At 44.4% G+C, this 144,179-nt stretch overlaps 3 protein-coding genes across 3 annotated transcripts in view; all 3 read left to right on the top strand.

Annotated features, from left to right (window-relative positions):
- Nucleotides 1-42,532, top strand: part of LOC128878822 (uncharacterized) — an 81,896-nt gene extending 39,364 nt beyond the window's left edge. The window contains exons 2-11 of the mRNA XM_054127375.1: nucleotides 26,507-26,552; nucleotides 26,634-26,801; nucleotides 30,570-30,789; nucleotides 34,067-34,150; nucleotides 36,314-36,447; nucleotides 37,313-37,449; nucleotides 38,332-38,486; nucleotides 39,438-39,679; nucleotides 39,925-40,108; nucleotides 40,203-42,532. Coding sequence (XP_053983350.1) covers nucleotides 26,507-26,552; nucleotides 26,634-26,801; nucleotides 30,570-30,789; nucleotides 34,067-34,150; nucleotides 36,314-36,447; nucleotides 37,313-37,449; nucleotides 38,332-38,486; nucleotides 39,438-39,679; nucleotides 39,925-40,108; nucleotides 40,203-40,399 — 1,567 coding nt within the window. The 3' untranslated portion in view covers nucleotides 40,400-42,532. The remainder of the gene's footprint in view (nucleotides 1-26,506; nucleotides 26,553-26,633; nucleotides 26,802-30,569; nucleotides 30,790-34,066; nucleotides 34,151-36,313; nucleotides 36,448-37,312; nucleotides 37,450-38,331; nucleotides 38,487-39,437; nucleotides 39,680-39,924; nucleotides 40,109-40,202) is intronic.
- A 9,591-nt stretch (nucleotides 42,533-52,123) lies between these two features.
- LOC128877781 (segmentation polarity homeobox protein engrailed-like) lies at nucleotides 52,124-126,619 on the top strand. Its single transcript, XM_054125288.1, has 2 exons — nucleotides 52,124-54,368; nucleotides 126,476-126,619. The coding sequence occupies exons 1-2, from the start codon at nucleotides 52,991-52,993 to the stop codon at nucleotides 126,487-126,489; spliced, it is 1,392 nt and encodes a 463-aa protein (XP_053981263.1). The 5' UTR covers nucleotides 52,124-52,990; the 3' UTR covers nucleotides 126,490-126,619.
- Nucleotides 126,620-136,227: 9,608 nt separating this feature from the next.
- On the top strand, nucleotides 136,228-140,991 carry LOC128884900 (homeobox protein E60). The gene is made up of 3 exons (XM_054138575.1): nucleotides 136,228-136,336; nucleotides 136,427-136,495; nucleotides 137,090-140,991. Exons 1-3 carry the CDS (start codon nucleotides 136,228-136,230, stop codon nucleotides 137,440-137,442), a joined length of 531 nt encoding a protein of 176 aa, XP_053994550.1. The 3' UTR covers nucleotides 137,443-140,991.
- Nucleotides 140,992-144,179: the final 3,188 nt, after the last annotated feature.

Below are 144,179 nucleotides of genomic sequence, written 5' to 3'. Positions count from 1 at the left end.
ATCGCAAAGGCACTCAGATTATTACTGATAGCAAAAGTGTCATTGTTTAGGTCAACAGATAATATAAACGAAAATTGCAATTACAAGTACGAATACTTGTATTTTATCCCGATGAATAGCTTCTTTTCTAAATATAAGTGAAATTGAAATACATATGATAATATAAATATAAATGAAATTCGAATATAACAAAACACTGCAATTTCAAGTACGAATACTCGCATCTTATCCTAATGAATAGCTTCTTTCCTAAAAGCAAAAATTCTTAACGAATAATGAATTTATATCTCGTTTTAATTTTTGAACTCTACCACCAAAACTTCAGTACCAAAATTTCATTTTAAGAGGGAATAGTAATCCTTCTCTTCGAGAAGTTGAAGGCATGAAGCAAAATTAGGAGGATCAGCGATGAAGAATCACTGTCCTGGATGTTTCTTCTCTCAGTCCTGTTAGTCCTTCCGCTCCTCGCGTGGCCGGTTCCGCGTCGTTTTGTTTCCTCTCTTCGCGCCACGACACGCACAATAATCCCGGACCACCTGCGAGGCGCGGCAGGTGTCGGACCTTATCAGGCTGAAAAATGCCTTCTTATACGACCAGGGTTGGCAGAAATGAACTCGTTGCTCTAACGAGCAGGAACGGGCCTCGACGATCCGGGAGAATGTGTTTCGACGCCTCTGAGTGGGTCGAGATTAATTTTCGCCCTCGCTCACAGCGAATTTTTTCTGCGACGAAACGAGCCTGGCGATGGTGTTAGCGAAATTGGATAGCTCCCCAACTCTGCTAAAATTAAATCAACACTACAAACTAGGCAGATTCGGGATAACTACAAGTCAACTTTCATGCGTGAATATTCATTTCCTCGAGTCAGCTAAAATTAGATCGCTAGCGTATATCGAAAAACCGGCCTTGACTTCCATTCGATAGGAAACATACGTATCTAAAAAGAACAAAATAATCGTAATCCGTTAGAGGCGACTAAAATGGAGACGTGTCAGAACACGGAAGAAACCATCATCCAAGTTGCGTTCGCTCGAAAATTCCTCGCGCGAAACCTACTCCAGGATGCATTGTTATTTATGCTCCCTACGAGACGCATGTAAATAGGGTCGTCTGCGAGGAAACCGGCAGCAAGAAGCGTTTCCAGAAGCCGTCGAACCTGATGAGCCTTCGCGTTCGACGAGTTTCCAACAAAAGTAAGCAGAGAGAACGGTCATCAACTGCGGATACTGTTAATCGAATTAATTAACTAAAACAACCGTGAACAAAAGCAACTTCTCCCCGAGAGGAATTCGGGGCAATCGCTTAGATGATGCTCGTTCCGCTATAACAGCCTTTGGGTGACGCTCGCGAGCCATCCTGGATACTCGGTGAAGGTTTCAGGATGCGTTTAGTGCCTGCTACCCGTTACCCAGTTATCCTAGCCCGCGGTTACGTGGATCGCGTTACGACCGGTCGCATCAGACATCCTGCTGCTCTCGATGCCGTATCAAAAATACGACCGCAGCGATTTCTTGGAAAAAGTTTATTGATACTCGGTAGCGTTGGGCCCGGGTGACTTAGTCATCGTCTGGTTCTATTCATGCAAGAAACGAAGCAGAATTGTTATATTTTAGCGATCCAGCTGCGAGATTAAATTACAGGGAATCTCTATAGCTGGTCCAGGAGATTTTTAATTAGAAGAATTATTGCATTGTAGAGATACAATTGGGAGGCAACATTGCAGGGAATTTGTGGGGCTGGCTTCAAGAGATTTTTTATTTGGAAGTATTTATTTGACAGTATTCAAAGATAAAGAAAATATGGGTCTCTCGATATGGGACATCGTAAACACTACTTCACTACTGTCCCTTAAAATATGAGAGAAATTTCAAAGCGAAAATTATTCGATAATATTCGATAATATTCGATTTATATAAGATCGTTTCCCTGTTCTATTTTTTATTATTCGAATCGATACACTGTTTGGCGGATTAAAAAGGATCAGCCAGTGCATCCGTTCGCCCGTGCTCGGTATCCTTTGAAGAATCTTCAGATTGTTCGCGGGAATCTCATAAATCTCGTTGCTTATCGATTAATCGTTCCCGGTTGATTGCCGGTAATTAGAATTCAGTAATGATCCGTATCTGCTCCGTAATCTTAATTGACCTGTCTTTGCATTTTAGATTTACCGTAAGTTATTACCGGCAGACGTTCGCTAATTAATTTCGACGGATACGACGGTAAGGGAATGGTTGAGCGATGGAATTTCGCATGCGGAGTCGCCGACATCGGTGTTCCAATTGAAAGGACACCGTGGGTAATCGGGATCCAGTGGGCTTTGTAGACCGTCGCGGACACGCGTCACGTTACAACGAACATAACGAAGAATCCTCGCTTGGCGGAAAACAATGCGAATATCAACGATTCGGGGAATCCAAATCGTGCCAGCGTCGAATTATCCCGTGGCGAATACGCGTCGACCGTATCGTTATGCTTCTGTTTACCCTCGTTCCACTTGTCAAGCGAAGCCTCCTATCTGGGAACACTGTATCGAATCGGCACAGTTAGCTTTGCGAAATCGTGTTTGCCAAATCGGGCCAATTACTCGCCCCGAGTTTCCGTGGATCGTTCAATTTGCCAGGGAAATACATATTTGGCGGAGGAAAGTTCGAAACGTGACTGGATCCTTTGTTAATCCTAGCAAGAAATTCTAATGCAATGATTCCTCGAGGAACTTTGTACAACTTTATCTTTTTCAGAAACTGCTTTAGATTCTTACATCATTATTAGTGTAAGGATATTTCTATTAGGTTGTTCCAAAAGTTTCTTCCATTTTATTAATAAGTAATACATACACAATATTTTATGTCCCATGTTACATTATACAATTGCATACAATTCATTTTGCTTCATTACTGTTACAACGTTAACATCCCAGAATTTAGGTTGTCTATTTATATAAATACTGCCACAGAAAATAATTGAGTGCAAGTCACGGAAGAAACTTTTGGGACAACCTAATATTTTGAATAATTTGGCTAAGAGTATCCTCAGGCATTGCACTTTATCTCTATTATTGGTCAGCCCTCGTCAAATCAGCTCATGCCTGTTCGATGCACTTTGATCGCGTACGCCTGTTGATATAAAATCCCAGAAGCCCGTATTTCCTGGATTAATCTCCACGCTCGAAACAATAACCGTTCGATAAACTCGACTTTAGGTCAGCTCTCGGGGCGGTCTCCAGTTTCCTGGACGACTTTATCCTTGGGAATCCAATAATTGGCCGTCCACGATCGATCTCGATCGCCAGCAGCGTCTCGGTGGTTAGAAAACGTGGCGTCTTTCCGGGGAGTCGAGTGTCGTATCTCGTTTCGATTAATCGCTGGGGATCTCGCTCCAGGGTGAACGAGAAGTCATGTTGAAGAACAAAAGCCGCCACGCGAGGATATCGATTGCACGGGGTCGTTTCGAGTAACGGGCAACAATTTACCAATTGATTAGCCGTCTTTTTTTCTGTACACTTCTTTTAGTCGGAATTCCAGCCCTTGGGTGGTTCGTTGCTTCAGATTTTCTGGAGTTTTTTCAACCTGGATCGCACGATACTCTGGCAATTTGCAATCGACCAAACAGTCGATTACAGTCGATCGATCGGAGTGCCAAGGCGAGGACCACGAGGATGCAGGAGACTCTGGGAATCAATTTGATGTTTGCAGTGGGAATTCTTGGGTGGTCACGCACCTGGTGCGCTTAGGATAACTGTCTAATGATCGGTCGCTGGTTGGCAGGAATCCCAGGATTAAGGGGAAGATTAAAAGATTCCCTTTGATGACCAGAGCTATAAGATTACAGTCCGTAGAAATTCTTTACAAATAGATAATACTCTTAGTGAGTCAAGTGATAGGGAAATCCTGGCGTAACTTCAAGATCACATTCGACCATCGCCAAGAACGCAGTTAGAAGTTAGACGTCAACACGCCCAGAAGTCAGAAATGAGACATCGTAACAACAATAAATCTCGAAGACCATGTTTGAAAGACAAACACTGATCACTCTCGTCCGCCTAACATAGTTGCACACCGTTAGAATTTCCCGTGTATAATGACGTCACGTTCTCTTCACACAGCATTAACTTCAAGTATCGCTACCGATAATAATCTAATCTCTGCGTTGACTTATCACAAGGAGTACTGCAACACGGTGCTGCAACATATTCCCTGACGGTATTTGCCCCCTAACCAGAGGCGTATCGTTTTACATTACACGTACGGGCAGGTACGTTTATTTATTGTTTCGTAATTGAGAAGCCAACTTACGATTCTTTTACAACCGGTAATAACGCGCATTACCGCTGAAATATGAGTTTGATTCTCTAACAAGTTTTCGTAAGCGACGTTCCCCTGACTGGTGTCTATTAATCAAACCGCTGCGAATGATTAAGCGCGTCGAGATTTTTTCGTGATGTCTCGTTTTCGTTGTTTTACGCTGCGTTTGATTCGCGAACTTTTTTTTTCTCACGCTAGCATTTCTAATAATCAATTTGCCGATTAATTAGCCACGGGTAAGCCCCTTTGCGCAGCCTCCGCGTCTATTAGGCTTCTTGCTTCGCGCCTTCTGGAGTGTGAGGTGTTTTTCGCTAGCTTCTGCGCTACCGTGAGAAAATCGAGTACCGTTCGAGGGTTAATTCGGTTTGATACGGTGAGGACTTGATGGGTTTAGGACTTGATGTTTTAGTTGAAAGTGGGAGGGCTGATGACTTCATTGTATTCTTCCTTGCTTGGATTGGTCGAAGAGCTAAGTGGAAGATGACGTTAAGGCAATACTTGAAAGACTTTCGATAGATGGAAGGCATTAGAAGGCTGACGCTTGGTAGGTATGGCAGATAGACACAGACTATTCGAGTCTTTGAAGACATTCCTTGACAAATATACGCAAACTTCCAAGTTTGTAAAGGCTTCTTCCACCACCAACAGAACAGTACCAAAGGCCACGCGTCTAGCCAAACAATTAACCATCCCCGTTTCCCCTAGGACTCTAATTTTCGCGGTAACGTTTCCTGTCGGCCAGAAGAACTACAAAGAACCGCTCCTCCGATCGTTAGCGGAAAATAGTGGACGATGAGCCCGCACGCGTTACGTTTCGACTAACGAGCGTTTACCGTATGAGGCTGAAACAGTAACGAGCAGTATCCGAGAAACGGCCACGTGCCACGTCGGAATAATTTATCACGTCGCGCGAAACGGCGAAAAATGCATCGGACATTCCCCAACGGATAATTCTACAAGCGTGTTTCTGGTCAGCCATTTAGCATTCGCTCGTCCCGATGGAAGCTTGTTTACGATTCCGATGATTTCAGCGGACGCCGGTGGGTCGAGTAACATTACTCTTTCCTTTCATTATCCGCATTATGGTTTTTCCTTTCGCTTCGGCGTATCCGTTGGTTATCGCTCGTCCGGATTAACGGCGATGATTTATACGCATAAATTGTTTTATTAGCATAACTTTGCGCGGCTAGGTGGCCGCCGCTCGATCGATACCGACGGCGTAATTATTTACCGTACCTTTGTTTTCTTTTGCATACAATACGACGGTAGCTGGGATCCAGGCTGAGCAACGAGCAAACGTAAATCTTTCGCGGCGGTGTGTTATTATACTCTACAATGCGTTCTCGTTCCTCGATATATCCCATAGCTCGTCAAGATGAACTCGGAAGATACCGGTTCCTCGGAATGATCGGAAAATGATGTATTGTTGTCGTTTGGGAAAGGGGGATAATTCATCGCGCTCCGACTTCACTGGGCCGGCCATCGGAAATTGGTCCGGGTCAATGGCAGGTGATTAATCGACCGTACCGACATTTCACACTACCGATGTCTATTCTATTTGCTCGAGATCATCTCTTTCTATCGCTTAGCATTGTACAGTTACGGGTCAGGCTTCGTTTTGTGGCGGGCTTCCTTTCACTGGTACGATTCTGTCCCTGGAGGAGTAACTGCCTCTTCGAGGCATGCTACGTTTATAACGAACATACCATTTATCAGCATTTCCTTTCGACTCTCATGTCCTTGCAATTTTCGTTAGCTCTGCCTATCGGATTTCTAAGATCTGCAACGAGTTGAAGGAGCCCGAGACTGTCGAAATCTTGAATTCAAGCATGATAAGACACTCGAGATTATCCAGTCATACCATACTCTGAAGACTTTCAAAAAATTGCAAGGCTTTCGATCACAATCCTCTTCTGAACCCACCCGAAGCTTTTCAATATTCCTTAACACATTAAACGCCACGTTACTCACATATGGGTGACGGAGCTTTTTACTAAAGAACTTCAATAAATAATTTAAAGGACTAACTATTGATGAAAGCAGGTCTGAATAGTATTCGTTAATTTTGATGAGAATTAAAAAATAATTAATGCGACAAATATTAGATTTCTAATTGTCTCGAGACGACATTTTAGTTCTGTGGAGACTTCCATGCGAATGAGTGTGGCAGTTATCGTGTTAATACTCCACGTCTTGGAATAATTTGCATTTAGCTGACGTATAAACCCTCCTTCTTAACATATAAATGAATCACATTACAATAATCTAACAACAACAACAACAACAACAACAACAACAACAACAACAACAACAACAACAACAACAACAACAACAACAACAACAATAATTCTAAGGCGTTATAAAGCTTTCTCTGACATGAAAAATTACAACACATATTGAAATTCGATCGACGAAGATCTATGATCGTACTTTGTAGCTGGTTCGCGGTCATTTCTATTTGCTATAATAGATTTCCGCTGGCATCGGGAAACGGACGTTTAAGAAGGGCCTTCCAGAGCGATTTCCAGTGTCCGACGCGATCTCGAATCGGGCCCTGACTGTTATAGATGCGATTTTGCGTTTAACGATCGACGCAGGTGCGCGGCCGTGAAGGAAAAGGTACGCTTCTAACGGTATGGTGACGCCTCATCGGTTCGCGGGGGCAGGATACAGTTCGTTCGTTCGGAACGAAACGAAACGGGCGGATGTTAGGTCCGTTTGGTGGAAAATTGATACCTGCGATGGAAAAGCAAAGCGACCGAGCGAGCATTCGCTCGTCGCTGACGATCAGCGAGGATTCATTACTGGATTCGGAGGAGCTGGAACGGTGTAATCTGTCCGATCGGTTTGATTTGTGGTTGTTAGGGAGATCAATTTGAGCGTAGGACTGCTTTGGATATCCCAAGGAAGAATTAATTGGCGCTTCGAACGTTTATTCCTATGACAGTGATCGAATCGAAGGGAATATTCATGGTTCTTTGATGAAAATTACAACCCCCAACATTTATTAGCTGGTCCCTATACAAGGTATCAATTTTCTTATACAAGTCTGGATTATTATATTAATTAAATTTCAGTGACGTAACTAGACGAGTAAACACAAGAACCACTGCTAATGTTAGACATAAAAAGATCCCTTTTTAACCCAGATAATCCAATTCTTCCAGAAATCATCGCGGCAATGCTACCCCGGAAGCGAAGTCCCGTGATTCGTTATTAACGATCATTTCAGCGAGACCGTCGCATCGGTCGATCCTTCGTCAGATACGTGCATTGTTGTGGTCGTTCTCGCTGCGTAACAAGGCACGAACGAAAGTACAGCAAATTACTGGCCCGCGTAGTCTCCTCCCCACGCGTCCTCGATCCTGCTGAAGAAGAGGAAAAAGGAGGGCTACGAGGACGCGAAGAAGCCGGTGGAAGAGGAGCGACGTCCTGGGAGATTTATCGTTGCGTAGATGCCGATGATGTAGATTAAAATAAACAGTTATGATATCCAGATCTTCGCAGCTGGTGGAAAACGAAGCAGCCGCGAAATGAGATAAGCGAGCAAAGTAACGTGGCACCGACCCATTTCCCAGCCGACGTCAGCAAGGGATTCTCTTCATCTCCAGCTGAAATCAATGGGGAATATTCGTCAGAGCTGCAATCGTACGATACGAACATCGCGAATTTCAAGCGTCAGCTGTCAATAACACAGGGTTAGAGGATTTTCTTGGGAAATGGACACAATTTTTTTAACTTTGACATTGACAGACCACTGATGTGTTATCACGTAGGTTTATTTATAAGGGAGCGGAGTCACCTAGTTATCATCTATTAATTGTTCCATATTTTTGGAACAATTAACCCTTTCAGACTTGGCGCCCACAATCGGGGACACAAAACCGACACTATCCTTTAGGGCGAATGTCCTTATTTGTACACATGAAGAAAGACCAGTTTTCCTCAAAAACTACACTATTAGGATTTTTAAAATTTTGTCCATACTAATTTTAATCCGGTTGACCCTAAAAATTAAATTATAGTGGTAAGAGAAAAAAACAAAAATAATTCAGGTCTGAAAGGGTTAAGAAACTAGAAAAATGACATTCCCCAATTTCACACAAGCTACAATATATTTTAACGCCACATAAATCCCTTGGTATCGAGTTAACAGAATGATAAATTTAATATTAAATGGCTCTAGCAAGTGTCGATTCAAGAGTAATTTAATATGCTCCGCCATATTCTCAAAATAAATCACCAATATCAGCTTTACTTCAGCTCTAAAGGATCTCTAAAACTATTCGCTTTTAGGTGCCAATGAATGCGAAGGAATTCGAAAAAAGGAAACGACAGAAGTCGAGACGAGCGATCGCAGCACCGAAAAACGTCCTTTACGATTTCAGAGGAAGCTATTATCGCGAGAATTGACAAGAAACCCTCCTAAAACAGCCCCGCGAACCGTTCGCTCGGAAAAAGTCCGCGCTTCCTCGAGCACGGGGTACACTAATCGCGCGGATGGAGCGAGAAGAAATTAATGAACCCAATAATCATCCCGCGACGTGCGCTGGCGATTGCCTCGCGGCCGTTGCTTTATCAAACGAATTTCCAGGAAAATGCGCTCTCGCACTTTTTGCGCTATCCGTCTTCTTCTCGCGTCCATGCAGGCTTTTCCGTGGAAACCCATCGATTCGACATGATAAATTGTTCTAGGAGTGTTCCAACGGGTAGTGCACCTTGAGGAAACCTTGACGAATTAGAATTTACTTTTTAGTTTGCTTCGAAACTAAATAAAAGTTTCCACTTTATTACTCGAGACTCGGAGCAAGCGAAGATTGCCTTCCCTTGAACGAAATTATTTCTTGGTAAGCTTAGGAATCTATAAATATGTCGAGGAATTATCTAGTCAAAGCCTGGTATCTGGTGATTTATTAGAGTAAAGCAAGAGTGTACAGCTCGATGGTGCAGAAACTCCTGAATGGAATACGAAATTTATCGATAGCAAATTTCATAGGCGAACCGGATTGGTCGCTCAAGGCCACTTCCGCGACGGTGAATCATCGCAGATAAGGTTCCTAGTTCTATTCCGTGTCAACGTGTCCCTTTCGGAGATAGAGAGTGCACGCGTCTGCAGATATGCATGACAGGAAGAAACATAGATCAGTGGAAAAGAGGAAGAGTAAAGTAACGACATGGTGAGGGGAATATCTCAGCGACCTTGAACGACCAACTTCTTTTTCATTTCCTTCAAAAGTACAGTTTTATCAGTTTCTCATTATCCTCCATTCATTTATTCGTTCAACCTAGATAAATACTTATAAAGTCTATACTAAGGTACATCCAAAAATGCAGTTACTCCCTTCTCAAACTTCCCATTCACCCCCCTGTAACTTGATCCATAGTAAATGCACTTATCCAACCGATTCGACGAACAAATGGATCGAAGTTGTCTCGCGACCATTTGCAGACATGCATGATGAGAAGAAACATAGATCAGTGGAGAGGTGGAAGAGGTAAAGTAACGACATGGTGAGGGCAATATCTCAGCGACCATGAACGACCAACTTCTTTTTCATTTCCTTCAAAAGTACAGTTTTATCAGTTTCTCATTTTCCTCCATTCACTTATTCGTTCAACCTAGATAAATACCTATAAAGTCCATACTAAGGTACATCCAAAAATGATGTTAATAACTTCCTTCTCAAACCATCCATTCACCCCTTGTAACATGATCCTAAGATCAACAAGTCCGTCAGATGAACAGCTTCCTCGATCATCAGCAGCAAATCCACAATAAATGCACCTATCCAACCGACTCGACGAACAAAAGGATCGAAGTTGCCTCGCGACCAGTTGCCTGCTCTCACCCTGCGATGTTGCGTTAATAGTATAGATTACGCTCTATCGCGGTGTAACGAGAATCAACGTCGCCGCGATGCGGAGAGGATAACTGTTTCCCTCCTGCGTTCTAATCCTGCGTAATTTATGTAACATGTAAATCGAGGGACCCGATGCCGATTCAGCCGAGGGAACCGTTTTCTTCGTCGGACCGTTCCAAAGGCTAGCAACCACGCGTGACCAAACATTCTCTTCCGCGCTCGTCTCCCTTCCCCGTCTGGATTTATCATTGCCACGGAATTCGCCTATGGTGGTGGCGTCGTTAGCCACGAATTCCGTGAATATCGGGGCTGGTCCGAGCCGATCGATACCAGCAATTATCCACCGAATGGTCCACGGTCTATTTCTGAACGCGCTCGATATCTGCTCTACTCGCGGAATCTTTGCGCGGATGAACGATGGCCAGACGGGCAACCGTTAACCCTTTGCACGAAGCGAATTGTCCTTTTTTGGAACGGTAGTTCGCTTCGGAACATAGAAAGAAATGCCAAGAGGGGAGTTCTGACTAACGTTCTCCAGGAGCTGGAACGTTCTTTTGCGCGGTGAATGAGATCCTTTGGCATGTCGGGTACTTAAGCGCGCTGTTCCTTATCAGGTGAACCTTTGGGGGAACGGTTCAACAGCTGGCAGGTTGCTCCAGTTTCGCGGTTGCTCGTTTCTTCCTTTTGTTGGGCGCTGAACTTCCTTTGGTGGAGGTTACCTTTCCATGAGAGAGATAATAGACCAGGTGAGATCTGTGCAGGGTGCTTTTTTTTCGAAAATACGTATTCTTATGTGATTTTCAACGTTGAATTAACACGTTGATCGCCACGTCATCCATATACGGGCGAGAGGATTTTTCACTAAGCAGTTAAATAAATTACTTCTGAAGCTGAAATGTTAAAGAAAATAAATCTGCATCTGAATGTGCAAAAATAAGTACTAATTTAAATTCAACAAAAATAATTGTCAGTTATCTAAAAACAAAGCGTTAAACTTGTATCAATTTTCATGAGCTGTTTGACAGCTAACGTGTTAAATGGAGCCAAAATCCATGCCCTTGTTCATTCGATGTCTTATTAATAATTTTAATTTCGAGTGATTTCTATAAATTCACGATTTAAGTAGACAGTTTCAAATGCTCCCAAAAATCTCTAAAACAATAGGATGCCCGTCTCCTCGATCGACAGACTCGGACAGACCCGTCTCACTTGGGGGCCTTCCGCGAGTAAGGCGACCAGACATCTAAGATCCACCGCTGAGCATGTGGAGCACGGTGGATCTCGAAAAAGGAAATCGCCAGGTCGCCAACGGGGCTCACAATAGGTGGCCAGGGAAAGCACGTGCACTCTGCGCGCGTGTGCGCCCGCAGGAAGACGTTGATTTGCCTCTCGTTTGCAAAATGAGTAGAAATCGAGTGACACGGGAAGTCCGCGCATCCGGCGCATATAAATGCGTTGCGGGTATCAGTGACGGAATGAAGAAGCCGGCTCGTTTATCTTATCCCTCTCTTTCTTCTCCGCTCCTCTTTTCCCCACCACGTTTACAGAATCCAACTGATAATGCTCGTGGTAGCGACAGATGATTTCCGTACGCGATATGTCCCCCAGGGCCGCGTTCCTAGGCCTTTGATTTCACGGATAAGCGGATAAGCGAGCGATCCCGCGGAGTCAACAACCGCGAAACGCGCGTCAAATCGTCGCGATGATGCTACCCGCCTACGAGGAGCTCTGTTTCCCAGGTTCCCAACGATGAAACGTTCGCGAAACACGAATACGACGATCGCGTCACGATAGAACGAGGATACCGAGCGGTCTGCGAGCCTTACGCTGGGAGCGCCGGGAACTGGAACGAACCGAACCTTGCCAACTCGGTCCTTGAAACGAATGTTTACTGGGCTTGAAAGATTCGACCGCGGTTGATCGAAGTGTTTAAAATGGAGGATGTTATTGATATCTGGAGCATTTCTTGAGAATTGGTATCGATGCACCGAGGTATTAGACTCGCTGGAATAATGATAACACCTAGCTGAAATCCCCGATTCAACCTCCACTTTCAATTCCTCCAAGAACTGAGCTCCTCATCTTTCAATCTACATACCTCGTTTGGCTCAAATTTCACCTTTGGCTCAGCATCAATTTTCCTGTACACCTCCACACCGATTTTCGATGCCCCCAAGAAGACAATTCTTTCATAGAATTTGAAATTTACTTTAACTAAAAAAATAAGGTAATTTAAATAAGGAAAGAAAGAAACACATTCACTTAAATACCAGTTTCATTCCACTCTTGTAGTATTTCGTAATTTTCAAGTGTATGATATCTCGAAAGAATTTCGGGGATGTAATCCTGGTTTCCTTTCATACGTTTCACAAAAAGAGTTGGTTTCTCTTCTTCCTCCAGGTATTTTTCTATTTGAACAAACTGCACAATCCTTGTCTTTTCCTTCGGGATGTACCAAAATGAAACGAGGCCTTCCATCTAAACGATCGTGTTTATCATACGTTCCAGGCTTTCTTATTGATTTCGACACAAAAGTATGTCGAGTGGGACTCGACAAAAGAGCTCCTAAGAAAAAAACTGATGTGGAGTCACATTCGACGCAGGAGCACAAAGGGCTTCCTTCAGCAAACCTTCCAATAGCAACGGTTTAATTTTATCACAACTCGTTGAAACATACCCTAGGAAGATGGCATTAAGATATTATCGAAACCCCCAGCAACCATCAATCAGACCACCATTCAATCGCCACGTTCGTAGCGCAATCGCGCCACTGTGTTCCATAACGTCTCTCATCCCCCCGCGCGATTTATTGCTGGTAAATAAACGAATCTCGCTAATCAAGTTTCCAGCCGTATCACTCCAGCCGTATCACTCCAGCCGTTAATTTATCACGGAAGCCAGCACGTCCCCCGATAAAATCAAGTATCCCCTCATCATCGAGTACCGATCATTTTGCAATTTTATACAGGAAAATTCTAAACGTAAGTGCATCCTACACGGATAACCATAAAGTTAAGGTAGCTATTACTCGGTTGCTTCGAGTAATGGTTTCGTGTAGTCGTTTAGAGATATTACACGAAATTGCAACTTCGACGGGATGTATCTACGTAAATTCTGTTGTAATTCGAATCTTTAGGCGTCTTTCGATTCAGAGTTATGATACGTATTATAGTGGAACGCGAAACTGGAGCAACCTGCCACATATTCTTAAGTTGCGATTCTACCATTACGAACAGGTTTTCGTAGGGTTTGAATCGGTACATAGCGTAGAGCAGGTTAGATCATGCGTCGATTAGATTATCCAGCTGGGGACGAGTAAACTGTGAACAAGCTTTCTAAATTCATTAATCTGATTTTTCGTTATGTACTCAAAATTGCTGTTTCCAGAGGAAGTATTTGCAATAAATTTTATCGAAATTGGAATCTCTATATTTCAATCTTTAAACCTACATATTCATTACTCACATCGGAAGCTTATCATTACAAGCATGTTCTCATCGGTTGATGGCTGAGGGAAATTTAGACGACGTCGCTTGAGTAATAAATACAGAAAACGGCGAACAAGCTTCCTAAATCCATTAACATGCTTTTTTCTAGTAACAATTATCGCAAATGGTGCATTAACGTTAGTTTCGCAATCGAGTATAATCAATTTCGTCACGTTTTCTGTAACTTTGGCAACGACTGAAGAAACATGTCAGCAGATTATTAAAATTCGCCTAGACCTGGGTAGCAATTTCTTAATCCAATTAATTAATCCATTTCTTAAAATTATACCAAGTAACTGGACATAGGTGAAAAATATCCCTTTTAGAAAGTAATTCAAGATCACGATAGCCAAGAGCAACGGTAACACGTTCGACGAATCATTCGTTGGTGTTTTTACGCGCTCCGGATCGCGCTCGATTTTTATTTTCGATCGACATCGTCCACGTTTTATTTCATTCTTCTCTCCGCGGCACGACGATAACGAGTCGAAAAAGCACCTCCCGTCTTGCTTTAATAAACAGACATATGTAGGTAAGAGTAAAATTGAATTCAAGCAGCGCCTCGGCTCGGTTTATCTTCCTGCATTATAACTATAAGTTAGATTATTCTTGTTACGTCTGTAAGAAATATGAACTCCGCGGGCGTATCATTTATCCACGCTCCGATGGCCATCTTAACTCGTCTCCCATAAACGAGGTCAGAATTATTTCACGATCGTCTAAATGCTCTGTGTCGCGAATGCCATTGGTAGGCTCACCAATGGGTAGGCTCCGATAGGAGAAACCGTTGTTTATGCATATTGATTCAGGCGCGTATTAACTCTGCAATGTGTAAAATAGGCGTGCGTATCTTTTTAACCCTTTTGCTAGGAGAACTGATTATAGGTGTGTAAGAGCGAGCATTTACTGTCCAGGATGGCTTTAATAGGTCGGAAAAAGGTAGACGTTGCGTTTGGATTTATTCATCAAATTAACCTGATTAACCATTTATATAGGCACATGAAATGTAAACGAATAAAATCCCACAAAAATCCCACACCGTTACAAGGGATGCTTCAAAGCTCTCTCCGAGTTTAAGCATTCAGTTTTTTCTAGATACCTCGAAGACCATTGGGTATCCTGCAAAAACAGTTACCATAAGATTCGAAGATAAGGAAATTTCCTACAAAAAGAGTCCAGTACATACTCTCCGTACAGACTATACTTTAGACGTAGCACGACTTTGTATTTCGGGTCCCACGAGCTCCCTCGTCGCGTCTGTTCGGTGTTTCCTCGCCGCCTCTTAATTGCAGTCGAATGCAAATCGCGTCAAAAGCACCTTCCTCGGCGCAGCAAGAGGAAGAGAGCCGTTGGGGGGAATATGGTGCAGGGTGCAGCGATTATCGTGATTCATGCGTGCCGCGGCTGCTTAATGAAGACACCGCCGCGATCCCCGCGACGCATATTAATTAGACGGGAAGACCCGAGGCTTGTGTAATCAGACTTTTTCACGGTTTTCGAACATCCTCCAGGGACTGCGCGATGGAATCAAACAGAGGATGCCGGTTGGAGCGGTGATTCATCGTCTTGAATGTTATCCTGGCCGGAGATATTGGCAGGGGCCAGTTGAACGCAACCTGGAGATAGGCATCTCGCGATAAATCGAACCCGTCCACGGGATGTTCGAGGCGTTATTGACGATTTAGCGAGTCGTTAGAAGGATTACGGTTGATGCAGGCCCGACGAGCGAATGTAAGTTTAATAGACACTTGCTGCGGTGGGATAAAGGGAGAGAAGACGCCGATGATCGCTGCCTTATTGATAATTTAATTAGCAGGAGAGCTTACACGCCGAGGAAAACGAAGGTTCGATTGATGTCTTCATTGCTAAATGGCGTAAAGGACTTTAAAATTGCACCGATAACGGCGATGTGTGAATGATATGTACGCACCAAAGCTCAGTTCAAGTTTTGTTCAGTCTAATCAAAATCAAACATTTGTATTAGATCATCCTATAAAATCGTGCTAAAGACGACAATATTTAATAAAAAAAAACTACAGAAATTTTATAGCGACGGTATAATTACTATGTCAAAAAGGCGAGAAAATATTGTAAAATGAGGGAGATTACCTTTTTAACCGACTTCGAAAAGGAGGAGGTTACTCAATTCGACATGTATATGTATTTTTTTATTATAACACTTAAGAGTGTACTTCACATATTAATTTGAGTAGTAGAAGTATAAGTATCATGAACTTTTAGGACGACCTAATACATCTTCTTAAAAAAAAAAGATCGCCTTATTAATAAACAAAATCTATAAGGAATAGGGACATACACGCTCCGATATCGCAACGAGAACACTAAAGTACCGTTTCCACGAAGAAGACAGCACCTGTGGTTCCACAAACTTAGAATATTATGCGACACACGATATGCCATAGATGGCCGAGGTTGTAACGTTTGTAATTGCTACCTAGAAACGAGACAGAGGCCACAGAGTTTTACGATCACGATATCGATGACACCAGCTAAAACGCTTCGCAAGTAATGAGCCTAATGACGATAAGAGGCGTTCCTCGCGGGGCCTTTGATACCGTTCATTTTTATCGCTCGTTACTGCCTTTCCAGAAGCGCAAATTGCCTCCCAGCCGCTGCTGCTTCTTTTCTTTTCCGAAGCAAAACGAGAAGGAAAGAAGCGTTTGTTTCGTTCGGGACGACTCGGCGGTGCAAACTAACCCGTCGACTCGATTTTTCCTGCGTGAACCAGGAAACGGTATGGGAAAATTATCGAGGAATGTGTGACGGTAAACGAGATAAATTCGCATTAATTTTCATTAATGTTGGTCGAGATAGCAAATCGACGTGGTGAGTCTAATAAATTGCGGGCATTACTCAAATCGTATTATCGTCACTAATTAAGTAGAAGACTTGACTTTCAACTGCGGTTTACTGGCTAAATAGCGTCGTAAACAGGATGTTACTTAGGAGGAATTATGAATCTTCGACACACACTTTGAGCGCGTCGTGTCGGTGAGCATGAAAATAAAAAGTATTATAGGTAAATGATGTTTATGCTTTCATAAATTTCAGTCACGAACTTGTTAAAAATTTCTTTTAATTAATATTAATCGTGATTGTAAGATGAAGTGATTCGTTTAATATGTTAATTTATCCCAGTTTCTTCCCGATTGGAAACTTACTACACCCAGCTCCAGGAATGATAATTTATCATTCCAGCAGCGACGAATCACGAAGAGGGTTGACAGCCATCCGATCGGGAGCCACGTCCCAACACGCACTAAATTGAACGTGCATTAGTATCGTTTCAGCGGCTCGGAGGTCCTCGAGAGATCCATAAATCATCGCCGCCGTCGGAACAATTAAATTTCCTCCTGATAAAGGTGTTATATCCGCGTCGAAGGATGTGATTTTATCAAGGCCAGTCCTTTCTCGTCGCGCGTAAATACCATAAATTCCAAGGCCGCCGAGATTATCCTCGAGGAAAGCAACGGCACCTTATCATCGGGTGATTGATCCAGCGATTCAGGTTTCGAACGTTCAAGGTCATCGATCCGCGGGTACAGCGCGTTCCACATTCGTTAATATCGTCGTAAACTATACAGGTTTACATATTCATATCGCATTTATAAGACGTGTATAAATTTATAAGGTGTTTATCAAAGTAAATCTATGCCATATCTCTAAACCGTAATTAAATCCTGACGACAATCCTCGGTTAGGAATTCTCAATTCTCAATCATCAATCGCCATCAAACGTTGAAAACTTCTATTATTCGCTATCCATCGCTGTCAATCGTCACGACGGTTATAATTTTTTGAAAAATATTTTTTATCAGTGTATGCATAATTCAAGGGGTGTCTTATGGACATGAATGGCCCTGTACTATGCCATGCGCTCTTACTATAGCTCGCGACTAGCCGAGCCGCTACTTCGAAGCGTTTACTCGGGTCGCGCCGCACTGGTAGTTACATCATTACGAGCTAATAGCGAACGATGACGCATGGCCAGGTCGCGGACATCGAATTATTATCGTGGATTAATGCACGCGGCTCGAGGCTACCGTTCGTGCGACACGACGACCCTAATCGACGGGGCCGCGACCCCAGAATGCTTCCGATAGTCTTGCGCCGCTGTCGGATCGAGACTTCAAAGGAGATCTCCGTAGATGGGCGTGCGTCTGTCGAAACTGACAGGTGGTTGATGGTTTAATTATCCGTCGTTGAATTCCTGAGGTGAATGCTCGAAGATTCGCAGTTTGATATCTTAGGAAAGAAACTACATTTTTGGAAGAACTAGCGAAGATGTCTGTGGTATTTTATAGATGGAGAACGTGGGACTTGGATTAAGACTTTAGAGCGTCGAATATATCCTGTAGTAAATTTTTATCTGTAATCAAGGCAGAAGAGACTTAGAGATTTGGGAATTTTGTTCTGGTATCTACCAGCAACTCGAGATGCTTTCTTAGCATTCTATTGCCATGGAACTTTTAATACCAATAATGGGAATTTGCTGTCATAGATTGAATTTTAAAAATTGAACCCAAGATTTAACACTGAAAACAATTTTAGTTTCATGAAACACCACGGAACCACCACCCTGACAAACAAAGTGAATTTTTTCTAGTATCTACCAGCAACTCGAGTCTTCCAAGATGAGATCTCTAGTTTGCGATTTGAAAATCAGGCCACCTTTAACCCATCGACAATCATCTTATTGACACTTCGAGTTCCAACGAAATTAAACCTAAACAAAAATTATTAGTGGTTGATTTACTGCGTCGTGGTATTGCTGCGACTCACCGAGAGTCATTTCTCAAGCGCAAATGATTAAATCGTGAAATGGTTAGATGTGTAGAAATTTCTGGACCGTATGTCTCCTTCTTGTCGATTTCTAGGATCCACTCCGACTTGTGTCAAGGTCTATGAATAAATTGTGATTTGAGGACACATCTAGAGCATTTATCAGTTTGTATAATAGCCTGCAAAAGGCAAACATTAAGCTGTTCTCAGCCACCTAGACCCATTCGATCTTTAACTCTCGTCGCGTAGAACGATCAAGGGGTAATCGATGGTTAACCACAAATCATGGATTGTTGGCCAGCGAGCACGTAGTTTATGGGTATGTATTACCGTGCATAAACGCTGAGAAATATGAATTTATGTCGTCGATCGACGTTTTCTCTCTCCGTTCGCCAGCAAGAAATTTATGTAATCCCCAGCCTTCCTGGCGTATCGAGCTGATATTCGCTGAACTGGTGAAGATTTATAAAGCTTTAGGAAGATTCCCTTTCTTTCCTTATCGCAGGCTTAGGATTGACTTGAGAGTAGATCGCTGGATGCTTTCAAGACACCAAGGGCTGAAAAGAAAATACACCCTGTGAACATTTATATGCATCGATGATGATGCATCTGGTTTGAATGAATTTATCGTGGTTATGGTTAGTCAATCTTCATTTTTCACTATTCATGTTCTCACTCGATAGGGATATCGATCACCAGCTAGGAACGCTCAATTTTAAGTCGAATCTTAGGTGTTAATTTGACCAATGGCATATTAGGAAAGCCCTGGACAACCTATATGAATAATTTGGTCACTTCATATCAAATATTCCATAAATATTCGTACCCTCTATGTCTATTGAAGAAGTTTGTTTAAATTAAATGGTAGGTTTGATGTTTCCAAGTGTATGTTTATAAAAATATGTTGATCTATATATACATGTATAAGCTTATTCATATAGATATTTTTAATGAAAATTCATTTGGTAATATCGAAACTATTACTTCAGTTAGTCAAACACATTCAATAGACATAGAGGGTACGAATATTTATAGGGTTGACTGTATAAGTGCAATCCTAACAGTTTCCTATCTCACGAACACTCCACCACCTACCTAATACACCTTTTTCTAGCGAATTCCTAATTCCCAACTCAATACATCATCGACATACCAAAAAAGAAGGAACCCAGTCCTGAACCATAAGTACACATCATTGCTTTCGCTGATGTCAGAGCCGAAGAAATGATTTCACTGACACCGAAGCCACGGAAACGGGTTTTTCCGGCCCCGACAAAGGAGGAAGCACATCCAGGGACATCTCCAAGCGCGAAATCGATACGCACGACTGCCTAGGATGTTCCGAGCCCATCTTTTCTACGTTCAACCGCAACGTGCAAGGACAAAGCGTCGCTCGCGGTCGTCAGTCACTTCGTCGCGAGACGAAATTCGTGTCTCGCTCGGACGGAGAGCGATTCTCAGGCCCCAAGTCGGTTCTCACAGCTCTCTAGCGAGGGCCTGAACAATGGGCTCAGCTGGAAATCGAGCGACTTTAACCCCGCAATCAGACGAAACCGTGAAACGCGGACACCCGGTGGCTGGAATTGATTAAGAACGGTAAAAGAGCCATTAAAGGCGGAAACCACCGCGAGTCGAACCTCTCGTGTTCGGTGGCGAGCAATTAGCGTCTTTGGTTTTTCAGGACGACTGCTACGGACTGCAAGAAGCGCCAGGATTTTTCATCCTGGCTCTACGAAGATGGCTGACGCTCGGAATGCGCGAAGAGGGCTCGAATATCCTTGGCAATTCATAGTTCCTAGGAATAGCTACTGGAATAGTTGGTTAAAAATTGTATTCGATGTGGATTGAGAAACGACATCCGTTATAAAGAGAGTCGCGTATAGTGTCAGATGTGGTGTCAGCCATCCTTCGACATCCTTGGCGATTCATAGATCCTAGAAATAGTTGGTTAAAAACTGTATTCGATGAATTGTCGATTGAAAAAGAAATATATATGGTGGATGTTAAGGGTATTATTGTTTAGGGTAGTGTTCGTTTTAGTTCCTGGATTAGGTCAGAGACGAAGGAGTTGTTTCCTTTGAGGTGTTTAGCGTAGTTTGTCAGTTATGTATCTCAAGTTGTTGCTTCTTCGGAAACTATATAGAGTAAGTTGTATAGTGTTCTGAACTTTAGAGAGAGGAGGAAAAGGACGAGGGTTAAGAAGAAAGAAATAAAATCCAGCTACGCGAAAATGTTGATTCCTCCTCGCGCATAAGAATGTTCAAGCCCGCATACGTGTTAATTAAATTGCTATCGGCCACCAGATCTCTGTTCGTTATTTTAACAACGAGCTCCAGCTAGTTGACCTCTACATTCCCATAGTATCGAATTCTCGTTGCTGCTCCAGCGACCGATTCTTGTGGAATTCTGGTCTGAACAGCTCGTCGGGGGTTGAACTCGGAGTGGGTTAATCGTGCAGCGAGAAGAAATTCTCACGAAACACCTGGTACTAAAACTATTATTTCTAATCAACACAAACTAATTCGTTCTCAAATGTATCGAAACATTGGAGTCATATATGCAAGATTGTGGTTGTGTTAAACATTTGTGTTATATTAAATTATTTTCACGGATCTCACATGTACCAACACAAGAAACTTCATATCTTCATTCAAACTACACCAGACGAGTCTACGCACTTGCTAATTAAATTGTTATTGGTTACAACACTTCCACCCATTACTTCACCAATAAATCTCAACAAACTGGCTTCTGCATTTCTGTAGCATCGAATTCCTCCGCAAGTCTCGCTATTCTCGCCCGTGACGAAGCCGCTCGAGGGTTGAACTCTCATAAGGGGTTAATTGTGCCATGTTAGCGTGTCGCATGGTTGAAATTCGAGCCTCCGACGCTGAACCCGTCTTCCTCGGTCCGGTTCTCACAGTTTCAGACTCGACGAACAGGCTTATTAATTGTCAGCCATAGGCATTCGCGCGGCGCGTAACATAAACCTTCGCTCAGAATTGCCAACAATCTTGAAAAGTAACGAGGGGAGGCTCCGTTTTCCATGCTCGAGCGAACTGGATTACGGCCACGGTATATCGCGCTTAACTTTAAAAGCCTGATTAAGACCCTGACGCGTATCCCGCCAACGGCCGTATTATCTCATCCCCGCGAGCTCATGCTTCTAATTATCGAATCCACTGCTAGACGTGGATACTTTTACCCGTGGGATTTTTAATTGTGCGTGAAAAAATAGAGAACCGTCTGGAATACGAGTAAACACGCCGACGAAAGATGTCTGTCAGGTTAATAGACCCGCCAAACGTGATCATGCGAATTTAATTTATTAATTGAGAAGAGAAATGGAGAAATGGAGAAATGGAACTCTTGTGAAATTTTGTTAACCCTCTGCACACCGAATTATATTTCAATTTCGTTGCCAGCAGCTCCCAACGCTTTTAAGTGTTTCATTTAAAATTTACTTTAACTAAAAAATAAGGCAATTTAAATAAATAAAGGAAAGAAACAAATTCACTTAAATACCAGTCTCATTTTCACTTTTGTTGTATTTTGTAAGCTTCAAGTGTATGTCTCTTGAAACAATTTCCTTCCGTAATGATTTGGACCTGAAAGAATGTCGAGTGGGACTCGGCATAGAAGTGCAAAGGGTTAATATTGATTTAACCCTACTCTTTTGTGGCATTGAAGACAGCAAAGAGAAAGTTTTTGCGTATATATTTTATTTATTACGTGGCAATCTGAACGGTTTATCTTAGAATTTTTTTGAAGGACGAGTTTCCAATGGAAGGAATCGTCCTGGGGCGTCTCGGCGATAATCAAGTTTGATCAAACGAACGACGACGCCCTGGTCAATGCAATTATTGCTCCGTGGAGAATGGAGTCGCGGATCCGTGGCCTCTTGCGGCTTTTCCGCTTTGCCCTGCAGCAATTGAAAGCGCTCCGTGGCACCCGCTATCCGACGCTGGCTAACGGAATCGAACCTCGATCCTCGAACCACCTTCGAGGCACTTTCCTCCTCGCTGCCCACTCGAACTCATTTTCTTCCATAATTACGCCATTTCCGAGGGACACGGTGTGGGTCGAGGCGCATGGGAAACGACCATGAGGCTTTCCAGTTTTTCAGTTTAATGGAGAGGAGCAGGAGACATACCCAACACGTTGAGTGGTATTTGGAACGTCTCGTAAGGGTATTTATTGATCGCGTGTCTTCATTTCCGTATCTATGTAGTTCATGAAGACTAACAAGGACAAGGCCTTTGTGTCATTGATTTGCGTATTGGTAGTTTTCGACATACTATTTGTAAAAATACAGAATTACAGAGGTAGAAACTAAATACATTTTTGGATATTTATGATTAAAAGTTCGTTAGTATATTATAACATCGTGCATGTGCAAGGACAATGCCAGTGTGTCATCGATTTGCGTACTGGTAATTGCTGTCGTTCTATTTGTAGAAATACAGTATTACAGGGGGTAGAAACTCGATACATTTTTGGATATTCACCCTTAAAATTTCATTAGTATAATACAACATGATTTTGTAACTGTAATCGCTAATTGTAAGCGTAACACACAGAAATCATGTAAGAAATCCCAACATCGCATTCCATTTATATGTAATTAATTCCCAAGGAAGACTCAACGAGCTTCAACAGCTCAAGACTTGGAGCAACTCTCGAAGAAGACGTTACTTTCTAGCTACTTCCAACAAAACCCTAATCGTTCATCATCACAGACGATGTAAAAAACCTTCCCCACCTCGTTAAGACCATTTCGTACGGTTCTCTGTGTCGCCTCTCGCACGGACCGCCCTGTCTTGCTAGGCGTAATTATTATTTGCTCGTAGACAGGTACAGGTAAATGGAGCGGAAGGTGTTAGCCGTGGGACGCGCTCGAGGATCGTTTCACGGAAGACCAGGACGATCGTTAATCACCTCGGGTCGTGCAAGGTACACGCAGAAATGAGTTCGTCCTTTCGGGCGTCGCGTGGGCGAACGCTCGTACTCGTTTCGCGCGATAATTCAGTTCCTCGACGGTGAATAGTGGCGTTATTCGACATCCATCATCGATGGACACCAAGGCGCATAACTGGGTGCAACTGACAACAAGCGCCAACAGATGCGCGAAGAGGCGCCATTATGCGGTAACATTAATTACAGGTTGGATTTCTACGAGACTCCACGTCGTGGAAGCCGAGATTAATAACGTCGAGTGATAATTAGATGAACAGTTGCGATCCCCAGTGACCTTGGAATGTGTTGAATACTGTGTCGATCCGATTAGACGGAATGGGTACTGCGACTATAGTCTATGGAGGACTTTTGTGATCGACGGAACGGTTCGTTTTGTTTAGTTTATCGGCGAGATTAGTCACTACCTTTATTGATATTGAATGGAAACTGTCAAGGGTAATTAATCATCCGGAGTGGAGCATTCTAGATGGGTATAGGTGCTTCAGAAGATCGAGTTGAAACTCTTCAGGAGTCGTAGAGCAATTTTTAGATAGTTTTGCTACAAGCTGGTCGACCCTTGCTCAGATATATCTTGAAATTCAGCGAAAAGTCGACTGTACAATAATATAAAAATAAATTGATCTCTCCTCATGAGTCGCACTGTACACATCCCGAGTCCATCACAGGAAGTAAGAAGCTAAGTTTGATTTCTCACTCCGGGGAATCACCGTTCATAAACTGTTAAAAGTTCCCTTTCATATTCTAAGCGTTCAATCGAACTCTCTCATTCAGGGTACGATGCATGTTTCCGCAAAACGTTCCAGTGCGCGTTTAACAGATGAGAAGGAGAGTCCGTGGCTGCTATTAGGAAGAGTTAATGCGCACGCGCGTTTGTCTGAATAACAGAAATTACGCGAGCCCCGAGGGTTGCATTACTGACACCTATCATAGTGATTACAGCGAAACGTGTGCTTATTGAGAGGCGCGCGAGGCGGTGTCAAACGGAAGAAGGGAGAAACGATGTTCTGGAACAATCTATGCCGACCAATTATCGACTTTATCGTGAACTAAACGGTGGATCATTTAACCCAACCTGTTCGTCATTCTTCGAATCATTAGTCAGTGTTTTACATTTAATGTGTACTGACTCGTAGAAAATCTTACAATCCGATATATTCAAGCTTCAAGCTGATAAAATTTGTATACACACTTCATTTGGATGAAGTAAATGTATAGTATGGCAGTATTTATTTATAAACAAGCTTCTACTTTGGTAACTTCTAACTAATATAGTAAAACATTAAGTGAAGCTTGTTATCTCAGACAAATACATATTCACAAGTTCACTATGGACACTTTGAACACCTAACAAACATAGTCCATTTGGACCCAGTAAATGTATAGTATGACAGTATTTATTTATAAACAAGCTTCTACTTCGGTAACTTCTAAAATATAGTAAAACATTAAGCGTAGCTCGTTATCTCAGACAAATAAATATTCATAAGTCCACAATGGACACTTTGGACACTTAACAAATCGAATACCTCAAAGATTAGAGAGTTACAAATTGAACGCACGTCCTCAGGATCAGCGTCGACAGTTCAATTCCTATTTTCAAAAATCCCCGGTTCACTTCCAAAACGAATCAAAGCTCAGACCACCCCTCGCAAAGGGTTAGAGCCGTCGAGGTCGATGTTAAAGAAGGAAACCCGTCGCAGCGTAGAAAGGAAGTCGCTGAAGTGCAACGGATGGAACACGAGTAAAAGGCGAGGCCAGAGAGGGCATCAGCGAAGAAAAGTACGGGGATCGTCGTGGAGAAACGGGAGGAACGAATTCATCGCTCTATGAGAACCGAACTGACACGGGTCGCAACGCGTTAGACCCAGCCTCTACGGCGTTCATCTCTCTGCACATCTCGTTCGCATCTTCGCGGTCTTCCCGCGGCGCGTCTCGGTGAGACATGACTCATCCCGCCTCTTCAGCGTTTTCCCATGATCCGAGGGCTTCGTGGACCTATGGTCCGTTCGGTGAAAGAATAACCTTGGTTGGGGGAAGAGGTTCCAGGAAGCCTGGCCATTTTCATCCAATTGCAAACTGGCAGTCAATAGGCACTAAGTGACTGACAGTTTTGAAACTGTTAACAGATTGACCGGCATGCTGGTTAAGGGTGACTGACGTTTGTTTTAACACTAAACCTACATTCATTTGTAACTACTTTTATCGTGATGGGACAAATGACTGGTCTTAAACACTTTATTTTCAATTAAATACAAAGATATTTTACGTGGTACTAAATTGAATAAAGCACGAAACAATTGTATATAATTCGTACATAGCATATAAGAACTGTAAATAGAATTTGAAAACGGTCATTTTGCTAATATGTTTCTTGGAGATATTTTGAATGAATGAAATGCAAGTACATCGACGGGCTACTTGATATTTATGGTCTGCAAGCTTTATAAATAAAGAAAAAAAATAATTTCCTCTTCGAAGGATAGAGTAAAATCATGCAATAGAGGAAAACTAGTCACGAGCTACCACGAGCTTTTCAGCACACGGAGAACACGTGAACTAGTGGCGCCACTAGTGCGCTGAAATCATCGTGCCTTTGCCATACTGGACCTCTTAGGCCCTCCAAAGGCTCCTCCGACGGTTTCATATTCTGTCCGCGGTCAGTCTGACTCATTTACAAGGATTCCCTCGATCTCCAGCCGCGATTAGGCCAAGTCACGCGTGGCAATGATCTGATTATGGTCTCCGCGATTCTATCGGTTGTCCTTCGCTGTCCGTCTCGTTGTGAAACGACGCTGTTTGGGAAACGTGCACGTACGCGAGGAATGGGCCTACGTGCATGCAAAACTCGTGGAAAGTTCGAGGTCTTTGTCCTTGAAGCGGTGGTCGCTTTTTTTGGGGAACGAGTTGGACTCCGTTGACTAAAGCGCAGAAACGTGATCGATAAACTTTGGCAAAGAAAATTGTATGCGATTTGGCGCCATTTTTTTTTATGAACAGAGGGATTAACTGATTGCTTCGAACAATCATCTAAAATCTGAACGTTATCTAACAAGAATGGACCATTTTTCTGTTGCAGATACGCGATCGTGTGGCTGATGTCTATCACGTCGCTGCAATGCCAGGTAAAGATCGTCTGTACTAGTATTTATTTCTTAAATATTGTTCTTTGATTGTCGAATGTAATAAGAATGTGACTCTTAAAGGGGACCACTCACGAGAACACGGAGGGCGAGGGAAACGCAGAGGACCCTGTCGTGGACGAGACTACCGAGGATTACTGGACCGGAAGCGGATCTGGTCCCGAAGAGGATGACCCGCTACGCAACGAAACCAGAGAAGGGTTGACGCACGAAGCCAGTGATCACGACGCCGTGAGTATCATTACATAGTCAAACACGATTTCACGACACGTCGATTCGTGAGACACGCGTGCACGCGTAACCCGAAGCCGTACGAAGCTTTGGCTGCGAGTTCGTTTAGGGTTTAACGACCTGCCTCAACCAGGGATGACCAGAAGGGGGAAAGAAGATTTGCGTTACTGATTTTGACTCTAAAAACAACCATGACTAATTTTAATTCATGATTTCTAATGCTTTGCTACGAAGTATTTAATTCTATGCTTCAAATTCCAATTGCGTTTTCGAAGAGTATTGCCCATCTTTGGTCTCGAGTATCGCGATTCTAGGAACACCCGTTACACAGAGAGTCGCGTATAGTGTTAGAAGTGGTGTCAGCCATCCTTCGACAAAGTTGAAAGATTCCCCTGGCGGCGTTAAAAATAAATAAACACTTCCTGAGAGAGCTTAACGTATTCCTCCGTATCATCGATTACTCGCGTGACGGAGAAAAGTGAAAGACCAAAGGAATCGATCGATCGTTTCAGATGCATTCGGATAATGGTTAATTGTGGAACGGATATTCGCCAACGAATACTTACTTACCAATTTGGTTGCATGCAGCAAAAAAAAAAAAAAAGATGTAGAAGATACGTCTAACTTCGTCACGCTTTAGGAGTAAATTGTTCTGCTTGAAAGAAAAAGGAACCTGGATTAATATTACTTCTTCACAATTTAATTTCGAGTACCTACTTATTCTCACTTGCAGTGGTTACTTCCACGCTACAATATTTAAAATAATTAAAATATTCAATGTACGTGTGCGTACCTTGTATCTATCATCCTATCCTTACAGAAATAGAAAAGAACTCCTCAAGAATCAAAAGTGGATAAAATAGTAAGAAATTATTTAGGAATTGATTGTGCTATGATTTTGTCGCGGAGTGTACGCGTTAGGTACCATAAATCGAATCGAAAATAATCAAGCCATGGTGAGCAAACAGCTGTAGGTCAGGGACAAACCTAACAGACTGTCCAGGAGACGATAGGTGCATTCACCCAGCCAGTCTCACCGATCGCTGTCGGACTAATGACTTTCGACACCCTAACCGCGCGACCGTTAATCATCGCATGAGCGCGCGTGTCACGGCGGGAGCAGAGAGACCAAAGGCAACGGACTACGGAAGTGAATTATGTTCTTAAAAGGAGTATTACATTCGCGAACGTCGAGTCGCGTTTACGGTGACGTGTGAGACTGGTTTAGAATCCTATTGGATAGCAACGAATATTGGAAATGAGCGATAGAAATTTAGATAAAAGAGCTACAGAATATTTACTTAAAAGAAACTTAGGACGCTCTATTTTCAATGTTCTTCAAAGTTACACATAAATCATTTCTTTAAACAGAGTCTTGTTTAAGAAACTCGAGTTCGAAAACTTTATAATAAATCATATTTATAGCCATGGTTATCACCGATGGCTGCGCTTTCCGCAAAGATTACCACGGGTAAGATCCCCTTTTGTCCACCAAGTATCATTCGAGCATGATCTCAATTGGCCTTAAATGCCTAAAACGAGAGGAGGAACGATCTGGTTTCGAGGAAGCGGGTCATTCGTCGAGCCGAATCCTCTTCCGCGACGCGGCATTCCATGTTGGAAGCGTTCCTCAAAACGATGCCTCTAAAGACCACGGAGACCATTCGAGTGGCTCCCTATAAACCCGAGAGACAGAGGATACTGTTCAGGAACGATCCTCTAACTACTCCAGTGGCCCATAAACGGTTCGAAGCTGGCTTTCCGTCTTTCTTCGGGCGCTCGAGTTCCAGAGATTCCTCAAACGTGAGCTCCGTGAAAAGCAATAATTTCCCATCGCTCTAGAACAAATAGAACGCGATAAGACTGCTCCGTCGCGATACTTCGTGGTGATTAAGAAACGTTATTTCCCCCCCTCTGTCATCGAATTTCGTATATTTGATTTAAAACGATAGAATTCATTCAATTTTTTGTCAGGAGGGTTTGGTCAGATGGTTGTAGGGTGCGCTTGAGGTTTAATGTATGCTCGCAAATGCTTATTTGTGTAGATATACTTGACATCAGAAAAGTAGGATGAAATACAAGATTAAATGTAATTAATCTTGTCACTATTACCATTAGTAGTTTTAAATCTGCACTTTGGATTTAATTTCGCAAGTCCCTCGTTAATAGTTACGTTTCCATTATTTTTCCCTGATGAGTCTACGTCTTAATTATCGAGACCTCGAGAACAAAGGATTCATTAGCCTCGGGATTCATTTTACATAAATTTATCGCACGAAGAGTATCGATACAGTGATAGCCCCATGGCAAGAACCACCGTGGAAACGAAGAAGAATCCCAGGAGCGTGGAACGTGAGCGCGAGGAGAGCAGAGGCGACAGAAGAAGATGGCAGAAAAAGAGCGTGTAACAACACGATTGTTTCTACGGGTGCCGGCATGTGGAGGCTGTTCGCGACTTTTTAGCGCTTGCTGGCGTTTACCACCGACCACGCGCCTCCTTCCACCTGGTACACCTGACCAGGCTACCTGTCGACGCACAAGTGGGAGAATGTCGCAAGAAGACCGAGGAAATTCTCCGCTGTTCGCTTTCTTATCGATGCCGGCGACTGGTTCACGCTAATTGTCGATGCTCGACTGGAGTTGCTAATTCTTCTTAACACGTCCCCCTGCTAACGATTGGAAAATGGCATACCGCACGTTATGCCACATTTGCAGGAATTTTATTCAATGGTTGTTTGCACCGATAGTGCATTCAATGCTTCATTTAATTCATATTTATTTGATATTATTTAATATTAACCATTGGCCTTCGCTACGTACAGGTATATTAATCCTCTATTGAATGGATTCTTAGTCATTTATATAAATATGGAAAAAAATATTTTGATAACACAACTAGGAAAACTAGATCTACCTAAAACATTAATTTAATAATATTCCATGAATTAATTACATCCTTCTATATAATTCGATTTGTCCAATAATATTCTTCAAATTAAATTCGTCCCATGAATTCGTTCATTATACGATACTCCATCATTTTCTGCATCAAATAATATTACACGAACGAATTGTACGTTATCATGTGTAAACACGCGGTAGTGAACATGGTAATCAAAACTGCAGTTATGCGAACTAATATTAGCGACAGACATGCCATACATTTCTCGAGAACGGCATGTGTTCAGTGGACAGCACGCAGGGAAATGGACTGCCTATGGTCAGACGCGTTTAGTGATCAATACGACGGCACCTGTGACCTGGCGAGATCAGTCATGGAAGGAATTGCGAGACGTACTGGGTCAGACATTGTAGCCAACTGCGCAAAAATTGCTCGACGATGTCCACATTCTACTTACTCACGCTACCTCATTCCTCCTAATCTCTTCGATAGCCCTGGCACACATGCGTACGTTTGGTCTTTCGATTATTGTCAATTTCCTAACGGGGAAGTAACCACTTCTGAAGTAATATTCAGGACTACAGTTGTCGATACTACATGTGTTGACATCAGTGTGCATTTTTTCGACGAACAAATCTTTACCTAGATAAAAATTTTTACCCATCACCGTCTGGGACACTGTTCGGTAGAGTACGCGCAGTGAAAACGGACCGTCCATGGTCAGACACATATTACGAGTCGTACCACAGAGACTGTAACCCTCGATTACTTTTCGCGAGTCAATTAATGAGTATTTCTAAGAAGAATTATAACTATTCGTAGAATTTTAACTCATTTTATTAGCTGATCTCCTCTTTTATGCGAAGGTGGTGTACGTTGGCGAGGGCGCAGCGTACGTACCGGTCCCATCGTTGAAGGGACGACCTCTGAGTCCAAATCTCCAAGCCCTACAAACACTGCAGGGCTTGCAGGGTATCCCTGGAGGTGGGGGGACAGGAGTGATCGGCGACGACGACTGGAAGAGGCATCCGGAGACCTGGGACCGCGAACACAGGAGATACAGGCCCAACACGACACGAGTTCAACGTGAGTAAAAGGATTATAAATAAATTCATGATTGAATCATGTATACTATATACAGTCAACCCCATAAATATTCGTAACTTCTATGTCTATTAAAGAAATCTATCTAAATTAAATAAATGTTTCATTATAAATATGTACATGAACAATCTTTACACTTGTATGTATTTATAATGAAATATTCATTTGAAAATATCAAACTTATGGGACTGACTGTAGGTGTGTTAAAGAACTGGCACTATTGACAGGGTCTGAACAAATATTTAAAGTTATATTCCAACTTTGATCTATTAAATTAATTAACGATTATTGGATCGTTAATTATTCACACTACTAATTCGTCTCTCAAATTTCTTCTCATCTTTTTCAAACAAATGATCCCTTAAAAATCTCACTATCAAACATGAAGTCCCCCCCAAAAATGAAGCTCACGATAGTTTCCAGTCCTTCGATCGTCCATTTCATTGAGACAAAAGGACCCCTAAGCTCGATCCTGCGAATCGGAGACTGCATTCCGACACAACAGCAGCTGCTTTCACCCTCGTAGACCGTTATCGCAACACACCCGTCATTATTGCTGTTTCTGTGGCTCGCGGGAGATCGAGCGTCGCTGCTGCCTCGAGCCAGGAAACGATCGAGGCCCGGCGATCGATCAATCGAGAGGAATCGGGCCCCAGCGTCGCCGGGACCGCGTCGTCCCCGACACTCTGGGATCCAGAACGCGATGGCGAATGGCTACCGTTAGAGTGGACGCAATTAAAACGGTGTCGGGAAGTCGTACAACACTCGAGAGTGCGCCTTCGACGTCGTTGTCCTTCTCTCAAGGCGTCGACGCCTCTCGTTCGATCGCTATTATCCGGCTCCTGGATCGCCGTGATCAAAGTCACCTCTGGTTCCTCCTCACCCTCCCCTCGAGAACCAGTGACCCACGATGGCTGCAATTTTACAGATTACTCGTCCTATACCGATCGCGTTCAGGAATCTTGTCTCGGGGAGCGCTTGGAATTCTTTCGCAAATCCTTCATTGGGCGTGCTTTATTGCTTCCCGAAGACGGAAGGTGAAGTAAGTGGTTGCAGGAGTGCGTTGGACAAGGAGTCGAGTAGTTCGTGTTCCGCATCGATGAGAGAATAATTGTGCTTTCTTAAAATAGAAGACTCCAACTCGAAAGAATTCTGTTTAAGACACGAAACATCTTTGGAAATCCTCGTCAAAAGTGACAATAAATGACCCTCAGAGTGTACGATATATTCTCTGCACTTTTTAGATATCCTTTCTATTCCTGACCAATCCTTTAAAAGAATCGATTCGTCGCGCTTGAACCATCGCCAACGAAAACCGCGTCATGGATCATCGTCACCCTCGCGGAGGAACTTCCCCGAAAAGCATCTGTCCACGTCCATGCTTACGGATGATGAATCCTCCTTGTTCATCGCGACCACGCGGCAGGCTCGATGAAGTCATAAAACCTTTCGCCGCGGGAAACGTAAGGCCACCCGCGGTATCGTCAATTACGCCAAAGAAGGCCCATTAGGTTTAACGTATCCCTCTCTGCTCGATTCAACGACCCAGGGCCCTCCCTCTTCGTCCCCATCCCCGTCGCCGTCGCTACATTTTTCTTTTCCGACAACCTCCACGAGACGCTCGCGTTCCTCGGGGTCAAAGAGTCGCGGAGGCAGCGAACGCGACTGCATTCCGCTTAAAAGTCAAGAACAAGAGCGATTAGCGACACAATTCCTCGACCATTGGGCTGTCATTCACGTGTAACGATCCACTTCGCGGCAGAAAAAGATGATCGAGACAGATACGCGGCTGGTATTTCCATAATTGGTTCTCGGCAACTCGGTTTTTATTTCTCTGGCCCATTTCGCGCGCGCCGCAATCTCGCCACTGGCTGAGAGAGTAATGAGATTTAAATGGAAGGCTCTCGAGACTGCTCCAGCTCGTTTGGATTCCTCGTACGGTGTCGTGTACTTTTCTTTTCGTGGATGCAATATTTCGTGCGGTTTGTTTGTCGAATAATTTCTTCGTTCAAATGTTGCGGTCGTTCAAGAGGTGTAATTTTCTACGCGTTGAATACCGTTCGATGCTTCTATCTTGATACCCGTAACGCAAAAACCACCTTTGGGGTAAATATTTAGGTTGATTCGTATCGAATATCCTTTTTCCTGTGCTCGGATTGACCGATGGCAACCGTTTTAGCTGGCCCTCTTGCTTGATAATCATAGTAGAACTCGATTTGTTCCAAACATTTCTAACAGTTTCATTATGGTAACTGGTATTTCCTGTAAACACTGTGTATAAAGAAACAAGATCAATTGTTTCGAATTAAAAGTAAAGGACCAAGCTTTGTTTTAATAATAATAAATTAAAGTGAAAAGAATTCTGTTCAAGGTACGAAACATCTTTGTAAGTCCTCGTCAAAAGTGACAGTAAATGGTCTCCAGAGTCAGCTTCTTTAAAGAAAGATCCACCAACCCTGTCACGATTTTCGGAAAATAGGGTGTCCACGTGGACGGAAAGAATCGGAAAACCGTTGGTCGATGACGAGTGAAAGCGAAGGAACGGGAGAAGCCCTCCTGTACGCGATCTTCGTGGTAAGGGGCCGTTTCCAGCGTACGTCGACGTAATCCAGCGGGAGTGTGGAAGATGGACGACCGCAGATGGAGGCTGGCGATAGTCACACCTGGGATATCCCTCGATGATACAACTTTTCGCCTACGCCCCCTCCATCCCGCGTCGTTCTCGCGGTGCATGCGTTTTCGAGACGGTATGCACGCGCGCTGATCACTATTGCGGATACGTGCTTTGTGTTCATCGGCCGGCAAAACGACCAAACGCGAACAATGGAAACGATTGCGCAACTCGGATACCCGCTCGAGTAGTAGGGGAGAGGAGCGTTCCTCGACGAGATTTCAAGATTCTTCGCTCCTGATTTTCGAGGAAAATAATACTCCAATTCGGGGTGAAGCTCATTAATAGGGGATAGAATTTAGAGAGGTGATCGCGAACGAGGAGCATGGATTCTAGGAATTAGTTTGATGGTGATCGTTAAATAATGCCACTGTCACTGTGGGTTCTATGTACGAGATAACAAGTGTTTACTCCACTGAAATACTTTCATAATTTGAGTGTATATCAAGGACACTACTTGACATTCCTAGATGCGATATCTTAAGTGCCAGCAATTAAGTAGTACACTGTGTATCGATATGAAGAATTACGTTTTATCTTGCCGCATTATGCTATCTTGCCATATCTAACTTGGAAATTCTGTTGCAGACATCGAGGCAGAGTGCCAGGACGACTACATGAAGATCAGGATTGGGTTCAACGGATCATTCTCCGGACTCCTATACTCGGCAGGTAAGACAAGCCCCCTTGGGCATCGTTAAACTATGAAGGGACATACCTCCGGTGTCTTTCATGTGTTCATTCGGAGACATGCACAAGTCAGCTAAAGTCACTTTTACAGACTTCGAGGATCAATTAATTCATCCAGGTCCACCCTCGATAAAAACCCAACCGTACTCGTTTATTTTTGCTCCAAGCTTCCTCAGCTAAATTTTTCGCCGTCTAATTTCCCGCACCGACTGGTTTTTGACCAGGCGATGTACGTGCCCGCGCCGAGCATGTTCCCGCGGACGTGCCCCCGAGCAAGAACATTAAAGTCAATCGAACGGATATCACGTCGCAGGCGCGGCGCTGGCAATTATATCCGCGGACACGAGGATCGAACCTGCTACGCGCTGAAGAGCTAATGGCAGAAATTATCGTTCTCGCGGATCGCAGCCGGAGAATTTTCCTTTTTTTCCCAGCTAGGCCAGGTCCAACCACGGTTGGACGGTGTGCTTCCGTTATTTTGAAACGAGCGTAACGCGTTGCGTCCCCGCCGCTGGCGCACGCGATGCGCCTGGAAATAGCGCGTCCTTGTTGACCAGCCTCGTGACTCGCTGCGCAGACTATACCGACGTGCGTGTGTCTCTCCAAAACCAGAACGAACCATTATTCGTGTTTACTACTGTCTCTGTAGAGTATCTTCACATGGGGGGTGTGACAGAGGGGGCGGAAGATGCTTGGATTTCGAGAAAATTAGTGGAATGGGTCACTTTGGGGGTAGATTTAGTAAATAAAAATTGGTATGAGAAGCTTGGAGGAATTAAAGAGGGTGGAGGAAGCTTGGATTTCGAGGAAATTAGTAGAATGTGTATTTTTTGGGGTGCTTTAATAAATAAGAATTGGTGTGAAGAAGTTGGAAGAATTAAATGGTCACGAGTCTTGTAACTTTAAAGTAGGGTTTCGTGGACCCAAGGTTATGAAAGCTGACCACAACTGCTGATCACACTCGACACCTGGGACAATATTTATATCCAGTAAATACCTACCCAAGATAATACAGGTCTTGATATTATTCAACAGTAATTATGATTACTATTTGTGAATGTCCGCCCTTTCTTGGACCTAATATCTCCAATTACATTTCATTCATGCTCCCCAATTTCCATCACCACCACAATCTACCCAACCTGTCATAAGCTGGTCACTGAACATCCGTTCCCCCCTTCCTCCCAACAAATACAGCTCTTCTACTCTCAGAAAATCAATTCGCTTGTCAAGGTTGCATCCCGTACACTATGCATCTGTTAAGTCGCAAAGGTTACAAAAATATACCCGTCGGGTACCCATGAGTTAACCCATTCGCAACGACACTGGTCACGCGCATGCCGGCCCTAAACGGCGGACAATCGGATTACGTGGCGAGTGTAAAAGCGAAATACGCGGCCGAGGCGTTGCGTGAACGTCGAGCATCAAGAAAAAAAAAAAAAGGAAGCAAATTTCTACATTTGCGACTGCCTGGCGGAACGTTATCCGTGAAAATGGTTCGCAGGCTTTGACGCGACAGTATGTTCTGTTGCGAATGGGTTGAGAGAAATTCCTCCAAATACCCCCCGTGGACAGCACGGTAAAAAGACTGGCCGGCCTTCCGGGTCCCGTGTCGGAATCGTCACACGCTCGACACAGGGTGACACGGTGCTTGTGATTTCCCTATAACTCTTTCCGTCTTCCTCTTATTCTGCCGGGATTTCTTCTGGGGTACTCTTTACATTCCCATGGGAAACATAGGCTACCGAATACTTGGAAAGATCAGCTACGAGAATTATTAACCCTTTGCACTCCGAATTTTCTGATTCCAGTACATGTTTGTCGAGCTTCACTCGATATAGGATCGCAATGCGTTAAATAATATCAAGTTTCCTTAGTGTCATAGAGGACAAGATTATAGACCCTTCCAAAACCCAATAAAGTTTTCGCGAAGAGCCACTCTACAAAAATGTTCTACAAACAAAGGTTTATTACAAAATAAACAAAAGTACAAAAAGCCTTTCGTGATGCTCGAAGACAGAGTACACCGGCGTATAAAAGTGATCTCAGATGTCACACACATCGGTTGGTCCCCGCAGGCTCGGGTCTCAGAAGAGCCAACCTAAGGCACGCAGAGGAGTTGAGGACAATCGATTTTAATTGCAGGCTATTCCTACGACCCGGACTGCATGTACGTGAACGGGACGGGCCGCGATTACTACGAGTTCTACATCCAGCTGAATCGGTGCGGCACCCTCGGTGAGAACACTCATCATCAGGACAGCAGAAAGAATCCTACGGTACGTAAAACGGCCCGGTACCAAAGAACGAAACGGCGTGGCTCGTTACGAGCCCAGCGTGGGGCACCAGCGTCTTTTGACAAGGAGTAATAATGATTAACATCCGTGGAAAAATACACCTCCCCCCTCTTCGTTCTTATTTCGAGATACGTCCACCCAGAGTCCACGGGCGTTTAACGATCCTTGTCTCGTGACTGGACGTATTAATACTGGCGAAAATCGTAAAAGGCGTGCCGATGTTAATAATTCTGTTAGGTACCCGCGTAGGAGTCATTAAACGCACGTGAACGCACGGTGATTTATACCTCGTTGCCTCGAAACGTGTCAGTTTGTCTGGACAGCGATTAAGACGGCATATGTACACCCGGGGGACTTGATTTACTTATATGTACTTAATATTCATGGTCGAGCTCGTGTGGATACAAGCATTACGGTTTTGCTGCATGAGGATCTATTATTTGTTATTATTACCATTAAGCTATGGGCGAATAAATTTGTCGACGATGTTACGTTCGTTCCATTTAGTAGATCCGTTATTTATTTATATGCAAAATTTGTTATATGTCCAGTACAATTTTCGAATTTAATTTAGAACACTGTACAAAAAAAAAAAAATCGCACTTGATAGAAAGATCCTTTTCATTAGGCATGTTTCAGAATCATCAATTTTTCAAATTTTTCAGCTATGCGAATATCCTGTTGCGTTTTTTGCGTTTCGATGGAGTTCGAAACTGCTACATTGTCCCCATAATCGATATTCTGTATCACGGGCATCGTCTCGTTCGGTTCGAGGTATTTTAATTGCGCCGCTTTTGTTCGGCGATTTTATTCTCGCGATTTACGACCGTCGTTCTGCTCGTTTCAGAAAAACCTGATGTGGAACACCGTCACGGTGCAGTACAACCCGCTGATAGAAGAGGAGTTCGACGAACACTTCAAAGTGACTTGCGAATACGGATACGACTTCTGGAAGACTGTCACCTTTCCGTTCTTAGACGTCGAGTGAGTAAGAAATCTGCGCCGCGCTTCTGTTGAATTTCCGCGGGACATTGTACGGATTCATGCTGAAACCTTGTCGCGAACCCTCCCGTGTGTTTTTGGTCCATGTCACCCTACGCGCTGCTCAAAGCATGCCGCGAAATACGCACTTCTTCAGGGAGGGTTTATACCGAAGGAAAAAATAAAACATCGTCTGAGATTTACATCTACAGCCAGTCCCGTAAGTATTCGTACTCTCTATATTTATTCAAGAAATTTGTCTAACTTAAATGCCAAGTTTGATGTTTTCAAATAAATTTCTATTATAAATATATACATATGTAAAGTAGGTTCATGTATATGTATGTATATATATCCATAATGGAACATTTATTTGAAAACATCAAGTCTATCATATAATTTAGGCAAACTACTTCAATAGACATAGAGGGTATGAATACTTATAGGACTGACTGTCTATGGAGTACACGATACAAGTAGTACGTTCCATGTTAAAATTAATGCACTTTTTTTTGGAAATCAAAAAGCAATTTTTATCGAACAAACCTTCAACACAAAGTACATAACAAAAATTAACAAAATTATTATGCCCCTTGCTGCATAATAAAACTGCAATTTTGTTCAAACAGATAGCGAATTTGTGTTTAAGATGCTTCTTTACATGAAACCTACGTTGCTACGGGATAAAACACCTGCGTTTCCTATCATCTAATCGTATTTTAATGCCCATCGACTAAATACCAGATGAGGATCTGTTTACGGTGAAGTTCGTCGCTCGTAAAAGCTATTTAACCGAATAAGAGTTGCTCGTCGCTTGCCCTACTGCCGGCTAACGGGTTCCGGCTCGGTTATTTCATAATCCTAACGCAAAGTATCTTCTTCCAGAGTGGCGACGGGAAATCCCGTAGTGTTCACCCTGCAGCCGCCTGAGTGCTACATGGAAATCAGATACGGCTACGGGACCACTGGAACTAGAGTGGCTGGACCAGTTCGCGTCGGCGATCCTCTGACTCTCATTATCTACATGCGCAGCAAATACGGTACGCAAGCGTAACTGCACGCGTTTTCGCTTTACGCTCGTCCTCGTCCCTCTCGTGCATCTTCTACCGGAGGTCTAATCGCGTGGCGCTACGTAACATCTGCCGGGTGTTATTCGCCAGAATAACGGGACGAGACCGAGAGCCACGCTACCGTGCGATTTTCCCTTCGAGGATCTAAAATTAGACGCGGAGCGTTTTTCCCTCTGGGGGATCGATAGCTGCGCGAGGAGCGGCTTCCGTCTTCCACGAAGTTATTTTCCGGGACATTTCCACCCTCCCCCGAACTTGTCTCCCTAATTCCTAACTTGTCTCCCTAAGAGGGAACGCCCAAACATCTCGAGTATGCGGAAATCTTCATATTCGGGTCTGGCCTTCGGATATCATTTTCTAGCAGAAAGTAATCCTGATATTTACGAATTTTTTCTGTAGATTCTAAACGTTCGATACAAATGTCTCTTAGGGGGATTAAAAGAACATAATTTGAGGAATATTTCTGGCACTTTTCATAGTATAATAATATGTTAAGCTATCTAGAAAATACAGGCGCTCAACTAAGCGTCGCTTTTTGTTTGGTTAAGCATGGAGAATAATTCGATTCGAGCCACGGGTGTAACCGGCTATAGTCAGCAATAAAAGCTCCGACTCGCATTATTATTTCCTGTTCATATTCGATTGAAGTTAATGCATCCGCGAGGATCTGTAAATCATACATTTTGAACGCCATGAAAACGCGATTTGATGTCATTTTAAAATGCTGAACTTGCCCGTGAGTCGAAAAGAAATCTTATGCGATATAAAAGGAAAGTTGAAAGAGTTGAAATAATTTAGTGCCACCTTGGAAATCCAATAACCCTCGACAAAGAACCAAATTATGTTAATCTTACCCAGGGATTGAAAGTATTGTTTCTTCGACTACACCTAAGTAAAACAAACCCTTCTTCGCCTCAGCAGATGGTTTCGACATTGTCGTGAACGATTGCTACGCGCACAACGGCGGGAATAAGCGTATCCAGCTGATCGATCAGTACGGCTGTCCCGTGGATGATAAATTGATCAGCAGATTCCGCGGATCCTGGTCTGAGAGCGGCCTCTTTGAGACGCAAGTGTTTGCCTACATGAAGACGTTCAGGTTCACCGGCTCCCCAGCCTTGTACATCGAATGCGACGTCAGGATGTGCCACGGGCGATGTCCAGTGAGTGCAAACGATTGTTCTCCCTACATCCTCCTCTACACACTCAGAGAATTGCCCGTTCACAGACGGAAGAGATATGCAGAAAATGCTTGCGGCTTCCTCCACGTTTATTCTCGACGGAGTTGAATTAAATATTCCCTCGTATCTCTTGTCTTTCCTTTGCTCTCGATTCTTCTACGAGTTATTCACACTTCGTCCCAGTTATTCATGCTTTTCGTCACCTGTTGCTACCTTCGATTATACAGAGCCAGCCGTGTCACTGGAGGAACGCCAAAAACGTGGCGAAGCGGTCGCTGCCAGAAATCGGGTCGTCGACACCAGCGAGCAGTTTGTCGGAAAACGTGAACCTTTTCCAGTCGTTGCGCGTGCTCCAGGAGGGCGAGGCCGACACGGAGTTCTTCCAAAATTCCACCACAGCATCCCGAAGCGGTAAGACTAATTATCCAAGATTGCTTAATAATACAAACACTCTTGCAGCTCTTTAAACAACGATAAAGATTATAATAACACCCCCTTTTTGCAGGATCCAGCGAACTGGCGAGCGATAGAGTCTGCCTAAGGTCAACGGTTCTCAGCACAATGATAGGGATTGGTTGCGGTTTCCTGTGCATAATGGCAGGCACGATATTGGCCATGTGTTCGCGAATGCGACGACAGGCTAGGGAGAAGCTACTATCGGACAGCATAAGCTACATGACCCACAAGGGTAGAATCAACTAAACCTTCTCGAACGCGCAAGCGAGTCTCTCTATTACAGGCATGTCCATGGGTGTGTCCCTCGCCTAATTCCGCGGTTCATTCCCCTCCCACACGCCCCAGTCGATAAACATAGCAATCTACGATGTTCCTGCCTTCGATAGGACAATTTTGTTAACAAAAGAATAGGCGGTACGTAAACTTTCGAAAGAGACGTTCGAATCGAATGCGTATCGCGACACCTGGCGGCGTGTGACGCCAAGCTCACGGGACAAAGTGAGGGAAGGGACATGCCTGCCCTCTATTTTCTTCTTATCGGTTGTATCTCCGTCGGTACGTGCGCATCCGTCGCCATCGATGAAGATATTTTTTGTCGATAACGCGAGGACAATAACCGCGTCGGTAAGGAACCACGCGAACGGTGAAAGTTACATCGATTCGGTTGGTAAACAATGAGTAGTGTTGTCGACGGTCGATAAGTAAACGAGGAGTATATAAGTGTATGCAAAATTTGTGTATCTAAAGTGACGATTACTTAGGACGGATTAGTAAATTGTAAGGGAAATCGAACAATTGCCAAGTATTGTGATACATGTGTCGATTAGGTGTACGTTGGTATATTTTTGATGAATGATTCGCCGTCGATATAGTGGAATGAAGACCCAGTTAGGGATATCGTAACCGACTGAAGTCGTGCTTCTTCTACCGACGACGCTTTCCCCTCGTATCTCTGTCTTTCTCTTCTACAATGAAAGATAAACGCTTGAAAGTTTATCACGCGTACGAGCGAGTTGCCGTCCGTCGATAATATCGACGCATAGGCGAATTTAGCAGTCGAGGATTTTGCCACGGTCTCTGCGTCGAGCGCTCGAAAGGTAAAAGCTTATCTTTGGATGGCAAGCCAGCATCTGCGGACGATAAAAGGAATACCTGTTTCGGATGCATTCGATTGCTTTACCATAGTCTTTTCCTCTCGCGCGCGCGACATTTTAAGAGATCAAAATAGATAGATACGGGCACCTAATGCCGCCGATGAGATTCAGTAGTTTAAGTATGACCAATAACATTACTCGCCATATTCAGGAACGCAAAAAAATGAATGGAATCTCGAGTTGCAACTTGAACAATCAATTCGAAGCTTATCAGTGGGAACGATGCAGAGAATTAAAACTTGCTGATTCCTTGGAGTGAAAAGGGTTAAATTAGAAATCATTCTTTTGTCAAAAGCGCGTTGTTTCGCTTTAACCCCTTACTGTACGATTTAAATATTCTTTGACTGATGAAGGTTGAAAAGTAAAATGAAAGAAAGTTTGTAACTGTTTTAAACAACATTCTACGTGGTAAGGGATATACATATTCTCATGAGAAGCTGCATCGTCGATGGATTAAGGGAAACTCGACCGACTGACTGGTTTCGTAACCGAGGTTCCTGAATGTTCGCGGATAATGCCTTAACGTATGGTATACATATCGCTATTATAATAAACAGCCACAATATCTAGGTTTACACTATCATATGCATATGGTATATACAGCGTCAGAACGTGACTTGATTTCCTTCGTTTTTCACTGTTCTAATTTTTCTTTTTTTTTTTTTTTGTTTCTTTTGTGCATTCTCGAGAAGCAGGAGCATCGCATAATCGCCACGAGCGCGAACGGCCAGCGAGGATTAAATAATATTTCACGAAACCACCCCCGCGCGCGCAGGGGGGAGCCAAAGAAACGTAGCCCAGCTCTCGTCTATAATTATTTATTCCAGAATTCCATCGATCTTTTCGCCCGCCTGTGAAATATTAATTTCCCCTCCTGGTCGTTCCCCAGACCCGTTAAACGTTCTCATCCAAGATCGAACGCCCGTAGTCACAACGCAGACTCCATTTTTCTCACCACGAGACAATCAGCAACACAGGATCCACCTGCTCGATCGAATCACTTGTAAATATAGTACCGTACGATGCATAATATTTATGACCAAGCTCGAGTGTATCAAGGTTTCCAATAAACAGTAGAAGGAGAGCCCGTGGTTTTTCCTACCTTGATGCCAAGTTTCTGTTACTTGTCTTCTAGACACTTTGGTCTAATTTTGGGCTTCTAAGGTGAGCCCAATTCGTGTTATCATAACATCACTCCGTACATCAGTACATTAAGTACATTAAGTACCTGTAGCTCGGGTACCTCGGGGTTGGTAAACCTGTACTGTAGCTGCGTATTCGCATGCTACAGTCCCTGAGGGTCGTAATATATTTCGAATCAGATGGACCGGAGCCTATTTAGGTAAGCTTGCTAATTTCTGCATACTTAATACCAATTTTGAAATGAGACAATTCTAATAAATATAAATTGTTAGTTTGCAGTAAGAGCTTTCGAAGATTCACGAGTCACAATGGGACTGAATCTTGACAATTTTATTTATCCACCGCGTTCGAGCAACTATTCATCAGGGAACGAAAAACCAGCGTGACGAAAAGGGGACCCTACCTGGCCGATTTTGAAAAATTCGACGTCTCCCGTGTCACAATGGCCGCGCCACGGAACGAATCGTGTTTCCCAAACAGCGCATACTTCATCGGAGCGAGCTCTCAAAGATCGCCGCAAATGGCTCAGGTCCACGGTGGAAAAGTGAAAATCTACGCAATATCTCACCCGCAAAATGAGCAGGGACCGCCATTTGTCGTTCGATCCTCCTTCGATAACGAAAGAAAAATACGCTAGTTTGGAGAGGTACACCGTAGGGTTGCGTATTATCGATGCTTCGCTTACCACCGACAGGGAAAAGCGTTTTGAGCTATGGAGGAGGATTGGGACGGCTAATGAAAGAAGCTGTGGAGCGTGTCCGTCATTTTTCTTCGTTGCTGCCGTCACTGATAATTCAATGTAGAAAAAGATCATGATTAGAATAATTATTGAGATGTATAGGACAGCCTAGTCACGAAAGTTCTTAGTTGTAAAGTATGTAATGGATAATTTGTGTTCGTGGTTCATGGATAATGAAATTTATCTACGAACAAAATCCGCATATTTTCTAAGCATTCCACTTTTCAAGAAGATGGACTCGCGCCACTTTTCAGGATGAACGATTCGTATATTTATCGCCTAGTTCTATTGAAATTAAACGACCCAGTCCGCCGAGGGGGCCGCGGATCGATCGAGATATAAGCAACGCACGTATCGAATTACCAGCGGATTATCGCCAGGCGAGGATCGACGCGTTGCCGTGGCGTACGATAATTATTTCTGCGTTAGCCATAATTATTGCCAGGGTGGCAATTAATTCCTGCCCGGGCGGCAATTAATTTATTGCGGCTTGATTAATCGCCCAACCGAGACACAGCCCGTTACTATGTCGGATCGCCCTTTCGCAGCGAAGTCGGGCGACCCTTTTCGGTAAAGAACTCGCGGAAGCTGCGCCATCTTCGTTAACTCTTCGAGCCACGGTGGCAAGTATACTCGCCACTTTGACCTCGCTCTTTAACCATTGGAAAGACGTATTTATTCAAACGAACGTTGTACCCTGAACCAAGTAGAGGATAAACTATTGTATAAAAATTTTGTTGCGTTCATTAGATCACGACAAACAATAATGGACACCTCGATTACGGTTTGTTTGAAACAATATTGTTTTAAAATCCAAACTTGCACGATATTATCTTTTGACGAGCTTGCGACGATTTGAGTTGTTTAAGAACTCTAAAAATCGAGGAAATGGTGAAATTAGAAGTGGAGGAAAATTCATCCCCTTCGCCTATTGCGGATAACTCGGACAGCAGCTCAATATTTCAATCCTCTGCAGTATCTCGCGGCGAATTCAAGCGCGTACTCCTGGACGGGCAACTTCCGGTCGGAGAAACGCATCGTTGCACGAGTCTGTGGCACAGAAGAGGCCAGGGGAAGGGATATCAAAATGAAATCTCGAGGGTTAATAAATACTCGGTTATCGCGGCTAATCGTGTTATCGCGCGATGCCCAAAGGAAACGGATTCGCTGCTATATGGGGTGAGCCTGTGAAATCCGCGTCGAGAATCCTTTTTCTGTGAACTATGAAAAGATATTTTAAAAAAGACGTGACCATTTGAATATGGAAATGCGACGCGTATGTATCTCAATAATCTTTGTGTCTATATGCTGTTGAACTATTTTTTATTATAACATCTTTCGATTCTAGGAGAGAGGCTCGCGTAGTAGAGAATAAAAAGCAAAACAATTTCTATTCCAAGCTTCACACCAGACGTTTCGTTATCTTAAAATTTTCTAATAATAAAACATCTAACATCTCGCGTATCGAATCAGCATTCCTTCGGTTTCAAAGATGGCGTTTCCCTCCCAAATGAATTTCTTTCCCCATCAGATCAGATTCTAATTCCCCAGCAAAACAATTCACGAACATCTCTCTACACGTACTCGAATACAGTCCAGCGCCGTCGTATATCCAGTATCCACGCTGTAAACCACGTCCTGTGTATGCACTTAATAAAGTAGAGGTGTGGAGTTCCGCGATAGCGGCTCGCGGAAGTTATGGTTCGACCGGAATCGCTGTTAGGTTTGTTGAATTACCGCCATCCGAATGCTGCACATAATTCGGCGACGCGAGCTGTTTCCCGCTTCTCCAGCCACGTGCAAACGATAATCATTTTTCGCTGCCCTAAACAACTTCCCTGGAGAAACGTCGAAGCATGGATATTCACGATTAACTCCGTCGTTTGTGAATTTCTGCATTACTAATACCTACTATTTCACTACTAAGTCTATCTATCGTATTCCTTAGAAATTTTGTACATATTTGATTGCTTGTACGTTTTAGCAATACTTCGATCTTGATTTGTAAATAATAAAATAGGTACACGTGACATAACGAAGAAACGAGTATACGTACATACTTCGTGTCAGTGTGGAAAGTAATGAAATTGACTTTTGGAGGCGATAACGCTGTCTGCTTGGCAAGATCCATGTAAACACCATTGTGCGCGATTTTTGGGGACCTCCACGAGCGTTTGCCTTTGATTAAATCATTTCACCGAACACGGTTGACTGGTTTTCGAGCGCAGATCCGCCTACAAGATTGCCCTCAAGCAGAGGGTGCTCCCACCGTCAGATAAACCCTGATAGATGCTCCACGGCGATTTCCACCGTGACCTATCTGCGAGCATAACTCAAGGCCTCTCGCGTGATTTCGCGTGATCACTGCCCTGCACCTATAATGAGATCGTCCCGGAGAAAAATGCACCAGGAGCATTCGTATAAAATACGTAATAGCATGATAATAGAGTACTCATTCATAGGAATAGTGGAAATAGTTCCATTAGAATATGTGGATTAGAAACAGTGTTTAAGCTTGTAAATCTTAACTTATTAATCGGAAGCACTCAAAGCTCTACATCGTCTTGAATTCTCTTCTTCCACCTCACTTCCAAAGCCTCCACCATTTTTTCGCGATCGTTCTAATAGTAACGCTTCGATTATTCCTCGAATTGCCGAGTTCCAGAAGCGAAGGTATGATAACGAGCCCCAGTCGACGATTCAGGACGACAAAGGGAAGAGAAGGTGGACGAACGAACGGATAGAAGAGCTGGAAGAACCAATAGAGCTTCTCGGTGTTGCTCTACCCAACGAACGCTTATCAAAGCCAAATTGGCACCTTCTTTTCCATGCTAATGGCGCCCTGCTCGAGTGGCTCGATACACGAGGAATCGATATGTAGGTACACGCCAGCGGAACTCTGTCTCCTCGCTATCGGTCGAGCCAATTATTCTCAAAAACGATAGCATCTTAATGAGAAAAATATCAGCGCCGCGATCGCGAAAATGATAGCTTCGGGGGACGTTAAAGGCGCAACATGTGTCGATGATATTCCTTTCGAGGGAAATCGGGCCGCGGCGACGACCATTGCCAGTTATTTTACTCTACGCATGAACGGCCACGAGTCCAGTGGCGATAAATGGAAATGGTAGCTGGGAAATTACGGTGGGCGAAAGATCCTGTCACCTAATGCCTAACGCAGCCACTGAAAATAATTTAATGACATTAATAAAGATACAATCCTTAATTACTCGATAAAAAGCATTCTGCTCCCAACCGATTTACTTCAATAATTTTTTATGATGACTCAAAACCAAAGCAACCGACTCACGAGTCCTAACCAACAAATTTGCATCCACAACGTTTCATCAACCCCGAAGAACGTTTACCTCTAAATAATCTCATTTACCCCGAAATAATAAATAACCGCCCCTTCTATCCTCCTAGGTCCGTTTCGCAGCCATTACCGCAAATTAGCCGCGAAAGCGAATGCTCAATCGTCGAAACGAGCTCGCCATGTCCTTCCCCGAGCGGTGGATACCGGGGCGCTTCCTTTCTCACCCGAACACAGGGTGCAATTAAAATCCACAGCACGGTTAATCCGTTACCGATACAGCTCGTTGCGAGGAGTGGTCGGCATCGGCATCGCTCGGACGAATGGGAGCACGGGGTGCACCTAAGCAAGAGCCCCTCGAAGGATACTAACGAGCGCGTGGACGCTCGTTAAGGCGAGAATGCAAGGCAGTCGGCGTTAACGAAATTTACGAAGTCGACTTGGCGGTAACGAGTCGCCTTCTCGGCCTCCTTGGCCACGTTTCGCCGACCCACGGGGGAGACTCTTAATCCCGCGATCTCAGGATTCAATTCGAGGGAGACGGCGAAAAACGGGAGGAAGGGTGATCCGTCTTGGAACAAAGAAGGAAGGCTTCGAATCGTGGCTGCCGAATCTGCTTCTTTCGAGGACCGCGAGAGGAGCGAGGATCGAAGGAAGGGGAGTATGCGCTGAGAGAAACGCGGAGGATCTGATTGCGATGGTGGATTTATTTTTCTGGGAGCCCGAAGGTGGCAACGAGGTGAGAATCTAGGGGTAGGAGTGAAGAAAGGAGGGGTGCGGAGGAACAATTTTTAAATGTGGGATTTATTTTTCTGAGAAATTCAAAGAGGCAATGAATTACAATTTTGGAGATTGTAGTGAAGATCACGAGATCTGACTTGGAACGAACGTCAAACCACCTAAAGTCAAAACCCCTTGTCAAAGACTTCACACACTATGTCTTGAAAATAGCGAAAAGAACCATCTCATGGAACTTAAAACATTTCCAGTGAAAGTTCCTCGCCAGTGTTCTCGCAGGTGTAAATCCACAATGGCGTCGGGTGTCCGCGTTTTATCGAGAAGGGACGCGAACACGTGAGACAGTAATCGCCGACAATTCGACCAATATTTTCGTGGAAGGATCCCAAAGGCTTCCACGACACCACCATAACGAGATGGCAAATAAGAATCGTTCACGATGAATGACACCGGAGTTGGGACCACGCGATATCCCAGGAAGGGAAAAATATCCCACGGTCGAAGGAGCGACGAGGAAAGGATGACTCTTGGCGTTTCGTGCGATTGCCACTTAATTCGAATTACCTGGTGAAAGGAGGAGACTTCGCAACAGAAGTGCAAGGAGTGAGGGGGGAGGTTGGGGGACGTCGTGAGATGAAGAGCTGCTTGTTAAATGTTCAACGAAAGGATGCTTCGAACACGGGACACCCATTTAAAGGTGACTTCGCAATGCATCAACCGTGTTCGACAATACGTCGGTTATTCAACCGCTGCATGGGAACGCTCGCCGAAAGCCGTTGGAGAATGGTCGAATCCGTCGATGAAATTCGCTGGGATTCTTTTTGATACTTACGTTACTCTTCTACGCGGCTGACAAGTCTGACTTGGATGGTGGGCACATCCAAGTTCGATTTGTAATTTATAGAAGGGAATTATCTTTGGACTGGGCACGAAGAAGTCCGTGTCAAGTGTTGCATAATTTGAGTGATTGGTAATGATAGAAGAAAAATTGCTCGCGTCTTTGCAAGGAATTTTTATGGGAGTCGCGTAGGTTTCCTTATTGGGAATGGTGAGAAATCGTGCAATTTAAAAATTTGATGAAATAGTGTCCTTTTACTTCATAGTGGAATTTAATATCAATGGATTGACTAATGGTTTCCTCAGCTTTTGGTCGCTCCAAGCTGCTAGAGCCGAAGTAAGACGCGTTTGTTGTTTCCGCGAACGTCGCGAGAGGTTTTCCTCGTGCATGCAGCTGCCAATCGAAGTCACTCCCACCGTTTAATTCCCATAAATGACAATTCCCATCGAAGGAAGCCGTAAAAGGTTTTGCGCGCGTCTTCGCGAGCACGGTTAGATGCTATCCAGGTAGGATTCGATCGGATTAGCATAGGTTTCCGCGTTCCCTCGTTGAACAGGCGCGCTGCGAATCCGGAATTACTCGGTGATAAATTTCCTCGTTTCGCGAAAAACTTGCGAGAACCGATATCGCAGCTTCGCCACGTTCGAGTCTCGATAATTAATCTCTCGTTGGACCGAGTGGAAAAGTGTCCCCCGTATCGGCGAAGTTAATATTCCTCGATTTATTCGTTGATAAAAGATAAGAGAGAAAAATGAAAATTGAGGAGGCGTACGTGTAGAATTGCGTGAGAAATAGTAATTGTTCGCGGAATGGTCATCTTCTTGCGGGCGAGACTTTCTTGCATACATGTAAAAATATTGGATTGTCTCGGAAACCCATGTCGATTTTTGGTAGGTGGTACAGGTCTGAATATATCGGAATGGTTGAAAACATATAACATGTATACATCCCTTAAAAGGTGAAAAGGTTGTGAAACAAAATGGTACCTATGTCATTCAATAAATATACATCATAATTCAAGCGTGCCTTTGAATATTTCTTAAAAATTGGCACGAACTTTCTGGACAACTGAATACATTAAAACCTTTTGTAAAGAGGAACTTAATTTACACTTCTGCAAAAAGACATCTACGAAATCTCAATGTACTCGCACCTCGTACACTTCCACACTTTCCCGCCAAAAAAACTAAAAAGATAATAAGTAACCTCCTCGTAGCCAACGTTCTGCCGCACGAAATGCAGCCAGGTACAAGGAGAATCCGAAAGCAACAGCGTCGGCTCGTTAACGCAACTTTTAATGGCTGTCGACGTCGTCGCGGACGCGTGAAAGAATTAATAATTCTCCCGCGGCATAATTATTAACGTTATTAACCGATAAACGCGCGGTGCGAAGTTTACGAGCGCAAGGTTCCCCATTTAGATCCCTATCGATCACCGTTCGACGATTTCATTCGAACGAAGGAACGCGGAGGGGGGTTGAAGAGGAAATCGTTTCGTCCGCGAGAGAGGAAGTTAACGCGGAGTACGTACGCGTCGGGCCAGCGCTCGCGGATCGATGTTGATGCACTTTAAGTTCACCTGACCAACGATTTACGAGCTGACATTTTTTTTCTTACCTCCTGTACGTTCTATCCGCTCAAAGATCGGCCAGTAATGAGGCTTAACGATCGCCTCGAGAGCACGTTGACGCGCGCCCGCGCTCCTCACGAACCCGACGAAAAATGAATACGTGATTCACGGCGCGCATGCACGCCACCTTTTCGAGGGTGAAAAACCGAGGCAGGGAATCGATACGCTAGGAGCCTACGCACCCCCTGCGAGAGCCAAACGTCTGCATCTCTGCAATCTCGCGTTGTCTCGGAGGAATTATCGTAAAGCTGACGCTGAATCGTCGACAGTCCGTATTACTCAAAGGGACATACTACTCAAAGATAAACCTGAACTAACATTTAACAAAGCACGGCGAGTTCCGTCGCTGTCTACCAGATAGCTATAAAAAAAAAGAAAGAAGTATCGATCTAGCGATTTAAGCGCGGCAAGAGGCGCTCACGTAACCGAAACAAGATCTAACAATGCCCAGCGCAACGAGAGTGCACCAACGACGCCGATACATCAGGCCTCGCTCCTTCGGGCAAAGTGGGCGCGATTACGCTCTTCGACGCGAATAAATATGTATGAGGCGAATGAAAAATTGCTGAAAAAAACCTGCAGCAATCTTTCCCCTGGCGTGGAACGCACGCGAATCGTTCCAAACATCGCTCCGATCCCCGGCAACTCGACGTTCGAGATAAAATTGGACAGATAGCCGCGTGCAATGTCCCGAACGAGCATTGTTACAACGGCCTATTACCGTAATAGCGGCCGATCATACCTTGGCGGCTCGCAATTGATTTATCCAGTGGCCAGGGAACGATCGGGGGTGGAAGCGGTGGGCGCGTAGTGGGCGACGACAGTGGAACGCAGCCGGAGAACATAATGCTAGACAAAAAGAACTTTGGGGACACGCTAGAGAAACGATTGAATTGGAATCTAGAAGGAATGGTAGAAACAAAACTCAGGGAAGGTGGAGGGAAACTAGGAGCTAGGTAACATACATAATAAAAGCGAAAAAGAACGTTAGGGGCGCACTAGAAAACGGAGCGAATTGGCGAAAAAAGCCTCCCCAATTATTATATCTTGCTTAGGAGGTGGCGAGGCATCTACGAACTGAAGGGGACAGAGGCAAGGAAATTTCACCGTTCGGTCTGCCTTTGCTCCCCTAGGAGCTCCCTTTCTTTCGAGCAGCCACACTCCATAGTCGTAGTCCACATTACATTGTCTATTATCCAGTCAGCTGTGATTGACGAGTATACTCGTCATGCGTAACATTTAGTTACTATATCATATTTAAAAACATGTTTCACATACTAATTTGAGTAGCAGAAGTATAAGTGGCATGAATTTTTGGGACGGTCTAAAATATATAGCCATCTTTGCGATTCAATATTACTCTGTATTTGACGATTATACCTGTCGTGTCTTGATTCTCACGACACACATAAGTGCTCTGAAAAGAGGACGCCACAGCCGACTGATAAAATACAAAGTGTATCTTATGCGTCTCGAACTCTTTGATTTTTCTTACATGTGTCTACGCCAATAGTTACTATTCCTCTCTCAGTTTATCTCGATACGTCTCGTTCGCCGTCATCGGTAGCTTTGTTGATGCAACGGATTCAGCCAATAACGAAAATGCGTGTTAGTAAAGGTGTCGCCGTTACGCGACAGCCAATCGAACAGCCTCGTCAACTGCTGAGCAACGAACTATAGTAGCGAACACCCGTGGAGAAAAGACGGCGAAGCTAAATGCGGCAGGGAGGTAAGAGCGGGATCCCCCGCGAGCGGATAGAGGAATCAGAAAGAACAGGCGGAACGCGCTGTGAGACGGAGCGAAGTTCTCGACGAGGACAATCTGGAAACCCAACGCGATAGCAGCAGAAGGGTGGGGATAAATCGACCGGGAGACTGGGAGGGAGACGTGCAGACCTAACCCGGAGGAAGAAGGACGAGCCAGGGGCAGCGCACTGGATCACCAGTGAGCTAGAGGAGCCAGAAGTAAAACGGCGAACGTTCAGGTGGAAAGAAGAGGTGGCGAGCCGAGTGAGGGCTCGAACGAGACCGAGAGACTGGAGGCCTGCGCCTGTCGAGTGGGGGACGAAGAACGTAGGCGTGAAAGAGTGATAAAGACAGTCTCGAGGGGTGGTGGAACGATCCCGAGAAGGGGGATCAGGTTGGGAAGAGGGGAAACGCTGGGTTCTGGATCGCCTATCAGCAGCTGGCACCGCGAAGTGGAGGGTACGCTGGGCGGTCGCGGGTTCCACGGTTCACGCGACATCCGACAGATGTCGAGCGGTCGCGCCCCTGAACAGGGTCCTCACCCCTGAGAAGATCAGCTCGGGGGCGTAGTTGTTGTGGAATCGACGCCCAGAAACGCCCCTCGTCGGCCCTCCCGCCGCTTCCTCGCCGCAGACGCTTCGCGGCAACCAACTGGACAACCAGCCCGGCCTGGATCCCACAGCGTCGCACAACGGTTCCGTTGAAACCCGCGTCTACCAGCGCCGTGAAGGACCTCCACGTTTGACCGATGGTCACCCGTGTCCACGTCGTTCCTACAGGGTCTCTGGGACGGCGGACCCCTTGGCCCGTGTCCTAGCCTCGGTTTCCTGGCCGTTGGCCGAGTTCAGTGCGCGTTGTTCTCGGCGTCGAGACCACAGAGGACCTTGAGGGTCTACCTGGCTCGTGTCTGCGAGCATCGTCGTGCCAGGACCCGGGTAAAGTGAGAGTGCGATGGATTATGGATGCGCGGAACAGACTCTGAAGCCGCGTGACGGTACGGTGATGGCCTTGGAGCCCCGCGAGAACCGCAGAGTTCGCTACCAGTTGGACCGTCAGCTGGACGAATGAGTCGCCAGCTCGGGGGCACTGGTTCGTAGTGCGTCCATAGTGAGAAAAGACTGTTCGCGGGCCAGGATGGGGCACCAGCTCGAAAAACCTTGCGGTGATCGGTTATGAGCACGGCTGAACAGTATCCGTCGGTAAGGAACCGAGGGAACAGTACTCGGTGCTCGTAGCGAGTTTAACAGTGCATCGAACAAGCTGATTCGTGATAACATGGAAATCGAATGCAAAGGATACGTCGTTAACGTCGGCTGACGATCGCCAGGTGTCCTTTTCGAAGATGACAATCCCCCCAGGGGGCTCCAAGCGGAAGGAATCCGTTAGGTAGGCACACCAGAAGCACCTAAATCGTAGAGGAGAATCCTCGACTGTCGCCATGGAGAGATCGAGACCAAATCAGGCCTAACTTCTCCTCCACCGATCCACTCGGTAGCCCACATTGCGCGAGAAGGAAACGAGGAATCGAAAGAGAGACATGTCGAGCACGCCACCGGAGTCGTCCATCGGTTTGGACCCCGTCGATCTCCACGAGATCAGGCAGAATCATCTGCAGTCGAGGCTGGAGTCCTCGGACTCGGAGAAACGGGAGCAGATACGAGGAAGTGACGGCAACAACCCCGACAGCGATTGCGAGAGCGACACCAGCGAGGTGTTGAGCGTCGGCAGCGAACCGACGCCTACCAGCGTCGTAGGAATCCGTGGCTGCGGTTTGGTCAGGTACGATCAGGAGTCCGCGAGCAGCCGCTGCGACTTTCGCGACGAGGAGAACACGAGGACATCGGCGACACCCTCGCCGACCAGCTCGACAAGCTGCAACGATGCGTTCTACCAGCGAACGACCAACCACATCCAGGCGCCTAGTCCGCCAGGGTACAGTCAACCTCCGTCGTCGCCAACGGCCTCCTCTGTCAGGTCACCGGCGTCGTCGTCGGCCACTGCCTCGTCCCCGGGTCGCCCTGAAGCCATCCAAGACGTCATAGTGCCGAGGTACCAGTCCAGCCACCACCAGCACTTGCTACCTCGATACTCATCCAGGGAGTCGGAGATTCCCGATTACCCAACACGAGTCCCACACAGTTTGACCCACGAGATCGTCTACCCGACCGTAGAGAGGTTGCACAGGACCCCTATCAGCGTTCCCCTGGTCACCAGGCTTTCGTTGTCACCACCGTCGGCCATGACGGTCACCGGCCTTCAAGCGACAACCCCTGTCCTGCATCCCACAGTCTGCAGGGACCCCAGAGAAACCGCGTCGCTGATGCCGCATCCTGCTCAGCACTTGCATCACCCCAACAGCCACGTTCACCTTCACCAGACGTCCCAGGTGCAGCACGTACCCGCGAATTCGGTGCACACGCATCGACTCTCGGTGAGCAAGATCCTCCAGAGAGACTCCAGCAGCCCTGCCTCCCCTGGAGCGAGAGAGGAGAGCGGGAGAACGATGCCTGGCGTACACAACGGTGTACAGAACAACGGCGTCAGCAACAATCATCACAACAACCACAACAATAACAATCTGCAGCATCAGGCTGGCCTAAAGTTCAGCATAGACAATATCCTCAAGGCTGACTTTGGCAGGAGGATCACCGATCCCATCTCATTGAAGAAGTCCAGACCCAAGAAGGTTTCTTCGAGACCCATCGATCTCACAAAAGACTTTCTCGAGTCGTCCTCCGAGACGTCGGAGAAGAGCAGCTCGGAGACGAGCTCCACGACCAACACCTCGCCCGGTAGTGTCACCACTGGGAATTCGACTTCCAACACGACGGGGCCACCGTCGAGCGACCCCGGGATGCAGCTGGCCTGGCCTGCATGGGTCTACTGCACCAGATACTCGGATCGACCTTCCTCTGGTGAGTACTCAACATTTTTTTAAAGATGTTATTTCTCTGAGCAGCTTGGGAATTCGTAGATCACGGGCAAAAGGGGATAACGACGTTGTCAAGGCACTTTTTAAGAGCTTTAATGTGAAAACTCTAGTGTCTTGAATTTCTTTAAAGAATTTTGTTAAAAATTTGGAGACATCGATGCTTGGTTTGTGGAAACTCCTGTAAGAAATGTCATAATTTTCTGATAAAGCGTCCATGTGATATTAGGCAACACAGAGGTCGACAAACTTGCACATGCTCGCGTATACAGTCAATTTCATAAATATTCATACCCTCTATGTCTATTAAAAAAGATTGACTAAATTAAGTAGTAGTTTTGATATCACCAAATGAATTTTTTATTATAAATACTATGTATACATATATGAATAAGCTTATACATGTATATATTTTTATGTACATCAACAAATTCAACATCAAACCTATCATTTAATTTAAACAAATTTCTTCAATAGACATAAAGCGTACGAATATTTATGGGACTGACTGTATGTATAGAATTCTCGCATACATTGAATTGTATTGATATCCATATGCATGCAATAGTCGCTATATCAAGTTTCACAATTTTACTTTTGAGATATTCAGTCAAACAACAAATAGAATCCAACATACATATGCAAACGAATACATACAGAATGTCGTGTTCGATCCTTTTACCTTCTTTCACTGTTTGGCATCTCGACAAAATAAAAATGTAGATAGTGAAAAGTAAAGTTATCCCCCTGGTCTGTTCAAGATTCACCCAGAATAGTCCCGCGATGATTCGTTGCGTAATTGCGAGTGCACGCAGAAGAATCGCGGCGATCGGTAGGCAAGTTCATAGGTAAATTTCCACCGAACGCGACGTAATTGCCTCGCACCGCGAAAGGTCAGTTTAGCGTAATCAACTGCGTTCCTCTCGCTCGCGATTCCTATTAAACTTGCTCCCCCGTGAAAGTTTGCAAAGTAGCAAACGTTCTCAATTTTCGCAGAGAACACGCGTCCATTGTCAGTCGTGCAATTGCTTAATAACGTGGTTTCTCATTAGGAGGCAGCGCAATGGACTCAAGTACATCCAAGTATAAATTTCAGCTATCGACAAGAGAGAGAGAGAGAGAGACAGAGAGAGAGAGAGTTAGAGAATTATTTCACGCCCTGGGAGAAACAGTTTCTCGTTATTGCGCAAGCAGACAGGGCTATTCGTTTGGCAATCGGTTCCGTCACGATCCCGACAATTTTATTTAAATTATGGAACGCCTATTCTTTGTAAGAGTCGGCTAATTATCCCGCACAAGTTCTTGTAAAAGTATGCTCGTGACGATATCGCGAGCATAAATAAAACTTGACCCGAGCTCCGGAGTCGATCCACGCTTCGGATAGAGGAGCCACGATTTTAATTAAGATATTAAAAATAACACCGAAGCGTGAAATATACTGAACGAAAAAAAAAGTAGTTTTACAGAGAATTTTACGAGGGTTTATTTTAAGGCACGATTAGGAAGGATTAAGACGTATTGGTAACGCTCGATCGTACGGAGGGACATGAAGGCGTTTAAAAGTTATGGATGATTCAATTCTAGAATTCTCGTTCGATCAATTTCCATTTCTGAATATTCAATGAGTCTCGTGGTTGCGGAAGCTAAATCGACGCTTGAATCGAGCCGCGTGTCTTGACCTCTGCGGATCTGTTTAGGAATGGTCTAGAGAATTTAGATTTGGGCTTCCTTTGCAAATTAATTTAAGGAACTCCTTCAGAGTCGTCGAGTTCAATTTTTGTTGCTTTCTCAAGCTTCATTGCTTGTTCTCGACTCGAATAATTCAGAAAAAAATGACTCCATAAATATCAACTCCTACTAGTATCGCCACTCTTACAGTGCATCCGAATACTAATGAATATAGGCAGTATTATACAACAGTATTATAAGCATAACCGATGCACTTATTGCATACTTCCTTCGATCATACACACGCCTCATAAATCATTCAGCAAAACAATACCTGAAACGTAGCAAAATGCAATATGAAGTCACCTTCGCAAAGAGCTACCACGCAATGCAAAATAACAGGTTACCTCCGAGAGAATTGCATTCTGCATCTTAATTTGCATTCGCCGAGTCAATCAACCGAGTGTCCACTGACTCACGAGGTATATTCTGCGTCGCCGCAGCGGCGCTAACGGAGTCCAGGAACGCGGATGAATCACTCTCTCGCGGCTAAAAATCCGCGATAATCGAAAATGGAATCGATTTCTTCGTAGTCTCGGACCAGGCCCCCAAAGATTTATCTCGGATGCCCGGTCCCATCGAAATCGTTTCTCCGGTTTCGCTTAGATGGATGATCCTCTCGAACGACACAGGAAAACGTGTAATTACTCCAGCACCGCGGCCGAGTGCCGGCTTGATGAATGGTAGAAAACGTTTCTTCGTGTCACTCATATCTGATATACGCTCATTGTCAGGAAACAATTGTTAAGCACCCGGAGAAATAAGCTGCTCTACGTCCCATAAATCAACCGGTTGGATGTACGCAACTAACTATTCCACGGCTTTGTACGCGGACAACAATTTCCTATAGGTCATTCAGTTGTCGCGTCTCTTATGCAAACCGTCGGGTAAATAATTGCACCCTATTAGATCGGTTTTCCGTTTCTTCTCTCTCGCGAGGCGAGAGAGCGTCGTCGTCCCCCTTGGTCGACGTTCGGTGCCTTTTGCACCCAGCGGATGCGTGTTCGCTGAAAATTATTGCCCACCACCGCGCGATCTTGTATTGTGTTAGAAAAAAATACAGATAACGTAACTGGTCCGCCGTCGTTGTCCAACCCCATTGTATTTTAATAGTTTCGCGCCCGAGCCGGGGAAAGGATAATGGCACTGTCGTCCCACAGGGGCCATTTTTTCACGCGGGGAATACGCAGCCACGACCTACGGCCGTGCTTTCTATTCGAAGTCGCTGGAAAATTATTCGTGGCTCTTGGTGGAAGCCATGGCGGCTGGAAGTCTTGGAAACTCGAGGGAAAATGGTCACGATTAAAGGACCATGACTGTGCAAAGTTTGCGTCAACGCTTAATTATTCGATACCAAATTTTCATTTCTAGAGTATTTCCTAACGACAGAGGTGTGCGAAGTGATATTTTTTAACGAGGGTTCATTGTTTTCATCGCCCTTGTTTTCCTGCGATAAATTTAGAAATTGAGCTACACTTTTGGAGCACATGTGCAAGCCGCAAAATATATAATTAACGTAGTACGAATCGAATATCTCAAAGCGTTTCAACTATCCCAGACAACATACTAAAGAATGCAATTGCTTGATCTATAATCGAATTATATTAGTCACCTCCATTAAAAAGAAGTTTGACGAGAATTGTCGTGTTCTGTTCTGCTCTCATTGGCCAGATTCGTGGCAAATGAAGTCGTACGTCCGTCGGAACATGGAAAAGTGCTAAATTCTCGATTAATAACCGGTAGTTTTCGCAGGGGGGGTCCGGTTCCAGGCGACGAGTTTCGCCGCGGACAAACGACAATATTGGACCGCGTTCCTATTATGTCTTTACAGCGTGTAATTTCGCGGCCGACAGATAAATAGTCCGTTGAAACGGCAACGATAAAGCTTAATCACTGTTATTGCACCGGTCGTATAGCTCGATATCGCGCAGCAGAGCGCGCTATTCTTTTTGCGCTACCGCATGCGCGCCAATGTCCAATCGGAGACAACCCTTATTCGAATGAACATTTAAAATAATGAACAAAAATGGATGATTCGTCTGTCACCACTTGAATAAAAATTCGGAAAGGTACGGCATGAATTATTTCTTATTTGGAGGATCTGAGTATTCTGAATATCGATATTTCTTAAATACATAAATATTCTAGAATATAATAAATATAATAAACCACGTCTTCCACGTGATGGAAGATTGATAGTCAAACAACGAGTGCTACTAACACTAATCTAAAAACTCCACTTCCTCTCCGCGTATAGCTTTCGATTCTAAGCGTCCCTAGGAATCAGGTTTGATTAAATATAAAACGGTGCAGAATTTACAATACACGCCGGCCACCTCGACGGTCTTCCACGAGATACGACGACAAAGATCTGCTAAAACGGCATGCCGATGACGATGGTCTTGCCCATGCAGCGAGGAATATATTAATTACCGCCCGCGGTGCAACAAGCAATAAAACGAGGGTAACGCGCGTTGAATCCATTTACGGGAAGTTATGGTTAATTAGTTTTCTGGGCTGAGTATGTAACGCACACGGAAGATATTTCCATTAACGGGGCAACGATCGCTGCCACTGGGAGGAGGGGGAGGAAAAAGGCGAACACTGTTGCTTGGAAACGCATATACGCGAGACGAGGAAAAACGGTTTCGCGATAAATGGCCGATCATTGTGGCACACGAGCAACCCATAGGCTGCTACCACGTCGCCTTAACGAGGAGAAAGGGCTGACCGTTTTGATTACTGGATTCCGTCGTTAATGCACAGCGATTTTAATTGGATACGCGGGTTCTAAAAATTTGCAACGTGCCGAGTGTTTCCATGCTTTGGGGAGCAGGCTCGCGGTGCGATAACGTTGCGACGGTGGAAATGGGGTAGTTGAGGATGTGAGTTGGGGTCGGGTAATTGACTCGAGTGTTTCCTTAGAAACTGATTCGAAAAATCCACATCCTCGATTGTCATATTTATCTAAAGCACAACGGAGCGTGTCTATCGAAGCTGCTTCTTGATATTAATCTATACTTGTTGAATCCTTGATTGCTATGCTCCTTGAGCAGAACAAAGCACGTGCGAGCAGGTCAGTCTGAGTATCAATCATTCACAGACACATTGGAGTACCAAGGGAACAGTCGCAATCTTCGTTATCGAATTTCCTGGGAATTCTTTAGTACTCGATACTTGAAAAGCATTGAAATTGAGAACTTTATGTAGATCAAGACGTTTGCTTGGAATAGCTAATGCGTCGCTGAATGTAGAGTGACTCTATCGTTGAAAGGGTTTAGGTATCGCGCCGGGGGGTGGTTTAATAAAGAGGTCGAAGAATTTAGAGACACGTGATTCTCAGGAGAATGGACAGAAGTGGTGTAAATACATAGTATTCGATAGCCTCCTCCACTTATGTAGAATAGTTGAAGAGTCTTAGGGTAAGTGTGTCGCTTGTGTTTCTGGAACAGTAGATTGCATGCTACATCGCCGGGATTGATTTACCGGCTGTCTACCCTCGCGAGTAGTAAATTTGCCAGCAGATACCTCTTCGATGATTACCTGCTGCATCGAAATCAAGTATTTCATTCAATTTCAAAGATGCGCAATCAATAAACCATCAAAAAAAAAAAAATATTGCAGAGTTAAATGAGAATCATTTTATCTAGTCTACACATTCCACTCATTCTTTTCATTTCCTACAAGTATCTCTAAATTCAAAGAAAGATGACGTATTCATTGGTGTGTCTGGAGGGTCTATGCCATTTTTTGGCAGGAGGTACCGCATAACATGTAGCAGCGGGAACCAGGTGGTTCCTAATGAAAAAGTAAGAACAAAATATGCAATAAAACCAATCGAATTGCATTTGAAGCAGAAGACGTACGATCTCTCGAGGAGCAACTTAAATCCCTGAAGAAATACAAGTAATGCCAGCGAGGTAAAATATAAAGGACCGTAAACTAAAATCACGAACATTGCTCTCTAATTATTCCCAGCAGCGTATAATTCTCCACCGTCTCGCATACTCGCGAGGGGGATATTCCTCATGTGATCTCGCCAGTATTACATCCCGTCCTTGGTGCGGCATCGACGTTAAAGGCTCCACCCTCTGACAGCCTCGACAGCCAGTACCACGGAATCCCGTGTAAAGAAAGGAAACGAGATCCCGCGCGGTCCGCGATCGTTATTATTAACTTCTGGCCGCGAATAGGATCCGTGCGCCATTGCATAATTAAAGGAGCAATCGAGGCCGCGGGCCGATCGGCCGATAAAAAGCCACCGCGGCGCTATATGGCGATAAATCAAGCTTTAACGAAATGTTCCCAACGAAATAAAGAGACATTAATTTGCAGGCATGGCTCTCGTACTTGTTCCCCCACCCCCTGATCCCTCTAGCTTTGCGCGGAACAATCGCTACGGGGTGTCTGAAAGACCCGCATGCTCCAAACAAGAATTTCCATCCTTAAGTTTGTATAACATTTTACAGGAGATGGTCTGATATATCTCAGATTTTTTTTTATTGGAGAAGATAGAACAATTTTACAGTAATATAGAATGAATTGGATTTATATAAACCAGGGACTTGCATAAGTAGAATGTATACCAGACCTCACGTTTATATTACGTGTGCCATTAGAATGTGATTTTCTGAAGACCAAGGAACAAAAACATCGATTTCCCTAAATTATGTTCTAGATGAAATTATTTCACCCTACAAAAATTGCAAGCTAAAACCAGGGCATGCAGTGTCGGTGAAAATATGTATTCAATCCAAACTACCCCGTTTAGCTTCCCTAGAAAAGAATCAAGTCGACCCAACTAACAGACAGTCTGCCACGTGAAGCCCGGGTGGGTACTTCTGGATCACAGTGTAGAGCCAGGGCGACTCGCGCGTGTAAGCGAGAGGGTCCGTATCGAGCCTCGTGGGATCCATCGATCTTATTAAGGTTAAATCGAAGGTGCCTCCCGTTCTCCGCGGTCGAGCACCATCCGCTTCGAGCGCAGTCTAGGTTCCCCTGGCCTAGAGGCGGTCCGTGGAAACCTATGAATGGCTTCCGTTCGTTCCACATATCAGTCGACGCGTGTTTTTTCAGACATATACGCGGGAACGATCGTTTTCGTCCCGCGTCGCGCTACAAATGGCGGTATTGTGTTACAGCAACGGACGCAGATTTGTTCGGAGCGGCTGAAACTCGTGGCTGACACGCGATGAGAAATCTCCGCGATAAACGCCGTCGAGATTTATCGATCCCGTTCGAGAGACGAGGGGGAACGTGCTCCGAGAGGTGTAACGGGACGACCGTTAATGGCGGACTTGTTTCTTCGAGCGATCGATCGTCGTGATCGTAAAATTGTCCCATTATAGATTTCCGCTCGCTCGATTTCTATTGGTACCACCGATCCAACCGACCGTTTCCTTGATAATCCTTACTTTGCTGTCGTTCCAGCCGTTCCTTCCTTTTTTATCGCGTGGCGCATATCAGGTGACATAAATTAACAAGGAAGTAGATTTGGAGCACCGTTTAGTACCGCCGATTAGACTCTAGGTACAAGTTTTTACCGGCCCTTAAATGCACAAGCCTTTCCATTAACACGCGACAGATTAATATTTTTATACACCTGTAACATCAACTCGAACTCGTAATCGTAGCTCACAGTGCCAGCAATTGTAAGCCAGGAATAAACAGAAAAAGATCAAGCTTGTCTAGATAAGACGAAACTCCAACGACAAAGGAAGGATTCCAAAGCATACACACAGTCCACATGCGCATAAGAATGTTGCCTTTTCATCTGTCCTCTCATCAAAGACAACAATATCGAAGGGGCGAGCCATGCAGCTGAGTCGCTATTTTCAAACGTAGAGCATCGGTGACGTTCTTTCACGGCAAATCGGTCACGTACCTGTGACGCAGATAACCAACGCGTGAATAGCGAAACTTGCAAATGACATAAACGGAAAGTCCATCGCGCGTCATCGATGATCCACGAGGGAACACGTGTCAACGTTGCGAGTGCGCGGCTCGTCGCCTTCGCCAGGTAACAATAATTGTACCAATTCCAACTTATTCTTCGAGGACGCGCCAAAGACGTTTGTTGTTTCGCCGAGACAATGTTGCAAGCTGCGAACGATGTCGCGATGTTAATGACGCCAATTATATCCCAACAGCCAGAAATTCCAATCGATGCCCGACGACGACGAAGGAGACATCCGTCGCTCTTCCCCAGTTGTCGAGCATGTCTGACCATTAAAATAAAATCACTTCTAACGACGTATTAACGACTCCTGTAATTATCATTCTCGGGCTGATTGCGAGGCTACCATATCATCACGCGCGCCTCCGGCCTCGACCTTCCTTTTCTACCTTTTCGTCGTCGTAGTCGAGCTTGGAAAATCGCAATGCCGAGGGCTTTGTAGAGGGTAAATTCATTGTGTTTTTCCACTTTAGTCTTACCATTTTTATTCATAAATTTATACTATTACTATGTAATAAATATGTTTCCAGTGAATTAACTTATCCTCCAATAAATGGCTTATTATGTCGGTGTTCCAAAAATGAACCTACGATATCAAATATCACTCTGCATATACAGTTCAATATCTATGGAAGAAATTTGCATAAATTAAATTATAAGTTTGATGTTTCCGAATAATGTTTTCATTAGAAGTATATACACGTGTAAAGTTTATTCATATACATATTTATAATGAAACATTTATTTGGAAAGATCGAACCTATCATTTAATTTAGGCAAATTTCGTCAATAAACATGGAGGATACGAATATTTATAGGACTGGCTGTTGTATATAATTCAACAGTCTCCTTAAATGCACAAGCTTCTCTACGATAAATGGAGAGTAACATGATCCGGAATCGGATATCTCGATGAGACAATGCTAATGCAACGATCAAACTTTTTTTATTATTACCGTTTTTGTTGTAAAACTCTTATCATCGGATTCCTGGCATTTTTCTGATTAAAATGAGACCAAACACGACGTAATTCGCATCATATTTACTACATGTTTCATCGAAATAATCCCGGTGTTGGTCGCCATTTTCGCACGTTGCTCCGTCCTCTTCTTCATTCGGTGTCCTCCTCTACACTCGAAGTTGGCAAAACATTAGAAGATACAGTAACGACTGATGGAGGCATGCAAAATCGGAGACCCAAAATATTGACACTCGAGGTTTTTATGTGTATACACTTGACACGCGTCGAGCGTCGAACGTAGAAAAGGACAGATAGTGGAAAGAGAAAGAGGCCCGAGAAAAAAAAATACTCGACAGAAGCGTATCAATCGGTGAGGATCATATTACACCGGTGTTCGGGGCTACTCGGCGAAACTACGGGCAAAAGAAATAAGAATGGGCTGGCAGCGGTGGGGTGGGTATCTGAGAGACATACAGAGTGTCCCAGCATAAGTGAAATAGAGCTCTAACTCCAAAACTATCGGCCGAATGCAAAATTTTAAATATAGAAATTGCATGGTAAAATGGGGCTCATGTTTCAGCGAGAAGGAATTTTTGTTAACTTTGTTATTTAACGAGATATGAAGACCAAGTTTCGTTTTCAAAGTGGAATTATATATATTTTTGTATACCATGCGATAGTACTTTTCAAGACGAATTCATTAAGCTTTAATGTATTTACCCGATTTTTATTAGTTTTCAAGCTATAATGCTTCAAAGTTTGCTAATTTTCAAGGAGAAAACTCCGCTCCCATTGATGCAGTAAGCACCATGCGGTTCTTGAAATCGATACAGAGGGTGTTGTTTGGGATTCTAGGCCCAACGAAGGAAAATGAGAAGAATCCCAATATTCTTGGCAGTCTGACGACAACATGCTTATTCTACTGTTATCTACCAATTCTCGTTCCGAAAAATTAGCATCTCCCTATAAAGGTCGATTCAGACTATACGACACGTTCCGGCAACGACACGACAAAACATTAAAACACGCGTTTTAATGGAATTATTCACACTTAACAGAGACCGACCTGAACGTTCCGTCAACGAGAATAGTGTGAATAGTTCCATTAAAACGCGTGTTTTAATGTTTTATCGTGTCGGTGCCGGTACGTGTCGTTACCGGAACGTGACGGTCCGTGTTGTATAGTCTGAATCGACCTTTAGTCATGTATTGCACGAGAGATTTAATAAACGAGCTTGAAATTCATACGTGGACGAGGACAGTAACACTCAAACTGTAAATTACTACCTAACATCCTCCAAAAAAATTCTATCTCAACAAAATTCCGTCATCTCACCCTCATTTCAAAAGTACGCTACATACCAAGTTGTCTTTCCAATTATCAACCGAGTCCCCCCACGAACAAGTGAAACTTGAAAAACGAGACTTTTATCCAAGAGATCGAAGAATCGCGAGCGAACGTAAGCGTGCGAGGAAAGCGTTGTAGACGAGGAATACCAAGGCGTCATTTAGCGCCGTCTCGATCTCGCCAGCGAGAGAAATTACGCTGTCGCCGACGAGCGGAAGCGTAATGACGCGACAAATGTCTGCGCGCGAATAATTAAGGAGGCGCGGCCGCGAGTTCGCACGCGAATTACCGACAACACTATCGTTACACGTAATTACGTTACCTCGACGCGTGTCCGTAATGAAATTGCCACTCTCGCGAGTACGCTTGACGAGTAAACGTTCGCGATGAAAAATACCAACCTGAACGCGACGTTGAAAGATACAAATTTTTTCCAGCACGCGATCCCTGTAATACGAGTTTGATTTGAATATACGAATGTGATACCGTCGACTGATACATCAGGCTGACTTGATGGAAACATACTAATTTTCCAACCTCGGGCAGATTCCAGTCGTTGAAATTCAACTCGATTCTGCCGCGAACGTAACTCCCGATGGGAGAACGAGTCCAGTTGCCAAAGGAAACGTAGTTGTTACTCGAGGCGATTCTAATTTGGCCTAAGTACCGCGTGAGTGTAATCCTGATGGAAGGAAGGCGAACAGTATCGTTGGAGGTGAAGACTAAATGATCTGCTTGCGGGGGGAATGCAAACTTTTCTATTTGGCAGATCCACAGGCTCAAATTTGACTCGAGTATTGGAAGAAAGTGTACTGTTCCTAAGCTTGGTTCACTTTGATAAAATAGATCTAATTTGTCTCAAATGTATTAGGGAGATCGAAAAGTAATCAAAATGTCCTCGACTTGAAAAAGTTTTCAATGAAAAATCGAAGGACTTTTTTGAAAAGGGAATCGAACAACTGCTTGTAGGCTGACAAAAAGTGTTAGAAATTATATTGTAGACTAGTATGTAAGATTACTGTAATAAATAAATGTTGATAAAACTTTGATTACTTTTCGGTCTACCTAATAATAAATATATAGTAATTCAAATAGTAGATGGGAAAGAAGGTTATTACTGTTACCAAAGAAGCCAAGTTAATCTGCTTAATATCGCAAACATTCCTCATTTTATAGCTTTATAAGTTCTTATGAGGATCTTCCTATCTCCATTCGCCGATTCCACAAAATGCTCATCCAGCTCGTCGCGTCGAATCAATTAACGTAACGCGCCACGAAATCGAGTAGCAGTCGTTAAAATCTCGTTACTCGAGCCCCGATCGGTATCTCGGACGCGATCGGCGACACCAAAGCGATACCAAAATGGTTTTCCTCGACGGCGCGGCGTGCGAGCAAGAAAACGCCGCGTCCATTGGGCGATTAACAAGCCAGCGGATGGCACCGCGGGGGATCCGTTCGTTGGGACCCCAGAATGTTGCCTCGCCTTTCAAATATACCCTGACTTATGGGCGTAACGCGCCACGGAGCAAACTTTTACACGGTCACTGCGCCGATAAGCACCGGCAACGCCATTCTCCTCTTCCTGTCTACTCGCGGGGAAGACGGGCCGAGATTATCTGCCATTCGACTTGATTACGTTTGTCAGGCGCGCTCCAGGACCCCGAAGGAAGTGAAATTTCGGGGAGGAGTGGGGGTGGGTGAGGGCCCAATACTTGGACCATTGCTGGTTGGAGTGTCTTCCAAAGTTTTAATGTTAAATTTCGATTCACAGGGTTGTTTAGCAAGAGGAGATATGATTGCTGATGGTTTGGGAAGATTGCAAAAGTCCTACCTTTGGTATAAAAATTGGGGTTGGTAAATGAGGTTGGGTTTTATAATAATAAATAATGTTTGGAGTGGTGACACGATTTTTGTTTTCAATCAGAGTTAGTCTCAATTTTATGGATATAATAGTTTCACTATAGTCCTACCCTTGGTATAAAGATTGGGGGTGGTAACTGAGGTTGAGGTTTCTAGTAAATCATATTTGGAGTGATAGCTCGATGACACGATTTTTGCAATCAAAGTTAATCTCTATTGATATGATGGATATAATGATTCCACCCTTACGTAAATAAAACGTTTAATAATAATATACCCCAATAATAATAATTCCCACAATGAAAACTTCTTCCAGTTGCACACGACATCGGAGTTACATCGATCATTCTGGGCGATGAACACCTGATCCTGCGACGTCACATTTAAATAATCTGTTGCGGGGATCAAACTTAAGTTCGTTTGAAATGCTCGCGAGACAGATATGCATAAATAGTAGGCAAATAAGCGTCGAGTGAACGCAAGATCCACTTGCGAGCTGACAAGTGATCTGCACTTCTATAATCCTCTATATCAAAGTATCCAGGTTAACTTCTACAAAGGCAGTATCCGCACGTCGCTGCTTTTAATTCGCGATCATTCGTTATTAGACATCCATTCGCCTTTCGCAACCTCGAAGAAGTCATCGAGGCGTCTGGTTGGGCACAGAAAACCTTCCTCGCCGAAAGAAAACGGTAGCTCGTTAAAGGAGGCTTAATTGATTTAATGGCAGAAAATCCTTGCCCGGATAATCGTCGGCCATATTCTTTCCACGTGAAGTAATCCCCTGTCAGAGGCATTCCCCGCGTTTCAGTAATGCCGTTTCTTCGTGGCTCAATCGCCAGTCGCGGCGACTCGAGGAGCTACGACTTCCTTTCACTAATGGGGTCCTCCATTGGCTCCGCGGGACGACGATTAACGACAACAACGGATTCGATTTCGCGGCGAGGCAATCGAACAGGTGTGTTCGACGTTGTGCCTACAAACTGTCTGTCCACTGTACTTGATCCCCATTAGAGGGGCAGGGTTCAACTACGACGCGTATTAACCAGCCACCTAGCCTTTTCTGTTGCGTGAACTGCCAGAGGGTGATAGCTTGTATCTAATGAGGCCTAGCAACGACTGTGGAAGAACATTGTGTTTTGAATTAAATATCGTGATATTCTTTTCAGAGTATAAGCAACAGAGAGGATTCTTCCTTCGTCCTGGTCGACTTTTGGTACTATCAAACGTCCACGAAACAGTATTTGTGTTCGAAATTTCTTCAGAATTTTTATATAACTAGCAGACGATATGCTAAGTATAATCCACTACCCCTTAGGCTTCTTTGAACTCTGAGAATTTTATTTGATAAAACGATCAAATTTTTTAACACAAGTAGGAGCGTTCTTTTTCCTCCAAGAGTGATTCAGCAGTCATAAGCATGCACGAGGACGTTTATTCGCGACAGTGAAACGGTAACCGGCCGACGACGTCGAGATATCAAGATTCGTTCACGAGACATTCATCACGCGGCTGATTGAGTTCGCAGTAACGGAGTTTATGATAATTATTTTCCGAGAAAGTTCGCTGCCCGTTCGCGGCTAATGACGTTTCGACGCGGGCTACAAATCGAGACGCGTAGGTGGCCCCCGGAAGGAAGTTGATCGTCATCCGTCTTTACGAGCATACGATTACACCGCGGTCGAGTACATCAATCTCTTCAGGGTCATCCGCGCGAATGACCCAGAGCAGGAGGTTGATTAACCATTGCGTGTGGCGATCAATGCGAAACTGCGCTCGTTCCACATTTTATCAAGATGGCCACTAAATGTTGCGGAAAACTTCTTCGGTGAAAGACAAGACCCTTTATTTATTAAAAAAAAAAAAAAATAAACTGCTTCTTATTATTCCCATTATTATTAAATAAAACACGTCTTGAGTCAGTTCACATTGAAAATTAAAAACCGAAGGATCACGATGCAAAATTTAATAATTCTAGATTCGCGATTACAAATAACGCTTTAATTCGTTAGAAAATAAATTCACCTTCAATTTTCATAAATAAAGAAGCCTATTGAAATCGTTTGCGCAGAAAGGAGCACAAGTACGTAATGCACACGTACACATGTTCCTCGCGTGGTCACTGAAACGAATAAATCACGGCACGAGGAAGCGTTTAAGCGACGAATGCGGGCCGGAAGTGGACCTGTCGTCGACGAGAACGACACGACGGACGCCTCTTCTCGTCTGGTTCGAGCGTACGCCTCGGTGACGGGTGTAGGTGTATTATATGATCCCCGTTGAAAAGGGGGGACTCTGAGAGGGGAGACGCGGGGATCTTACAAGCATGTTACGTGGGTGGGCCGCCTCGTGTCTCGGATTCTTCTGGCACGAGGGTATTCCCTTAAAGCGTGCAGACACGTGGCACCGTTCAAAGATTCGGTAAATTATTAACGAGATTTTCTGTCCGGTCGCCACCATTTTTCGCCTGACGTCTGTATTATCGGGGCTCAAGCATCGACCACGGTCCTTCCTTCGATTCTCGTACCTCGTAAATTAGTAACCGAAATTATTATGCTCGTATCGCATTCTGGACTCGACAGTTGCTCTTGAATTATTAATCGTCGTCATTGGAAATTAGATTTCTTATTATTTGTGTGTTTGTTGATCACGTAACATTTTAAAGTCAATCATTTTACATATATATATATATTGAAATAAAAAATGCGGCTCATTAGTAAGCTATTACTGTAAGGCTCTGTCATAAACGTGATAAGTCAGCTAGACCGGATAATACGTATAATTAATAGTGTCACATTCGAAACAGGGTCTGCTAGATAACCTACCGATGGCGTATGCTAATACGGACAGTATCCAGTACATTTCACAAAATAATACATTAAAATTTATATTCCATTTTGCACAAGTGTATCATGCCACGGTTCTATACTATCACTTCCATCAATTATCATTTTGCGTCACCTTGATGACCATATCAATCATCCTAAATCCCTCCTGCGATAAGACCCACTCTCTGTCCCTCGATTTACTTCACGAGCCAATGTGCCTACGAGACAGTCTCGCAACAGTCTTCGCGCGAAAACCGCAAAGTAGTAATTCAATTCGCGGATCTCCGGCGATCCATAGTCTCGGGAATTATTAAACACACCGTAGAGTGATTTATAATTTACACGGCGCGACGTGTCGCTTTCCATTCGCCGTGGTTTTTCCATCATCATCGTTGTCTCGGTTGACCGCCTCTAGCCAGAATATACATATACTACTACTCCCGACATCCTCGGCCGACGGGTCCGCTAATCGATACGAGCTGGACGTCTATATTATTATTGACAATATAATAAAGAAGTCGGTGATCGATAACGAACGACACCGTTACCGGGGAAGATCGTGGTTATCGTACGGAACGGAGCAACCGGTCTGGCGACTACTCGCGGCGCAGTCAAAAATGCAGGACAGACGTCGCGGAGGATTCGTCTCGTTACGTTGATGCACACGGACGTGTTGCGTGCGGTATTGTTCGCCAGATTGAGGAAATCGTTATGAGGAGGAAAAATCAGACGGGGGAATATGGCAGCGATCGACGCTGTCCATAACTCCGCTGCACGCGACAGCGTAACAATAAAATTTAATAAACAGGGAAATAATGTACAATTCGAGCAAAGTATACCTGTGGAAGCAAGAGGAGCACCTAAGTTGGAGTCATATAGATTTACTCGAGAAAAATGCAATGCTTAGGGAATCTCAATCAAATGGATTCCATTCTACCCCTCAAAAAAGAGTCTACATCTCATTTATTTCCATATTAATAGATAAGTCAGTTGCAATTTAATTCCTGTCCGAATAAATGTGTAAACATCTTGAAATTGTCGCGGTATACTTTATTAAAAAACATAATTAAATTACTTAGCCTCCGAGCATTTGATATGTACTTGGCGATACCAGTTTGATTGCTCTCCCGATCGCACTACCCACGCCGAAATTAAACCTCGAATGTCCCCTCGCCAAATTCAAATAAGCCCGTTTCACTTCAGTTCCGGATAATGAGAGTCGAGTGACTCGAATATTAAGTGAGATTTCTTCGAGACGAGTGGTGCTCCAACTGGAAGGTGAACGCTTTGATCTCTCGCGCTGGCGATCGCCAGACAGTTTTCGGAGGAGGATCGAAGCAAATTGAACCCCGACTTCCCGATGATCCGTGGATAAAAATAAGCCCACGGCGTCGTGACGCGTCGTCAACGAGCGCAACGAGATCGCAACCAATGACGGATGACGTACGCGCCGAACAAAAGGGACTGGGAATACTTTAATCGCGAGAGGAAAGTCGCAACCGGTCCGACAACTTCGCGGAAGGCGAAACAAAAAGCCGTGGCCAGGATCAAAAATATCCGAGCACGACGATCGTTACCTGGTGGCCAGGTGAAAATTTGTTCCGTTGGTAGCGAGACACAGGAAGTCAGAGGGTAACAGTACGCGGTGACGATGCACCATTTATAGATTCCTCGAGAAACTTAGGGGCCTAATGTTGAATAAATAGGGGAAATAGAGAAGCCATCAACCTTCGGTTAAAAAGAACTTTATACAACCCATGCGCCAAAACACTCTCGATCAAATTAATTCGCTTTTGCTATCGAGTCAGACACAAAGCGAGTATTTCACGAGGGATTGAATGGTCAGTAAATTGCGACGTAGCTAATATAATTAAGCTAGACTGCCATAACACGGTGGTTAAGATTCGGCGATCTAATACGAATTATCCGCGGAACGATGCCCGCGAATGAGCGGCCATTTCTTTAAGACTGATTTTTAATAACAGAGTATCACTGCCATCAAATTTGTGTCAACAGTCAATGGTCACCCTGTTTCTCGTGTTTAATTATCTAAGAATGAATATAAAGATCGAATATACCCCATACTCGCGTTTAATTGAAAAAGAAAACCTTGAGGGTTCCCTCGAAAAGACCAGAAATAGGAGAAATAAAGGGTTCTCCATTTCTTTAAGACTTTGATTTTTAATAACAGAGTATCACTGCTATCAAATTTGTGTCAACACCCAATGGGCACCTTGTTTCTTGTGTTTAATTATCTAAGAATGAATGTAAAGATCGGGTATATCTCATACTCGCGTTTAATTGAAGAAGAAAGGCTTGAGGGCTCCCTCGAAAAAACCTTTGTACTTGGTGTCTGAATGCCAGCCATTGTGTTCTCCGCGTTCGCCATTAGTTTCCTCCAGGTCACCGTCTCCCGCGTAAAACCGCCGGAAGAGGCCAGGACGAACGTATTTTAATGCGCTCGTTTAGCGTACACCTGTCCCCCCAGCGTGCCCCGACAATCGCGTAAAACCCCGTGGCGCGTTTCCCCGTTGAATGCAAAGATGTCGGATATATCGCATACGTACGTATGCACACTCGACCGTTAAACGCATTACCGAATCCCATTAAAAAACGCTGGCGCAATTAATATTATCATGGCTGGCGTAATTCTCGCGGTGCCACGGGGGCCCCGGGGCGCACGCTAATCGGTAGTATGTATTATCTGATCGAAGGTACTTTATAGTTAATTACTTTATCAAACTCTTAAGTAGGATTGCGCCCAGCGAGTCATTCCAGGCGTTGCCGTCTCACGATCGACAAAAGCCGTGTTTCAATTAACCGCCGGCCTTGCGTCTACCGTGCATTGAGATATTAAATGAAATCCATAAATTCATAGACACGTCTCGATTAATCACGTGGCCACACGAGAGACCGTGGAAAGTTAATTGCACCTGCGCAATCGCCGGGGGAACCGCGAGCGCGACGCACAAACCCACGACTATTATCTAATAACCGGGCTTGCGATCTCTTCCACTTCCCGCGACTCTTTTTAAGGGGTGTTTTTAATCACTAGCATAGAAAATGTGATATTTACTTTTCGGAGTTGTTTTTTGAATGGTTTGGGAGGAACAGAGAGGGAGAATATTATATTTAAACATTTACTAGCTATTCTTCGGTGGGGAAGATTAAACAGAGACAATGCATGGGAAATGCAAAGTGTTAAAATTTCTATTTCCTAAAGTAATTCTAAGGGAACGTTTTCTATTTCAACATTTACAAGCTATACTTCGGTGGCGAAGATTAAACAGTGACAATGCGTGGGAAATGCAAAGCATCAAAATTTCTATTTCCTAAAGTAATCAACCTTCGGTTAAAAGGAACTTTATACAACCCATGCGCCAGAGCACTCTCGATCAAATTAATTCGCTTTTGCTATCGAGTCAGACACAAAGCGAGCATTTCACGAGGGATTGAATGGTCAGTAAATTGCGACGTAGCTAATATAATTAAGCTAGACTGCCATAACACGGTGGTTAAGAATCGGCGATCTAATACGAATTATCCGCGGAACGATGCCCGCGAATGAGCGGCTTACACGATCGTCAAACTAATTATCATGTTCGTCTCGGTGCCGGCGCTCAACGTCCGTGAAGCTCGTTTAGGTTTAAGGAGTACACGCCGCGATAAGGGAGTCGGCGAAAAATGCAAAACGCTAGACGCTGGCGAACGCTAGCGACGATTCGCTCGTTCCTTGGCTCGTAAGATGCTCGCCTTAACGGTCGTTATATTTTTACGCCAGTCCATAACCGCGCTGGTCGCGTTTCGCGGTAGATAATAAAATAACGCGCGTGTAAATATCCGTGTGGACGTTCGTACCGTAATTTCAAGAAATATTTCTTGGCCGATCCCGTAATTTGTTTTAGAAAGCGAACGAAAGGGTTGAGACATGGAAAAGGAGCATGGTTCGTCTCGGAGACGGCATTTTTGTGTAACCGTGGCGAGAAATGTGGATGCCAATGCGAGTAATTGATGATCTATTGAAAGATTACGGGTTCGTTAACGAGCTATCTAAATTGGTGTTGTGAAATTAATGGTAGTGTTGCGTATCTCAAACCGAACAGTCGTGATAAAAGTTCTTTTGTAACAAGAACAAATAAGACTCTCCCCGATTCCCAACATCCCCGTTCATACCCTTCCTAATCCCTGATTATGTATTTTCATACAAGCACATCATGCTATTCGTGGAATCCTTATCGCGTCAATCAGAGAAAATCTATAAATGAAAGGAACATCCACAGCGAACACCCCCTACGAACGTCTATTAACATCTCCCGTAGGGGGCGCGCCCGGATGGATCCACCCTGACGGTTTATTCGCTAAAACCCCGGGACCCACCCTCGACCTCGATATTAATTACCAATTCGTCCCCGTTACCCTCGAAAATAAGTGGCAGCGCTCGGGGCGACTAATCGCTTGATGCGGCACCAACCGGCCGAGAGCGGCCGCGAGTTCGAGCTGGGAACGTTTAACGGATATCTGACGAGTTCATTAATAACCCCCGGTAGGTAGATGGATGGGGTATAGCTCTTCAGGTATTCACGTGGCTAATTGATTCTCTTACGTAATTACCGTGGAACCCTGTCTCTCTCTCTCCCTCGGTACAGAATTATTACAGTTTATGCGAAGGGATTCTCTTTCGTTGATGTCTCGGAACAATTATTATTATTATTTTAAATCCAACTGAAGAGAAGGGAATTCATTGTATAACTTGTTAATTAATACGTATTATATTGTAACTTGAAGAGGACCATTCATATGGTCGAAACGTTGAGAGAAAATTATTGAAAGTTAAATATAAAAATGTAAATCCTAATATAAAAATGCTTTCCTGTTTAAAAGCTTTTTCCACTCAAGAAATATTTTCTTTCTTTCGCTGAAATACCAGAGTGACGACAAATACGTTGTTATTAACGAAGAATATTAACGAAGGTTGACTCTGCGTGGGACACTTTAGTCCTCCCTAGACGCCACTAATTACAAGTACAGCGAACATGTAGCGTTAGAGTCACTCGCTGTTCGAAGACTCTTCCTCGATAACGGAAGGCGCATTCGCGATTCCCAGGCTCGCGAGGGATGCCGATAATGGAACGTAAAGTATCGATGATTATAAAGATACTTCGGTACGCAAAATATGCCTTCTGTACGCGTCGTCGTGGACTGTCACGTGGCCTCGAGAATTCCTTTAATTGAGTGGTTGGCAAGAGAATGCACCTCGGAGTACAGGGTGTTTCGGAATTCTACATACAAAGTTGACTAGCCTCCTTCCTTTATACGAATTTCTGTAGCCAGGTAAATTCCTTGCATGTAAGGGGGTCATTGTGTAGGTATTCGTTAATTTTTGTTCAATAATTCATTTCATTTACCTCTTCTGGGGGGTCAATAGGTAGGAGTACTGGAAAATGGACTCTGGGGTTGGATAAATACATATATCGTGCAACTGGTTTTTCATTAACTAATGTTATTTGAGTTTTTTGTAAAATTTGCAATGTATTCCAGGTGGTTGTCTCTTGAAGTAAAAACTCAATTGTTTGAAAGTATTCGGTCACTCCACAGACTGGTCATTTTCTTGCATGAGTGTCCCTTGTAGTTGAATAAATTTACTAAGAAAATATACGACTCGAAAGGTTTAATAAGCGAAGAGTTTTGAAGTTACTCGTTAATTCCTGAAACACCCGATACAATCGATCCTCCACGGAAGCAATTTGACGGGAACTAAGACGACTGAAAGATGAGACAGCCGAATGCAAATATCGTGGCCCGTGGCACGCAACCCCTGTGCAAACTCGAGTGATTCGGGGGTGGGGCGTGGAAAAAAGGCAACACCCTCTGGCCGAGTATGTTCGGAATTCGATTGACATTGTGCAGCGCGACACCGTCGAAGGGTTGTTTTAATGAATTTATACGATCAGGAGGGGAGCTACTGGGGGACGACCGAAAAACACGCCAAGGGGGGGAACTGGTTGACAGGTCAGAAGTTCGGAGAGCTTGAAATTCTATCGACACGTTGTTTCGAGTGTCGTCGAGAGGAATTTTCGAGTCACGGTTGATTAAAGGTTATTACAGCCGCTGTATCGACGCGACGATCGAGTTCGTTTCATTCAGAATGACAGAAATTTATTTATATTAAGATACTTCCTATCCTATCGTAAAAATTAATGGTTCCTTTTTTTTAGTATTTATCTAACCCTAATTAATCCTGACTACTTACAGCTCTTTCATAAAAAACAACTAATATTTCGTTGACATTACAATTCTGATTTAATTTAATCTCGATTTCAAATGATCATTTTCGGTTACCCTATTAATGTAGGTTTCAGCCTCGTTTCCATAGATGAAATGAAATTATAGCAAGTTGTCGCTGCACGTTGAACCCGAAGTGACAAAATGTACGGGCGCCGTGGCGAATAAAAAATTAATCAGAGCTATAACCCGGTTAGGCGCCCTGGAATAAAGCGCAGGTCGATGGTCGACCTTTCGACCAACCCGTTGGAGGAGCTTCTATCGTGATACCGCTCGCGGACATAAATATCCGGTTGTCTTTACTCAACAGCGAGACACGTTCGCGTGATTACCAGAGGGGCCAAAATTTATGAGCATTCGGTTACAGGACGCCACTCGAACGTAAATTCAGGTGCTTCGTGTCGTTTCCGCGTCATCGTCGAGTAGAGTGCCACACGAAATCCTAATCAAATCCGGACACCTTTGACACGAATTATTATTTCCCGTATTTTCACTTCTTTTTCCAATATGTGGTCCTCCCGATACTTTCTCGATTCTTTATCAATTTTGAACAAGCCTTCTATCTGCCCTAATTCTCTATTCATTGTCCTAATATCAAAGGATTCCTTGCGCCTCGTGAATATGGAAATTCTGGAACGTGCATGCATCTAATTATTCAATGCACGTTAACTTTTCCTCGCACCTCGATCCCGCCGATCCCCTCGGAAAGTAAACGCCCGTTCCAATTAACTTTTTCCAGCGAAATCACATTATCCATAATAAGTTCCTTACGGCTCTGTTAACCGAGGCTCGATGGCAGTTAATTACGTCGGGACTCGAAACCCTGGCATTATCGCCACTCATGCGCCTGGTCTGTTACATACTTCTTTTCGCCATCGCGGTAAGGATAACTGGAGCGAAACCGAGCTAATTTGTCTCGAGCAAAGAACAACGATTTTCTCACGTTTTACGACAAAGCCACGATGATAAATGGCCCTGGAAATGAATGGATACGAAATCTCGGGTCGTGTCGTGTTTTTGCCAGACAGACGCGGTACCCGTGAAGCTTGTTCAGGCGTTTATCTTTACATCGATTTCCCATATCGTTAAGAATCCTTTCGATACTTGCCTCGATCACGTAACTTCGCACGCTGCTGAGCTAGAGGCGTGTGCTGGGCCAGATTCGACGATAGACTTTGGGAATAGATGCTGAAAACAAGGATGCTGGAAGTTGCCAATTTGCAAAGAGTTGGACCAGCAGAGTACAGAGAGAGAAGATATTGTTTTCGGAGATCAGATTTCACTCTTTTCTAGGGATGATTTATTTTCAGAAAAGAGTCTGTCTACAATTTTAATAAAATCAATTCTACTCAACAAGGGGACCCTTGACCAAGCATTAGAAATTAAGCATCTAGAAGTCGCCATTTTACGAAGAGTTGTACTAGAAGAGCGTGTATGTGTCAGGAGATATTGCTTCAGGAGATTAGATTTCACTTTTTTCTAGGGATGATTTATTTTCAGAAAAGAGTCTGTCTACAATTTTAATAAAATTAATTCTACTCAACCATAAGAGCAAGGGGACTCTTGACCTAGCCTTAGAAATAAAGCAGCACTTCAAATAACACGTGTTCTCATTTTGATAGAAATCGTGGCACGTCATTTATGAGAATTGAAAGTAATGATATTGTCTCGAAGCATCTCCGACTTATTCGGCACCAAGTACCCCAGCTTGGAAGTAAGGTAGCACTTGGCGGCTACCAGGAACGCGTCCCGAAGGCGCAGCCGGAGAGGACACGCCGGAATTGGCGTGATATCGAGCTCAGGGAGAAGAAGCACGAGGAAACGAGAGAAGCGGAGAGCACATATCCGCCCAGCGGAGTAGAGAGATTAGTAAATCCACATTATTAGCTTTAATGAGCCGAGACGCCGACCGCCTTCTTGCCTACGGCGAGATGCCAGCAAGGTGTGTGGCGAAAGTCGGCTGCAGGGTGGCCTGTTCGAACTCCGAATACGTCCCTGAATGCTGTTCATCGATTGACGACCGACCCGTTCGACGTACCGCAAAATTCTCCTGTCGACTAGGACGACAACGACTGTCTCATAGGCGGAAACGTCGGATCCCGTACTTTTTTTTACTGAACATTACCTGCAGATCTCGAAGGGATCACCTGGCGCTCGAGGCGTGACTTTCACCTTTAAACTTTTTTGCAGGACTTGACATAAACTTTTGGAATTTGGTACCTCTATTTATATATACGCATAGAAGATTATCGAAAATTGTCAACTGCCCTGCTCGATTTGTTCTCAAGTTATGCGCAACATTCTAAGGCGATTTACTCTATTTAGTAGATATATTGTAGAGATCTTAAGAATATGAAACAAGAAATCTATTTTTTAATCTAGAAAAAGTAGAATAGACTTTCAGACCTTAATTATTTTTGTTTTCTTGTATTAATGTAATATAATACTGAAATTAGTATGGAAAAAATAAAAAAGGAATCCTAATGGTGTAGTTTTCGAGGAAAACTGGTCTTGCATCATGTGCATAAATAGGGACATTTGCCCTAAACGACTAGTGTCGGCAATTTGAAAATTTTGTGTTCCCAATTGTAGACCCCAGGTCTGAAAGAGTTAATGTGACAGTAGCTTGGGATGGCTAACGCTGTCAATTTTCTCTAGAGAGAATAATTTTTCCCCAATTTCAAAATGAATTTCTCAAAGGGTTAATCGCGAGCCATGCATTTTCTCAACGCTAACACTTCGAGCAGCTAGGACCCCTCTCCCTAGAAAATGATTTTCGCGCAGCGACAGGACTACCGCGTGGGCGGAATTGCATTCGGAGTCGGGTCGCAATAAAGTAATAAGCCTCTATAAATAGCGGCACGAAGCCGCAACGGACGGAACACCATAGCGGGAACCGTGGAAGCATGGATGAAGGAGCTTGACCGCGAAAGTCAAGAACATAATCATAGACTATGATCAGGCCTGGCTCCCCCCGCTCCATCCGTGCGTCCTTCCTCCTCGTTCTTCCTGCAGCCAGCTTTCTGTCATTCCTTTTACGGATCCGCCGAGTGTGCTGATTGTTTGCTGAATTAATTCGAAACCCCGCGCACCGACGATTGCGTATGTGTCGGCGCTTCTTTTCATGCTCGATGATCGCTCGGCATGCGTCGATCCAGAGATTGAAACGTGTAATGGCAGATAAGATTGCACGGAAGCCTTAATCATCGACTTTCGGAGCGTCCCTCGCGAAACATGGGAGCGAGTTACTGGAAAATTGCCGACGAAGAGAAGGGGGTAGGTTATTAAGTGCCCTGAGACAGGATTCCTTGAGACGTTTAGCTAACAGTGCAGCTAATAGCACAGGTGTGAAATGTGGTGTTGGGTAGGACGCAATTCTATCTTTTCAAATTTTGAGAAGAATTATTACTCGTTGTTATTTTGCTCCAAGATCTTTTCTTCTATTCGACAAGGGTTGATAAGAATTCGTTTCGTTACGTTTGTACTCCAAAGTGAGTATTGAAGAACGTCCACGTGTTTCGATGCGCCCTGAGTAAAATGTGACGAGTCAGGGAGTTTAGCGTCGATCGTCGACATATACTAGCACCTAGCGAGAGGAACAATGGAACGTCGTTCACCTTCCACAATTAGCGGTCGTCGAAGACAGGTGAAGCACGGAGTAACGCCCCTTCGATGTACACGTGAACCAGCCTTAATATTTCTCCTCCTCTCTCGCCGCCATTATCGGTCGATCATCCTGTCCATGGATCGCGAGTCTTCATCGGCGAGAAACACGCGTTCCTCTATGACTTACGCGGTCTATCACCTCGCAGAAACGAACTCGACTCTGTTCCCCTTCAGGATCGATTCATCGGTTTTTAATTTTTTTCGTATCAACGTCGATATAATCTGAGAGAAAATAGCAGTATTTTATCCACTTGTCTCTCAGGTTACCGCTGCAGGTAATACTGGGATGCTTCAATTAGAGCGACTATTAGGTGCCCCCATTTCCATCCCTCTTTTTTGGGAGTGTTAACTACCGGTGGACGATCACCTACCGATACTTTAGGCTTCGATAAGTATTTCCTACACGAGCGAACGAGTCCTTAGCAGGTTGTTGCCGGTGGGATTCGGTTTTTTCAACGATCGGTTGCGGTTTGGACGGTCGCTTTCACCGTCGAGCAGGCCCTTTAAGACGAAACTCGCGAGCCTTCCTCGGCGGCGATAAAAAGCTCTCGTTTCCAGGGCGATCGCTCGATAGCCGAGCAAACGGCCCGGTTGCAATAATTATCGTGGTGCTCCGTCGAAAGGAGGCGCCCCTCTTTTTCGTCGTTAAAACGCATTCGATACCATAGAGATCCGTAACCAGGTTCAAGGAAGTCTCCAATGACAAAGGCCACTTTACGGCCAGGGCTCTTTCCACTCTGTAACGTAACGAGTCTTCTTCGAGTACGCTCTTCGTGTTCCTCTTCGTGGTCGGGGGCTGCTCCCTCTAACGACCAGGTACGAAGATATCGTGCTCGATAATGGTTACTTTGGACCCCGACCTTATATAACCTGTTGTCCGAGGTGAGGGTCCACCACGACGCACGCGTACCAACCTTACGACGCAGCGTTTTTATCCCCGTGAAACGAGAGACTGTCCCTCTGTCACTCCTGCCTTCGATCCCCGGTTCGGTCACGGTGAACGGGTTTCCTGTCCGTCCATGGAAAATCGAGACGCGACCGGCCATCGGGGTACGTTTCTAATACGTCGCTGCTCGAGAATAATGCTGCGTTTGTCTCGAAAAGTTCCACGACTAACGAAGCGAGACAGAGATCAAGATTGGATTTGCATGCTCGATTGTGTCCCCATGCATCATCTAGAGTTTCACTTGACAGGATTGGGAAAATAAATTGAGGCAGCCGGATGTGTGGATCAACCGAAAATACAATAAAAGATGAAAGAGTTGATTTTGTCTTCGTTAGACAAGATGGAGAAAAGGTATATTTTTTTTGTGAAAAATTGAACTCTCCGTAAGATTTGTTAGGGATATGTAGATCAGCCGAAAGTATAATAAAAGATGAAAGAATTGATCTTATGTTCATTAGACGAGATGGAGAAAAAACCGATTTTTTTGTGAAAAATTGGACTCTCCATAAGATTTGTTACGAGATCTTTTACACAAAATACGTGCTATCTAACTTGACTTAAATACCTAACTTGCTGATAGAATTTTAGAAAATTGTAAAGTCACTCAGCTCGGCTATTTGTAATCCATAGTAAAAAGAAGCCAACCACGTGTCCATTTCGGGACCGATAAGGCGACCATTTGCGAATTCGAGAATTCCACCGCCATAAACGCGCGGATTCTAGCTCGCGTAAACGCTAGACCGAAAGAGTAAAACGTCGCTTCACGGCCACTTACCACGGGTATTTAATTGAAATAAAATCAAGTCGAAGGTAATTCCAAGGTACTCCGAGATTCCTTCTGGTACGTCGTTGAATCCACATTCCGTGTGTCTCGGCCGAAGCTGATAGAGCGATTTTGTCCGGTGCTCTCGGTTCAAGTATAGGCTGTCCGTCGACTTAACCGAATGAAACCAGTCCACTGGCTGACAGTGCAAACAGACCCACAATTTTCTCAATGACCCTGGTGCTTAACCAAAGTAACCGTCGGCAATAAAGGACCGCGAGCTGGCGATTAAGCCAAGTATCATCCCCGGGGTTCTTCTTCGTAGTCACTCTTCGGGGAGCGAACCCGCTGAATCCCCGTTCATCGGTTCGATCCTCGGTAGGGAAACAGTGAAACGAGGATTATTAACCGAGAAAATAATCCCATTCTCTTTCGGACGACCCTCGAGCTTCGTTAATCCTCGCTCTGGCGATTCCGAGTGCACCGAATCAGAAAACACGCGACCAAACAATCCGAGTCAGCTAGGTCTAGACTAGTCGGAATGACAAACGCGACGCGATATTAATTCAGCTTTGGTTTACGAACAAAAGGCCATTGGCTCGCGTTTCCGCTAAAATTTAACGCTACCGTGCGCCCATTAGTCGTCTATGGAACGCGATTGTGAACACTTTGACCCGCCGATCGGGAGCATAATTTAAACATAAACCGGTTCCATCCGGAGAAAGAGAAAGCGGCCGTTAAGCGAAGGAAACAATCTCCGTCATCCGTAGAAAAAGAACCCGCATAGTCTACGATATCGATAACGCCGATATGAATTTATGAATGATCCAACCGGTTTATCGCGATCGCCAGGAAACGAACGAACGCGGAGAGAGATAGAGAGAGATCGATTCACAACGATCGAGGGAACTTTTCCTTGGATCCTCGCGCGTGTCATTACCGTCGTATCGGTGCTATTAATAGCTCGCATAAACAGCGCGGATTTATACACAAAATAACTGGTTTAATGTCATTGCGGCTCGCATAAATTATTGCTAGCGTGGAAACAGGTTCCGGGGACTCCCAACGTTGTAGCAGAAACAACGAGCCCCGCCCTGCCCCTCTCGAGAGGTAAGTCCTCCCGTACCGATATGACAGACGAGTCAATTGTAAGCAACAAGAGCGAAAATGCGGGCAGCAGGCATGCGGCGGATTTGCATACAGGTTCGCTCCGCGCCGCACGCTCTATAAAACGTGTCAAGTGAAACTAAACGCGAGCCTTTCTTATCGGCGCGTTCTAATACGTTTACACCCGGCGACATTCCAGCCACGGTGGCTGATTAAGGAGAAGGCTGGATCTACGACCCCTTGCGTGTGTGCACTTTGACACTGGTCGAGGAAGATCCCGAGATTTAGCGATCATCTCGATGCAGATCGCATTGGAGGGTCCATCGATGCTGTTAGGGGAAATTTATGTGTACGTGCAAGATGCAATTGAGCCGTTCACTTCACAAATCGACTAACTCCACTTTTTGAAAAATCTTAAATTTAAGTGTCAAAGCACTTGATATAGTAGTAACTTTTTATAATAGGTACTCAAAAAAGTTAGTAGCGTTTTGTCGCTAGATGAATTTAACATTGTATATGTTTGTTTACGAGTAACCTGTTGGGCCACACTAGATGCCATTTGAAAGGTTACAGTTTATACTACGGATAGGAAAAACAGGTGTCAAATTTGTTTATTGATTTAACAGTAATAACGTCTTGAACATGGAGATAAATAATGAGAAAATTCGCTACATTTTACAATATCACTTCCAATGCTGCGCAGACTTGTGAAAAAATTTGTGGTGTTTACAGACAAAATGCTCTATCAAAATTTTGATGTCAAAGATGCATCAGGCTGTGGTCGACCAATCACAGAACGATGCGATGAAATTATGCAAATTATTGTGAAACGCCACGAACTTTTTCGAATACCCAATATTTATAATAACTTTCCTGAAAAGGAAAGAACCTTTTCTAATATTTATTCAAATTCATATTATAAAGGGAATTTTAAATAACAATGTACATTATTTCATCGCATATCTCAAGTTTTTGTTTCACGGAGTTAATCGATTCGTGCAATGAACGGCTCACTTGTCTGCGGGACTCGCTGCATAAACAGCTTCATGGTGCATTAACAAATCCTACGTACAAGTAGTTAGCCACAGTGTAATGAAAACGTTAACCCAATTAAACTCGATTACAACTGTTGGCAATTACGTAAAGTAGCCACTATGGTCTGATTATCCCACTTCTGCGGGCAGTCCTTTTAATTACAGAGATCTCATGGGGGATAGGGGCGAACGGGAACATTTGAAAATTGTTAATGAACTCCGCATAAACTTGGGGACTTCCTCTGGAAGAAGAATTACGATAGGAGAAATACATTTATGTTTTATCAAGGGAAGAAAACGGAGCTTTATCAAAGTATTCCCTTGAATATAGTATTCTCAGCTTTATTCGTACCTGAATCATTCGATCCAATAATGGAACACCATAATATGAAAACTATCATATATAGAATGTTCCATTTTCGAAAAAGGGGTTTATGAATGACATCGCGAAGAAATCGAGGCGATAGTTGGCGAACGGGGACACAACAAAACAAACGTTCCGTTTAATTACTCCGCGACACGAACACGCGCGGCGCGTTTAGGCTCGGCATACCGATCGGTCAATCAATTCCACCTCCACCGTGGAGAACGGGCTCGCACACAAACGCGGCTGGATTCGCTCGCGCACGTGTGCACTGTCAACTCGATTAGGCAGATTCGCCAAACTCTCGGCTGACTAATAGCGAGCGTCATTAGATCGCGACGAAGCTTGGCATTCCAGACTCCGCGCCGCGTAATAAAGCGGCATGTCTCACTAGTACAAGCTCGCCTTCGTGTATGCGCTTAAGCCAACACCGCGAGGAGATATTTAACCCTGTATCTTCGCAGTATTATAAATGAACAAAATCTGACGAAGAGGCCAAAAAATGGAAACGATCAGCGTAATAAAAAGCGAAGACAATGCAAATGCTGCTCCGAAATATTTACATTTGCCACGGGTCCAATTCGGCAACATCTGCGCGTGCACTTGAAATCTTACGTCAACGGTACCACAAAGCATCGTTTATGACGCTGCCAAGCGTATGGTTTTTCTGCGACCCTTGTTAGTTATAATGGATAATATTTCCCGCTAATGACGTTGCATCATCCCACAATCCTTGCAACACCTGCGCAAACGTTGAACGCACCGCGCCACAGATCGGGACCGCTCCTAATCAATTAAACGGACGATAATTGGAGCGAGCGAGGAAAAGTGATATCCTGCCACGAGGAATTACGCGATACCGAATGATTAATGAGGCCAAACAGCCGATGATATCCGACGCTCGCTTAGAGGGTGGTCCCAGCTCGAATCGAGGAGAGAGCAACGCTCTCGCAGGAAAAGCGTGCAAATTGAATTGGTAACCGACGACGAGCAATAAAACATTGATATATGTATTACGCTTACGTAAGTAGCGAAGAATAGTACCTGCGAACGATATTTTTCAAATCCTCAAGATGACCTCATCGATCGTCACGGTTTTTCACGCCACTGGACATAAATCACCCTGTACCGCAACATCTTCCCTTTCAACGGGTTTAAATTATTATTTATAGAGGCTCTAAATCACGATTTGCAGTGATAATAGTAACGACCATGACGGCGCTTTTCGCGGATGATAGGCAAGAAGAGCGTGCGTAATTTGACTGTAGCGTGATATAATTCTCTCTACCTGTAAACGTGGCCTGTTAGGCTTATTTAACACTAGCCATTATCGCCCTCTCCGAATTTCACAAGGAAACACTATCCCAAACACGGCAGAATAAGGAACACGTCTACCGAATTTGATCGCGACTCAACGAAACAAGTCTCATCGCTCACACCGTTGCGAAGAACACAGTTTCAGACTGGGAACTCGTTCGAAGCTTCCCTTTGGTTTTGCAGGCCACGTTTTCGTTGTTTCAACGGATTACCTGGCTCGATTCCGTCGCAAGGACGAGGAAGCTAGACGATCGGGACGTATCGGTTCATTCATAAGTGGCCGCGGGTTCGTTTCCGTGCGACGCGTCGCTCCGAAGCGAGGCTAGACGCGCGTGCACGTGAGCGTGCGCACTCGTGCGTGCCTGGACAGGTGTGTAGGTGTAGCGTGGCCACGGTTCGACTGTGTGCCTCTCACACATTAGCCTGTGGCGTGTGTATGGACGGCGTAAGCCGGTCTACTTGGGTGGTCCGTCGAAGAAGGGACCGCACGCAGAGGCCTATCCCCACCAGAAAAACGTCTGCTCTCTTGGTCTCTCTTCTCGCGTGCTCCTCGTCGCTCTCGCGGGCCATCGCTCCAGCGGGAGTTGCACACCACCTAACCGGTCCTGTACATACGAGCCTAACCGAGCCTCTGTGTGCGCGGATGGCCGGAATATCTCTCAATCTAGCCGGCTGAATTCCGCCCGGTACTTACCGACGGCCAGGACTACTCTCTAAACACGACTGAGTAGCGTTTTAACGTTATTTGTGTCCGCGTTAGAATAAATTTCGACCGCCTTCTTCGCTGGAGGTCGACCCTGGTGGCATCCCGCGAGACGGTGACCGACGATGACGTTCCAAGCGAACTTATTTCATTTACGGCTCGTTCTCCAACTTAGTTGGTCTCCGATCGCACGAGGAGGGGAATCTTTGAGAAACTTTGAACATTTTGGGTATCGAAAATGGGGGAATAGTTGGATTTAAGTTTCGAGGTTCCTATACTCCGCTGGACCTGTAGGTTCTAGGATTTACAGTGACTCGATCTGATCCATAGAAGAGAACCATCACTCATGTTCACATCCTGGAAGTTGATGCTTACGAAGGAATTAAGAATTCCTCTCCAAAATCTACAAGAACCAGAGTTATGTCTTGTCGCGACAAAGATTCATACTATAAAGTGAACATACTGTTATACTGATCTAACAAAGCAACCTATTCCGTTCCTCCGAGTATCCATAACTTGAACAGTCTGGCACTTAGCCTTGGAAATGCTACTCTATCGGGTGCTAAGAGTCCCCTTCCACAGGTTAAAGGAATTCAAAGACCAAGGACGCGTCTCAGTCTCATAAAATGAACACATTGCGTGGATAGGGCTCGTTGCGAGCCACGCTGGCGTCTTAATACGCGGACGTCTACGGTGGAAAGTCATTTCTGGAGTCCAACGACCGCTTTCTCGGAACCGAAGCGGCCAGCAGCCTGTAAATCATTAGTGGTCGAATGGAAATTTCGTGCTGTCTTACAGAGTACCGGACTTAACAGGTGTTACGCGACTTTATAACGTTCGAGGCACCGCGCACCCTGCCGGTAGTAACGTACGGGTTTTACACAGGTGACCCCGCGACCCTCGACGCCGGGGGTCGGTGATGGGCTGACGTCGTGCACGGGCGCCGCTTCGGACAACGAATTCTCTTCAGAACGCACAGTCACGTCGGGGATGCCTCCTCGAAGCGACAACTGTGTCTAATCAGAAGTCTCCTGCCCGGACTAATCGTGCATTCTATCGATGCTTTGGGACGTGTCTTCGCGGATTAGGCTTTTCGATGCTCTTTGGACCTGCTTACATCGTTCCCTCGATCTTCCCACGTTTCCATTTAGGCCCTCCGTCTCCCATTCGGGGATTCCGCTGGACTCGATGCAGTGACGTCATCCTTGGGTATGGGTTTAGAGGGTCGAGGGGTGATGGACCTTCTTGGGATTTATTGGGAGTAGCGAGTTAATTTAGAAGCATTTAAATTATTTAGTATAAGTGACATTCTGTGAGAGTCAAGGAAGGTGAAGCCATTGCTCTTCTAACGAATATATTAAAAATCAGAAGAAATTCTGCGGAAAAATATTATTCCCGAAGACCACCCCTCTAACTACCCCTCACTCTTAACCCTTCTAACCTAACCTAGACTTTTTCCAGCTCAGTAGCCACGATGTCGTAGAACCTCGCCCTCCCCTGAGTTCGAGGGTCGAGGAGCGATGGACCTTATTGGGATGTATTGGAAGTAGCAAGTTAATTTGAAAGTATTTCAATTATTTAGTCTGCGTTACATTCTGTGAAAGTCAAGGAAGGTGAGACCATTGCTCATCTAACGAATATATTAAAAATCAAAAGAAATGCTGTGGAAGAATATTATACCCGAGGACCACCCCTCGCTCTTACCCCTGCTACTACTACTACTACTACTACTACTCTACTAACCTATCCTCTCCATTTCTAACCTGACCTATTTAGAATTTTCCCAGCTCAGTAGCCACGTCCAAAAACTGTTGGTAGCCCTGATTTCGTGGAACCTCGTCCCCTCCTGAGCTCGAGGGTCGCGTATCCCAGGATGAGGAGATAAAATAAGGTTCATCCGCATGAGAGGGTAAGACAGGGAGTCGAGGAGCGGTCGTCGTTGACAAAGCGATCCGTGTAAGAACGCGGGTGATCTACACACCGAATAAACAAAGGGGAAAGGTGAGAGACGAAGTGGCAGCGGTACGGCGGAACCAGGGGAAAAAGAAGGGAGCCTGGACATAGAAAGCCGCCGCTCATTATTGCAATTAGCATGCTAATCTCGGGGCTGACTTAATGAATATGAAAATGAGTGGCAGCGATTCCAAAGCACCGCGAGCACGACAAACCGATGCATGTGTACGCCAAGTCTGTGGGAGACTGTACTGGGTGATACCAGGAAATGGGATCAGAGATGGGCAACACTATTTAAATGAATATGGTTGGAAGAAGAGGAGAAAATAAATGAATTTTCATCTGGTACTCGTCGAAGATAAATTGAAATTGAAATTGGTATGATGAAATGGGTTCGAATCATGACATAAAAATTGCGATTGGAACTAATTTCTCGAACACCACCGTTAAACAGCATCAAAGAGCAATTATAAATGCAAAAGCACCAGTAGAAAAATGTTTGAACATTCGTGAGGGAGCGTTCGAACACCCGAAGGTTAACTTTCCTCAAATTAGTTTCCCCAAAAGTAAAATATGAAGTGTCTCGTAAACTACAACGTTCCCATTGGTCGTATCATACTTTTATATGCAGAATCAAGACAAGAATTTGCTGAAGATACTTCTGTATCGTTAGAAAGAAGCTGTAGCACGTCCTACTTTCTGTAATCACCCTGTATAGAAGTCGACTGGGACCTGGGCTGGTAAGAGGAGACGGCTGGGAAGAGATAGGTAAGCGGCTGGTAGTCGTACACCTATTATAATCTTTATGGCTTCATCTTGAGGCGATTCGACGATTAAACGGAATTGAGTTGAGCGTTGAACTCGCGGCCAACTCGATTATTAACGGTAACGACGCGCGGAGACAAAGTATTCCATGGCGGGGATGAATGTAGATGAACGGACGTCCAACGGACTCGCTGCAAATTAACCTATTTGTGCCTCGAGATCTATATATAGTTCTTTGAAAATACTCATGCACGATTTTCTTTCATGGAAAGTAACTCGTGAATAGTCTATGTTGCATTACTTATTTATTACGATAAGGAGCAGCGAAAATGTAGTATCTTTGGAAGAGGAAAAGTTCGAAGGTGTCCATTACTCGGGCTTTTACCTTAATCGGTTAACTTACGTCCAACATTTCTAATCTATTCGACGGGGATCGTTCAGACGTTTGTTCGTTATCTGTCGCTGGCATCGACTGCTGTTGGTTATTAGTCTGGACCCTACGGTTTTACGAGGGTCCTGTATCCGTAATGAAATGTTCCATTTTTCCAGCTTCTGGACTCTGAATATCCTAATCTCTGCAATAGACATATCATCGAGATTGTTTCATCTTAGAAAAAAGAAATTTTAATTCCAAGTTTTGATCCTTTATTAGAGACTCTTTGTACTTTTCTTCTTGGTCTGGATGCGATTCTAAAGAAGGTATGAAACATGAAAATTAGCCACAACACGTTACTCTTCAAATTCGATGTTGGTTTCTGTGCATCCGCATCAAGATGGTCCCGTAATCCAACTCGCATCCAACATATAATGCCATACGATTATATATTTTCCCCTGTCGACCAGCGCCTTTTATTTCATCCGCGACGGGGCAAGAAACGACCCGCAAGAAGGTTCGCCACACGCAACCCAGGAATTCCACTCGCTGGAGATTACGTTTCTCGCGTGTCCCGCATCAATTGTCAATATTTAGATGATAATCGTTACAACGGAGCGCATTTTATTAGCGCTGCGTGATAGTAGTTTGAAGTAGACGAGATAAGTATCAGGCTAGATACCAGCAATTTTGCGCCTGGTACACACCTTACGACTTCATCCCGACTTCAGCCCGTTAAAACGACCGACGCGAGCTGGAAGGCCGTGAAACCAAGGTAAAAGGTAATTGAAACGGGAATACTTAATCGTCGACTCTCTGATTGACCGGTGTAAATTGATTAGATTATGCTAAAGGCGCGAGATAATTTCCGTGTCTGCGTTCGACGGCGGGGCAGCATCTTTTGAACCGGCGTGGTAATTGGATAGTCAGCGATCTAGCTCCAACAGAACGAGCTGTAAGTATGCGTAACGGTCGTTCGAACAATGAGACAGAAGTCGATCTGGCAGCTATTAGATCTTCGATTAATATTTACCGAGATCGCGGACGGTTTAATGCGACATTAATCAGATTTGAGTAAGATTGAGTTGCGACACGCGGTTATGCTACATTACAAAAGCAGCAATTCGCCGAAACTTGCTTCCATATACACGTGAGTTCCATTATCCAAGGTCATTTAAAAGTCAACACTGCATAAATTAACCTTCGGGATCCTCGAATTAATTTTTGTACTTGCTACACCACTGTAATAAATATATGATTTATTATAAAACTATCCATGACCTTGAAATCTCTTAAGACATGACCCTCAAAGGGATTTATTCTCTACTCTTTCATATAGCTCGAGGTCTCTGAACGCCGGCTGGTTTACATGCTTTTTTATTTGTACTTTGACCCGATCCCGACGCGCGAACCGAAACAAGTTTTCTCTACGTGGATAGCTTAGTCGTGGTTTGCTTTCTATTTCGCCAACATCGCGGCGGAGCTGCGTTAATCCTGCGTTCAAAGTGCAGCGGTAAAGTGAAATCTGAATTGGTGTCGACGATAACTCTAATCGGGAACAAGCGTTGAAGGTGACACGGGTGAACAAGTGTTCTGTTTGACAACGTTCTTGGTGCAAGATTATCCAATGCCAAGAAATCATTAAAGGTTAGATAGTTCGTTTACAATGTTTAGAATGACACCAAACCCCTTTGCAGCACCTTGATCCGTTTCCCATATCATCGAGATCGCATCCTCTAAGACAACGTTCAATTTCAATCTTACACGTTGCAAGGACCTTCATCCTTGGAACTTTACTCCTAAGGTGTCCAATAAACAATAGCAGAAGTTACACGATATAATGAAAGTTTATCCATAGAGTGACTCGTTAGAGGGCTTCGGTATTCCGCGACATTCGGGAGTCGATAATCGTTGATTACGCCGACAAAGAGTATCGAGTTAACGCAATCTCCATCGGGGCTCCTTCGCGACGGTTTAACGAATTCTTGTGCTCGAGTTAATTATGTGAATTTCGCCGGTGGAACGAACTCGCGAAACTGGGTGGGGAGGGACGAGGCGAGAACGTCTTCGCGATAATGAGCCATTAAATGATTGTCGTAGCGGGGAACGGTTTTATTATCTCGCAGTCGCCAAGATAAGACCGGGCTACCGACAAAGCAACCTGCGACGAACACTTCATTACGAACGTTCGATTGCCCGAAAATGCCTCGCAGGCAATTAAAACCGGTCTTAATTTTACCTCGAAGAACGTTACCGAGCTTAACGATCGTATTTGGGAATCGACGGCGTCCCGAGACTCGATTTTCGTCGCGAAATTGCCGGGGAACCACCATTACGCGAACTGGAGACGTGGCTTTGATTTCGGCACCCTTGGAAAATTCCTGGAATGGCGTCCTTCTATATATACGATGATGGTGTTGATAGTTAAAAAAAAGGGCAAAACGCAAATTCAGAAGAAAAAAAAATACAGACTACAGTGACTATGAATTTTTAATAGAAATAACTAACTAAAGAATAGAATGTGATTTGTCGCCCTTGATTTATTTTGTCCAGGTAAATTAGAACATGTAACGAATGGAAAAGTGAATAAATCAAATGGAATTCCGGAAACGATCGACGAATTATCATTCCGAAATCGGAATGGACGACGGTCGATCGTCGTCAACTACCGATAGACTCGTACTGGATTTTTAAACGGGTTTAGTTTTACGCCATTCATAAAAGCGATGATTTCTCGCGCGGGTCGACCTTCGACAACGGTTTGATGGGATTATCATACGTTATCAATTACCAACGAGGCAACAGACACTTTTACGACTGCCGACATGTATTATTAATTGTTATTACCATCATTAATTCGTACGCGAACGGTGTATAAATTGCAAGCGACGTGTGGATTGTGGTAATTTACCGCTCGTGTTAATACATTACACCGACTACATAGTAACTCTTCCACTTCGTGGCGTTTTTCATTATATTTGCCCACTAAATACACGTGAATTTGTGTAAATTTATGGAAATGTGGATTGTACGCCTATTAGTAATGATTTTGAAACAAGAGACCATAAAGGTATCGATGAATTTTTCAAATATGTAACACTTTGTACATTTCTAATTCTGAGACAATTAAAATTTCAAATTTAACAATAATTCTGTTACAAAGACCAGCGTCATCCTAAACGATAAAAGCTAGCCTACAGGCAACAGGATGCACCTGAATAAAACACGCTAGGTAGTTCGCGTGGAGCAACGATAAGGCGCCAAGTAACACGTTGTCGAATAAAAGTGCATGTCAAAAGAAAAGTTTGTCGTGGCGATAAAAAGTTTCTCATTACAATGCTGTGGCGCGATGCAACGACTCGGGGCGACGAGAACTTTCCGAAGAAGTAGGGAAAATGACATCGTCGAAGACCACGACACACAGCGAAAGGGAATTCCCTAAACATTCTTATTGATCCAACCATTGAAATCTCCAAAAATTCTTTGTGAACCTACAAACACATGCTCTGGAATATTCATCTCAACGCTCTCATAAATTATCCACAACGTAATTGCGTCCAAGCGTAATTTCCATCTTTTCCCAAACACGACCACGAAAACTACATCAACGTTCGGAAAACACCTAAATCGATGGTCTAAATTTTGAAATCGACCTCGCTGTGCGCAGAGCCGAAGAATGCGCGTCGTGGGAGTCCGAGCGCGGCTACGGGCGACAAGTTGCCTTTCAACGGCGTTTAGAGACACTCCAAATTTCCCTGGCCTCTTCCACGGATCCGTCCGCATGAATAATTAAGAGCTGGGATTCAGCTTGACGCGCACGTTCCCCCGGCGCCCGTATAAATCCGGTTTGCTTGTTAAAAAACTAAAAGCCCCGCCACGAATGAGAAACGCGTTTGCCGCGGGACGATGACAAAGTATTCGTGGCTCGCGTGTTTTCGTGTTTCCCTGGCGAAGAGCCGCCGAGGGACCCGGGGTCACACTCGCACTTTCAGAATTTCTTTATCAAGCTTTGATTTATCGGCGAGAGTCGCGGACACGACCAACGAAATGTCAATCGCGACCAATTTTGCGCAACTTCCTTGCGCGCGATTGCGCAACCGAATCTCTGGCCACCGTTGCTCCGCGCGAGTAAAGTAGCTATGGACAGCGATTTGAGCGGTATCAACGTGATTTTAGTATTACTAAGGATTTATAAACAGAACAGGATAGAGCGTCCAGAATTGTACTACAATCCTCGTGTTTCGTTCGTTTATCGATGTCGACCGAGATGATTCAATTTGATCGTTGATTATGATCATACTATTGATAGTATTGCAATGATATATGAGCCGTTCATTTGCACAAATCGATTAACTCCATGAAAGAAAAAGTTGAGAAATGCGATGAAATTGCCTCTGAAATAATTTGTTATTCCATGAATAAAAAAGTGTTGTCATTTAATGGTGTTAATCTTTATCATTCAGGAAAATTATTAGAAATTTAAAAAGTTACGACTATACCAAGTACGTTGACACTTAAATTTAAGATTTTTCGAAAAGTGGAGTTAATCTATTTGTCCAGTAAAGGACTCGTAAAAGATTCATAGCTTCCAAGAACTATTAGGAACTCTTCTATGCAAGCGTCCTATCGTACAAATATCAAGAATTTATTGAACCTCTTCTATAGGTGCTCTCTGGTCTCATTCAAAAGTGGCAGCCCCGATTGCTCGAGGTTCCACCAGGGTCTCCGAGTTTATTCCAGCGTTTATGCCGCGGTGGTACGTTTATAAAACCGTTTCCGAGCAAATCCTCGCGTCTCGCTGGAAGGGGGAGCCGAAAAACGCAGAAGGGGTGCCCCGAAAGAGACTCGCGCGGCTCCGAGAATCGCGCTCGCCTTGCCATTCGTCCGATCGTCCCGTTAATATCGCGAAATTAAAAGCCCATAATTTATGGGCCGTTTGAGGATCTGGTGCTATCCCCTGAATTATGGCTCCCTTAACTAGACTTGAGTTACGACGAGCCACGCCGGGACCCGTCCTCCTTCGACTCTTCTGCTCTTTGAGTCGTCCTTCTCTTCTTTTCCCTTCTTCCTGCTCCCTTGGCCCTCGAGTTCGAAGTGCGCCTTCCATCGTGCTCCTCGATTTTCAGCCACCTCTATTTCCGTCGTGGCACCTTGACTCCAGATACACCGTGGTGCCGCTCGCCTTTAAATCTCTTCAGCTTCCTTCTCGTTTCTTTCGCCTCCCTTTTTCGCTCCACGCTGCGACGGTCCTTTTATCGTTCGAAGAAATAAGCCAGGTTGATTTCTAAAGGTGAATTTACGATCTTCTCCGCGGGCCTGGATCGAATCCGTTCCGAGACGCGAGTCTGACGGATATTTTCGGCTGTCGAACCGCTCGTGGCGGCCTCGAAGCCATCCTGCGCTCCTCCGTGGACTTTAAACATTTTTTAACCGTGAAACGCTTCGAATTTGACAATAGCTTAGATGTTTGTTGTCCCAGGATTAACGTGAACTATTTCCTTTTCTGTTTCAGGTACGTAATGCACTTGGCATCTATGAAACCCGAAAGGGGAGACACCTACGATAAGTGCATAAAATTACTTTTACTAAATCTATAATGTAGATATCTGTTGCCTGTTACTGCGATGAAATTGCTCGTGGGTTGCTGACTCTTCCTAATCCAGAGTCTTCGAATTAAAATAATTAAATAACAAACGAAACCTGCTAGTCGTTCCGAAAAAAGTGCAATCTGTTCCATACAATGTGATTGAACCCCATTTAAATGAATTCAGATTAGAATGGTCTTGTCATATATTACTCGACTAGAATTCTGCCCATTTCCGAGTCTTGGTAGCTTCCACCAGGTCCTCGCTACCGGAAGATCGTAAATTTCCGTGGATTCCTCGACCACTCCCACGGTCCTCGGTCCTCGACCACGGGGCACTTGGAGCACCACCGACAGCGCCAACCGCGAGAGGTGCAGCGATGAATTTATGGATTCGCCGTCCAAATGACGGCTAATCATCCAACGACGTAAATAATAATCCTCCGGCGAGCGTAATTCGAGGGAAAATTGATTCTTGGTGCGCCACCACGAGTTCCACTCCCATGGGGTTGTTCCGCTCTTAAACGGTCCTTATTATCTATCGCCAGGTATAAATACACGTCTCGTTTGGAGAAAAATGTCGGCAGCACCTGTTTCGAGGAAAGACTCCCAGAGGTATCTCCACTAGGTAGCAATTGTCCTTAAGTGGCTGTCGATATTAGTCAGCCTCGATGGCCGCCTGGCCGCACCAAAACGAGCTGACGATGAGAAAAGGGCAGGAAATTTATTTTATTTCGTGGACTCTAATCACCATGGCAAGGAAAACATTGTGAATGTACTCGATCATCCCCCAGATCACTGAGCATTTTATTATCTTACCTTTTTTAATCTTCGACTCTCGAGGCTCTCTGCTCTTTAAAATATATAGCGAAATAGTGAATACTTTCTAAAAAATGCTACTCCACTTTAGAATAATTAAACATCTATTCGCTCCTACCCAGAAAACTAAATCCTGCTAGAGGTGAAAGACTCACTCTCAACGAGGAAAGAGATCATTTTCATTTCCAAGTTCCATTTCCTCGAGTTTCCCTTTCGTTCGTACAAACTAGCGCCATAAAAATTCCTCCCTTCGCTCCAGCGAAACTTCCATGAACCAAGTCCACTCGATGCGCCTTTCCCGGTCGCCCGCTTCGGCCGATATCCTTCTTCGTTTCTGAGAAGCGTTCACGAGGGAGAGTTGCGCCAGTCGATCGATGATTACCGATATGGACGGCTCTCATGAATCAAGCACCTGTAGGTCAGACCCATTTGCGACCGATTTACACAACCTACAATGCTATTTGATTTCTCAGAGCTTTGCCCGGCGCAACCGTGCCGCGTTTAGCTGTTGCACGAGCGCGTACAAGCGAGATTCATTGAGCAGGCGGCGAAACGTTTCAACGTGTACGAACAAAGTACTTTTACAATCGTTTGTTCGGGACACTCCCATGGTCGACGATAGCTCGAGAGGCAGGTCCCTGTGGCTGGTACACGCTCGCCTAAATTATCGGAACAATAAAGCTGTCGCGGCTTTTTCGAGACACGCCGATCGGTGGATGAAATATCGTACGACTGTCTAATTCCTGAGCAAAAGTGCGGAATTTCGACATCGGCGTGTCGAAGACCGGGTCGAAAGTGGGAGCATAGCAATGACGTGGAAGTAAATTATCGATGGAAGTAACATACTCGCCGCGGAGATGCGAACGTTGAGGAGAGGAAGACTGATGGCTTCGCGATTAGAAATGGATGAGAGTCTTCGTTAACGCCGCGACCTTGTTCGGAGGTTGTGAAACGAGAGGGAAATTAAAATGGTTGATTAGATGTGTAATGAAAGATAGAAAGAAGGAGTTATAATGTGGTATGTACTCTAGAAGTTGTAGATCATTATGAGTATCGACGAGGCCTAGACAGTTCTACTTGTTTCATTTTTGTTCAATGATGAGTCCATGCATTTGCATTAGGTCATCCCATAAGTTCGTGCTGAAGACTGTGCCAATGTTTAATAAAAAGAACTACAGAAATGTTACAGTGACAATATAATGACTATGTCAGAAAGCTGAGAAAATATTTTAAAATGTGAGAGATTTTTTTATAACACTTAAGATTACGTTTGGCGTATTAATTTGAATAGCAGAAGTATAAGTCGCATGAACTTTTAGGACGACCTAATATAATAATGAAATCTTCAAATGTTTTCAAGTAATTTGAGGGCTCGGAGAAAATTCACAGAGTCTAATAAATTCTAATTCATCGACAATCAAACAGGTCTCCTGCAAGTTACTCAAACCTGAGACTCATTCGAAGTTGATAAATGTACCTTAAGACTGGTTAACGTTTTTCATCAGCCATTCGTTGCGTACAACTATCGACTACTCGTATCGTGGCGTAATGATCGATCAGCCGAAATCAAATTACAAAGTGCGGCGTCGAGAGCCGGCTGTTACGCTCAGGGGGAATTTACGTGGAAACCACGTCCGCCATCGGAGCACCGTTTTTCCTCCCCTTACGGTGTAATAACGATTCAACCAGTATCGCATGCCTATCGATGATCGCCTATTTGACCGGTTCTCATGAACCCAGCACGTGTACCAGCGAGCCATTTATGCCCGTTTCTACACGGCGTACAAATGTAGACACGCGTGTCTTACGTGTGCCCCTTGGAGCGAAAGAGCGAGGTAGACAAGAACAGCTTGGACGGGCGGGAGCGGGAGGGGACGGTACGTGTTCGCTGTCATACATTAGAGTTAATTAAGTGTGTTTAATTAAACTCGTTGCCCCCCTTTCGTATCCCGCCTCGTGTCGCCGAGTTACCCCGCGCTTCCTCGAGCGACGTGTTCCTACTTATGGTTCCTACCACGTCTCTCCTATTTTCTCTCGTTACACGCCGATCAAACGCAGAAGTGTTAATGACTACTGCCTCGATTCCTGGTACAGCTGGAATTTCTCTCGATCCCTGGTTGACCATTACGGGCGGAGACCGCGGTCGTTTTTGGAACGACTCGTCGAGGAAGCAAAGAAACGTGAAACTTCATCGTCGGGACAGGTTCGCGGAGAAATATCACTCGGAGCGATCATGCGTGTCCCGAGGCTCGAATTAACATAATAATCAGGGCCAGCGTTTGTCGCGGTTTAATTCGGAGTATTTATGTATGATACGTGGAAAGAATCTTATAAGGTGGCGTGCAAAGATATTCAGCTACAATCTTTACGTAATATCTTCTTTGGTCTAATGTAAAGTTTTAAAGCCTTTATATAATATTAAATGTGGGATCATGAAACACTCGATAATATGCAAATACTTCTGAAATTATGCAACGATCTTTCCCAATACAGTTTGCACCGTACATTCTCTTTATTTACAATAAGTCTGTTTAATTACAATTGATTAACGAAACTCCACCGAAAATCACGTCGAAATGCCAGGAATAAAAGGGTCGATTCCCATGCAAACGTTATTGTGCAATGTTGGGTTAAATTAAATTCGACTTCCTCGATATCTCATTTCAAAGGTTACGTCTCGCTTCATAAATACCTGCTAGCCGTATTCAAAGGAATTTCGAGGTATTGAATTTAATAAGCCACAGCCATAGCCCATTGCCGCGGTATCGCTTTCCCTCGCGATCACTCCAGATGTCATGCTGCGAGGAATGCTTTACAGAAATTAAAGGAATTAGACGCCGACTGTTTCCACTAACCACCGACGTAGAAATAGTGAAAATAGGATATTGAACGTTCCCTGGCCCCGATCCATTGATAAATTTAGCGGAATTTTTGATGTTTACGAATTGGTTCAGGCTTTTATCAAACAACCCCTTTCGTTTACTTTTAGTCTTTTAATTTTTATGGTGTCGAGTGAATTATTATCCAAGAAAATTTGATGTAAAAATTAAGTTTTTTCTAAGGATTTCCTTTAGTTGTAATGTTAATGGCCTTGCCACCTTCTATCACTAAAAATTATTTGGAGCTTTTATCAGATTTATCAGACATTTATCCCCTTTCGTTTACTTTTAGTCTTTTAATTCGTACGGTGTCGAGTGAATTATTATCCAAGACAATTTTATCAAAAATAATTTTATGAAAAATCAAGTTTTTTCTGAGGATTTCCCTAAGTTGTAATGTTAATGATCTTGCCAGCTTCTATCCCTAAAAATTATTTGGGGCTTTTATGAGACAACCCCTTTCGTTTACTTTTAGTCTTTTAATTTGTATGGTGTCAAGTGAAATATTAAACCAAGAAAATTTAATGTCCCTACCTTCTATCTCTAAATACTCATGACATTTCTATCAACCATTCCCAAAGTCCCCAAAAATGGAAATTTCCCGCGCATTGGGTCCAGGTAGCGCGCAGTTGAACACCGTTCGGCGCGTATCGATTCCCGCGAATTGGAGTGGTCGGTGTTTCTCGGAATTGAATTATATTGTCACTCAGTAGCGCATCGACGATTAACAGTTAGCCGTTTTTCTGCCGGCTCTCCTTGAGTGCGTTGGCCAGCATTCCTGAAGAAGCGGTATTGCACTGTCGATCGATATCCCCGAGCTGCCGAGCGGCGCGTACGCAAGTAGGTACGCTAACAATCGTCCCCACGTACACGCAGCCGCGGACAGAAAAGCGAGAAGCGATTCTTAGGAGACGTAATGGCACCCGTTCTATCCCTCTCGCTCTCTCACTGTGCGCGGGGTGGGGAAATGGGAACGAGGAGATGTGTAAAAGGCAATTGCCTCTCTTCACTTATGGTCCGACATAGCCGGCGACTCGCATAACTTCGCCTCTACGGTCGTCGTACGTCTTCCACGTTAATGCGCCGCGTGCATCATGCGTGCCACGGTGCGTGTGCACGAGCAACCCTCACCCCCCGCCCCCACAGCCTCTCGAAACGGCAATTTCGCGGGGATAATTATAAAATATGTTACGAGGAAAGTTCTTCGTACTTTGACTGAATAAATTCGAGTCTCAACCGGGGATCAGGGGAGCTATTGCTCCTCCAGTTGGTAAAAATAGGGCGTTTAGATTCTATTCAAAGAAATTTTTATGAAATTTATCCCTTTGGGGTTCGCGTCGTTAGGAAATAGAAGCTTTATGGGTGGTCTACGAATTACTTCGATGGGATCCGCAGAGAAAAAGAATCACGTGAAACTAAATATGCTTGCAAAAACATTGTTATACTCGTCATATTTTAAAATAAATCATTAGATTTATGAATATTATTCTGATGACATGATACCGGACAATAACGATATCCTACACGAAACGATGACTTCGCTGTCTGTTCATGACTAGAAAATTCTACTAACGAGACATGCAAGAGGCCGCACAGTAGATGCGCTGCAACTATGTTACGCGATTATGTTTCCAGGCAGTTAAGCGCTATATAAGGGGTGAAACGTTATTGTTTCTATGAAAAGTCGCTCAAGCCGACAAGCGTTATTATTTAATAAATATCCTTTACTGATATAAAACCCTATCAGCGTATACTCGTGAGCAAATTGTTGTGTGATAATTTCTCATACATTATGCATAATAAAAGTATATGTACTGTGGCTCACGGGCCGTTATATTAAATTATATTCGCGTTAAAACTTTTAGCGTTGACATTGAATGACTTTTAAATCTTCCATTGCACTGCTCTAACGGTTTTAATGGAGTTTATGGGCAATGCTGTAACGTGAGAGCAAAAAGTATTAAATAATGGCACGTGCAATCGTACGGTCGCGATAAGGTGGCCTAAATCAAAGGTGCTTATTAATTCCAAGCAACGTTCGCGTAATTAATCGTACTTGCCACTGAAAACTAAGCGACTTCCGGTCATGGCCCTTAATGAGGGCTCTGGTAGCTCTGATCTGCCGGTGTAGAATCGGGGCGTGTTACTGCCATCGCAACAGCCATAATTTTTTCCATGAAAGCCCGCAATCGTACAAACGAACTACCTTCCGTGAAATTTACGATTGCTGGAATGTTTTTCTTAAATATTCTGCTGCAAAATATGCGAGTCCAGCTGCATTCAGTGACCTTTGACTGAGAAATGAAGATGTATCTCGTTGAGTTGAATCTATTTAACAGTGTTGCACTAAACTTTTCTATGATACTAACGTCTATATGTAAAAGATTTCTATTTCTATAAAGGTTTAGGATGTTCTAAGTACTACAGGATCAGCAGACATAAGATGACAATACTAAATCTACAATTTTCTCATAGTACCTAACCCATAACTTGAATTATTATATTTTAAATTAAATTTACAATTACAAAAAAGTAATGTTTTCCTAGTCTAAAATTTGATAATAAATAAGCACAGTCGTTTTTAACCAGTGCCAATGGCGGATCAAATATAATCTGTGTCACTATTCAGCTTGCTGTTATCGTTCCAAGGCGAAAGTGTATCATGGAAACTCGTCGAACAAGTTATTTAAGTTTACCCGGAAACAGCGTTAAAAAGTCGTTGGAATGCACGCGAAATTAAAGGACTGTGTCAGCCAAGAGGCTTTCGTGTTCTCGGAGGCGATTTGGTGTACCTCTCACACTCCTTCAACGAGTTAACTTGTTCGGTGGACCATAAACAGGTAACCGTGCACCTCAGTCATAACAATGTTGCACGTCGTTAAACCAATTGCACTTGGTTTCGTGCACGGTGCGAGGACGCACGCGGGTACCTTCTTGATTACCTGCTGGTTAATTATGTCGGCGCCTTTACAAAGTTGCCCGGCTGCGTTATCGGCAGTCGTTAAATAAAAAAAAGCACCGATGCTCCATTTACGGAAAACAATGCATCAGGATGGAAATTGGCCACGTTACATTTTTTAAAGTAGTAAATTTTCACAGCGAGTGCCTTCTTTAAAAATTGAAATTAGATGTTATCGACCGATGTTATCGTTCTTCCTTATGCGTGCCTCCATGATGCACTTGTGTACGTTAAAATTAAACCATCATTTTTATCTAACCATACTATCGTTTCTCCCTTACGTATTTCCACGCATTACGGGGAGGGGTGGGGGAGGGGGGGGGGGGGAGAGCAAAAGCAATTAGTGCAGTGGAAATTTAACACAGATAATTAATGTTGTACGACGTAAGTTATCTTGTAAGTGGGCGGAGTTGGTGGTTATTTTACTCCTGAATTTATTTACTAGGTTCTTTCCTACTTTTATCTCGTCGTCGAATTAAGACGTGTGTATTATGGATGAGGAACGTTTAAGCTTTAGCTTTATTAAGAATTCATTGCGTCAGATTGTTTCCTAGATTGCGCTTTAATTCACATTCTTTTTCTATGAAAGATAATTTTAAGTATCCCACAGTTTCACAGCTGCATTTTATACAAACGAGTCTCTTCCAACGATTTCTACGCATAATCAACAGGCTTTGCTCGCTAATAACCCATTCCAGTGGTTGATGCGACTATAAACAACTGATTAAACAGCAATAATCCACAAAAAGGAGCCAGCACGGCGCGTATCGCGATAAGAACACATAAATTGAATCGAAACGTGCAGCGAGAGAGGTACGATGACCACGAAGGGGTTAAAAGGTTTGGAAATAATTCTCGGGAAGGAGAAACGGGCGCGAGATTTAGTGTGTCCTTGCGAAAGGTTGAGAGGGCGAACCGCAACCGATGGCCAGGTTAATCATCATTAAGGCGGAAACCTGGAGCTCCTACGGGCCACCCTGAGGATCCTGAGTAATGATCGCACCAGTACGCGACGCATTAGAGACTGGGTAAATACAGGAACTCGTCGAACACGACGCTTAATTCCAGCCATAATTGCGAAATATCACCTTTTCGCATCTTTCCGCGAATCTCTGCCTCGAGTGTCGCTCCGGCTGGTTCCAAAATGGAAACCATCGGCGCGAGTTGAAGCTTCGTACGCAGTTTATGAATTGTATACGTATGTGCATCAGGGAGAAATATTTTTCATATTTATTTGAAATCTGAACCAACACAACCGAAAAACAACTTCTTTTCTAAAGAATAGAATAAAATTCATAGTGGATCCAGTAAAGATGGTAAGGTTACAAACAGCTAGAGTCAAAGAAGAATAAATAAAAATTCCCAAAACGCAACGAATGACACACATTTGAAACTCGATCCCGCCGTACCTTAAAATCAAAGGAAAAGAACACGATATCATCGATACTTGATCTCACGCGGGTCCCAGCTACGTACCAGCCTGTCCGCCCGGTTAACGAAGGACTCACGAGTCCCCGACGGACCCGTCAGCCTCGCGATTAGGATGAAATACGTGGAAAGGACTTCCTGGCAAAAACTGTCGGCCGCGAATCAAGACGTTCACGGGAACCAAAAAACGAGAATTCGAAATTTATTCGTCGCTGCGCGGATCGAGCATCGAAAAAGAGAGAACCGCGAGACGGCGATGGCGGGGAAAAATATAACGTCTGCGAGAGCGATCCTCGATCGCACATGCCGTCGCAGTGTCGGGCCACCGCGTAGAAGGATCGCGGCACCCTCGTGATTTCATCGACGCGAGCGAAGAAAAAAAGTGGCACCGACGCTGACGAGTCAATTCATCTCGTTCTACTGACCTCAAACGCGGATGACGTCAGGCCCTGTCCGCGCGAGGGGCCCTCTTCTCGATCTCGAAGGCACCCGTGAATCGTGACTCACGATTCCGATGGAGCGATCGACGATCAACGTCTTACTTTATTAATTAAATTTTTCGTGTAATATCCAGCTTCCTCCCTGTGACAGTTTTCACTCCTCGTGCTTTCTTTTGGTAAGCCGTCATTAGGAATACTTGTGACTGGAAATATCAGGTTGGTCAAAAAGTTCGTTCGGTTTATCGTGACGGTTGTCTCTCCCCAGTTCGTACGGTTACTAACTTGATGAGGACTTGGACAACGAGAATTCGTGAATTTGTCCAAAAGATGAGGAAAGATCATAGAACAGAATGGTCAATATGTTATAGTTTAAGTGTATTTCCTTGTCTAAGAAAAATCGTTGTTTATTTGTGCGTTAAAATCCGAACAAACTTCTTGGCCAACCTAACACATTTGGGAAGCACTATGAAATTTCTCACAAACTTTCTAAAGAAATACAGAAAATTAAAAAATGTACAAAATTGTCTGAAGACATTCAACATACGCTCTCGTTTTTTATACACTTCAAACTTGTACGTATACATCTAAAAAAACGCTTGGCCATGAGATATCCGATCTTCGACGATCGCCCCGAAGAAATAAACTCTTTCCTTCCGAGGTATCGCTGGTCGAAGTCGAAACCGAGGCCGCTCAATGGAGCTTAACGAAGCGTTTGACCCGTCAGTTGACGCTGGCGACGAAAATTCCTGTCCGCCACGGGCGATGGTCGACGAAAAATCGCACTCGGAGCGTGTCAGGGGCAAAGAAGAAAACGAGGCGAATAGTCGTGGTGCCCGGCAGTTCCTCTCGCGGCGTCCGTATCGAATGCTAATTAAACGGGTGTCGACTGTATCAAAATACCTAACGGCTGGGCCAGCGCCGAGGACTGCGGGCCGATCGGTAGAGAAGGGCCACGGTATAGTTTTCGGGGAGCCGTGGAGCCTAATGTATGCCAGTGGGCTAGCACGGTGGTCTCGCGGCACCGTGTGGGTGGTCCACGTTCTCTTGCCAAGGCACTCCCCTATGCTACGGGCACTGCTATGTGCACTATATACCCTTTCTCTCTCGCTCGTTGTCTTCGCCCTCGTCCCTCTCCCTCTATTCGTCATCGCGAGTCGCTTTTCAAATTTTCTACAAATTTTACACCTCAGCGACTGTGAGATAATCAATTCAAGAATTTTAGTTTTCGGTTACTTCATCGAGGGTAGGCTTCTCTGGATAATGCACGTTTACTTTCTATTTGTATGTCTATAGATCACGCGCAGTAACTCTATTGTAGTATGTATAGAATACGAAAGTAACCAATTCTTTCAGAATCTGCGTCCACAATTGAGGACACAGAATTACCACACACAAAACTGACACTATCGTTTAGGACGAAAGTTCTTACTTGTGCACACGAAGAAAGACCAGTTTTCTTCGAAAACTACGCTATTAGAATTTCTTTTTTTTTCCATACTAATTTAGTCCAAGTTAACCCTAAAAATTGAATTACATTAGTACGAGAAAAAAAATTATTCAGGTCTGAAAGGGTTAATTCGATAAAGTTGCGTGCATCTAAATGAAAAGGTATCCTTATTAAAGGAAAATCATCGGTCTAGAGAGTCTGGATTTAATATTCCTTTGCTCTCATCCATTGAAAAAATTAATTCACCCATTCCACTAGAATTCCTCATCCTCCACACTTTAACTTTAGACTCTTCCTTCGCTCCGAGCATCTCTCATCCTCTTCACGAGTAATTTCCAAAGGATTATTTAATAAAATTACCGTGATAAGGATCGAATAAGTAGCGAAGCTGTTTGTGGCGCCTTCTGCGTTGAATTCGCTTTTACGCCATTGGTCCACCGACCCTGATGGACCGCGTATCGGCCATATTCCCGGCACGTGCACACCAGATACAGGCATGTCGATCGTTCTCGAATAAACATAGACGCAGAAGTGCTTTCCATATTGCGGAATAACCGCGACTCGTACGCGGAAACGCTACCAAACGGCTCGATAACGTCTCGACGCGTTGCGCACGTACCACGTTCGCAATTCATTCTTCGTTATCTTTGGTATTCGTTTTCGATTATTAACCAACCGTGCACCGTGTGTTTTCCTGATATCCCATTCAATCGCGTTCCGTGTCCCCGCATACGCGCGCGTTTTCCAATTTGTCTGAATATGCATGGAGTCCGCGCACCAGGAGACTTTGTACACGGGAGTGCTACGCTGTGTTGTTGTTTTGGAAACGAATGCTATTCCTGCTGTTTTGTTGTTGAATGCCAGAGCAGAAATGGAATTCAAGCCACGGGGAAATAAACGGGAATTAGGAGCGTGCAAAATATATGTTGTCTGTGCTAGCTGGGAATTTAATATTTTGAATAGAATCGAGATTCTAGAATTTTATACGATGTGGATCCAAATAGTGCCCTTTAATACTTTGCAGTCCAAATTTTCTGATTTCAGTGCGTTTTTGTCGAGCCTCACTCGACATGAGAACGCAAAAAAATATAATATAATACCGTGGACTAGGTTCGCGAATTCCAGCGCAAGTAGAAATGGCGTGTAATGGTCAGACGCGCCAGCACCAAATAATTTTTAGTAGCCATTTTATCAGGGAACGAAGTTTTCTATCCAAAAATGTTATTGCACATTTTCGATGCATTTTTTCATGAAGAATCATTCCCTGTTCACCGATGATACACTTTCACATGAATTTCCTGAGCCAGGTGCAACGAACGTAGGAAGAAATTAACAGTTGCGCGACAAATGCTTCTCAAGTGATCCACAAATAATCCACGAGCCTACTACGCTGTTTAAAAAATCCACATTGCCTCGGAGACCCCTCATTACACGTCAATGACACGTTCGCTCTCCTCGTGGGTTCTCGGGAGCTCCACGTGTTGGTGTGACCGCGCGCGCACAGATTAAACGCGTGCTAAAGCTTAGGAGAGTCTTACACGGCCCTCTACTTACCGGCGGTGTGCAACATACTTACTCGCCTACCGTATACTCCTCGTATAGGCCACTCAGGGAGAGAAAGAAGCACTGGAAGGGTTGCTGAAGACGGAGGGGGAGGCGCACGTGTGGTCGACGGTGTATCGCTCAATTGAGCGAACATTCTCAAACCGGTCCACGAGTTTCGGCCTTGCGAGACGACAGAGTGTCACGCTGTTGGAGCGGCTCCTGCTTTGACTAATTTGCTGGCCCTTTTAAAGTCTACATTGCTCGATTCCCAAGAATTTTCTGCTTCAGCTTTCCTTTGTTTAGTCAATTGAAAACCAACGTCGATGGACCTCTGCTTGGCTTCATTTGGGTGCAGAGCTTCTTCTTACTGGACTTCACATTGGGTCGCCTTAGTTTGAAAAATAAGGGAATTTTAAAGTAATGAGTCCATTCTTTAAAGGGATGTTTTTCAGTTATGAGACGCCTTAGCCATCGAAACAAAAATTAACCAAGTTCTCTAGATCACTCAAGCTGTATATTTCTGTAAATTCTCGATCTTTCTCCAATTCTCTACCTACCAATCATACTTCTCCTCCAAATGCTTTCCTAAAACTACTCTCACCGACAAGAGAGCAGAATTTTTGTCAGCGGTAGATCCAGGAATAGCATCTGGAGCGCGGAACGAAAAATTAGCAACGCCCGACGGAACGACGAAGCGCGATAAGAATAGTTTCGCGTGCGCAGGTCGCGTCACGAAAGAAAGGAAATGCAGCCCGTTGGGAGGGACAGAAAGAGGCGAGGGCCACGAAGGAGACAGAGATAACTGGGCTGGGTTTTATTAATACGCTTGAGGACAAATTAGCCAGTTGATTGCACGATTTAATTATAACCGTCTCCCTCGACCGCTCTCAGGCCGCCTCGAACCGCCTCGTACGACGCGGTTCGAGCGAGAGAGACGGGGAAGCCCAGAGAGAGAGAGAGAGAGAGAGAGAGAGAGAGAGCCGCTCTTCGCTGATGCCCTGTCGAGGCACGGTATTAAAACGTCGACTTCTTTATTAACAGAACCTCGTCCCTCCTTTCCTTCTTTTCTTCCGTGCACGCGCGAACGAAAGCACGCGTTATCGCGCTATCTTCCACGAAAATGACGTGGACAGACCTCCGGACGAGTTCTAATTTTTAGATCGAGATATCCAGGGAACAACGCAGCTTTTTACGGACTACGAACATCGTTCTCAGTCCCGCCAAGTCGGTGAACGCGATTTTCAGGGCCAGATAAGGGAGACAGGGCCCGCGAACATTTTTCTGACATCATCTTGATAAGCCGTGCACGATCGCAGGAGGATTGCGAGGGATGAGGAACGAGTGTGATACAAGGAAGCGATGATTTTCCAAAAAACTTGATGTCTTTCTATTATTATTCTAGCTTCTTAAAAGACCATTTCCATCGAAGATCCCCAAAATAAATTCGATTTTTCGCGATTTCCAAGCGCTGCGGACGTATCGAAGGCTTGAAAACAATCTGCCCGACTGTTTGCCGAGCGGAGAAAACATCGTGAAGGGCACTCGATGGTAAAGGTCCCACTAGAAACCTTTCGTGGAGAACAAGTTCGTCCGGGGTCTCGCGTTGCTCCTTTTTCAGGACTATACATAGTCGCTATTCATCGTTCGTATAACCCAACGGACCTACACGATGGGAGCCGTGCCTCGTAATGAAGACGTTTCTCTAGGTTAGGGGAAGTTTGACGTTTTTATGGGTCAGCCTTGGCTCCTCTTTTTTTCGGCTCCAGATTTCTCTGTCTCTCCAACGACGGCTCACGGTTCGAGAAGCCGTGATTCCCGTCGTTTCGCCGGCTTCTTTCCTCTTCCACGGATCTCTCGCGTTCCTCGAAGGACCACGGCCGTAGCTGGCCCAGCTCCGTTATTGACGGGTCTATCATCTCGCTAATTCTGTAATAGGAGGATTTTCGGCTTTAACTTCGACGCAGGAAGTTAACGACCGAGCGAACCGGGCCGCGGTGCAACGACCTTGCTCCGCGCCGATGCATCTCCCGGGATACGCGACAGGGACAAATCGGCTCCCCCACCGACCAGAGAAACGTGATTTACACGGCCGTTCGGCTCAGTCCCTTCTTACGAGACCGGAGAATACCGTGGAATTTTATTTTCGCTTCGTTCTCGAGGAGGAACTCGAAGATCGAAACTTGGTCCGCGCTTCCGTCATCGGTGAATCGACGATTCGTGTTTGGGAAAGCTTTGCCGTGGCAATTGGAATAATTTTCCTGGTTATCGTTAGGATTGTGTGTGGTCCTCTTTGTGTATTTGGAGGAGGGGCTGTTGATGTGATTTAATGTGGAGGGAGTAGAAATGTGAATAAAATGTGAGGAGAAAATCGCGGAGATTAAAGATAAAATCTCTCGATTTTTGAGGTTCCTACTGAGAATGGACCTTGAATTATATGTAACAGAAACGTTGTACATACTGCCAGTTTCATGAGTATTCGTACCTTCAATATCTATTGAAGAAATTTGTTTACATTAAATTATAGGTTTAATGTTCCCGAACAAATTTTTCGTTACAAGTACACACATGTGTACAGTTTATTTATATACGTATTTATAACGAAACATTTATTTGGAAAGATCAAACCTATCATTTAATTTAGGCAAATTTCTTCACTAGACATAAGGGTACGAATACTTATGGGAGTGACTATATCAGAGATAGAAAAAATTTAAGATTGAAAAGAACCAAGAAGTTTTCGTGTCCTCGTCAATTTCAAAATAAATCCCATGGCAGAATCCACACCCAGTCAACTATAATTCCAGCTTTCTGTCTGAAATTTCAATTTCACGGGCATCATCGAGTGTCGCCTCTTAGGCCAGGAAAAACCAAGATGGGCGTGCACGTGCGTTAATCAATGCCAGGAGCCTGTCCTCTACCTGTCCTCAACGAGATCGTTCCAGCGATCGAGGAAATTGTTCATCCCCGATGTCTGGACAGTTACGACTAAGAGTCCTCGGTTAATTGATACGTTAAACGCATTGAAACGCTCTTCTATCGAGACTCGACGAGGTAATTGCTGGTAGTACGCACGAGGATCGTTTGAGAATACTCCTAAGTAATGCACCTACACTCGAAACGACTGCAATTAAATGGTAATGCTGCGCGGATCGTAAAGGTTACGTCTGTCGGTGAACCCCCGTTGATGATTTATGGGATCTATTATGTATCGAGTAATAATACGATCCTAATAGCGCGTTAATTATCAGCAATCATGGGAACGGTGATAATTAGAATTTGGTCCTTTGGAGAGGGATCATGTTGAAACGTGAATGAGTGGACGGATACGATGTTACTCGAAGGTAAACAGATTCAAATTGATACTTGGAATTAACTTTTTGCACCCGAGAGGTGAGTCTCGGCCACCACTAGGTTTCACGCAACGAATCAACAAGCAATAATATTTGTTTAGGTTTGATTCCATTGGAACTCAAAGTGTCAATAAAGTGATTGTCTGTGAATGCTAAGAAAGCATCTCTGGATGTTGCTAGGTGCCAGAAAAAAATGCCTCGAGTGCAAAGGATTAACGATGATTGGGGTACAACCTGATAATCAAACAATAAATACACCAAGATAAATCTACACTGTATACTTTACAGTTTTCTAATCGATTCCAAACGCATTTCTTTAAACAAATTCATATTATACCAAATATTGAAACCTCCAATTGTTGAACCCACACCTGTTCAACGAAATAGTCTAGGTGTTCGTTTATTTCCTGCGTCCATTACACCTAATCTCTTCAGGGTAATCCTACTCGACTCTCGTGATACCGCGTTAGCCGTATCGGAGCTCGTTAAAGCGACGCGTCCAGGGATCGTGGGAACAAAGGACGAAGGTGTTGAAACCACGAAAATCGAGAACGTCCTTCGTCCACGAATAAAACGATCCACTTGGACCGGTCGATGGTGGTGGTCCTCGAGGCACAAAGGCTCTCGTCGTTTAAAGGACACGCATTTTATTGGTGTCGCGCGATCGAACGGGCCCTTAAAGTACTTGGCCGCTTTGTTCGTTAGCGTGGGCCAGGGCCGAGCCTCGTAAAGGGGAATGGGACAAAGAGGTTCGAGGAATCGTGGAAAAAGAAGAAGCGGTAACAAAGTTTACTAAAACCACGATTTCAATGACGTTCCTAAAGTTCCTGGCGAAACGAGCGTCTCCGTAGACCTCCGGGATCCCGAAGCAAACGGTAGGCCTCCTATGACGCAGAACTTTTCGTCTTACGAGTTTAATATAATATCACTTGACCCTACCACGATGTCTCCGATGGGGGACTTGGTTAAAAGATCTGTGGAAAGTTGGCTGAGAAAGTTTCTCAATGAATTACTCGCGATGATCTTATGGGAACCTCCAGTAGCTCTGAGACTGAAATGAAGTTCCAAAATGCCTACGAGCATCAACGCAAGGATACACCTATACTTCCAACGCCTACTTTTCTCGAGCATGAAGCATCGTATCACGAGATCCTACTCTACATCCTCTCGCGCGAAGCAACTCTTCGACAACTGTGCCACGGGTTCGGTCGCGACCTGCATACCTAGCAGAACTTTTCCAAGCACAAAGGCACGGGAGCCCCGTAAAGCGCAAGATAAAGAGGAGGATAAATACAGGGACGCCTGGAAGGAGGATCTAACTCAAAATTCGCAAGCAAACTCGCCACGGAAGCAGCTTTATGGAGATTGCATTCCCGGAGTCGTGGAAGATATTATTAAGAGGTCGAGAACGGCCTCACCGTCCTCTTCGTTGTTCGCCGACATTTAAGTCAAGCTGCCCCCGAAGAGAAAAGAGAAAGAGGAGAGTCGAACGGGTCGGAAGAGTTATCCTCGGGGTGCTGGCCGAACCAGACGTTCCCTTTCCCGTCGACGACAGCTCTTTTCGGTCGTGGTTCGTCGTTTTCAGCGCGCGTTACGAGCCACTTTGCGTATCGGAGCCTGACTCGCTGCAAAGGATCTACGAGCCACTCGACGACCTTGCGCCGTCTTGGGTCAGCTGAGCGAGAGGACCGGACTCTTCACGGTAGAAAAGAATTTATTTTGTCGAGGTCGGCGCAGCCTGTCAACCGACGACCCGGGGACGTCTTAACTTCGACACGTCGTTCGCGACGTCCCCCTTTGTTTGCTCGCGTCGATGAGTTAAGAGACGAGGCTACCGTTCGCGGCTACTGTCACATGAATTTGCGTTGCACTCGAACCCCGCCGCTACTAAGACCAGAAACGTGTTCTCCGAACAAAACCCGACGATTTGTACCCGCAGTTTGGAAGTGTCTCCGGGGTTCTCCGTCTTTGAATGAACGGTGGAGCTCTGATTTTCGTTGGCTGAGTATTATAGATTCTTGCACTTGGGTTTCTTCACTGGAAGTGTGGGTGGTTGAAGGTGAGGCAGAGGTGGGGTGGCTGGACTGTTTAGTGGAGGAAGTCTCGAGGAAAGTCCAAGTTTTCTTGAAGTAATACTCTTTCGTTTCACTTCTCGAGGATAGAGGTTCAAACTAACTCAAACGTGATAGGCACTGAGGTCTCTGTTTTGTTTAATTTAACCACTAGAGGAATCTACCACTTCCTACTCTAGAATTTGTTAATTTTAACTAATAAGTGAACAATGTTACAAGCGACAACCAACACTATCCTATTAAAATTATTCCACCTCCAGTGAAACGAACAACTCAGCCTCCACTATTCCTCGAGTACACGCAAGCAAAATGTTCGATAATTCGGACCTAACCCTGACGCAGCCATAAAAGTCGTCAGGGTGCCCTCACTGTAGCAAATTCTTCAAGGCGTCCCGTGGTCGCAGGATCCTCGAAATTCCATGGGAATACCAGGCGCGACCAGTCACCTAATACTCGGCTAATCCACCAGCTTCGGTGCACGATCGACGAAAGAAGATTAGAGGGTCCACCTTTGAATTGCTAGCCGCGTCACACGATCGGACACAATATTTTTGCTCCGTGCGCGATCTGGAATTAACGCTTGGGGTTCTCCGAGGCTGGAGAGTGTAACCACTCGGATTGGAGCTTCTTTGGTTACACACGGGGGGCCGAGACTCTTTTTTCTATCTTAATGCTCGGAGGAATTAGAAATATTTACTGGGATACCGTCTCGGAGGGAGTAGGCAGTGTTACGTGGACTGAGACTTCCGCTATTCTTGGTTTAAAGGAATTAGATACCGATCATCAACTGATTAGGCTCTTCTAGGGATCTTCTTTGACCCAGGTATTATTTTCTTGAGCTAGGTTAAAACAACCATTCTATTTATTACAGTTTGATTCTTGATTTCGAGTCACATGTGCCACCTGCAAATGATCCTCATTTTTCCACAATTACTAACTACTTTAGTAGTATAATTTCAGACACATTGCTTTTTAATTTATAGCATAACAGAGGTTCCTAGTACGTACTTCTCTTATCCAGCTTGTACATGAATATTCATTCGATAATGGACCTTAACGCGATCGCAGGGAAGAGTATGTAGGCAAATTGCGCGTAATAGGGGAAACGCGATGCAATTGTACGCGGTTGCCGCGCATCCTGAGAAAAGGAGCACGTCGGTGGAAACGCATTTGCGTGGCGGCGTGCGTGTGGTACCAAGCGGCGTGTGGCGCCGTGCGTTTGTGCGTTCATGCGTGTCTCTGCTCGTGAGGACCGCTCCAATTTGAGGCCCCGCGCCGCGTACACCGCGCTTCCGTCGACACGCGATATAATGCTATCCGGCATGCAAAGTCAACGTAGCGAGCTATTTTCCTTTCAACCTCTGTCCACCCGTGACGCTAAATTCCAATTTTATTTTATAACCGTAAGAATTCTAGCTTCAAATAGAATATTTATTCGACAACTCACGTTTTAGATTCATTAACATTACATACATGTAATTGAACCATGCAATTCACGTAACATAGTCACATACAGTCGGAGGAATTTGTCTAAATTAAATGATAGGTTTGATGTTTCCAAATCAATTTTTCATTGTATATATACGAGTGTAAAGTTTATCCATGTACACATTTATAATGAAACATTTATTTGAAAACATCAAACCTATTATTTAATTAGGCAAACTTCTTTGATAGACGTAGAGGATACGAATATTAATAAGACTGACTGTATGTAATTAAAAGAAATTATAATAGTGACGAGAGTGAGATGGGATCGCATAGAAAATCTGTTTAGAAGTTATTGAAAATTCCTCACGTGGTTTCAAAATACACACAGGCCGAGTATAAATCTTGGAATGTGGCGTCTGTTTCTCTCGGTGCTTCGAGCAGCGGAGGCAGCGTCGCGGAGATCCGCGTATATTAAATTCACCGTGGCCTCATATGAGCCACGAAATTAAGCGATTTCGCGAGACCACGTGGCGCTGGCTCGCAGCTCGCGGGGATACGTGCTTCAATTAAGCGAGCACGGCCGGGATTATTAATCCGAAATTAATTCGGCGCGACAGCGTAGAACGTTTCCCTCTCCTCGCGGGTTCCTCGATTTGAGTAGGAAAACCAGAACGATGCGCAGACGCCATGCGTCGGTGGTCTCTCTGTTTAGATACTGGGTGATTCTAGACTTCGAGATAATCTAAGACAATTTTTCAGATAGAAAAACGTCAGACGTCACGAGGAAAATAATTACTTGGACTCCACAAGATAGAGGACGATTTTGGGAAATATGTATAATGAAAACACAGGGAGAACTCCTCCTATCAACTTCCAATTTACAAGGATAATTATTATCCATCATGGAGCTAGGTATGAAATTACAGAGTGCCAGCAAAGCTCTGCGAGTATCTATTACAAAACATTAGGCAACTGGAGCACACAGAACACCTGCGACGGGTAACTTCCTCTCGACGATTAAAAACTAAAAAACGAACCGAATCATGTATCATACTAATCAAAAGAACGAAGTACAAAGCAAAGTATTACCAAAGCACCAGTATGTACCACTTCGCGTGTTGAAGAACGTTGTGTAACTGGAGCAGACCAACACGTGCGATCGGCATGTTCCTCGTTTCCGCGTCGTAGGAGTCGGTGACGAGAGAGTCCCACGACTCGCGAATACAGGAGCGGCTTCCAATGGGAGTGGTTCCGGGAACAGGGTTTCCTGGAACGGGCTCCTCTTCGAGCAGTCTGCATAAGTGGCCCTCCGATCGCCTGGCTGGTCCCCGAGTCTCCTAAAAGCGATCACCAATTATGAAACGTTTTGCCATCGGTACGATATCGTCGAGCAACGCCATCGAGCTACTTCTGAACAGATGCGCGTCCTCGAGGCTCACCTCGACACGGCAATCACCGTCGAGGGCGTTCTTCCTGGTAATTTCGGTTCGAGCTAATTAGCCGCGTAACGATACATCGGTATTCGGTATACTCGATACGTGTTCGATCGACCATCGAAATGTTCCATAAGTAGTCTGGTACAGTAAAAGAGATGGGGATTATCGTTCCTTTTGATTTGGTTCGTTGCAGTCGATAAGGTGAGATTTTTGAACGGTTGGAGAACCGTCAGATCGGTTGTGAGCCCTTGGCTGACCAAAGCCACTACCTTCCTCCTAATTTCCCTCCAACCCAATGTCATAGTTCTCCAATCGCTAAAAAATTCCACCTTATCGACTGCAACGAACCAAATCAAGTGGCTTCGACCAGCCAAGGCTAGACCTTCCCCTAGTGGCCTCGATAGATTGAAAGAGGATTAGACACGGCAGTGAGAGATAGTGGTAGATAGCCTTCAGCGGTGAATTTGTCTCGCCTCGACTCGACGCGTACACTCTCGCTTTATGAACGAAACGAGCTTCTAAACGTTTGGACAGGCGCTGATACGCGAGCAGGCGTCAGCTGTTGGTCGGAAACGGGAATTACGGTATCGAAACGCGAGGGTCCCGTTTCCCTGAACACGGACGTCGATACGTCTTAGGCAAATGGCTCCCGACGGCGGTGGTCAGTGAGATTAAGTTTAATTGGCCGGTGGACCCATCCTGAATTGAGATTTATGAAGTAAATTCATTGTTTCGGCCGGCCACCGTGGACCACCAGCACTGATTCGCTCGCCCCGCTATCAAATAATGTCCCCCGCGACGAGGGGGCGCGGAACATCTGACAGTCAGGCTACTGTCGGCCCCTCGAACAAAAAGGAAACCACCAACGGGTTGCCTCTATATCATCTTTATTCCTGTTACACGGCACACTTGTGTCGGGGGAGACTTTTTTTGTGTCTCAGGACCAGCCTGCTTCTCCGAGCATCTTCATTTCGTGCGGACTCTTGGAAGGGGCCATCCCCCTTTTGCACAACGAAATATATTGTAACCGTAATGTCCCCAATTTCCAATCCTGCGAGCGATTCTCGCGGCAATTAATTGCTACGATTGTGGACCCTTCGAGGAATCGAAAAATTAAAAGATGAGAAGCAGCGGTGGTGGATTATCGATTCAAGGGGGCGGTTGGAATTTTATTTGGAAGTGTATTTTATATGAATGCGGGGGATAGTAAATTTCTTTGGAATTGGCGCCGATGGCACTACTTTGCAGGGATATTAGCTTTTACAAGGTTGTGATTTGCGAAGAGTTATACTTTGAGAGAAATTCTGTTAGAACGGGTTAGGTCTGAGCAGATTTAACCCTTTCTAACAAATTTTGTTAGACTTTCTTGGAAACACAAAGGATTTATGGTGTCAACGCTTCAAGAAAGAATTATAGGAATTTATAATCGAGTCTAATAATACCAAAAAAGACGCGTTTCCAAATTTTTACGTAATGCGATTCCTGTTCGCACATTTTGCAACGAGGTAGAGTGCAAAGAGTTAAATGAAGAATTCAAAGTTGAAAATAACAAAATACCCGTTTCTTCTATTACGATACACTTGGATAATACGACTGGCAAAGTTCTGAGATCTGGTTCAAAATCTATTTTTAGCGCGTTCTGAAAATATTGCACAGCGAAAGCGAAGCCGCAGTGGAAACGTAATGAAAGAAGAATCATCCGAATGGCGTGCCGTAATTCCTGTGACTAGGATTCATGAGGGAAAAGCGCGACAGTAGCCCGAGGCTGGCAAGGATAATTAATAGCTTAATTTCAACCTATCAGGAAGTCGTTCCTCACGCGACCGCCGGCGACGTGCGTTTAGAGCTCGGCAACTGTCCACTTTATTGACTTCACCGCCCCAGGGACACGTGTGTTCCCTAAAAGAGGCCTCTCTACCTGATCTTGACGAAATTTTATTTTAAACTCGACTCGCCCATATCGTCGAATTTAAAATCGCTTCCAGAGCCAGATATCATCCTAATAGCATCAGTAATTAATTCAGCACTCGAAATGTTACCTCGAGACAAATATTGTCTTCGTAAGATCGTTCCAAGTCGAGGACAAAATGAAACGGTATAAGCTATGCCTATCCTGAAGATGAGACAAACTATGAAATAAAAGTACATGAAAAAAGAATAACTTATCGTCTCTCTAAACATGCCCAGTGGTTCCTGGATGTTAAAATAAAACAGTCAACCCCCTAGGCGACAAATGTCCCAACGCAGGCAATGATGGAGCACGACGAACATCAAACTGGGTCGTTAAGCGAAATTCTTCCGCGAATCTGCGCGACACTAGTCAGCGCTTTTAGCAGGCCACGGAATTAAGATGTATCGTCGAAATCTGGTGCGGGTAATTTGCATCCGTCGCGACGCCTACGCGCCTTTCCGCCTCCGCTTTCAGGCCCACCCGTCTGCGGCTCGAACACACCCATTCGTGGCCTATTCGATTGTTCAGCAAACTCTTTAAAACGTCGCCCGTCCCACCTGCCTCGGACGCGTCGGTATCCTGTGATTTTCGCTTCCCAAACTGCCCTCCATTAATTTCTCTCCTTCCTATGCAATGCTGTTCAACATGTAAATTACCATTCGTAGGTTAAATTTCTATCAGCTGAAAGTATGCAAGTTGTACAGAACTTATAGAATTTTTATACTACAGAGAGAATATTAATCGCGTTATTAGAAATCGAGTGTCTCTACATATTGAGCTGAAATAAATTGCTTTTGCTGTTTTTCTTTTAACGACAGTATAAATATTCCTCGAAATTTTATTGCCCTCGGCGCGAGTCGTTTGTCGCTTAAAAATAAACGGGACGGCTTGTCTCCTCGTTCTAACAACCGGAAACCTCACCAATCTTGGAGAGCGAGGAGTGTACGTGTCATCGTCCAATTCGCGCCGTGATTTTTGCACGTAGTGCACGCGTGTCACGCAGTGGATCGCGATTAATAGGACGATCAGCGTGATACTTCGTGACGGATTTAAGAGCGGACGAATTTAGAGGGGCCCGCGAGCTTCTCGATCACTTTTATTCTCATTTTTATCTCCGTGGCTCCGTGACCAATCGTCGCGTGACACGGTGTCCTCGTCGTTTCCGCGACCACAAAGAAACCATAAATAACACGGCGAATTTAAAAGCGACGCAGAAGCGAGCTGGCGTTCGCTCGACTTTTGTTCTGATTGTTTCATTAGACTGCGTATCCGCGGGAAACGTAATTGCCATCGCCGAGCAATTATTTACGCTTAGAGACACGGGGACTTCGTGGAGAAACACGCGGCAATTAAACTTTGCGTTTCGACACTTTTCACGTTCCTCGTTACGAGCGCTGCCGAGGCAGCTCGCGACTTTCACAGGGGAGGTAGTCTATCGAAAGCTTCGAGTGTATATCAACTCCAGAATCTTTGATTCAGCTAGTGGTCGATTGCTATTCAGAAATAGCAGAGGTAGTTTCGAGGAAATTTGACTCGACGTACGGCGAGCACGCGAACTAATGGCGCCACATGCTGTCTCAGAAAGGTGGCGCCAGTAGTTTGCTTTTGAATAATCGTAGTGTCCAGCTCTGATCTAGAAGCGTGGCGATACGGTGCTTAAATTTTGGTAGTAAGTTTACTGATGCATCGTGAACACTGTTCTCCAAATATTGACAGACAATCGACCCTCCACGAATACGTCCATAAGTCGAAATTATGGCGTATCGGGTAGGGTCGATCCTTCTAGCCCAGTCCAATACACGATGCGTGTACACACGCGTGTTACGTAGGCGCGGGTACGTGCTTGCCAGTCCCCCCATACGTTATATTAACACATTAGGTTTGCTCGCGTGCCAAAAACCCGTAAGCCGTAAGTAACAATATAAGGGCCGCGAGATGAGGGGGTTGGGAAGTCTCGAGGGAGGGTACTGACGTCGAACACGATATACACGGCGTACCACTTGCTCTCTACGTTCCTTCTTCGAACGTTGTTGTCAGGGAAAAGCTGAAGCACTTCAAATTTGTACAAATATATGCCAAGTGTTCTTCAGCGTTTTGTAAAGCCTAAAAGTAATTGGGTGTGCCTCGTATGTTGCTGGTAAAAATTTTTTAAACGAACACGGTAGAACTTCCGTAAGGGTTGGTTTCGGTTCTCCTAATGGATAGCCTTTGGTTGAATTAGTGAGGAATGATGACAGTTGAACGTACTTGAATTGAATCATTTGACCGCGCAAAATTCACACACAAATGACATAGGGGGTTACAGTAGCGGAACGAGGTAATACATCGAGATGAAGGTGCGTGACATATGTCGTGGTACGTCGTTTTCAGTTGTGGCACGAACAAATGACGACGTATTAGAGTACGTCGTTCCAGCTCGAGTGATTAAGGTAGCCTGATGTGGGATAAAGTGGAACGGTTCGGTATAAGCTAATGTACAGGGTGCTCCACCTGGCGTTGCCACGAGGAGTGACCTTCTTGTGGGCTGTTCGGAGTAAATATTTCAGTCGATTTCAGCCATGGAGAAGTTTGCACAGTTGCGCACCGATCCGTGCTCATTAGCAGGTGGCTTTGATGAACCCTGAGTAATCACCGGCCATTTGCTTGGAATATTCGGTAATTTATCTGATGTGAGTTCCTTTAAAATGTTCGCTGTATTATGCAGTTGTAGTCATTGTCAAGTAATACTGGTTGGGGTTTGACAAGTGTAAGTGTCGTGTAGGAAAATTTGAGCTGGGTCGCATCATGGAGCTTTGCAACAGCTAGCCCAAGCAAGGTGTCTCAAAGTGGGACCACTGCTCCATGCTACGACTTTAAGAACTGCAAAAGGATTTAACACTCGAAAAACCATGAATGTACCTCTCCCCAATCCTTCAAGGGTGAGAATACCAACGCGCAAAGTCAAAAATGCCGCGCGCGCGTATATGCGCGAGGAAGGAGCGCAGCAGCGAGCAGCCTGGCGGACAACAAGAGGGAAAAGGAGGGCACTCGCGCGAGCGAAGGCAGAAGGAGAAGCGGCAAAGGGGGAAAGAGAAGGTCGAGCGAACGATAGGTGCAGGAGAGAAGGAGATAACCGCGGGGTCGGACCGGGTGGTTGAAATTAATGTTGCCCGCTTAATTGGAGCCACCGAGGAGTGTGCGTGTGGTCAAAGCGGTTCTCAACCGCCGTTTTTCCGTCCCTTCGACTAGAAAACGATCCATCGATACGCTTTCGAAGCCTGGCTATCGGAACGTCGCGCAAATCGAACCATATATGATCCACGTGGCAGTTGGAAGTCTTCTTTCAGTCAAACGAGAGCTCCAATTTGTCGAGGAAACGGTTCGAAGAGGAGGATGATTTCCTGGGGAATAAACAGCAGGTGCATCAGCCGACTGCACCGAGTAGACGCAACGAGGTTGTTTTCAGACATGATAATTTCTGGATCTGAAGCCCAACAGACGTTCACTCGCGCGGAAGGGAGAATCTCCGCCGCTGGGTCCAGATTTTTGATTAAAACTGAATCTGCAATCGGCTGTGCGAGAACTTCCTTTGCTAATCCTGATGCTGGACCGCTTGGGTGTTGCAATCGTTGAAAGAATATCGAAAGTCCATATCTTGCTTGAGTATATTTTGCTTAAATTGAAAGCGGAGAATCAGGTGCACGACGCAAAAAAGTTGCAGGTTGAACTATCGTTCAGCTCCAGTTTAGCTTGTACCCTCTTTCCCGCCGTTTCCTGGCGGGTCTTTCCCAGCCCTCTTAAGCGGAATCGTTTGAATGAAGGACTTAACGAGCGCAAAAACCGTCGCGTCTTTTATGCCAATTTGTTCGTGCGTTTTCTCGCTTGTCTAACTCGAACATTTCACGGGAAACGTTCCCAGAGGGGTAAAAAAAAAAAGAAAAAACAACCGGCAAATTGTTTCCTTGCCGCGGCGAGGAAGAAGCGTTTTCGCGAGCGTCCTTTCCAGGTGTCTCTTCTTGCTCGCTGCACGGGAATCGTTTGTTGTTCCAACGAAACTTCTATATTTATCCATCGGTAAAACGAATGCCCCGTATTTGTTTCCATTCCCGTATTCGCCCCGTCACGTCTCATTCCGGTTTTCTGGCTCTTTTTCCACGCGCCAGTCCCGTCCTCTCGGTCTCCGCTCCGCCTCGCGGATTGTGGATCTCCGCTCGCGATTTTCAACGTGTGCACGGCTCTGCTAATTCGTCCCGGCCGGGTCGTGCTTCTGTACACAACCAGAAGTGGTTTACTTTGCCGCGGAGATCGACTTCCTCGCCACACGCTTCGAGAAACACGCGAGTGTCTCTTTCTCGAGGGGCTGCCGATGTTATGGCAGCGGAAGAGCCGCGGAGTGGCTGCGGTATTTTTGAAACATGCCAGGCGACGCGAGATTTTCGCGTTGAACTTAGAACCAGTCGAATTTTCTCTCTGGTGACAATCGCGATTTAAGAATTGATATTAAACTCAACGCAATATAATTTAAAGTGTATAATGTTCTTTTTTAACCCTTTGCACTCGGATGTCCCCTATGAGGGGACATCGTAAATTTAACAAATTTTGTTAAATACTAAATAAATAAATTCTTTATGTTTGCAGCTGTGTCAACGCTTCAAGAGAACTATAAAAATTTATAATCAAGTCCAGTAATACCAAAAAAGACACGTTTCCAAAGTTAGACTATTTTATGTAATGCGATTCCTGTTCGCACATTTTACAACGAGATGGCACAGAGTGCAAAGGGTTAATATGTGTAAACGTTTTTAACTAGATAGTAAGAATAATAAAATTGAAAATATCCCTATAATCACACTCAATTGAAAAGATACACCACGACCCGCAAAATTATTCTGCGATAAAATAGAAACTACATAACTTCCCTTTTTCTTCTTACCAATCACCGCGGAAAGGGTGCGAATCGGAATGTCACCTCTCCCTGTATATATAGACGGAAACAGTAATTCGGTTGCGTACGGAGTTGCGAAAATTCAAGAGGCTTGAGAGGGAGAAATAGAAGGAGGCGAACGGAAGTGGAGGAGTCGAATGGGGGAATGTCACGTTAGGTTCCAAGACAGAGTGACGTTTCCAATGCGAAACTGAGAAATTAGAACAGTCGCGCTGTCTAATGAGATACTAATTGCGCCGCATTCCCATAGTATTGACCTGACGGAGGATCAGATAAGCCAGCCTCCGACTGAGGGAAAGTGACCGAAAACGTTGCTCGATCGTGCCCGTGGAATGACCTGTTGCGATGACTGAAAGATCTATTGATCGACCGCCGCCGTAGATCGACGTCTGTGCAACGAAACGTTTAGAGTGCAATTACTTCGAATGCGGACAAGAATACAAAGATGTAGATTTAAGAAGGTTTGGTTTAGAGCGCTGAAAAGAGGGCCTTCTTCGTTAATTTTTTTTTTTTTTTTTTTTTTTTTTTGGAACACCATACATAGGAGCTCACTCAAACTTTCCATATTTGTTTATACATGGTTCGAGAAAATCTATAATTTTTTTTAATGGAGAAAAACAATTTTAATTTCTTGAAATTCTAGAAATAGGGTGACTCTTCAAAGTACCCTTGAATTGATTTGAGGAGGTGATTTGAAACAACTTTCTCCTTAGCGAAAATATTGTCCGAGGCTTCGTTAAGGAGATAGTAACAGAAAACCTCGACCAATAGGAGCGCGAGTATACCGGTGGAGTGCCTGCAGTAGCATAGGCTACGCGCTAGACTACCGGGGTAGTATGGGCTACGCACTAGACAGCCGCAGTAGTATAGGGTACGTGTTAGACAGCCGCGGTGGTATAGGGTACGCGCTAGACAGCCGTAGTAGCATAGACTACGCGCTCTGATTGGTCAGGGTTTCCTCTTAATATCTCCTTAGCGAAGTCTCGGACATTTTCGTTCAGGAAAAAGTTTTATCAAATCATCTCCCGACCACCTCTTCGAAGGACCTCTAACATTTTTGGGATACCCTGTAAAAACTCCTAATTTCGCAGTGTTACCAATTAACCACGGCCACTAATAGGATCGCCGATTCGCGTGCAGCGCGATAAATCGTGTCCGTTTCACGCGAGGCCGCTCCTGTGTTCGTGTTAAGGCAGACATTTTAATGAAAACGTTTGAAAGAATCGCGCGAAACCATCTCGACTCCGTCGCTTCGCTCATCAGACTGACCGCGTAATTACAGACTGATAACGCTGACGGTGTCTGCCTGATAGAGGAATTATGGAGCCCCGCCAAGACAAAATCCTCGGTATGGAATCGAAAGGTGCAATTAGAAAGTTCTTAGACTACCAATATTTGCTTACCTACCCTTTAGAACTATTTTTCTAGAAATAGAAATCCTGAATTAGGTTCAAAATTCGCATTGGCTATACTACTCACGCCCGTCACGAATTGATGAACGTGTCTGACCAGAGACGAGTCTTCCGTACGATTCTACTGATTGCGTCTGCGGCTAATGACGATATTTTTATTAAAACATCTACATACGTATTTGCATACAATCAGAAACTCTGGGAATTCTTCACACATTATTGGTAACCACTTCATTAAGCCATATGCAGAACACCAGATTCGTACAAACATTTCCATAATACTTCACACGATTAATCTACAGTGTCTAGGCTATTATTTACAGACTCCTAAGCGATCATTAGAATTTTATATTTTAAACGCTTCCTACGATTCCTCGCGTGTTTCTTTTATCTTTCCACTGGGTTTCCTATCGCGCAAACCAGTCCAGGAAACGCAAGTTCGCGGAAATCCGTCGACAGTAATCTCCTCGAGACATTTGTAATTATAACGATGTTCGAAACGACACGTGTAAACGTCCAGAATAATCGGACCTGTTACGCGCTCGAATAAACGACGACGCGTCTGATTGATCGATCTGTAATTAAATCCGCACCACGAAGTCGCGTCCATTGAATGAAAAAGTGGACATCTTCGTGCTTGTTTCGCATTGCGACGAACAACGGGCAATTTCATCCTCGTCAATTATCATAATAACAGCTCGCAGATTACCCTGATGCGCGGGTAACCGCTCGAAATCCCCGCTCTGACTCGCGGTAAATGAATTAATCATTAGACGCGATTATTAAGACTAGCTTTGCCTGTAAAAGGCGACGATTACTAGGCAACAATTATACGGAAAAAAAAAGTGGAGCCTTTTGTGCTGTCTCGGCGAATCCTTAAGGCGGTACCGTGTAAGTTTCACTAGGTTTTACGAAGGTTGCCCTTACAGGGGCATCTCACTTTAGAGGTTTCTTTTTGTTGCGTTCGCGGAAAATATGGAACACCTGGAACACGGCTATCCGGTTCTAACGGAGAATTTGTAAAATTGAGACAATTGGGACGCATGAATTTTGGGGAAGGTGCTTTCAAAACACGTTCATTGGATCCTCGAATCCTTGAACTGCGTAAACCTGGGTATAGTTGAAAAGGATCGTGGGAACAAGTTGATAATGGCGAACCGGACAGTTATTCATCGTTCATGGAGAGCCCGTAATCGCTGTCGATGATGGTTATTAATATCTGGTCGGGTTGCTCCGTGATCGACGATATCCGCATGATACGCAGTATGATTTAGAAATCGCTCCATGGGACTCGAGTACCATTTAAGATCGATAGAGGCCCGAGCGCGCGAAACAATAAGAAAATTTCGATAATTGGATGTTGCTAGATTGCTCGAGGAACAATGTGGGATTAAGTAACCGCGATTTTACGCGGTGAAGAAAAAGTTTTTAGCGCCTGGGAGTTCCTTTACTGAAAGGACAAAGAACGGTACGTTCAGTCTATGGAAAAGAGGAACCTCGACCTTTTAGAATTTGTAAGACCTTGCGAAAATTTTACATTTTGAGTAGTTATTTGGGAAAGATTGAGAATTTGTATACCTGGGAAATCAATGCATTCTAGAATGGAGATTCACTGCTCCGAAATGAGATCATTTCCACCTACATCTTCATTATCCCAAAGACAAAGAACACCTCCCTTAATTTTAATAGTTTCTCCAAATACAACTCGAAAACAATACTCCCATAATTAAGATCTCACTGCCGGAAGCGCTGTTTCAACAGTCATCTTCGTCCAAAGATCGGTGGCTGGGATAGCGAGCCATATCGATATCGTGACAATCGTCGATCGACCTGATAATATCGCGGGGTAATGTAATAATTAATAACAACGATCACCGCGTCCTTTCGGTGCAACCGAAACGGTGTACGACACAAAACGCGTTACGCCGTGAATTACGGTTGACTCTCAGATACCACAGTTGTTCCGTTATCTGGTATCTTTGTTATCTCGGCACGGGAGCGATGAATATCGCGGTTGGCGACGAAAGATCAACGGGCTGAATGCGCACGACCGCGGGCCAATCGATTCCAATGATACGATCTATTTTTAACGCGACCGATCTGCACCGACTAGCATGCTCGAACAGCGTTGTACCAACGACAGACGGTGATAAGGGCGACCGTTCTCGCTTGTTTATTAACCCCGCTGATCCCTGACACTGCCATCTGTAACGGCCACGAACGACCAATCCCGGAGTCCTTTTCCACCGCTATTTATTTTTAGCCTGCCAGATTGAAATTGGTACGATTTCAATTCGAGGACTCGAACTGTACTTTCACCGATAAATTCCTGGACGAAGTTATAGTCGACGAGAGACGATTATTAACGGAGGAAAATTTGAGTCGCGGGTAGCTGGATTTAAAAATTGATATGAGGGAGGTTTGCGTGGTGAATCATCGCTTAAAATATTTAGGAGAAGCGTGGAGTAGCTGATGCAATAAACTGGGTCTATAAGACTTCAACTTTACGTGCCCATACAATTTTATAAATTTGTATGTAAATATGAATAATGTTATAATCTTGTACATCTATTAAATCAGTAAACGACACATTTCTCTCTGAATTCCACTTGTCCGGTGGTTTAGAGGAGCAGAAAAAATCGTGAACGCGTAGGGCCGTCGAGGAATGGTGGTCGAAGGCGACTGCGCCGAAAGAACCGGCTCCGTCGAAGAAGCAGAACCGGGAATGAAGTCATTAATCGTCTTTTCGTGCAATATATTATTTGCGAATTTCCATTTCTCATTATTCTTAATGCACGGGCCCCTGTACGCGAGGCATCTGTCTACGTTTGAGAGCGGAATCGTCTCGAGGCGCGATTGAAATCGTCTTTTTCAGAACGCTTCGTTCTCGAGAGTGTCATTGGCTTCGGGATAAAGTTCGCAGGCTCGCTATCCAAAGATATAATTATAGCAGAATTATAGGAGATTATAGGAGAAACGATGACAGGAGTGATTAAATTGACGCAAGAGGGAATATTTGCTTCTGGGGAAAGTTTGACAATTGGTTCTCTCAAAAATCTGGAATTTTAGACAAATTAGAACACATGCAAAATGTCTGAAGCCAATTAGAAATTTTTGCTAAGATTTTTGAAACCATAGAGTCAGAGAAAATTACAGCTTCGCTCTTCAAAAATGTTTGCTGAAACCCCGAAGCCATGAAACCAAAGAAAATTACACCTTTACTCTTTAAACATTTTTGCTAAGATCTCTGAAGCCATGGAATCGTAAAAAATTATACTTTCACTTTTTAAAAAATTTTTTTCTTTTAATAAAATCCCCAAATTGAGATTTGCAAACTGGTATACTACTGGTTGGTCCAGAATGAGGGAAGTAGAGGGTTGGAACGAAAGAGACGATAGGAGGAGGAGAGAGAACGAGAGCCAAGAACCGCGCCTTAATGGAAACGAGCTAACGACCCGTGGAAACGTAAGCGCAGTCACGTACTCGCGCGTAACGATCGACGAGTGACCAATCAATGGTCATTATTTATGGTTATGGGTATGGCTACAGGCCATGGCTACTTTTCGTACGATTCCGTAGGTCCCGAGAAACACCTTAACGAGTGGCCTGGAAAAATGTGAGCGGCGCTCGTAATCGGCGAGCGCGTAAAGCGGACCGAACTCGCGGCGCCGATTCCGCTCGCCCGATCGAAACGATCCAGCGCGATCTCGCGGGTGGTCCCACGGTCAGGTGGCGCACCCACGAATTTATCAGGCTTATAAAAATTAATAAAAGTCAACGGGGACACACGAGTCTCTCGAAGTAAAAATCGTTCTATGAAGGAATAATGTTGCGCAATTAAAACCCGATAGACTGCGGATTTCATGCATGTAAGGAATGTGTTACATGAAATGATATAATAATAATTAGACTGAGGATGTGTATGCGATTGTGGAAAGCGAAAATGTGGGAAAATGCATGAGGATGTGCACGAATGCAAAAATATATAAGATAAGACATTTCATTTCAATCTCAATTCATTTACTGAATCGTTAAAAATATGAATTTGCATACACGTAGACAGTCTAATAGTAATATTAAGTATGTATTCCAAACACCATGAATACATAAAATCCACAGTTTATCTATCCAAGAAGTAAATTGTTCCACTATTAAAAATGTTCAATCCTTCTCAAGATACCCAAATACATTCGAAAATTCGCGTCCTCGTCTTTTCGATTAATGAACGAAAACGATGGCGTGAATGCACAGAGGCAAATGCGCGTGGAATCGTAAATCATTATCGTCGTTATATTAATTGACGTTGGGAGCGACGAGAAAGACGAGATAAGGCGTTCTTTTTTCCGGCGTTTTGTCGAGATGCGAACGACGCACGCGAGAATGAATAATTGATTATTATTAATGAAATCCTTGTCAACAATAATGCTTTTTAACCGGTGTGTTTTTTCTTTTTTGTTCTCAGGACGAAGTAAGTAACGACCGACAACAGTTAGAGGCCGTAGAATCGAGAGAGAGAGAAAGAGCTAGGCCAGACTAATGACGATATGGCATCAGAGAACGTGAGCTTTTCCGAGGCCATTATTACTTGCCCTTTCTGTGGAATCATTAACGATTTTATTTTAATAAATTGGTTTACTAGCTTTACTTATTTTTGCTGATTTTTGTTCCAATGTACAAGTTGCTTCCACTGTAATCCCTATGATGTCACAGAACTACAAAATATATCTAGTTCATCGAGGTAGGTGTTGCTAACATTGCATATTCTGGTAATAGGATTTGAGAGTGCAAAGCGAGGTTTGAGTACTTGAATAAATTTTTCATGAGTCTATGAGGACATTAGAAACTCTCGTGCTTGAACGTCTACCTTGAATCGTCTTAGCGTAATAATAATAAATCTTAGACCGACATTCATTTCACTCATCCATTGATCTCGTTTCCCGTTCATTTCCACGAAAGCTCGAACCTGGCTCGACTGGTCGCGCGAAAAACGAGACCACGCGACGCGAATTACGCTCAAAAGTGGGTCAGGAGGCTCTAGCTTGCGACATCGACCCAGATATTACTAGATAATTAATGGAATCACTCGAGAAGTAATACAATAATTTCTGTTACCTCGATATGTAACGAATAAAAAAGAAACTATTGCAATCTATCCAAATTTTCCACCTATACAAGAAGTAGTACTCGTACAAACTACATATATCACCCGTAATACTCCAATTTTACTCAACTTAAATTTTAGTGAACCTTCGCTACGTAAACTAGAAATCTAAAACTAAACCTCTAGAACAGTAATACAGACAGCAATCATGGGATCGCTGGAAACCTCGCAGTTCATTTCTTGTACCGTTCAGTCTGGTTTGTTCTTGCAACCGAAAGAATACCAGAGGAATTCTTTTCTCCGCCATCCTTGTTTACTTACGGTAATATCTGGGTTAACCGTGGAATAGTCGAAGGATAAACGAGCGATTCCCTCGTCCCGGATAACGAGAGCCGGATCGAACGCGTCCGACAGCCTTAAAACTGTCAATTCGCTGGATCGAGCTCGCCTCGAAGGCCCTCGACGAGAGCGCTCGTAATTCTCGAGAATCGAGAATCGAGAATGACTGCAGAAGTCGGGGAAGGCCGGTCGGTCCGCCGTGTCGACACGCTTAGCCTCGTTTGTCCTGCGTAATGGCCGCAGTCATAACTCAACCGCGACTTGAAGTCATTTCTGCTTGCTCTACGCGACGCTTACACGCGCACAGGCTATCTGGATGGATCAGATTCACGGAAACGACGGGTCGATCTCCTGGGGAATGATCCACGCAGCCTGACCGAAAGGCGATATCGGTCTCGATCGTTCCAGTAGCCTTCGATGGGAACCGAGACTTTGAAATTGGTCTTCCGAGTCGCACGCTCTTTAAAACGGGCGAAGAATAACGGAGGGCCGTTATTATTATCATTTTAATATTGTTAGGAGTAGAGGACTAATCTGTTGGATGTTTAGGTGCTTAGTTTAGGAAGCTTACTTTAGAAATATTTTTCAACCACTTTTTATCCTGGTGCACTAACGATGTAGCTGTGCATGGCAAATCAATGGAATGAATATAAGCTTTCCAACGTTCATGAATTAGTGGTGTCTTCTAACTCATTAGTAAAATTGGAGTTATTTCTGATACTAGAATCCTTGAAGCTCAAATTATTTCTATGAGTACTAGTAAGAAAGTAGCTTAACTCACCCTTATCTGCCACAAGAAACTCAGACACTGTGAGTTTCATCTTTTACCCACTTTCTCGCGATAATTCGTTTACTTCCCCGCTAAATAAGCCCCATCACCGATTTGTCCAAGTACGAAGGCACGAATGGCTTCCCCATTCGCGAATCTTGGCTGGTCCCCCGTGGCGAGCAACCGTCTTTAATTGCGTACGTTTTCTTCCACGCAGGGAGCCAACGCGGCCAATATTTTAATAAGAGTCACGGTGGCGAACGAGCTCGTTCCCCCTTGTAGCATCTAAAGACATTTAGCGTCGTTAGCGTGGTTACAGTGCTTACGTGGCTAATCGGTAGAAGTTGACCACCGTCGAGAACGTAACGACTTAACGACGGACCCCCTTTCTTCTCTATCGTCGGTCAGTCGCCATTTTCGACCAGAAACTATCGTTATCGACGCTCAAATTTTTCGACGCTGACGTAGCGTCCTTTCACGGCAACGATCTCACGTGTACTCGAGGAAGAACATAGTCAGAATTACGTAGGCAATTCCTTGTGGAATATAAATCCAATTTCGAGTCCAAACAAGAGTCGAAACGAAACGAAAAAAAAGAATATTAATTTTAAAGAAAAATGTAGATTTTTAATAAATTGGATAGATGTTACTTAGTTATAGCCGAAACAATTAAAACGGAAAAGCTGAACAGTGTTCCGAGCGTTCAACATCGAGGCAGCCACTCGACTCGCGCACTCGAGGTATAATTTCATTAGCCGTGATTTAGAGAAACGACCGGCGAGCGGTAATTGAAAACAATAATGAAACTCGCGGCACGAGAACTCGATGGCCGTTAATTAGAATTGATAATTGCGATCGACGCTCGCGACACGGTGCACGGACTTTGTAAAGGCAGCCTTCCAATGGAGGAATTGAGAAACTGTTTCTCTGGAACGTTGTCCACGGTCTGCGATGAAATTTTCCTGCCTCCTTAATTGATTTCTGCGAGAAGAGGGTTAGAGTCTCGAAGGCCGTGGGCGGTTCGAGTGTTAGTCAACAGCTTGGGCAGTATGGTAAAGTGAATTTACAAGGAATTCCAATTTTTATACAGATTTTAAGAGTGGAGTAGTTGCCTCAAAATGTCTGTGAACTCGTAGATTCAAGAAATATAAATAGATTTAGAAATCATCGATGAAGAGGGGTACACTCATATTCGAGAATTTTCTTTCAAGGTTTAAGGGGAGGTTACAGTTCGTGACAATGAAAAATTCGATTTTTTCTTTTATATAATTTGCATCCCTAAAGTGTTTAGAACACGTAGATAAAACGATATTTTCGTATCTAAGGTATTTGAAAATTTACAGCGTCGGCTGGGAAATTATTTATTTGATGTGAGCTGGAGCCACCATTTGGGTCTCTTTTTTCATAATAAAATTGAAATTTAACTGCCAATTATACAAGAATATATTACTTTGAAATCTATATCCGAAAGTATTTATTTTATATGAAAAAAAATTCCAGAACTTCACACATGTTTCATGCATCTCAACGGTAACCGCCCCTTAAATGCATATTCGAACCCAAAACAAAGCATTATTTTACTTGAGAAATTTTTTTACTTCTTCTCTGAAACATACCAAGTAAATTATTTTGTTAGAAGACACAAACCGAAAAAACCGTTCCTGGAGATTCGCTGTATCTTGGCCACTTCTTCGAGTACCGTGATTCACGAGTTAATCGCAACCACGCAGAGGACGACCTAGTGCCAGTCTCGGTGCTAAATTAGGTACGCAGACAGGACGGTGTTTGCTCTTCTGACGCAGTGCTTGCAGGCGATGAGCGGCGAGTAGATTAGCCCCCTGGTACATTACAACAGAGCATTCCAACTCTTCAGACACCTGCGTCGTTGCAAGAATATGGGTCTCTCTATCGACTCGACGACAGTTTTGCTTCGCAGTGTTCTCGAGTATGATCCAGCACCTGTCCCACTTCGGGCAGCTCCAGTTGGTCGCGCTGGTATCGTTAATGAATTCTTAAGCGTCCCCCTCGTCCCCTGGGCTTGCTATTCCGTCGTTTCGTATCCGTCGACGCGATGCTGGCAGACGTAATTAAAAGGAACGTGACGCGCAACTTTAGTGGCGCTTTAAGAACAGGCCAGGATCGTTGCACGTACGCGCCACGACGACGCAATTCATAGTCGTACGACTTACTTCGCGCTGACTCCTCGCTCCATCGATCCTCGATCGATACCGGGTCGTATCAGGTCCGCGGGTCTAAGAAGTGTAGGTTCTTTCTTCAGTGCACCAAGTCTCCTTGGAAGCTCATGGACAGGGTGATTCTAGAAGGAGTCTCAAAGGTAGCTGCTGCTTCTTCTCGAGTGGAGGAGAAGGATTAATTTGGAATTCTTTATTTTAGTGCTACGGTGCAAGTGGAATATGCAGTTGTAGCTGTTTGTTTTTTCTTTTTAAGAGGATCGTGCATTCTTTTATAAAGGTATAATTTTCTGTATTTAGTGCAATGGTAGGAGTGCAACATGGTTCATAAATGGAGCCATTGAATATTTGTTATTTCATGGTATTCGATTACTGAAATTATTCAAAAAGAAAGCAACTAGGTAATTATTATTAATGTCTCCCGTTTGCTTCAGAAAAGAACTTCATACCAAACCAGTTTCTGGAATCACTCTGTAACACCGTGTAAGCTCGCGTCTTTCCTCGGAACTCCGGTGTTCCAGGGTTTCAAACGCCTATCAGCGGCCTTAACAAAATAGCGCGGACTGGTTCAAGCAACTTTTCACCAGAGACGTCACAATAAATATTCCCCGCAATTTGACGTTTCTATTTAAAGTCCGCCCGTGTGCGCGAAGGAGATACACGCGCGATCGTCTTAGGAAACGCGATTCAGTTTACCTTCGGATTGGAAAAAAAAGTACAGAACGTTCCTACGGCGTTTTGCAAGAACGCGTGGCAAATTTATGAGGACTTGATGCTTGAGCCGATGCGTTCCTCTTACTCTTACTTCAAGGAATCTATTAGAAACGGTCTCCATCCTCGGCAGGTTGAGTCGAGACGCGAGCTCAGAGACTGTCGAAGACGTCCAGTCATTTTCTCGGTACTCGAAGTGTATTGTGACACGCGAATAGACGAGTACCAACCGAAACTCGGTGCACGTAGCACGTTTCGAAACATCTATCAGATTTCTTTTCGTTCTCGGAACTAACAGAGGAGGAATTCACAGCGCGATAAACTTCTATGGTGATATGGAACCTGTCCAGCGGGTAAATTGAGAACTTTTTTACTTGAAAGCCTCTAGCTGAGAATTTTCTGTGTGATTGTGCAGAAAAATTGTAGGATACTCTTTGGTCCAACGTTATCTGCAATACTTTGTTGAATGAAGTACCTTATACGATTCATTTCAAATAGTGTAGGAGCTTAAGAGAAGGTTACCATAAAAGATAGAATTTTTTATGCACTTCAGGGATAAATATTTGTTTGGAGTAGATAGTACTTCCACTGACTCATGGGCGTAACTCATTTCTAAATAATTTCAAGTCCCTTAGTTACAGCAGAATACAGAATAAAAAGACTTCAATTTTTTAGAAGTGCCACAAGGAGCACCCCCTTAAAGGTAAGATTCGCTAGATTCGTTCTCTCTTTTTCCGCTAATCGCCGGAATCCGGCGACAATCCAGCCGATCTCCTCCAACCGATTCCAGCCAGCGGTCCCTTCCGTCCCCGCCGATACCAGTGCAATTAAAAGCAACGTGACGCGCGATTCAAGCAGCGAAACCGCGCGATCGAGGCGAGCCGCGTTTCTACGATTCGTTACGCAAAGGCTGGACGGCGTTGCAAAGGGGGATAAACGCTGGAAGAGGCGGTGGATCGTCGGTGGCTGTCGTCAAGGATTGAACGAGGAGGACGTCGAAGCGCGCACCGAACGACACGCCGTCCTTCGGCGACAAAATGCTCTCTGGATTGTCGCCGAGTTGACAGGACAATGATGAAGCAGTTTAATTGTTCTCGATTCGACCAGTTTTTCAGCCAATTGAATTACATCCATCAAATCCGAGGCAAGAAATAATTAGCGATCGTTAGGAAACGTCTTTCCGCAAAACGAGGCGAAAAACAGTCGTTGGCTCGGTTTTGTCCCCGGATGAACATCTGTGAGAATATATCTACTTTTTCGACTTGGCAGTCGTTTGTGCTCCCTGTTAGGCATTTCCAATGTTGCAATGGCATCGGTGTAGCGAGTTCAAGGGAGTACTTCGGGCCTGGAGGACTCTTCTTTGGAATCATAGGTCAGACAGGTGGAAATATTCTGAAAACTGGAAACAGGAACTTTTATTCCTGCGGGGGCAGGTGGTTGCGATGACATAGGTCCTAGCCTGTGCCCTCTGTCACTTCTTCGCTCGAACGTGCCTCGAGCACCTGACGCGATTCGTCTAAAGAGTTTTCTGTTCAGCGTTCTTTGTCTGCACCTGGTCGCAAATTATAATCCTCCACAGAGCCAAACTACCAAGCTGCGTGTAAATCTCGAAGTTTATTCCTCGTTGAAAGTAAAAATTGGACAGGACCAAGAGGGCGAAGGTACATCCAGAACGGATGTACGGCGCATCAACGAGAAAGCTGCCCCAGCAGTTTCTCGTTCTCCTCTTCAGAAATGACTGAGGTAACGAACGGTCGGCAGTCTAATTACTTAAGCGAAGTAGTCTCGTTGTCGGTGGTAGGAAAGGGGCATTCGAAAACCCACTTCTCGCTCTCTCGAGTCTCCCGTGTTTCCACCGGCTTCCATTTAAGGAGCAACCCCCTCCCACGGGAAGTCTCGAGGGTAAAACCAATAACGCTAAGACGCCCTCTCGCCTCGAGAGAGAGACTACATCCCCGAAAGTACGTCGCATACCGAGGATGTGCGGCCGCCGAGGAACACTAATTTCCTCTCGACCTATCCTTGAGTTAGACGTCAGCCACTAGGGCTTGGCTGCGTTTGTTCCGCCGTTTCTCTTTAACGCGTCGCCCTTGATTAACGCTACGAGTGGCTGTCAGTCCTCGAGACCAGTTCACCGCCAGCCCTCCAGCGCGTTCCCGACAAGTCGAGCAAGTTACTTGGATAGCTCCTCGAGAGGCTGTTGAAAAATAGGTTTCTTACCAAAATTTCACTGAATCGGTTGATTTGAACAGTGGAATGGAAGGACCGCGGTGCTGTTCAGGGTTCCTCGATGTCAGGCGGGCCTTTGGCAAGATACTGAAACAGATAAATGAAAGAATGGTCAGTTGTTTCATAAAATAGCATTCTTTCTCTGAGAACCCAAATTGGTGGATTAAGAAACGTAGAAACAGTGAAGTTGACGAATCTAATTTCAAGGAAGATCGTGCGTTATTATAACTCGAGATATTTTTCTTTTTATTAGCAGAAAATTTACAACTTGCTTCTAGAGCCAATCAGCAAATTTGATCTGTGTGGGTGTCACGTGTATGGACGACGCTCAACAGCGTTTCCACCAGTAATTAAAATTTAACATTTACATTTGCAGATCAGTGAGCTTTTCTCTCTTTAATCTTCTCGTTTTTTGATGCTCGGTTTAGCATCTTAGCTAGTTCGTTGGGATGATTTGTTATTTTATTTTTATATGTAGTAGCAAATTTCTTGACGTGCTCGTTGACATACTATATCCCTAAATTCAGCTCAAGATATGAATATAATATTTTCTTTCTTCAAGTTGTGCCTACTGGGCATAAAGATAGATTTCTCTCACGATGGTGGCCCTCGGGTTTCCAATTTCCAAAGAGATATACGACAATTCGATCCAACTTTGACCGTAGTACATTTCGCGGTTTCCTCAATAAAGCTTCGCTCCTGAGAAACATGGCTCGATAATCCCGTGAAATGGTCCCGCAACTGTTTCGAGGATTAGTCAGAGGCTCGTCATCGTGTAGATTTCCTAAGCGTTCAAGAATCGATGCGGAAAAGGAGCCAATCGCAGGCGAGAAACTAACCGCGATTCGAGCACCGTCCATGCGCGATCGTGCGGAACAAACTGCTTTTCCGATGATATTATTTAACAGCTCCCCACCCGCGAACGATCCACACTACGAATGGGTAAAATGACTTTCACTGCGATGTACCAGCGCGCTAATTTACGATCCGGCGCGGATTTTCTGCGGGAGTTAATTTATACTTCCTTCGACAGGCTCTGGGTTCCAGGCTACAGGATCCTCGATCATTGTCTCGGTCCGATGGCGATAAATCGGCCTGATTGATCGAGAAAATATCCTTCGAGGCTGGGTCTCATTCATAGAGGATTCCTAATATTTTCTGGATATTTCAATGGTCTCGGGAATTCTACAGAAAGGAGTGCGGTTTATTTTCAAAGTTAGAATTCCGATGTTTGTTTATTTATTAAGCGGAGAATTTTAAGAACCATATACACAAAACATCGTTGACTTAAATACGCGAATCCTTAATAATTCCATCTGAGATCTCCGTAAATAAAATTAATTTAAGGCCCACGCTCAGGAGGTGTTCCGTCCTTTCGCCAGGGGTCGCAGAGGGCACAAATCTCTCGGATAAACGTTTCTGTGAACACGTTACCCGTATATATCGTTCTCTAGTCACCAAGCACATTAATACCCGGCATATTTCGCGAAGTTTGGCCCTACGATTCGCGCGGATAGAATCCTCGCGGACGGCGGTTCCGCCGCTTATGATGGAGGACGGTGTTAAACGGCTGGACGCGGGATTTCTGCGTAATGTCCAACCCTGGCAGATCAGCGTGGCGGATAACACCGTTGTTGTTCGTTACGATTTGATTTATTCGCAATTACAGCCACGTTCGCCGTTTACGAACGACCCTCGCGGCGCGGTTGCTGGATCGCGTTTGCGCGGTGAATTATTGGCGCCGACGAGCGTCGAGCAGGAAAATCCGGGATCATTGGGGTTCCTTTTCCCATGAAAATATTTCACGCGAACTGCGTATTCGAGGCTGGCTTACAATGTTTCGTTGGAAGAGGATCTCGATAGTGGTAGTTATAAAATGTCTATTTTCTTTGTTTACGTGCGACTGTGGGCGTGGAAGCTTTAATAACATACGCGTTTGGTTTTTCAATTTCTTGAGAATCCAACCGCGTGGGACAATCGAACGTCCAAACGATAATTGCGAGCTTCCTGGAGATTGCTCCGCTCCACTAGTCGATAAACAATAATGAAACCTTAGACTTCCTTAGTAGCCACGTGCAATCATAATAATATTTACGACCAAGTTATTAACGTCAGGAGACTCCCCGTATTCTTCCTATTCGGCGAGAAAAAGGAGTAGACATTGGATTTATAGCACTCTTTCCTATTCCCGTGGATACAGCTAAAGTTTCAATCGCGTTACGTTATCTTCAAAGATGTCGGGAATATAATTTCGTATAGTTTTCGATGAAAAATAACATACTAGCATAAAAAGGTAGCCATCTAGTATCCCAAACTAAAATTCAAGATGGAAACCAACTCGATGCAATTAAAAATGTCTTCTCAGATATATATATAACGATCTCCTCCACTTTTCTCAAAGTTTCCTCGTCCGAGCAACGATTTCCAACGGTTGAGACCAGCAGCAATAACGCGTTTGATTTACGATTAACTCGTCCGAAGGACTCCTGGCAGCCTCGCGGAACGATAAACGCGGGAAGGACTCTCGACCATCCTTCGTCCTCGCGAGACGTTTATTTCGTCCCGAGGAAGATCCCTGGGCAGTCGACTCCTCCCAATCGTCGACTCCCTTCCCTTGGAGGAAAGTCCACTAGTCCGCGCGCGGGAACGGCCGTGGAAGCAACGCTTAAGGCCGGCTAGACAATAAAAGTTGTCGTAAAGCTTGTCACTGTGCCCGCGGTTCGTTAATTTCACAGATTTATCGGCGCGTAAACTTGTTGAATCAGTATCCTCCGCGGGGCCACGGAAGAGCATTATGAATCGTTACGTAAGGCTAATCTTCAGCTAGGTTTATGTACCGTCCTCTGTGTTAGGTTTGCGTCGACGGTTTAGGGATGCGTTGGGAGGATCAGTTCGCCATTTGGAGTCGGAAAGCATGTGTACTCGTTGAAACGTGCCTGAAGCTGTTTAATGAGATACCTACACGTCCTGTGTTCGTGGATGGTGAAGTTTATCGATGGTTCTTGATCGGGAATCCCGATTAAATACTGTTGAGTATTTATTGGAGATCAGGGACATTTAAGGACATATGAGTGTCAGGCTATCAGTGGAACAATTCTGTTGCTTCAAACGAGATCTCCGTGCATCGGTGTTGGGCAAGGTGTATGTAACACGTTTCGTGTCAAGCCGTTTTCGCCCGACTTTTCGTTCAGGCCATTTGATGTTTTGATTAAAGATTGATATATTACCACACAATATTTCATTACGTCGTCAATCCATAAGTAGTTAACTTGTTTAGAGCAGTTATCACTTGCTGTATCACTCATTCTTCGTTCTTTTAGTGAAAATATATTTTACAGAATTAAATTTGTCATAAAATATATGTTTCGTGACCTGATGACCAAGTTCGTCGTGTACCACCGGTGATACACATAGCGCGGATCGTGTTAATTGTAGATCGAGTAGCAATCAAAGTAATCACTGATGAATCCATGTATATAAGAATCGCTGCACACTCTCAAGTCCTAAATACCCAATAAATAACATCATCCTTCCCTAGTTGAGTATATCAAGTCGCTGTGAAACTGTCTTACAACTTCACCCCTCGGAATATTAAAACGAGTGGGAACCCCTTGATCATTCGACTTGTGTAACTTGAACCCAGACCTCCCAAGGACAATGGTACTTCGCTAGTCTTACGTTCCGTCGAACATATCGGCAGATAGCAGCTAACGTTAGGATCCTCCCGTGTTTCAGGTCCACGAACGAGAAGGGTGAAGAGGTCGGACAGCCGCGGCACCACGGGCACCCCCGAGGAGAAGAGACCGAGGACGGCGTTCAGCGGGGAGCAGCTAGCGAGGCTGAAGAGGGAGTTCGCGGAGAACCGATACCTCACCGAGAAAAGGAGGCAACAGCTCTCGAGGGACCTAGGATTGAACGAGGCGCAGATCAAGATCTGGTTCCAGAACAAGAGGGCGAAGATCAAGAAGGCCAGCGGCCAGAAGAATCCCCTGCAGCTACAGCTGATGGCCGAGGGCCTCTACAATCATTCGACGGTACCCCTGACCAAGGAGGAAGAGAAGCAGGCCGCCGAACTTCAAGCGAAATGATGACGATAAGATCGGCCCTTCGGCTTAGATCCGTCAACGATCCGTGAGACCACGAACGTGGAACGAACGCCGTTTCGAGTCTCCCATCGGTAGGGAAAAGGAGGAACGAAGTGTCTCGATAGTCGACCAAGGACGTTCTCCTTGGGATGACATTCCGCTCGATGGTCGCGACGAGGATACTAACAATGTCCTGTAAGTGTGCGAATATACAGCGTTCCTCCTTTACATTCCACGAAAAGTCACGGCGATACACAATCCAAAGATCAAACGTTTTTCGTCATTTCGAAGCAAGTTTCGACGAGTCATCGTGTTTACTTTTCGTACGGTAGACTGGGGTATTTATTTCGTTAAGGATACTAGTGCCACTGACTACGGTCGGATCCGGGGGTCATTCTGGTATTTTCGATCGAAATTTATGGTTTCTTTGTCAGTTTCTCTTTTAATACAAGCAGGATCTGAATGAAAATAAAAATTAGTAGACAAGTACTCCTTTTTACTTAGATTACCGAGATACAGCCAGTCTCGTAAATATTCGTACTGTCTGTGATTATTAAAAAAGTCTGTCTAAATTAAATGATAGGTTCGATCTTTTCAAATAAATGTTTCGTTATAAATACAGTGGGTGTAGAATGTATTCATACACCGATCAATTTCCCAAAAAACTTTCGTATGAAATTGTAGTTTCTTAACTTCTTTTTTTATAATCAATGATATTTTACATATTCTCGGAAATCTCTCGGAAATAGTCCAAACAACATTTACTAGTTAATATAATTTGTGAAATTAACAAAATAATGCGAAAAGTGGGTAAAAGTATAGAAGTAATAAGTATTTCTACGATTCTTATGACGAACCATTTACAGTAGAATTTGTAAAAACACATTAGTTTATTACTCCGTACGAATTAGAAAACATTAAATTTCCAGTAAAGTATTGTACTTTTAAAAAATGGCTCTAATAGAGAAATTGAAGAAGATCCCACTTGGAATAACTAATAATTTAGTTAATTTAATCCTTAGAAAAGTTACAATAATTATGAAATCAAAAGGAAATCCCACGAAGGAAGTATTATATACTTATAAATTAATGTAAATTTCGTTTTTTTTTTAATCAAGTTTTAAAAATTAAACAGTTGTGTGAATAATTATTGCTTCAATTTTTCTATCGATTAATTGTTTTTTTCTTGTTAATTTCGCACCTTACATAAATAGCTATTTTTTGTTGTACTCTATCTATTCTAGAGATTTCCAAGAATATATAGAATGTCATTGTTTATCAAAAATAAGTTAATAAATTACAATTTTACATAGATTTTTTAGATATTGATCAGTGTACGAATACCTTCTACACCCACTGTATGTACATGAATAAACTTTACACTCATATATATATATGTATATAATGAAAAATTTATTTGGAAACATCGAAACTATCAGACAAATTCCTTCAATAAACGCAGAGGCTACGAATATTTATGGACTGACTGTATATTTCGCTGTTTTAGTTGCTCCTTATTAAATTTTTGATCTGAAATTGCCAGACTGCGTCCTTAAAGTCACTCGACCGCCAAGGCCACTCCCCCATCGTGACTTTGCGCACGCAGTACCGAGAGGTGGGGAACCAAATGGTGTAGTGGGGATGACTTCTACGTGGCCTTGAGCGGCGAATCGACGTTGTCGCGATCGTGGACGAACCTCGAACGAATTCCGACGATATTCGTTGTTGTTAGAGCTTCCTGTTCGATAATCGAGCCCGACCTGACTCGCGCGCGTCGACGAATAGCAAGTGGAAAACTCGTGAGTTACCGGAGTCAAGATTCGCGGCGAATGATAGACATCATCGTTATTCCTCAAAAGACTTAGCACGCACGTTCCTAGCAATTCATAATTCGATATTTAAACGAAGACGAGGGGAGGGGAAGAGGGAGGGAGGAGGGGGAGGAAGAAGAAAGAACAATTTCGACGAGCGTATCGGAACGGGTTGTACAGTGCCATTTGTACAGTTATCTCGATGGACGTCAGGTCGAAAACAGTCATCGTCATTCTCTGAACGAACCAGTATTTAGAGCAGAGATGAGAGAGTTTTACGAAGAACGTGTGAGGGAGAGGATGTGAAGCTAGTTTTATTCCGTTAATTTATTGTAAAAATGTAAGATATCGTACAATTGCGATGTGCAATAGAATTTATATATATATATATATAAAGATATATGGAGAGAAGTAAATAGAAAAGACGTACCTGTGTATAGGTACGCACGAAATTGATAAAACCGTCGTGTAAATAAAGCGCAACTTAGCGAGAACGTCGTCTCGATAGACTGTTTAAAAGTAATTCAGTTATTTATTTACCTATGCTATGCGGAACGCTCGATACGATATCGAGTACTTATACCTTGTAAGGATTATTTAAAAAAAAAAAAACGAATTAAATATTCCCACTATCGCGAGCCACGTATCACGACTTGTTTTATATTCGAACCGATCCTACCCGTTCCTTTGGTCCGCACGATTCGTTCCCAAACGCACCGACGACGACACCGTCGACAGATAGAAACCCGATTAAATAATTACGCCGACACTGGGGAACCGAATCATCCGGGTAATTAACGTCCTGTTCGCTGGCGGCGAACACGATACCATTTTTCCCTTTTCGGGGACATCCGTGTATTTCGATGTTCGAACCTGGCCATATCTTCCCACCAGAGTTTGTAATTTTAGATTACCGTTGTACAGTATTTGTGCCCTTCGATGTTGTTCTATAGAAACATTATTTTATGATATTAATTCTAGGAAGGCTAATCCTGTTTAAAATTTATCTCGTATTCTCCCTTATTCGCATCGAAAACAAGCTTACCCCCAGAGTTGCATCCGTTCAGCTCCATTCCTCCGTACCCCACTTTGAAATGAGAAAACGAAATCGAGTCGCCGACGCGCCTGGTGAAAGCTAGAGGCAATTAACGCGGCCAACGAAATCAATCGAGCCAGATGTTTATCGAAACGCATCGACGACGCGTAACAGGCGCGTGGAAGGCAAGAGAGAAAGACGACCAGGAGACGATCGGTGTCGGGATAAAAGGTTCGGGGCGGGTCGATTCGCATTCAGCATTTGGCGCATGCTTCCACCCCCGACACCGTATTTCAGGCTCGTGCAAACCCCATGAAAAGCCCCTCCCGCAGCCGTGATATCGATTGATTTACAGTCGAAAGGTGGCCATCGTTGATATCAAACGAGCCACGCCTACGTTATACAGTAAACGCGGTGCGTGTGCTGCGCGGTAAGTGGTGACCGTTAACGCGATTCCTGCATGGATCTGGTTCGTTGAACAATCGACCTTTTTTAATATTTACATTTTTCGACGCGTTAAGATCTTGAAATTAAGTCCTTAACGTTTTGGAGCCGATATTTGAGGGCTCGGAAAAGTTCTACCCTGTCCAAGTGCACCACACAGAGGTCAGAGAACTTTGTAACTTGAAACCTTAGGAAAATTGTTTAAAGAAACATTGTATAAAATGATAAATGAAAGAAAAGTATGTAATTCCTTGGAGAAGACCTCAGCCATGAAAAATTAAAGCAATTAGAAATACAGAGATTTACGTTACGTTATTTACTTTACTTCCTGCATTAAAAGACTTTTCCTCCGCTCCAAAAGTATGTGTCACGAGAAAAGTTGGACTCCGGAGATCTTGAGCAAAGAAACTTGAAAAGGTCCTTCGAGTCGTGGGCGAGATCGAGAACGAAAAGATCCGAGATAAAGCTCGTCGACGTGGGTGATAAATAATTTCATCGGATCCCCGTGTTCCCCGATTTTTCCTTTTCGACGAGAGGGAATGCTGGTCGAAGATCGTCCAGGATTTCCGAGGGTCGCGGCTGGGTAAGTAATAGACGACATTAGCGTACAAGCGACGTCGTTGGGACGCGCCCGTCGCAATGAATAATCAGGGACAATTATTTTTTACAAGAACTTCTGTTGAGGGACGGACGGAAGTCCGTCGTGTTCGTCGATACCTGAACGGTCCCACGATATTTCACGGGGCTTGTTGAAACAAGACGAAGAAGCCTCGCGAATCAGGTATACCAGCGATCTCGGCGCCCGATATTCCCAATTGATTAACGAAACAGCTTGTTTTATTCGGTAGCGATTTCAACGACCGAGTTAATCGAAGGCTTTCTAGTCCTATTCGCGAAGCTCCTTTTTTAACTCGGTCGACGAAGGGAATCTGGTACTCTTTTAAATAATTGGACCTGCTGTTGCAATGTATGCACGATACATCTATTATTTATTCATAAATGAATGTTCATTGCACAAATCGATTAACTCCATAAAACAAAAAATAAATAATTCTGAAATAAATTATTTATTTTTCAATGCCCAACGAAATTTTGTCGTTGGTGTTGGTTTTTATTATTCAGAAAAGTTATTATAAGTATAAAATGTTGACTATACTAAGTGCTTTGATACTTACATTTAAGATTTTTCGAAAATTGGAGTTAATCGATTTGTGCAGTGAACGGCTCAAATAATAAAATATGTGCAGTCAGTTGAGGACAAGTATGTAACGAACGTTCTAGTACACCGACTTGACTTTTCCCTGATTTGTTGAACTACAGTACATTTTTTATTTACACTTCCACCATTTGATCACCTTGTTATTACTACTCAATTTAATTTACTTATCAGATTTCAGATCATACGATATCCACGTTTGGAAGTAAAATTAAATGAAGTAAATGATTGACAAAACGATCAACAAGTTTTTACGCGATACCCAAAGTGACAGAACACTTAGCTCGCCAATCGAACAAGAAACGCAACCGACTAAATGATAATTACCCGTTGGCAATAATTCTTAACAATTTAAGCAATTAAATCGCCCATATGAGACACGGTGGTGATCAGCGCGAACAATGTCAAACCTTGTACGGGATCGAGGAGGGATAGAAAGGCCAGCTATAATAAGCATTCGCACAAAGGTTGTAATTAAACCCGCGACTGGAAGTCGTAAAATAAATACAGTAGCACATCAATTAGGAGATCTCAGCCCGACAGGTCTCTAATAGTACACCTGCTCCACTAGTTGTACAAATAATCTAAACAAGGATCCCATAACATTTTGTCCTAGGAAATACAAACGCTAACTCACTGTACACTCTAGATACCACCTCGGTGCACTGTCCGCCATTGCTTCCGGTGAACTCGATAAATCAAGTCCCCACCCGAATAGAACCATTCTCCGTACTTCACTCCACAACTCATTTCCTAGTCTTCACTTACCAACAACTACGGTCTAAAAATATCTAAAACGCGTATCCCACTGATCTAAAAATTCCAAACCGACCTGAAAACGCGCCAAAGGTTTAAGAACCTCCGCCAAATGTAAATGAACCGAGGCTACCTAACGTCCACGACCAATGACAGTGTCAGACACGAAAATCCGAGGAAAGATCGAGCAGCTCGATCGACGGCGCTAATGCGATTCGTTGCTCGAAACTCATGGAAATGGTCGTCGTTCGATGCATCGTAAATGCTCGGTCTCCGAGCTTATTCCCGATTGCACGAGCCCAAAGAGAAGGGCCCCCACCAGCCGATACGTCCCTGTCAGATTAGAATCACGCCACTTGACAGACTCGCGCTTCTGTCTGTCCAGCAGCCAAAGGGGGGCCCCACCTCGGGTCAAGCGCGGCCGCAGATCCATAAAGACGATTCCGCCTTGGCTCCTTTGTCCCGGAATCTTTACAAATGAGATACAACCGGAGAGGAAAGCCTGAGGCACGCGAGGTGGCCAGGCCCCAGGCATTAACCCTGTGACCGAACCGTTCGACATTCCTGAAGAACCCGCGCGCTTACGGTGACGCGACAGCGCTATCCGCGTGCGAGCGATGGAATTATGCATCCGTCTCGAACAGACAACGCCTCGTGATCCATTCCAACGGATGTCCACCGTGGAAAAGTCGATGAAACGGCCGGGGGCAGATACTGAACGGAGATACATGGTCCCCGAGGTCATCGATTGAAACGTCGATGACGCCAACCGTGATGGATGCGGGTCAAGAGGACCGTTTCCGTTTCACGGTGTACAAACGGACCCCATTACTATGGAGGAGACTGGTGAGACATTGGAAACCAATTTCCAGTTATGCTGTTGCGCTCTGGCCTTTCTGACGCGATGAAAGAGTATTCCTTTGTAATATGCTAATGACGACAGAGTCTTTGTAGCAAAACTGCGCGTAATCGATCAAACACTCGCCACCAAGAGTCTAATAGTACCTATACGGTCTGTCTAAAAAGAAACCGAACTTTTCCTATAAAAAGAAAAAAGTACAAGTAAAGTTTGTACACACACGTTTATTTACTCAAAATAATCTCCATCTGCGCCATTACAACGTGTAGACCACGTAATTAACATTTCGAAGGACCTTTGCAGCTCCTGTTTTGGTAGCCCTTTTAGTACGGCGGTTACAGCGGCCTGAATCTCCGAAATATTCATATAATGTATTCCTTTCATTGGAATTGGCATTGTTACCTTGGATCATTCACCCTACTCGCCTGATCTGTCTCCCTGCGATTATTTTCTTTTCCCAAAATTGAAAATTCCAATGAAAGGGACACATTATAGCAACATTTCGGAGATTCGGGCCACTGTAACCGCCGTACTCAACGGGGTACCAAAACAGGAGCTGCAAAGGTCCTTCGAAATGTTAATTACGTGGTCTACACGTTGTATTGACGCAAAGGGAGA

Source organism: Hylaeus volcanicus, chromosome 1 (genome assembly GCF_026283585.1).
Source record: "Hylaeus volcanicus isolate JK05 chromosome 1, UHH_iyHylVolc1.0_haploid, whole genome shotgun sequence".
Taxonomy (NCBI): domain Eukaryota; kingdom Metazoa; phylum Arthropoda; class Insecta; order Hymenoptera; family Colletidae; genus Hylaeus; species Hylaeus volcanicus.
This window is presented reverse-complemented; position numbering and strand designations above follow the sequence as displayed.

Coding starts and splice junctions, on each gene's coding strand:
- LOC128884900 (XM_054138575.1), top strand. CDS start 136,228: ATGCGTTGGGAGGATCAGTTCGCCATTTGGAGTCGGAAAGCATGTGTA. Junction 136,337..136,426: donor ACGTCCTGTGTTCGTGGATG/GTGAAGTTTATC, acceptor AGGACATATGAG/TGTCAGGCTATCAGTGGAAC. Junction 136,496..137,089: donor GCATCGGTGTTGGGCAAGGT/GTATGTAACACG, acceptor CCCGTGTTTCAG/GTCCACGAACGAGAAGGGTG.
- LOC128877781 (XM_054125288.1), top strand. CDS start 52,991: ATGTCGAGCACGCCACCGGAGTCGTCCATCGGTTTGGACCCCGTCGAT.